Source organism: Primulina eburnea, chromosome 1 (genome assembly GCF_022965805.1).
Source record: "Primulina eburnea isolate SZY01 chromosome 1, ASM2296580v1, whole genome shotgun sequence".
NCBI lineage: Eukaryota > Viridiplantae > Streptophyta > Magnoliopsida > Lamiales > Gesneriaceae > Primulina > Primulina eburnea.
This window is the reverse complement of record NC_133101.1, coordinates 56,428,550-56,572,728: the sequence shown is the minus strand read 5'-3', so window position 1 is coordinate 56,572,728 and position 144,179 is coordinate 56,428,550. Positions and strand designations below refer to the sequence as shown.

General features: G+C 34.6%; 14 protein-coding genes, 1 long non-coding RNA gene and 1 pseudogene across 17 annotated transcripts; 10 read left to right on the top strand and 6 right to left on the bottom strand.

The window, feature by feature from the left end:
- Window positions 1-4,552: 4,552 nt before the first annotated feature.
- LOC140832577 (uncharacterized) lies at window positions 4,553-5,809 on the bottom strand. Its single transcript, XM_073196676.1, has one exon. It carries the CDS (start codon window positions 5,307-5,309, stop codon window positions 4,650-4,652), a length of 660 nt encoding a protein of 219 aa, XP_073052777.1. The 5' UTR covers window positions 5,310-5,809; the 3' UTR covers window positions 4,553-4,649.
- Window positions 5,810-18,490: 12,681 nt separating this feature from the next.
- Window positions 18,491-19,898, top strand: LOC140812822 (inorganic pyrophosphatase 2-like). Its single transcript, XM_073171191.1, has 4 exons — window positions 18,491-18,703; window positions 18,850-18,971; window positions 19,077-19,278; window positions 19,378-19,898. The coding sequence occupies exons 1-4, from the start codon at window positions 18,566-18,568 to the stop codon at window positions 19,747-19,749; spliced, it is 834 nt and encodes a 277-aa protein (XP_073027292.1). The 5' UTR covers window positions 18,491-18,565; the 3' UTR covers window positions 19,750-19,898.
- Window positions 19,899-26,385: 6,487 nt separating this feature from the next.
- On the bottom strand, window positions 26,386-27,190 carry LOC140812812 (PRA1 family protein F2-like). The gene has a single exon (XM_073171181.1). It carries the CDS (start codon window positions 27,084-27,086, stop codon window positions 26,544-26,546), a length of 543 nt encoding a protein of 180 aa, XP_073027282.1. The 5' UTR covers window positions 27,087-27,190; the 3' UTR covers window positions 26,386-26,543.
- Window positions 27,191-32,676: 5,486 nt separating this feature from the next.
- LOC140832564 (uncharacterized) lies at window positions 32,677-36,751 on the top strand. Of its 2 annotated transcripts, none has more exons than XM_073196656.1 (6): window positions 32,677-32,994; window positions 33,195-33,307; window positions 33,803-33,892; window positions 34,799-34,851; window positions 35,574-35,676; window positions 36,377-36,751. In XM_073196656.1, exons 1-6 carry the CDS (start codon window positions 32,775-32,777, stop codon window positions 36,476-36,478), a joined length of 681 nt encoding a protein of 226 aa, XP_073052757.1. In that variant the 5' UTR covers window positions 32,677-32,774; the 3' UTR covers window positions 36,479-36,751. The 2 variants fall into 2 exon arrangements, with proteins under 2 accessions (XP_073052757.1, XP_073052765.1); XM_073196664.1 differs by having other exon boundaries at window positions 32,683-32,985.
- Window positions 36,752-38,317: 1,566 nt separating this feature from the next.
- On the bottom strand, window positions 38,318-39,007 carry LOC140808723 (secreted RxLR effector protein 161-like). The gene has a single exon (XM_073165926.1). It carries the CDS (start codon window positions 39,005-39,007, stop codon window positions 38,318-38,320), a length of 690 nt encoding a protein of 229 aa, XP_073022027.1.
- A 6,766-nt stretch (window positions 39,008-45,773) lies between these two features.
- LOC140808704 (beta-galactosidase-like) lies at window positions 45,774-46,178 on the top strand. Its single transcript, XM_073165889.1, has 2 exons — window positions 45,774-45,937; window positions 46,022-46,178. Exons 1-2 carry the CDS (start codon window positions 45,774-45,776, stop codon window positions 46,176-46,178), a joined length of 321 nt encoding a protein of 106 aa, XP_073021990.1.
- Window positions 46,179-47,007: 829 nt separating this feature from the next.
- Window positions 47,008-50,471, top strand: LOC140832556 (uncharacterized; annotated as a pseudogene).
- Window positions 50,472-50,854: 383 nt separating this feature from the next.
- LOC140832546 (glyoxylate/succinic semialdehyde reductase 2, chloroplastic) lies at window positions 50,855-58,261 on the top strand. The gene is made up of 12 exons (XM_073196634.1): window positions 50,855-51,137; window positions 51,340-51,418; window positions 55,377-55,442; window positions 55,818-55,893; window positions 55,972-56,027; window positions 56,293-56,377; window positions 56,609-56,669; window positions 56,882-56,934; window positions 57,011-57,081; window positions 57,184-57,256; window positions 57,638-57,742; window positions 57,918-58,261. Exons 1-12 carry the CDS (start codon window positions 50,927-50,929, stop codon window positions 58,080-58,082), a joined length of 1,101 nt encoding a protein of 366 aa, XP_073052735.1. The 5' UTR covers window positions 50,855-50,926; the 3' UTR covers window positions 58,083-58,261.
- A 4,310-nt stretch (window positions 58,262-62,571) lies between these two features.
- LOC140832538 (uncharacterized) lies at window positions 62,572-65,522 on the top strand. The gene is made up of 3 exons (XM_073196623.1): window positions 62,572-62,894; window positions 64,820-64,919; window positions 65,191-65,522. The coding sequence occupies exons 1-3, from the start codon at window positions 62,648-62,650 to the stop codon at window positions 65,261-65,263; spliced, it is 420 nt and encodes a 139-aa protein (XP_073052724.1). The 5' UTR covers window positions 62,572-62,647; the 3' UTR covers window positions 65,264-65,522.
- Window positions 65,523-67,357: 1,835 nt separating this feature from the next.
- LOC140812802 (uncharacterized) lies at window positions 67,358-69,658 on the bottom strand. Its single transcript, XM_073171170.1, has 4 exons — window positions 69,625-69,658; window positions 69,270-69,430; window positions 68,445-68,574; window positions 67,358-68,326 (listed from the first exon to the last, which is right to left on the bottom strand). The coding sequence occupies exons 2-4, from the start codon at window positions 69,400-69,402 to the stop codon at window positions 67,543-67,545; spliced, it is 1,047 nt and encodes a 348-aa protein (XP_073027271.1). The 5' UTR covers window positions 69,403-69,430; window positions 69,625-69,658; the 3' UTR covers window positions 67,358-67,542.
- A 4,798-nt stretch (window positions 69,659-74,456) lies between these two features.
- On the bottom strand, window positions 74,457-77,024 carry LOC140832524 (protein IQ-DOMAIN 6-like). 2 transcript variants are annotated; one of them, XM_073196612.1, is made up of 5 exons: window positions 76,669-77,024; window positions 76,314-76,568; window positions 75,642-75,851; window positions 75,397-75,510; window positions 74,457-75,296 (listed from the first exon to the last, which is right to left on the bottom strand). In XM_073196612.1, exons 1-5 carry the CDS (start codon window positions 76,732-76,734, stop codon window positions 74,640-74,642), a joined length of 1,302 nt encoding a protein of 433 aa, XP_073052713.1. In that variant the 5' UTR covers window positions 76,735-77,024; the 3' UTR covers window positions 74,457-74,639. The 2 variants fall into 2 exon arrangements, with proteins under 2 accessions (XP_073052713.1, XP_073052705.1); XM_073196604.1 differs by having other exon boundaries at window positions 74,459-75,299.
- Window positions 77,025-77,599: 575 nt separating this feature from the next.
- LOC140812797 (uncharacterized) lies at window positions 77,600-78,801 on the top strand. Its single transcript, XR_012113754.1, has 2 exons — window positions 77,600-77,801; window positions 78,355-78,801. It is a non-coding gene; the product is annotated as an uncharacterized lncRNA (long non-coding RNA).
- Window positions 78,802-90,414: 11,613 nt separating this feature from the next.
- LOC140832516 (protein phosphatase 2C 50-like) lies at window positions 90,415-93,901 on the top strand. Its single transcript, XM_073196593.1, has 5 exons — window positions 90,415-90,603; window positions 90,669-92,084; window positions 92,375-92,734; window positions 92,863-92,968; window positions 93,318-93,901. The coding sequence occupies exons 2-5, from the start codon at window positions 91,227-91,229 to the stop codon at window positions 93,650-93,652; spliced, it is 1,659 nt and encodes a 552-aa protein (XP_073052694.1). The 5' UTR covers window positions 90,415-90,603; window positions 90,669-91,226; the 3' UTR covers window positions 93,653-93,901.
- Window positions 93,902-117,616: 23,715 nt separating this feature from the next.
- On the top strand, window positions 117,617-119,371 carry LOC140808697 (uncharacterized). Its single transcript, XM_073165876.1, has one exon. The coding sequence runs from the start codon at window positions 117,617-117,619 to the stop codon at window positions 119,369-119,371; it is 1,755 nt and encodes a 584-aa protein (XP_073021977.1).
- A 2,907-nt stretch (window positions 119,372-122,278) lies between these two features.
- Window positions 122,279-124,051, top strand: LOC140832508 (uncharacterized). Its single transcript, XM_073196580.1, has one exon. The coding sequence runs from the start codon at window positions 122,709-122,711 to the stop codon at window positions 123,792-123,794; it is 1,086 nt and encodes a 361-aa protein (XP_073052681.1). The 5' UTR covers window positions 122,279-122,708; the 3' UTR covers window positions 123,795-124,051.
- Window positions 124,052-124,775: 724 nt separating this feature from the next.
- On the bottom strand, window positions 124,776-127,629 carry LOC140832500 (PHD finger protein ALFIN-LIKE 4-like). The gene is made up of 5 exons (XM_073196568.1): window positions 127,275-127,629; window positions 127,158-127,190; window positions 125,857-126,085; window positions 125,452-125,587; window positions 124,776-125,282 (listed from the first exon to the last, which is right to left on the bottom strand). The coding sequence occupies exons 1-5, from the start codon at window positions 127,363-127,365 to the stop codon at window positions 125,019-125,021; spliced, it is 753 nt and encodes a 250-aa protein (XP_073052669.1). The 5' UTR covers window positions 127,366-127,629; the 3' UTR covers window positions 124,776-125,018.
- Between the last annotated feature and the right edge of the window lie 16,550 nt (window positions 127,630-144,179).

The following is a 144,179-nucleotide window of genomic DNA, read 5'->3' as shown; positions in this document are numbered from 1 at the left end:
TAACTAAAAGATAGAATAACAAGACTTGTCTTGAATTGGATTGGCTTCATCACCATCCTCAAAAAATATTCTTGTTCTTTATCTTTGATTTGTTCCTCGCTCTTATCTGGGACGAGAATGTAAGGGGTGAGTATTAGGGGAAATACTCAGTAAATAAGGGTCGATCGTGCATAACAAATATCAAGGTTATAATTATACGGATACATTATCATATTTTCAATAAAAAGCATATTGAATCGAATACGAACAAAATACAAACATAGCACTGAAAATCATCTCATTTTCATGGTTTACTGATCAATCTCATATATGTTACTTCTCTAAGGGGAGATGCCAAACGAACGGTTATTATATCCCACCGCATCAGGGTCAAAACTTATAAAATATAAGAATTTCCTTGTCATTTTTAATTCGAATCATTACAGTGCATTTCAAATATTATAGATAATATCCAATAACAAATTGTTCAAAGATATTCATAACAAATAGGAACGAATATAACATGCCGGTCGAATTTCAAGAAACGTATATAATGTATTTTTAAGCAAATGAGTAGTACACTTATGAAATGTGAGTGTACGTAAGAATATAGAAAAAACCCATTTACCTTTCTCTTCTTTGGATTAAAACGTGACGAATTTGTAGGAGGAATTCCGCTCGAACTCGTATAAGACTTGGTTGTTGCAAATCCGAGGCATGTTGCTGGAATTTGAACAAGTTGAAGGGATTTAGGACAGTGGCAGTACTTTGAGCAGCAACTTTAGCTCAAAACTCAGGACGAAAATGTGGGTAGGACAGAGATAAATTGAGGCTTAAGAATAGCAGGTAGGGAGTTCGAAATGCTGAAACTTTCAGAATATTTGTGGATGTTTGTGTCTTCTTTTGGTGTGGTTTCCTTCAGCTCTTGGGGGGTATTTATAGTTTAGAAAAAAGGAGATTGCACACCATTTTCAGCCATATTTATGTCCTCCTTAATGGCCTTAAACACCATTAAAAGGGCTGTTATAATTTGGTCATGGCTGTTCAAATTCAGCCTTGAATTTATGGCTTGAATGAGATTTAATTCATGGCTTAAATGAGATTTAAAGGCTTGGTTGAATCTGCATTTCATGGCTTTGTGTTGTAAATTTTGGATCCTTACATCGACTTCACGAGGGTCACAAAGTGCAAGGTTGGGTGCAGAAATGTGTAAGAGTCAGTGTATTATAGTTGGAAATTCATCGCTCACCTACGGGTGTGGATATCCTATGAGATGAAGGAACTATATTGTATGTTAATCATAACAGACTGGTTCTTGTAGGATTTATCAGTGATACCTAGGAATAATGGGGCAATGCTACTAGACGCTCTTACCATGATTCGATGGGTTTAATCAGAAAATGATTTCTGACATTCTCATGACCAAATGTTGGTGCATGAAATGAGGCAAATTGGGGTAAGCCCAAATAAAGAAAAATGTCTTGAATCACAAAGAGTTGTAAACCTACAGCTAGCTGTATCTCTGAACCATTGAGGGTCACACAAACACTGGATCATTTTTTTCCCGTTGAGAAAATAAATTCAAGGAGTTGAATTTATATAATTTTATGATATAACAAATTAAAAGAGTTTAATTTATGATAATTAAATTTTGAAATAATAAATTCAAAGAGTTGAATTTATGATATTTAAAATTTGGAGAGAATAAATTCAAGGAGTTGAATTTATAAAATATGAGAATTAATTCATTAAACCAAAAGTTGAGTTTAATAAATATTAAATTAAATATAGTGAGAAGTATATTTAGTGAGCTTGTAGGAGTATAAGTACAACATAATAAATAATTAAAATTTGTAATGGACTTTGATTAATTAATAAAACTAGTTAGACTAGTCCAATTAATTAATCAAACTTATTGATGTTAATTAAGATAGTTTGATTGTAAAAATAAAATTTTAAAACTTTCACATCATTTTGGACACAAGAAAAAAAGGATAACCCAGCTTGCATAAGATCATAAAAACTCTTACGAGGCCTGCATGGGCTTAGCTCAGTTAGTCAGCAGTAATGAATCTTGGAGAAATGACCAAGGATCGAGTCTCGCAAGCGGCAGTGTGGGAGTTAAATTCTCTCCAATGAGGGGGAGCTCCTTGTGCGCGGCGTAGCATAAGGTCTAGCTGCTGTTGGTTGGCTGAGTCACCATGATTTACCTCCTCTCACATTCCTGTCGGGCCGAGGGTGAGGGGCGCCTAAAGTGAGCGATTTCACCTTTTGGAGAAATAAAAACTCTTACGAGATAATTTTATAAATCAATTTTCTGAGACGAATTTTCGACTCATAAAAAATATTATTTCTATGTCAAGTTTTAGTTTTCACTGTAATTATAGACTGAGTCCATCTTTCTCACAAATATAAATTCGCGAGACGTAATAAATACCATAAGAGCCTTGTGGTCAGAAATTATTGCCGCTACTTGCATAATCGTTTCTACCAATTGGTTTTCCGGCGAGATGGGCATCTCAAAAGCATTCATAGCACTTGACGACGGAAGAAAATAAAAATATGGAGTACTGCCCTAGTGATCTTCCCGTTTTCCGGCCTCGTCAGTCCACACGATACGTGAAATTGACAAAAGATATAATTCCGACCACATAAAACATGCATCCCATTACCACAAACAAATCAACCTATATATATATATATCTATATATATATATATATATATATATATATTGCAAGTCCCCTAAAGCAAGTGTGTAGGCCAAAGAAAACTAGATTTTTTATAAAGTCTTGTAGATATTTGTCGTGATACAGTTCAAACTGATCTATACATATAATATTTTTTTCATAAAAAATGTTATTTTTTATAGATCGAATAGGGTTAAAGATATGTTTCAAAAATGATTTGATAAGAGTTTTGTGGCAAAAAACAGTCCACAAGCCCAACACTAAAAATAAAAGAAATATAATAAGAGTAGGTCTCATGTGAGACCGTTTCACGGATCTTAATTCGTGAGACGGGTCAACCCTACGGATATTCACAATAAAAAGTAATACTTTTAGCAATAAAGTAATACTTTTTCATGTATTACCCAAATAAGGGATCCGTCTCACAAATATGACCCGTGAGACCGTCTCACACAAGTTTTTGCCATATAATAAACAAACTGAATGTCACAGAAGAGCACTAAACCATTCCAAGGGGGGAAGCATATGCAGAAATAAAAGATATAGTTTGCATAAAATAATTCAAGCAAGGGAAAAAGTTCAAATATGTCTTGTCCTTTCAAACGCAGAAATAATGCTAAAAAAACACATTTCGTGATCCATCATATCTTATATCTTCCCAACCCATTATTCCACACACATATTAATATTAATAAGAAAGTAAAGATATAATAATTTAGGAAAAAGCCAGTGGAGAGGGGGGTGGCTACCCAAATCCAATCTTTATATATGTAAAATAACGTGCCTTTACTTTTTTTTTAAAAAAATTAAGCATAATATATTTACATGTGAGATGATCATTTGGCAAGTTTTTTGTATGACGAAGAATTCAAATACACTGGGGTAAATAAATAAAGGGAACAGGCATGTTCAAACATATATTTTCTTATTTTAAGAGTTCTCTGGATAATGGAGCAAAAATTATTGCCAATACATGATTCTTTTGTGAAAGAAAATAATAGTAGATTTTACTTCATTCGATTATATATCCCAAATTATGTACTTGTTATATCTTTACATTATTTATCTGCACAATCTACACACTCACACACACATAATAATAATAATAATGATATGGATGACTAGGAATTGTATATATATATATATTAAGTCGATACGATTCCGTGAATCTATTTTTGTGAGATAGATCGATCTAATTCATACTGAGAGTGAAAATAATATTTTATCGTAGAACAAGTCGAGTAAAATATTCGTATCACAAAATTGATTTGCGAGACGGTGTCAAATGAATTTTTATGCCTATCTCAAAATCCCAAAAATCAGTATAAAAAATGGACAAATTTTTTTTAACCAGTTACACAAATTCTTATTTTAAAAAAAAAACTCTCCCACTTAAATAATTATGTTAATCAATCAACCAAAAAATAAAATCCCTAATTTTATTTTTGGATGCAAATCCTTAATTTTAGTATAGCAAAAAAAATGTACATAAAAATTAATTATGAAAAAAAATATATTATATAATAAGGAATGGGGGATTGCTAAGATAACACGAAGAGGCCACTCAAATAATTACTTAGATGATGGAGTCCAAGTCTCCTCCGCAAGTCAAATGTGGAACACACACAATACTTCCAAATTAAACATCAATGAATTTAGCAAGAAGCCTCGAATTGTAAACATCACCTCCACCATTAGAACTCATACAATGTCTCAAAAAACAGACCCCAACAAAAAAAGAGAAGGCACAACTCCATGATCAATGAGGACCATCAACATATAATGACTCCAAGAACTCATAATTTTATATAATAATATAATATAATATAATATATATTCACTCCACCCCAACTAATTTCATTCAAGATTTGATGGAGTTAACCCATCCATTAAGTTTTCTTGAAAATTGGGAGAAAAAAAGGAAAAAAGACAAAGAGCCAATTTGTCCTCTCTTCTTGAATGAAGTATTTATTTGATCTTACCTAGTGAAAATTGGAGGCTGGTGTGTAAATAGCAAGATCAGGCAAGCCATTTGCATCACTCCAACAGCTGGATTCACCACCCTCCTCCATGTTCAAGAATCCATCGCCATTATTGCCGCCACTCCCCATTACAAGTTGGGGATCAGGGCCTACGAAATGGTCGTCGCCCAACGCCAAATTTGACCCATGCGAACCTATCCCGTCGAGGAAATTTCCGTACTGTCCACCGATTGACCCCAGGAGTGAGCTGAAACTACCACTCACATCCATTAAGTTCCCGAATTGGCCCCCGTACCTGTCTTCTCCCTTCAGCGGCAATAACTCGGAAGCTGCTGCAGAGTTGTTGACACTAGCGTTAGAGGGCGAGGAAGATGCTGCCGGGCGCTTGCTCTGCTGGTTGTTTGCGGAGGAGGAACTCCGCTTGGCGTTCTTCCGGGAACCACCGCCTATAGGTATGTTTCTCAAGGCACCGCCTTTAGTCCAGTACCTTTTGCAACTCTTGCAGAAGTGGCGAGGCTGAGAGAGATTGTAGTTGTTGTAGTAGCAAAATTTTGTGTTTGGTGAATCACACCTCGGGCACTTCAATTGCTCTTGCTCCGGGAACTGTGGCTGTTGCTGCACATTTGCTTTGATCTGAGAATACAGATACGGGTCTTGCATTCTTTTTGGGTGAGAATCGAGATTCGATCCTTCTTCCTTTTTTATTCCAATCAAAGATTGAATTTTGTGATGTGGGTTTTTTGTTAGCTTGATCTTGACGCTGAAAGAATCGAGGCGTGGGATTGAATACGAAGGGGAAACAGGTGAAGAGTGATCTGAAAAAACCTAAAAAAAATGGAAGTCTTTTGGAGGAATTTGTGGGAGATGGATTTGTTGGGAAGTGGAGAAAAAGGCGAGAATCAATGAAAACACAACTCAGAAGACGACAAAAAGTGGGGTTGGAGTAAGATCAAGAAAATTACACTTAAATTCTTTGGATCAGAGGAAGCAGACGATTGATCCAGTTTTCAGTGGCTAACATAATTAAGTTTTCAGATGCAATTTCCCAAAAACAATTTCTGACAATTAAAAGGTTTTCAAGAAACGGGGGCATCGAATCTGGAGCAAAGGTCTTGGAGACAAACTGGATCATAATAATACACACACAAACACACACTATTGTATAAATATATATATATATATATATATATATATATATATATATGTATGTATTGTGTCTATATGTATTTATGTGTGTATGTATGTTCCTCTTTGGTCTTGTCGGATTGTATTATTTGATCAGTTGATGAACTTACATTATGTTTATAAAAATAATTATTTGTACAGGGATATGATATTTTTAACTTTTTTAAATTAAAAATAAGAGAAGATTTAAGCATAAAAGTTTTGAATAGAATGATGATTTCATGAAAGTTAGAAGAATGTAAATAGGAAGTAGAAAAAGTAGATGAGCAGATCTCTTGTAAGACGGTCTCACGAATCTTTATCTGTGAGACGAGTCAACCCTACTGATATTCACAATAAAAATTAATAGTCTTAGCATAAAAAGTAATCATTTTTCATGGATGACCCAAATAAGAGATATATATCACAAAATACGATCCGCGAGACTGTCTCACATAATTTTTTGTTAAAGTAGATAGTAGCTGAATTTTGGGGGGAAACCCAAAAAAATAAAAGATAAAACCAAAAACACTCATCTTTATGTAAGAGGACTAATAATATTTTCATTGTTTTTGTGTTTTGAACTTTTGAACAAGTTTATATTGTGTTAATTTCTATTTTTTAATTGTATTTTTTTATGACATTATAACCCACAGTGTAACAATTCAGTGTGAATTGGCAAACCCTCGTATTAAAAAAATAGCATTTAAATCACATCAACCAAAAACATTACACTGAACAAATCATGTACGACATATTCATCTGAAAAAAAGTCAGTAGGAGAATCGAATTCATGACCAATATTAACCAAGTGTGCACCACTCCAAAAAAGTATTTATTTTAGTAAAACTAAATATATAGCATACATTTGAAAACTATTTGGTTCTTCTTACATGATGGTAAATTATAAAATAATAAATTGAAATATAAAAATATTATTTTTTTATTTTAATTGAGCAAAACGTGAATTAATGAAAATATGTTGAACAATATATGCGCCCACACACACACGAATATACACTGAATATTTTTTTATGTGCAAACATATTTATCTCATTCAATATATTCAAACTTGATATTTTTTTATGGTGTGAAAACTCCATCATTATCTTTTAATTCGTAGTGAGTCAATTTCATGGTAATAAATGATGCCACTGATCTTGATACGTAGGTCTAATGAATGTTATATCAAATGAAAATTTAGAATATTATATTAATTTGGAATGAAATTTTAAAATATTTATCAGATTCTCGTTATTGTATAAGAATAGGTCTTTTGTGAGACGATATCACGAATCTTTATCTATGAGACGAGTCAACTTTACCGATATTCACAATAAAAAAATAATATTCTTAGCATAAAAAATAATATTTTTTCATGGATGATCCAAATGAGATATCTGTATCACAAAATACGACCCGTGAGATCGTCTCACATAAATTTTTGTCATTGTTATAATACTTCTAATAGGGAATTTTAAATTACAAATCCAAATTGGCATAATGTGGGCTTCCTAAAGACAAAAATTTGTGTGAGACGATCTCACGGCTCGTATTTGTGAGACAGATCTCTCATTTGGGTTATCAATGAAAAAATATTATTTTTTTATGCTAAGAGTATTATTTTTTACTATGAATATGGGTAGGGTTGACCCGTCTCACAGATTAGGATCCGTGAGATGGTCTCACATGAGACTCATTCCTTCCTAAATATCACACCTCGATTAATTCAAAATTAACTAAGGGAGTATGTCTCACGTGAGATCGTCTTACGGACCCCAATCTGTGAAACAAGTCAACCTTACACATATTCACAATAAAAAGTAATACTCTTAGCATAAAAAGTAATACTTTTTTATTGATTATCCAAATAAAAATCCGTCTCACAAAATATGATCCGTGAGACCGTCTCACACATGTTTTTTCCTAACGAGGGACATACATATATTCTTGCGGGAGATTAATTGGAAATTAAATTGGGAGAGGCGTATTTTGGAAGAAGGAATAATTAATAGGTTAATTATCAATTAAATAATAGTTAACAATAATTAGATTCTTTCATACTTTGGCTGCTCTATGATAATCTATAGCCGAAATTGTGGAATAATTTATTGATTACTAATTAATATTATTTAAATGAAAGTGAGGGACCATTAAAATAATATTTTTATTTGATTTGATAATATTTAAATGCAAACCAAGTGGACAAGAGCTCTAATTATTGTCATTATGTGATCTTCCTAACCTTAAACATGAGATCATTATTTATTAGTCTTAATGAAACAATTATCTAATGTCCAATCACCAATGTGTAACGTGTTTCAAAAATTTATGTTATTTTATTGCTTTAGCAATATTTTATCTTATATTATTATAGGCTTTTTTTGTATTTAATTTTTTTTTCAAAATATATATATGAATTTATTAGAATATAATATTTATTGATTAACGATTGGATAATATTTAAAATTATAGATAAGTTGGAGAAAATATAGTGAAATGTACAAAAATTACTAATAAACTCAAGGCAAAAACTTGTGTGAGACGGTCTCATGGGTCGTATTTGTGAGACGGATCTCTTATTTGAGTCACCCATGAAAAAGTATTAATTTTTATGTTAAGAGTATTATTTTTTATTGTGAATATGGGTAGGGTTGACATGTCTCACAGATTATGATTCGTGAAACGATCTCACATGAGACTCACTCTAAATTCAAACCAGCAAAGCTATCTAACAAATATTATGAATGATAAAACTGTAAAAAAAAAAAAAAACATTGATGTCACATTGACAAACCAAAATTAGTCAATACGAGGTGCTCAAGTTTAATAATATATACATATATATATACATATATATATATATATATATATATATATATATATATATAGTAATGAAATCGTCTCACAAGAATTTATGTGATAAAACTAACACTCGTATATTTGAATGATTTAAATTATCCTTAAAATGGTTTGATTTAACATATATTAAATATCATATAAGTTTTTAAAATATTTAATAGTTTGTAAGTTTTTATATCTTATTTTCAAATTGAATTCAATTTGAATTTATTTTCATAGAAAGACCAACAAAAATTGGGAGAGAAAATAAATAAATGAAATGAGCATGAGAAAAAATAAATAAAAGTGTTGCGGTTGTCTTGAATAAATTTTGTATAATAGATATATATATATATATATATATATATATATATATATATATATATATATATATATATATATATATATATATATAAAAACAATTGTATTCTTTTTATAAATATTCAATAAAATTTTCATTAGAAAACTAACAAAACTGTCCTACAAATTGACACATTTAGAGTTGTCATTTAATTATAATAATTTGATTTAAGTGTGATAATGTTTTTTTTTCCTGTCGTATATCTTTATCACATGAAAATTGACGTGTCATCTAACATGAACGATATGATTCCAAACATTGTAGATATGTCATGACGACATGTATCAACACTTCGGTGATAATATATTAAGGTTGAACTCGGACTGTCACGTACCGAGCCCGGGCTCGTGCCTACGTGACTGTACAATGAGTCCCTATAGCAATTTCTTCGTATTCGTCCTCGCTTTACGAAAATGATTAACCCAAGTTGCTATAGAAATCTATTGTAAGCCATTATAAACGCATTTTTAAATCTTTGATTTTTAGATGAGGGACAAGGGTATCACAATCACCCCTCTTTCAGAACGCGACGAGGACGCGGCCTGACCTCTCGATCCACCAGCACCGAGAATCTAAAGGTGGCTCCTACAGGTTCAAGAGGTGGCTCCCGGCATGTAGCACTTTGCCCCGCAGGTTCAAGATGTGGCTCCCATGCACGTAGCATTTTGCCCGCATAGCACTTATTTCTCGGTGTTCCATGCCGGTGACCGGCTCTGATACCATTCTGTCACGCCCCCGAGCCCGGGCTCGCGTCTGCGTGACTGTACAATGGGCCCCTATAGCAACTACTTCGTATTCGTCCTCGCTTTACGAAAATGATTAACCCAAGTTGCTATAGAAGTTCATTGTAAGCCATTATAAACTAATTTTTAAATCTTTGATTTTTAGATGTGGGACAATGGTATAACACGGACTGATACACTTGTTTTGAGAAAAGATTTGAATATGTATTTGAAATGATACCCATATTGAGTACATCGATCATAATTATTATTGAAATTATATAATTTGATTTGAAATTTATTTGAATTTTGTTCATTCAAATAAGTCAATTCACACTTTCAAATCCATCAATCCAAACACAACTTAACTTAAATATACCAAAAAAATACTTATTGTACAAATTTCATTTATTTACGCCAATTCCTCTCAATTCCATAAGTAAGTGTGTGTGTGTGTGTTTATATATATATATATATATATATATATATATATATATATATATATATATATATATATATATATATATTAAAAATTAAATAATTGGATTATGAATTTACGTCTAATTACTTAACGGGAAAATGGAAGAGCAGCCGCTAATCTCAAAGATGGCTGCGATCTACACCGTCCATTTAAGAGAGAGGGGTATGGGTTTATTTGGGCTCTGGTTAAATCAGGCCCATATCAACTATGAGGACCAGCCCAATATACGGCACCACCGGTGGACAATTTGTATATATAACATTACGTGTTTTAAAGATAACAAAAACTATAATGAGATTGTCTCATATATTAATTTTGCGAGATATATATATATATATATATATATATATATATATATATATATATATTATATAACTCGACCCATTAAAATAAATTATTTTTATGTCAAAATATTAATTTTGATTCTAAATATGGACCGGTTCGGTCCGTCCAACGAATATATATCCCTAATACCGTCTCAGTAGAGACCTACTATTTAACGATAAACTATATTTTATTTTTTCTAAAGTAGTGATGAAAATAAAATTGGACTCCGACATTTGACGATGAAATGGATATATTGTTTTTCACTCTAAGTCGAATTTGCTATACAGGAGCTACAATAACTTCGTTCTAGCTCGAAGTCTCATGTAAAAAAAACGTAGAATAATAACCTTCACAGTGGCGACGCTATTCTTGTAAGAAATTGAGTTAGCTAGAGTAATGGATAATCCCATGTATCGTTCGAGAGTTTATACATCTCACGAGCCCGTAATTTATTTTAATACATAAACTATTTATTTATTTATTATTATTATTGTTATTATTATTATGTAATTAAATAATGAACAAGACGATCTCATGGATCGTATTTGTGAGACGGATATTTTATTTGGGTCACCCATGAAAAAATATTACTTTTTATATTAAGAGTATTACTTTTTATTGTGAATATGAGTAGAGTTGACCTGTCTCACAGATTATGATCCGTGAGACGATTTCACATTAGACTCGCTCTAAATAATGAGCTAGTTTACGAAACAAGTTGATTAGCCAAACTTAATTATTCTCAAGCATCCAGAACTTTTCTATTTTTCGTTGAAACCACTCTCATTTTTCTTTTTTTAAAAAAAAAACTGAATATGGAATTCGAATCGCAGTAAAATTCCAATTATTTAAATATTGATTAAAATGAAATGACATTTTGAGGGGACATGAGAAACATGTAGGGTCACACGTTTGATTGACTGAAAGATGGATATGAAAGATGGGATTTTTTGTCATTTCTCGACAATTTTCTACTGTTCTTTTACACTCACATTAGATTTCATAAATTAATGTCTAACTTGAAAATCATTTTTAATTTAAATTAGCATTTTATTAAGTATAGATGAGGAAAAATCACCAATTTAAATTTAATTTAAGATTTACTTCTTAGGGATCTAAATTTATAGTTTGAACTCCTTAATTTTGATAAAATGACAAAAAAAAATATTATTAATTTTGTAAATGAGCTAGAAATGGTATTAAAGTCTAGATAAATTATTTCAAACATAAAAAATTATTAATACTCAGTGATTAAATGTTTGAGGAGGATAATTTTTTCAAATAATATGGATCTAAACACCTGTTTGAGATTAATTATTTGCAAGACTTATTCCAATACTTTGGAATATTAGAACATGAATATCTAACCAAAATGCGATATTAGAAGCAACGTGGAACTTGTCAGAATCCAAAGTAAAATTATGATTTAGTCCAATAAGTTCTTAGAAGTAGTATCGGATTCCTCTAAACTATCTGAAGATCTTAGAAAAATCCAAAAAATACAATAAATAATTATGGTAATGTGTTGTATTATATACCACAAAAAGTAGAAAAAATTCTTGTAATACTAAAGGATGTTCAAACAAGAATCCAAATTATAGAACAAGCAAGTTCTAGTTAAAAAACGTCAGTAGGAAGGTTATCACTATCCTTTTGTACGGAACCTTATTAGACCAAAGAGGTACAACCAAGGTGATGCCAAAGTCTTTAACTGACGAAGAAAAAATGATCAATTTACTTAAAAATGTCTTAGAAAAGAAAATTAATATAATAAAAACTTTAAAAATGATTGGTCACGATGATCTCCAAGACCTTGTTGATCTCCAAAACCTTGTAGAATCTTTTGCAAATCTGAGGGTCGTGGATCTAAAGATTAACACAACTGGGGGAATTTGTGGGATATGCAAAATTGAGGGTCGTAGATCTAAAGAATAACATGGTCGTCTTTTCACGAACTACCAAGAAAAAGTGTGAGATCTCATAATACAAATACAAGAGCACCCCAAACAGCTTTTCATGTCGTAGAAAAACATACCCAACGAGAACGAGATCAAGGAGAAGTTAAATTTCTTGCACCAAACACTCTATGAGAAATACGTTTTTGGAACTTATACCTCATTATGAGGTTATGCTTAACCTTGATGTACTTGACTTCAAAAACAAAGAAGATCTCATAGATGATTAGACATAGAATATGAGAATCATAGTAGAAACACTTGATCTCAAAGGAGAATGATTCATAAAACTTTTATAAATGAGTCTTATGAGATTAGTTAAATTTGCATTAGATATGACTTTAATAAATATAAAGAGTCAGTTCTGGCTGTAGAATCTCTCAGTGAGATAGCCAGAAGAATGATTACCCTATTCAAAATACAATTTATAGGGGTTGACAATTTTAACAGTCAAGACATGAAGAAGAAAAAAATATAATCAAGCAATTTATCCAAAAAGAATCGAATTTCTTTTAATACATGAAACAAATATCAAATCATCGGCCATGAAAAAAGGGTAATGTTGCAATATTTCTACCCACAAGTGTACGGTGTCAAGTTTTAGTACTCGGTTAAGTACATATATCATTCTCATAGGGAGTGTAATTTAATAATATATTAACTATCGTACTTAAAATAGTCAACCTTTAGTTAGATAATTAAAGTAAATTTTACAATTAATTATAAATAGAACTAATTCAAGCACACAACGCTGTAAAATCAACGAGATCAAAGAATCTAGATGTGTGATTTCACTTGGTCGTCACTATATTAAATTATCATTTACTTTTATATTCATAAATTCATTCCGTTTACTATCCCAGAATTCTCAAATATTCCTAATACTTTTCTTAAGTGATACGTATGAACTAATTATCTAATATTGATTTCGATATCCCTATAAAACCCAAACGTTAACTAATTTTAATAGTACTATAATTATTTCGATGGGTTCAATGGAATTATAGGTCTTTCGAACTCTATAAACACCAACATTACATTTCTATGTTCCTAATAGAATTTTCTCTCCCGAGTGATAGATTTCGAATAAATATGACAGTCCAATTATTGATTAAGTAAATGAAAGCAATAAAATTTGAAAAATATAAATAAAACAATAAGAAATTCGCATATAGAAATAAACAATTCGCAAATATAGATTTGATCAAGCTATGTTGTCCTCTAGGTTAAATAAAATAGTTCACAACGGAAAAACAATAAAACAAATTCAAGTTTTTCGACATCACCAAGTAACTAAGAAATTGTAGTGGGATCAAAAAAGAACAATCGAATCCAAATATGTGACTCCGTCCTGGGAAGATGTGGTCTTCGTCTTCGAGTTTCTTCCCGTTACTTTTTGATTCACGCATCCTCTCTCAGTCCCTTTTTTGTGTCTTTCTCTTTTTTTCTTCCCCATAGAATTCTAGGGTTTCTGTCATTTTATACACGTATGTACACTGAAGTTGTGTCTCTGCAAGCATCATGCGCGCGGGTGTGCATGCTTCTGGAAGTTTTTGTGCAATCTTACATGCATAGGTGTACGAGATGTGGCGCCTCTATGCCCACACTTTTGTAAATTGGTACTACCACAATGCTCGCATGTGCGCGTGATCTGTCACTGGTGCGGGCGTCCTTCTGTCAACCTTGGCGTGATTTTTGCTGCACTGTACACCATTTGGTCCTTCCTGTATTGACATTCAAAACATACGACAAATGTATAACTTTATTCGAAGCTAGCATAATTCACGCATATTAATTGGGTAATATAAGTTTAAAACTATGCTTTGTCAGGTAAACAGAGGCCGAGCTGAAATCCACACCCTCATTTCCCTGGGGCAAACTTGGCCGAGCTGAGACCATAATAGCACAAGAGGTCCTTGGCTAAGAGGATTGGAATATGGAAGCGCTGACCCTTGATGACCTCGAAGGAATAGAAGGAAGCTCGGGGAGAGCATCTCGCCATTGGGAGCTGATGTCCCATGGATTAGAGGGCTTTACAAAAAGAAGTGATTTTTCCAAAATTTATTGGATCTCGAGGCACCCTAAAAAAACTAATAGTTTGGATGGGTTGAGAAAAAGAAGGGGCCTCTTCGGATCTCTTGGGAATATAGAAATGGGAGAAAGCGAAACAATAGACCTAAAAACCTAGGGGCCTTAAAAAGAATTGCAAAATTGTAGAAGGTGTGGAAGGCGTTGGGGGTAAATTGGCCGAGGTAGATCCGGTAGAGCTGGCTGAGCTGCTGAAAAAAGAATGGGAGAGAAAATCGGAGTCCACCCTCCAACTGATCTTGGTAAAAGGTGTAATTGTCAGGAGGGAGAGTCTTCAGAATGAGGAAAGACAATTTGGTAGTAAGTGGGAGCATGGGAAAGGTCCCGGAGCTGATACTCGTCTGAGGCATCTAACGATGAAGGGTAGAGCTCGAACCAGAGATCACACTTCTTGACTGGCTCCTCCGTGTGATAGAAACTGAGCTGGTCCCGGATTGGGCCATCATTAATAGCAGAGAGGTGGGAGCTGACCCCCTCGGTTTCAAGAGGCTCACCTGATCTGCTAGGGACATCAGCTCGAGAATCATATTGATCCACCTCACGGAAGAGCTCCCTGGTGGTCGAATTGGAGGATTGATTGGGGAATGCCATAAGTAAAAAACATACCTATGTTTGAGGAGATCGGATTTTGGGAGTTAGGATGGGATGGAAGATCTTAAAGTGGGAGGTCAGAGAAAAAGATGGACATGTAAAGTATGAATGAAGAGAGGTGACCACTATTTATAGAGGGACCAGGATGAGTTTGGACCGTTGATTTCAAATGGCTTGAACAGTCGAGATCGTCTCGAAATGCGCAAAAATAACCGTTAGGTTAATAAATAGGAGAGATATTTCAAATTCAGGGCACAAACAAACACGGATAGGAGCTCTAGCTCCCATATCAGCCGAGCCCACGGGCCACCAAAAGCTCAGACCACCGCGAGCTTCTGGTCTCTTATGTCAGCTCGACTTGAGGGGAGGACTCGTGATACCGCAGGAGATAGGCTCGGCCCACCCTCGATTGCCTGTAAGAATTTAGGCCCAATATCCAGATAGTTCGAGAAAGTCATCTTAAGGGTTAGGGTTCATCAGAAGGTCCCTCATTAACTCGGATCCATCAGATCATCTAGGGATACACCCACCCCGGACTGCATTTATCCATATTCAGTGGGAGGCCATCCGGAAGCTCATCCCAACCGACCTCTCATACTTCCATAATCTTGTCGATCAGCAAGACGTGGCCGACCTCCCAGCAAGGTGTTCGTGTCGACCTCCTTGAATATATTATTGCACCGATTGAAAGGTCTCAGCCGACCTCCCGAGCCGAGCTTCCATAGAAATCATGGTATTAGACGAGTTTATGCCTCAGGGAGCTCCCACTCATTTATATTAATGTGTAGTCAACAAAAATAAAACTCATAGAGAATCTAAGATTTTGAGAATCCGAAGTCCAACAGATTTAGGACTCTAAAAATACCAGAGTTTTAGTCGTCAAAGAATTCAAGCCATATAGGGATTCTTCTCCTATAAATATCAGGTTTCGATCGTTGTTTATTCATTCTGAACGCATAAAGTATTCTCTCTGTTTTTCTATTTTCCGGCTTGAGCGTCGGAGGGGCTACACCGGAACAACCTTACGACCCACTTCTAACGTTCATGTTTGTGATTCCAGATCCAAAGGTCCGACCCGAGCTTACAGAGCGAGATCCGACCTCTTAGTTGCCCTCGCGATTTTCCTCATCGTCAATCATGTTTCCCAATTTATGCGAACTTCCATTTTTTGTGTTTGCCAAATTCGATATATGATCTTGATACCATCATCCAAGGCCCGAATTTCTACGTAATTTCTGCTGGGATTTTCACTTTCTTATTCTCTCAAGTATGGTCACCTCTGTGCTATCCTCTTCCCTCCCTCGCCTGTTCCGTCGTTCCATCATGGTTTTCTGGTGACTCTTTGGTAGTGCAGTCTCTTTGAGGATGTCCATAGACTCCGCACTTGAAACATATCAAATGGATATCCTCGTACTCAATCCTTCAGACTTTCGATCTCAACATAAACTTCGCCAAGAGTGGTTTGCTAATGTCCACCTCCACACAAATTCTAGCAAACTTTCCTCTCAAAACCAGGCTAGTGGCCTGATCAACTCGGATGGGCTTTCCAATCTTACTCCGTATCTTCATTAAGAACTATGTATCATAATACTCTATCGGAAGACAATGGAACCTCACCCAAACCAAAACTTTTTTCTGTGATATCCGAGAACAGATCGAAGTTGGGAAAACATTTCTTTACGATCATATAGTGATCCATGACTATCCATTGACCTTCATATTTCACATATTCATAGTCATCTATAGAAGCAAATATAACTATATAATAATGATTATCAAGGGCAACTAGTTCAATTGGAGCCTTTGGCTTCCACAAAGCTTTGATACGTCTGAGAAGATAGTTACATCCACTTGGTCTCCCTATCACTTTGACGATTAATGTTTGACGCCATGGTCTACGTAATCTGATATTTTCCTCCTTAAAGAGCTTAATAACCAGACACCTTTCATCCTCCTCGTCTTCACTATAGAGTTCATCTTCCGAAACCATTCCATCATCCTCGTGGTATCATGATGATTATCCTACAACCAGTTTCCCCAGAAGAGTATCCTTGAATGAGTGTCGATTCGCTGCATTAGTTATCGCTTTAGGATCTCCCATCTCCCCTTGGTTGTCCTTCGAGGGACCTTCCATGATTACATCTTTGAATTCAGTAGTTCGATCGCCTGTCAACATCTTCGATTTTTTTATTGCTTCATTCAAGTAGTTGTTTTTCCTCTTGAAAGAGCATTTATTTAACAAAATAGTTAAATAAAAATTCTACACATAAAATAATAAAAATATTTTAATTTAAACACATAATAACGAAACTTGCCTAAATACGATAATTATGTTTCATGAGTTTAAATATTAAATTGAAGAGTCTAATTATCTAAACTCATAATTACTCCACAATGGAAACAATGTTCGAAAAATTTAAATATTTCACAAAATAAATATTACACAATAATAAGTTACGGTATCAATATAAAATAAAAATGTTTTCGAGCATCACAGAGTAACTTTCAACTTTCAAACTTCATCAACTCGAACATCCCTTCAAAGACAACTGTTGCTCTTTTGTGGATGTGGGTTATACTGGTCAAACCACGCAAAATATGTGTTCTTTCATATTTCTTTAAACTTATTAGGTTCATGCTAACATATTATGATGTGATTAAAGACTTAAATTTATGTTAAACAAAATATTAGAAGTTGAAATTTTGATAAGACAAAGCTTAATTGCCCTAATTTTGGCAAATTAAGCTTATTTTATCAATTATATTTTTACGACTCATATGTGGTCTGCTGAGTGCATGATTGAAATTGGCCAATGAATCTAATCATGGGATCAATCGAATTCAATTAATATGTATTCTTTTTTTTTTTGTTGTAAATAATTAATCCAGCTAATGTTTACGTGGAACATTCATGAATCCATATCATCAATTCGTCACGTTAAAGCTAATCGTTAGGCCAATATATATTTGTATTTTTATCAAAATTTAGCCAAATTGTGTGCAATTTGAACTGTACAAACACCACATAAGTAAAGTGCTGTTTGGCTAGCAAAGAATATACTATTATTCCATCATCTAAGACATCCGAATCATTGCCCACCATATCCAACGGTTCATTTAGGACCACCAAAATTATGTAAAAAAATTCTTAAAGAATTCGAATGGCCTTGATTCAAGTTACCACGATATAGTGAAGTAATATTCCAATGGCATCAATTTTAACTTTAAAAATATTCCACAGGAATAGCCTACTTTTTGTCACATGGCATCACAACTATATAAACCCTATTTCTATGCAAATATAGATTGCATACACAAATCATAATTTCGTATAAACTGATAAATTGATCTTCCATCTTCTATTTTCGACAAACAAAAAAAAAAAGATGGCAAGAATCGTCGTGGTTTTCGACTTTGACAAGACGATTATCGACGTCGATAGCGACAATTGGGTTGTCGACGAGCTTGGCGCCACCGATTTATTCAATTCACTCCTCCCCACCATGCCGTGGAATCCCCTAATGGTAGGTTAAATTCTTGGAAATATTTTTTCTTTTTTTATTTTTATATATATATATATATATATATATATATATATATATATATATATATATATATATAATAAGTCGGTAAAAAATAAATTCTAACATTTAAAAAAAAAAAAAAACAGGACAAGATGATGAAAGAGCTTCATGCACAAGGAAGAACAACAAAAGACATTGAAAATGTTCTGAAAAGAGCTCCAATGCACCACAGAATTGTCCCGGCAATCAAGAAAGCCCATGCCTTAGGGTAGATTTCCCTTGCTCTTTCAAATTTCTTCACCAAAATTTAATGAAATTAATTTCCATGTTTTTTTTTTTGTCAAAAAATTTAAATCCCTGTATATATTTTTAGGTGTGATCTGAGAATACTGAGTGATGCAAACCTCTTCTTTATCGAGACAATTCTACATCATCTCGGAATAAAGTATTGCTTCTCTGAAATCAATACAAACCCGAGCAACGTCGACGAAGAAGGGAGGCTGAGGATTTCTCCTTACACTGATTTTTATTCATCTCCTCATGGCTGCAAGCTTTGCCCTCCGAACATGTGCAAGGTATGTATTTAGACATAGTCCCGATTTTCATCGGAAGCCATGCGTATATATACTCTATGCGTTACGTGTGTTAATCATTATCATTATTTTTGCCTACAGGGTATGATTTTAGAGAGGATTCAAGCTTCATCAGCGAAAGAAGGGAAGACGAGGATGATTTATTTAGGAGACGGGGCTGGCGATTTTTGCCCGAGTTTGAAGCTCAAGGAAGGAGATTTCGTAATGCCAAGAAAGAATTTCCCTGTTTGGGATTTAATATGCGAAAATCGCCATCTTTTACGGGCTGAAATTCACGAATGGGTCGATGGGGGAGACCTGGAGCGAGTTCTTGTCGAAATCATCGACAACATCAAGATCCACGGGACCAACGATTCGAACTCAATCCCATTGTTATCGAGTGATTGTAAGCTTGAAACGGTTTCCTTGTCATCCCATGAGGCATTGCCCCTGGCCCTTAGAGTTCATCAGTAAGGCCAGCCCCTCTGCGGAACACTAAGCATGGCCGATATCTCCTTTTTCCTTTCTATTTTACCTTGTATTAAGCAGCATTGAGGACACTCAATTGTCTAAAATCTATTTAATATGCTTGTTGTGGTTAATATACACGAGAAATTTGAATTTATGTGGTTCAAGAGTTGAAGAAACGGTCTCAAGAGTGAACAAACAGGGAGAATTAAGCAGCACAGTAGGGACAACAATCTCTCGCACAATACTAGACAACTCCCTGCAGAATTCTCATAAATTTTGTCGAGCTTTTTTCATGTCTTTCCAGTCATATTTAAGCATCTGCGTACATATTACTATTTTGTTATATTTTTCATGTTTTTGTGATTTCCTATTGATTTGTTGATACACAATCTCATGTTGAGAGTTTATTTCATCAATTTCTATTATCTTTTCTTTCGTTTTGGTGTTATATTCTTTTAGGAGACTATAACGAACAGTCAAATTTAGTATCCATAACCGTTTGATTTTTAGAATTTAAATTTTCATTATTTTACACAAATCGGTGCATTTTTGTACTTGACATGCTCGCAAATCAAATATTGTGCAAACACATTCTAAAAATCTTAAATTTGTATATATAAAATATATATTTACCAAAATTTAAAATGTAAACAACAATAAGCATATAATCGAATATCAAATATAATTATATATATATTTCAAACAAAAAAATTACTAATAAAATAAACTTTAATACTATTAAAATAATATTTTTAACAAAGTTTTAAACCCAAATAATCATATATATTAACAAAAAATTATTGATGTATTAATCGGACTACTGAAATAGTGAACACGTTATTCACGAGATATTTAATTTTTTTCCGCTCTGAAATAATTTGAAATTGACACATAATTTGTCGTTGTATGTTTAGATTAATATATATTTCTTGTTCTATTAGTTTATCTATGATTTTTTTATTCGAGAATCGAGAATTTTCCTATCGACGACGACGACCATGTCACTCACCAACTCATCCATTCAATTGAGAATGAAAATGATACAGAGAATTTAAAGTTTCCAAATATACAAAATCACGTTTATGTGAAAAGTACATTGTCCTCGTTACGCCTTTCTAGATTAATGACGAGCAATAAATACAATATAGAAATCATACGTGAAGATGTTAAATTGTCTCCATAATTTGACGGGCTTGAAAATAAATATAAATAATTGTTCAGTCGGCCGAACGTAATAATGATTGAGAATCGAAAAGTTTTTCCTGTTATTCAATTACTCTCTGCCAAAACATGTCAAGCGAAAATTTTGACTTTAGACAAAAATTAATCCCATAAATTTTGTCCGAGGCGATAGTTGTCAAATCAACTAAACTCAAATTTTGCTACAAATTTGAATGTTTGTACGACAGGCCTATTGTTTTTTATATATATATATATATATATATATATATATATATATATATATAAAGAAATCGGTACACAAAGGAGATTTTTTCAAGGAGTTTAAAAGAATAATATTTATAAGTAGCCTTCAGTAGATACATGGAAAATGTAGAACACGAAGTTTTTGAACAATCCTACTCTACATAATATTCAAAAGGTGAAAAATAAAGTAGAGAATAAAAGTTTGATTTCTAGTTTTTAGATTTTCAAGTGTCCACACACTAGCGGATCATATTAGAATGCCGTGGTTTCTATGTATATAAGATTTACAAAAGGAAAAAATGTAAAAGATATTAGTTTTATGGAAAATAATTTTGTTTAAATTCAGCATTTATTTATATTTATATGTTCGATTATAATCTATGAAATTATATCACTTCCTTAGTGTTTTGATTCGATCGAAAATAATTTTTTTTTAAACCGAAATCATTTCAGAGGCTCTATAATTCCTAACATTTAATTTGTCTTAATCATTGAATCCAGAAGTCCATCTTCAACAGAAATTGTTTCTGATTATTCTCCATCCATGTCAAAGACGGAGCTCGGGCACTACCATAAGCTGGTTCGTGGCTTGGGCACGGTTTGCGCGAGAAAAGAAGCTCACCGGACGAGCTCTACTCTGGCGATGGGAAGATGGAATCTTTTTTCTGCACTTAAAGGTGCATGCAAAGTTTAAAATTTTAGTTTTGACATTCAAAACGATTTTTGTGCGTCATATTATTTAAAATATTCATAGGGTGTTTAGATCTGTTACTTTGTGTATTTAATGTTCGCTCCAACTATTTTTTTAAGCGATCACTCCTTGTAATTCTTTACGAACGGATTTCCCTTTTGATCGTCTAATCAGGTCCATGATCGAAGTCCGAATTCTTTTTTATACTGCAATAGAGATCTTAAAAAATTTTGTGTCCAAAATGAATCGCCTGAATTCCAGAGACCTTGCGGCAATGTGGTCGTAGAAGTAGCCATCAAAATTTTCTTCAAAAAAATATATGGTGGCGGAAAATTTTGTGGAAGAGAGGGAAAATTTTTTTGGACAATTATGTGTATAAAACTTGTATTATTTCATATGATCCTCAATAAAATGTTTATAAGCTTTGATTCTTGATCACATGTGGAATCTCACTCATATTAGGATTCATAATCTCATTAGGATTCATATTTTCATTAATTAATTAAAATTCTAATGTTTTTTTTTTTTTTTTGAAACTCAAACCGTATTTTATTGAACTTCGTTAGGAACCCTACATTCATCCATAATGATGGAACTAATAGAGGTAGGAACTACATAAGAAATACCAAAACAAGTTTGTTGAAGGGCCGTTTTGACTAAAGAGTGAGCAGCTCTATTTGCTTGTCTCCTAATGTAATCGATTTTTATTGAGCTCGGGCTTCTGCTAAGCGCTCTACAAGCTGTAGTAATGAGTCTGAATTATGTGAGGTCTGGTGCCTCTGAATGGATATCAATCTTGGAGCCCGATTCCACTATTACTTTATCATGGCCCATTCCTTTAATCCAAGACAGCCTCTCATAGATTGCAAGAGCTTCTGTGCATATGTGTGTGTAAAACTAAATAACCTTTATTTAATTTCTTAAATAATTGTTAATCAGTTATTTAATAAATTCTAGACCACTATAGAATATTTTATAAAAACCATGTATTATTATTATTTAATCAGTAGATTCTAAATTTACTAATTATTCTCGTTCGGTTCCGAATATATTTAAAGGTAGGGTCAGATGGAAGCTTTCTAAATTAGAGTTTTGAATTGGGTTGGTTCCGAGTATATTGTGCTTGGGCTGGGCACTGAAGATTTGGCTTGGGTCAGGTGCTCTTTGGATTGTAAAAATTTTCAATGGCACTTTCCATCCCAGTACATTTCAGTCAACTTAAACATAAAAAAAAATAAAAAAAAATCCGTCAAAAATAATCAGTGAGGTTAGAATGCAACTATGAGAAAATGGACCTCATTGCAATGCGTATATTGAAAAATTATGCTTGGCATTTTATTATTATTAAATTTGATAACCAATTGAGCATCAATGAAAGAATGTATCGAATAATATGAAGGGAGTATTGAACCTATATACAAATTTAACCCTAAGCGACCCAATGCATGGAGAACTGGGATCATAATTCATGTATCATATTTGTTGCGCTCAAATCACGCGGAGTTACCTTTTCTGATTATCATTAGTTATTTACTGATTATCGTTTGTCAATAATAACACGAGCATACAAAAATGCACATTAGAGAGTGTCTGTCATGCAAAAACACAAATTTTACATTTTCACACCATGGAGCTCGGTTATAAATAGATGCACTAATTGATTATATCAGCATCTTGTTCTCAACTTTTCTCTCATTTTATAGCATTTGAATGCTTAGTTATATGATATTTGTGATAGTGTTTGTTCTCCGATATTAAGAGAGTGTGTGTTTTTTTTTAAAAACATGGTGAGTGATTGTACACCATAAAAATATTGTAGTGGAATTTTTTTCATTTTACCTATAGTTTTTATCCTAATAATTTTTAAAGATTTCCACGTAAATCTTGACGTCTAATTTTATTCTTTATTCTTATTATTATCTCAAGTTACCGCAATTGAGACCAATACTTTAAGAATATAGGTACTTAAGCCTGGAGGTCTTAGGTTCAAGTGTTGGGGAAGGTGAAAGAAACTACTTTCCAGGAGTGAGATATTCTATGAGTGACGCTCGGCCCATGCTGGACCATCCTAACGACCTATGACCAGTAGTGGTGCATGAGTATGGGCCGAGGCCATATTAGTTCAGCCTAATGGCCCATGATTGTTACAAATAAAGTGTTAAAACTTTAATGTAAGGTATGTACGTGTAGCTTAGTGAATAAAATTTTGTTTTTCTAAGTATAAGGTGTATGTTTAATTCCTACTATAATCTTTTTTTCTCTTTCTCTTTTCTATTTATTTTTTTTAATTCTTATATCAAAATTACAGAGTAGTCACTCACTATTTCTTATAATTACATTAATTAGATCCTTATTTAAATATAAACCAAATGAATTATAAAAAATATGCTTCTATGTACTAGTTATTATTATATATATGTTACATTGTTGAGTTCTTAGTATATGTATCTTGGTCGTTAGTATGAAGTGATTTTCTCTCTTAGTATTTAGTTGTTACGTATTTGATTGTTGAATCTTTCATTAGTTTAATTAGTTGCTTAGTTTAAATTTAAATTTTATTATTTTATATTTTTTTGGATTAAATTATTTGGTCTAACTTAAGCGAAGTTAGACCAAATTTTATTTGTACCATAAATATATTTCACAAATTTTATTTGTACCATATTTGCCATATTTATTAAAGAGAAAAGGTATTTGATGTTACTCTCGTGTTACTATCCCAATGATCTTTTTAATTGTGTGCACTCGCCACTCGTCGATATATGTGAGGTTTATTGATTTTCAAGTTGACCAAACATGTGTTATTAAATATTTACCATTAGATATGTCATTGGAATAATACTCTATTCATGTTATCCTAAGTCCTAACATTAAGGTCGTGTTTACTTGATATGAATCAATAATATTGAGACTTTTAAACTAATTTTATAGAATGTTGAATAATGCTATACAAAAAAAAAATATTTATTTTGATCGATCGATTTTATAATTGAAATTATGATTACGTAACGAGTTATAATTTCGCTCTGTATCATCTTGTTTTTAGTTTGTATTTTTAAGATTGTGATTGAGATTTTTATGAAGAATGTAAATTATTATTATTAATTCACATATATCTTATTTTAATTTACCAATTTTTTTTATTTTTTAAAAATAAAAAGTAATAATTGAGTAAAAAAAATTCACGAAGAAGCATAAATAAAATGAAATGTATTAAATAATATCTTAAATTATTTGATTTTTTTATACATTTTTATAATAATTTTTAAATGAGTTTTTCATATTTTTTTAGAAATAATGAGTACTAATATTATTTTTCCAATTTAAAAAGAGTATTAGTTAAAAATATTATATATTACATCTTTTATTTGTGATAAATATCAAGTTCTAATGTATACATTATGTAATTATGTATGCGTTTTATGAGTTAGTACGAGGCATAAAAAAATAAACACATAAAAAAATAAACATGAAAATAATATGATTGCTAGTATAATATTATGCTTATCATATAATAAGGAAAGAAAACCTTATGATATCATTAAGTGGCTTGCAATGGCGGAGCCGGGCTGGAATTTTAAACTCTAAAACTTTTTAATATTTTAAATTGATCTAGCCAAACTAATATCATATTATTCCAAAATTATATGAAATTTACATATACATTTAAAAAAAAATAAAAATTGGACAACCATGTGGCTCCGCCTTTGGTGGCTTGCATAGAATTAGATACATCTTATTTTTCACTTAACTTTAAAAAAACATCATATTTGACACATTGTAAGTCCTTGGATAAACCCAATGCTCTGTTACAATATCGAATTATCATTTAAAAGTAACCAACTAACCACTCAAGCCAAGTCTTGAGCATTGCGTCGAGCAAGTAGATCAAAAGTTTCCAGTGTTATTGTGTTGAATAGTAGCCTAGTTGGTCAATATTTAATTTTATCATGCTTGGTTTGATCGATCTTATCTGTGAAAACATTGCAATAAGGGTTATGATTTCGATATGTGCCATTCTGTCTGAACATAATTTTTACATGTGTCAAAAAATGACACATATCAAGATTTTGGTCCATATAGACCGTGCATGCGAATAAGATCGAATTTTTCAAGATGTTGCATGGGTGATCCATAGAGCAATAGCAAGGATATTTCAAGTTTGTGTTGGTCATTCATTACTAGAATACTGATATGGAATTTTTCCTTTGAAAAAACTTGGTTCATTCACTTTGCCTTTTATTGTAAAATTTTAAAACAAAAACCCTATATGCAATTTTTTTATTATTATTTGATGTAACTAAATTGTATTAATTATACTTTACTTCATCGATCACAACAACTGTCGTGAGATAGTCTCACAACGAATATTCTATTTAGATAATTTAATAAAAAATAAATTTTTAATAATTTTTATTGTAAATATGAAAAATATTGATTCAAAAATGAGGTCTAATAATACTTACCTCGTACTAAACATGTAAAAATTCATGGTTCGTCTTTTCTTTCGACCTGGATTACATACAAAATAGACTCTTCGCATTTTGAGAAACTTAATTTCTTCAGAAGATTTGATTAAATAAAAGATGTAGTCAGCAGCTAGCAAACTGCAAACGGTACTACAAATACATAAATTCAAAACGGAGGATAGAAAATTAGATAATAAAATGGAATTTTCAAATCAGCCAGAAGACCTCAACAAGCCTCCGGTAGCCTCGTCGAAGACCAGATCATCCGTCTTCATCACGGCGGCGTGAATGACCACAACCACCACTCCTACCAGCAATGCCACAAGTATGTTGGCCACAGCGCCTGTCAGCAGCAGAACCACAACCGTCACCACTGACAGAACAATCAGAGTCACGCGATCGGTGATCGTACGGCCGAAAATCACCAGCGGCTCGTCGCGGAGGAAGTAGAGGGCTAGCCAGGCCACCATCATCACGATGAACACGATGAGCGAGATCGGTTGCCATAAGAGGCTGAGGAAGAGGATTAGCAAAACCACGATAGCGTAGTTCATTGTGAAGTAGGATGCGTTCGTTTTCACCCGCTCCACCGCGTCGGAGAACGAGGATGGGAGGTTGAGTGAGTGGAATTCGAACATCTCTCGCCATGGGCGGCGAGTGGCGAGGCCTGCTTTGATGCGTTCCTTGGCGCGGGAGACGTATTCGAGCCTGGAGGGTGTTCCCGGAGACGCGGGGATGGTGCCGTAGCTCGTCATTTCCGCCGGCGTTATCTGTGTTGGATCGGGAAGTGAGAGGAACGTCAAGTGCGAGTGTGCAAAGAGGACGAAAGGGGCTGTGGATTTGAGGCAGTGTGAGAAATGTTATGGTGCGACGCGGTGTGTTAGACCAACGTCGAGATCCGATATTTTAATTTTCACACGTCACAAATTGGGTATATTTACGTTAACAGCGAGTCTCATGTGATATCGTGTCACAGATCATAATCTGTGAGACGGGTCAATCCTATCCATATTCACAATAAAAAGTAATATTCTTAACAGAAAAATAATATTTTTTCATGAGTGGCCCAAATAAGAGATCCGTCTCACAAATACGACCCGTGAATAGACAAATCTGAATCTGAATAGACAAATCCATGCATCTGAATAGATCCACCTCGCCTAATAGACAGATCCATGAATCTGAATTAGGTTTTCAATGCAACCTAGCTAGCTATTGTTTCTCAAGCATTTGCAGTGTTTCGTAGTCGTCCATCTAATAAACTCGCACGGCACGATCCGTATATTGTATATAATTTTCAAAAATTCAAAAGGCCACAAACAAGTAACAAATCTCAAAAGTTAATTACATACAAGAAAAAAATAAATCTAATTGACGGGAAAAGTCAAACAAAAGAATTTAAAGGTCTGAGGCACTAAGAAATGATGCAGTGTAAAGTTGATGCAGTGTAAAGTTGCAACATTTTCAACTAACCATATGGACGTGGGCTGTTGGGCCTTTTCCTTGTTGGACCCAATTGGAGAACCAAACTTTCTGTGGGGTCCGTCACTTTCGCCACGTGACTTGCCGAAAAAGCTGCCCGTTTTTTCCTAATTAGATAAAAGTCATCATTCAATTCATATAAAATAAATTAAATTAGTTTCAAAACATAAACTAATTAAATATTTATATAAGAATTTGTTAAGTTTGAAGAAAAATTTAGAAGAGATAAATAAAATTTGAGTAGATATTTTGTGAGATACAGTCTCATGTATATTTATCTATGAGACGTGTCAACCCTACCGATATTCACAATAAAAAGTAATATTTTTTCATGGATTACCCAAATAAAATATCTGTATCACAAAAATATGACCCATGAGACCGTTTCACACAAGTTTTTGCTACAAATTTTATACTAAATTTTAGTTACATTTAATAGTTATTAGATGTTAATGTATTTTCTCAATGCCATTTGAAATTGTTTTTTCAGAATGCAGAAATAGTTGGATGGAACAAGTGAGCTAATATATACACTTGACTTGATATTTTAAAATGATTGTGTAAGAATTTGAATAAAATTAATATAATAAAATATATTAGAATTTTAAGATAAATTAGGACTTAGAAGCATTTATTTTTGTCATGGAATTTAGTTTCACACTATATAATTTACATTGTATTATTTATTTTACCGATTGCAGTCAAACATTATTTATGTATGAAATATGAAGGATGAAACTAACAAATTACTGTATTTTAAAAATAAAATCAAGGGCAATTTGTTTTTAAAAAAAATCAATCAACTATATACGTGAATATGCCCTTGAGATTTTGACGAAACGTGGTGCTTGAGAACTTATCTGCTCAAAGTTAATAGGTTTCTTGTGAAACTGTTTCACGTGTCTATATTTTACGAGATCGATCCAACCTTTACATAATAATGAAAAATAATCCTTTTGACATAAAAATAATAATTTTTTCAAAAATATTACTTATCATGAGTTGATTCGCATTGAAGATCTGTCTTATAAAATTGACCATTGAGATGCTCTCACAAACGTTTTTGTGAAAGTTTAGGGATCCTTTTGTTAGTCCCTTGATTAGATGAAGTCCAGATAAAAATTCACAATTTATAACGATCATAAAGAAATATGTATTATCTTTAGTAAATATCCTAATTCTAATACCTTCTCTTTTTTTTTTTGAAACATTCTAATTCTAATACTTATAAATAAATAAGTAATTCTTTCAAAAAAAAAGTTCAAGTAATGTTCACACGGTTGGAAAAATAGGGTTAACTTGGCACAACTAATTTTCCGAAAATAATTCGAGGGGGCTCTTTTTTAAAAAAAAAAATCGAAATTGATTGGAAAATTAAAATGTAAAATTTGAGTAGATAATTTTATAATATTAATTTACTCAAAACCGATTTCGGATTAAATGCGAAATAAATTTCCGAAGATAGCCCATTTTTCATGCCCCAATTATGAAGGAAAGAATATAAAAAATGCAAATGTTATTTGTGTAGGTGCAGAAATAAAATTTAATCATATAAAATGAATAGAATAAATTAAGAAAAATACAATAAACACATAAAAGGGGAATGAATATATATAGCTACACAAAGGAAACATTTTCGTTGGTAGTAATTAAACCAATGAGAAATTAGACAATAAGTAAATAAAATCAATTAAGCTAAAAATGTGTCAAAATGTAAATCAACAATTGACAAACAATTAGGGAGGTTTTTAATGCGAGTTAGGCTATAAAAACAAGACACTAAAGGTAAAGAAGAAGAACTCATCTACAAAGTAAATTCACAAAACCACGGCAAAACAAGACACTAAGGCCATCTCCAATCCAAAACTCTATTTTAAAATAACTCTACTCTACAATAGTGCAGTTTCTGCACCAAATACAATATTCATCTCCAACTCATCTACTTCAAATCTTACTTTAAAAAAGAATATTTTCGGAATATTCTTTTTAATTTTTTATTATTTTATAAGTTATTAAATATATATTTTTTAAATTTAATGATATAATTATAATTACATTTTTATATTGAATATATTTTTCTTCCAACCACGTGCTGGAGATGCCACAATTCGCAAATCGTGATTGAACTTTGAAGAACGCCAAATGCACGCTCCACATCTTTCCTATTTGACTCTTGTTTCATGAGGGCAGCGCATTTGGAAAATATTTTGGTGATTTTGGAGGATTTGGATCCGGATCCGGATCAGATTTTCCAAATTATTGATTATTTAGTTTGTTTATCTTTTATTATAAAATAGTGCAGTTTCTGCACCAAATACAATATTCATCTCCAACTCATCTACTTCAAATCTTATTTTAAAAAAGAATATTCTCGGAATATTCTTTTTAATTTTTTATTATTTCATAAGTTATTAAATATATATTTTTTAAATTTAATGATATAATTATAATTATATTTTTACATTGAATATATTTTTCTTCCAACCACGTGCTGGAGATGCCACAATTCGCAAATCGTGATTGAAGAACGCCAAATGCACGCTCCACATCTTTCCTATTTGACTATTGTTTCATGAGGGCAGCGCATTTGGAAAATATTTTGGTGATTTTGGAGGATTTGGATCCGGATCCGGATCAGATTTTCCAAATTATTGATTATTTAGTTTGTTTATCTTTTGTTATATTTGCATTTAAATTATCTGAATTCGAATTCGTATTTTTATTTTAACTGTGTACTTGAATGTTTAAATATTATTCAATAAATTTATGTGTTAGATGTTTAATTATAAAATTATGGTAAAATATATTTGTAAATTTATATGATTAAATATTTTAATTTTTATGATTTTATATTTAATTATTAAAATTTTATAATAAATATTATCTAATTATTAAAATATAATATAATAAATATTATACTATTATTTAAATATATCTAATTATTAAATTGATATAATAATTTATTATATAATAATATTTATAATTCTTAATATAAATATTTAAAATTAAACAAAACAAAAAAAATTATAAAAAAGAAAAAGAAAAATGCTCTGAGGGAAATGGAGCTGCGCTATTTTGTAAATAGCCAGCTCCATTGGAGAAGCCCAAGCAGCATGTTTTGCTGCTTGGGTTGGAGATGCCCTAAAAGGCAAAGAAAATTAATCTCATTCTAACCACAGCCTCGTTGCCACAGTTTCTTGAATCATACAGAACATATATGTTTTTTGAATTTCTAGAAGTTCGACAAAGGGTTTGTAATCATTGGCTTCAATATGCCACTTGGAAAATATTGTGCACAAACATTAACAATAATGTCATCTATTTTTGGCTTAAGTTTTTATGAATTTATCGAAAAGGATTCATATCAACGTAGATATTTTTCATCTTATTAATCAACGATCTTCCTCGTGTGCAACTTTAGTTGCATTTCGAACAATATAAAACCATCATGTACATAGAACACGGAAGAAGAAGAAGAAGACACCGTGACCATGGATTGTCTGTGAAGCAGCGACTTGCTCCATCCGCAGCAACAGGGAGGCGATTTGGGATTTTGGGAGAATAATAAATCAGGGAATAATCGATCTGGGGATTTTTTAAACTGATACTCGTGTCTCACGTGAAAAAGTTCACCAGTCTAATTTAACCATCAAATTGACTGAAAAAATAAAACGTTTGGAATTAAATTGGGTCATTAAATTTATTTGAGACTAAAATGAAAATGACCCAAAAAAAAGGGACTGAACGTGAATTTTCCTCCACTTTTAATAGCCTGCCTCTACTCCTTGTATCTCAAGAAATTCTCCATTAGCTTGCCCAATGGTCATAATGACCAACAAACTGTGGGATTGCTGGCTATACAAAATACAGTTGACGGCCTGATTCCAGTTTGCTGGACTTGCACAGAGTGACTTGATCATGGTTTCCGGTTTGCTGATTCGAAAAAAAGCTTAAACCTTAATCGTAACGTTTCCGATTACAATTCATGAATAACCGACTACGGTTCGAACCCTTCATGTAAAAAAAAAAAGAGAAATTGATTATTCTAACTCATTTCAAAGTCATAATTTTAAAAATAGCCTTCTATACTAAACATATTACATTATGTCTTATATAATTGAAATATCCTACATTACTATTTTTATTTTATTATTTGCCCCAATTCTTCACTGCTTAATTATCAGAAAAAATAAATAAGTAAAGAGGCATCTTCATGCCAATTGCAATAAATCGTAAACCATCCACTTATTTTGACTTAAAAATATTTTTAATTAAAAAAACTTAAAATTATGGAAAATCGTGACGATATTCAAGTCAAATTTTTAAAAAACTAAAATCAAAATTTGGAAATTTTATTGGAGTCAATATATTCAATAATTCGTCAGAAACAAAACCGTCTTTACCATATATCTATGCATATATATTATTATAAACAAAAAAATAATCATTATTTGTGTAAAAAAATCAGGTAGACAAAAAAAAATGAAATTCATACATGTTTGAAGAACTAGAATAGATGCGCTTCAAAGCTTCTTAACTCATGGAATTGATGAGAGAAGAAACGAGATTAATAGAGAAATTGATGGTGAGTATGTTTTAAATGATATATTTGTAATTTGATATAATAAAAAGATTATTTTGATAAATTAACTTAATTGAAGACTAAAATTGATTATAATAATTTGACGAAGATTATGTAAGAAAATCTCAAAAAAAAAAAAAATGGTTAACAAATGGGGAAAAATGGCGTAAAAGTGCTTGAATGGCTTTTTCACAGATATAAGACATAAAATAAGCAAAGGAAAATGAACCTAGAATAATCAAATACATAGATTTTTGTTTGATTTATATAGTGTATAAATACTCAAATCAAGAACAGTAAGACTTTATATATCTCGTTGTTGAAGTGTTGTTTAATTATCAAAACTAGGGGAGACTGCTTTACTATCCCGGCTAGACCCATGGCGGTGGCCATCCCTATCTCCGCCGTTAGAGCTTCATCAGTTGACACCCAGAAGAGACTGCCTTACAATCCCCATCGTACATATCCAAAGAAACCGGACTCTCTAACCGCCGTACCAACGGCCATTTCAACCACCATACCTCTTAAAAGCATCGCGAGTATATCCATTTCAGATCTACTCAAGCGCGATATTTATAAAACTGGTAAAGGTAATTCTTGTTTTCGGCATTTTTTTTGCTTGGTCCATGGTGTTTCTTAATTAGGCAAATTAAAAGTAATGCGATATCGAGGAGCTTATAATTCCTGCGAGCTTGTGATATGTTTTTTGCCTAGCACAATTCATTTGCTTGTGTCCTGCTTTAAAGTTGATATCTTTGGTGATTATTGAGTTTTTTTTGTGTGGCCCTACTGGAGATAGGTGACACATATTTGGGTTATGAGACATGGTTGCCTACACCCCCAAAAGTGGAGAAGCCTCGGTCTGTGTTCAATCCTGCGTTATTGGCTTATATTGGTGATTGCATTTATGAGGTAAGCATATGATTGCTAGGAATGTGCTGAAATTCAGTGTACATGAAAGTTTTTGTTATGTTCCTCTTTGAGGTGATATTGTTTTTCTTAGCTTGAAAAATGAGATATAATTAAATTTCAATATTCTGTCTCTTCAAATCGAACTGAAAGAAGAGTTCGAGTATGTTTGTAACAAAGGTTTAATCAGCTTAGAAGATGTTCAAAGAGAGTACTGATTTATGGATCGAGGAAAATGAGATGTTTGGTAAAATTTTACTATGTTAACATTATTAGCTCTTTGCCAATCACAGTGTTCTTACTTTAAAAAAGTTTTAAAATGTTGCAGATTATGAATCTGAAAGTCAAAAAGTTCCTTTGATTTGTTTAGTAGTTACTTAGGTTTTCATATCTTATTCTAACTTGTTCAGTTTTTAGATCAAGTGTTAGGGTTGCCCTTTCTTGGATATTGTTGATCTGATAATTAATCTTTACCCTCCACTCTTGTTTTGGTAACAGCTATATGCTCGAACGCACTTTTTGTTACCACCTTTAGATATAGAGGAATTTAACAATCGAGTCATGGCTGTGGTGCGTTGTGAAGCTCAGGTATGTCTACCAGATTCTAATGTTTGAGGTTTCAAAAGGGTTTGCTTTTTGCTGGCCATGTATAAGTCCTACTTCATTTCAACAATCAATGTGCTATATCCAAAGTTATTGTCCCTTTGCATTCACATTTGTCATTTAAAAAAAAAATATAGAACGTCTTTCTTTTATTACATATATTCTGAGGTATTTCAAATTGCTGCTAGTTATTTTACTTGGTGCTAGAGTGCTTCTTGAATTTATAGATGCGGTTTCAGTTTTAAGCATTGCTGTAGCCATAAGCTGACTTTTAAATTTAGGTCCATCTACCTATATGGCAAACTTACCTTTTAATTTTGATGTTATACCTGGCTGTGTCTCTCTTTTTTGTTCTGACATTTGGTTTCATGTCAGACACCTTCTTTCCAGATATTAAGGAAGTTGGTGTAGGCATTGTTCACATTGCATCACACCCAAACTTGCCTTATAGAATGTCCTATACATTTCATCTACATGAGTGACAAAATGAAAAGTTATTTGTTTCTTTCGCCTTTGTGTCTAATGGAGAATATTTATATCATATATATATGCGTCTCAGATTAACATTTATTTTCCTAAATAAGGAACCTTAAGTTCTCATTTTCATTACCATTTTCATCGAATAATGTTGATGAATATGTTTACTTTGAATTGTGTGCTGGCTCAAACCAAATCTATCTGTTTTATGATGTATTTCATTGAATTTAACTTGAAAAAGGAAATAGAAACACAATGTTATAAATCTGTGATAATACTTGTGCTACAACAATATGTCGTTTTCAACAGATCTGTTGGCAGCTAAAGTATTTCTCTGTGTTACATTTATTCTATGGAGTACGGATTTTCAGAAGATTTTAAGTTAAAAGAATCGGTGTACCTTTCATGTTTCAGGATGCGATGCTGCAGAAACTTATAAGCGATGACTTTTTATCAAAAGAAGAGAGGTTGGAACTATGGCTCATTGCATTTTTTTCTTATTTTACACATTTGTATTTGTGACCATTCTTCATGAAGAAAGCATCTGACCACTTCATAAGCCGAACCGAAGTCTGCCACTGATCTCAGAAAAATCCAAGAGTGGCTGAAATTACTAGCACATAGAAATTGAATTTACACATATATATAATCTCAATAGTTTCCCTTTTAACAATTTTCCCACAATTTCTTGTTCATTTATTGGATCCTCCATGTAAATATTGTTCCGTTATTGCCTAAAGTTGTGTACTAATGTATTTTGAATGCCAATGTCCTTGGTGGGGATTTCCATTTTGATTCGGTCTAACAAGAGGTAACAATTTGAGAACTCCGCAAATGATTTGGGATTGCCTGATTTAATTCTTCTCTCTATCATTTTTATGTGAATTCGCTTCATGTGCTGCTGATACTTGCATTATTTTTTAACGTATAAGAAGTCATTATATCCATTCTAAAAGGATAAAAAATCTTACTGTAAAAAGTTGTGATTTATAAGGAAAACTGTAAAACTTTTTTGAGTTGCTGGCAGAAGCAGTTGGTTCTACTTGTACTCAAACAAATGAACTCTGGAACATGTAATTGTCTATGGATTGTATCTTACGTTCTTGAACATAACATATTTGGTTCGTGTGATGATTAATTAATGCCTTTTGATGTGAGTTATTGTTAAGTCCTTCCATCTTATAAGCAGGGATGTGCTACGCTGGGGGAAAAATATCGCCTCTGCTAAAACAAGAACAAAGAAGCGAGCAGGTGTGGCAGTTTACAATAGGGCATCTTCATTGGAGACGCTTGTGAGTTTTATTCTACCTTATGATTTTTTTGGCCTTTTTTCCATTATAATTACTGCAGTAAAAGTGTGTTTTGATATATTTGGTTGCATCGTATTAGTTCTATCCATTAGAGAAAATGGTGTGCACTGTTTATTGGAAAATTTGATTAATCCACTCGGGCAACTTCTAAATTAAAATCCCGCATCAACTTGTGTAAATATTAATTGGAAATTCTAGCATGGATTCGAGTCCGACCTCATGAACAAGACTACATCATTTGTCATGCTATTAAAGAGGTTCCTTTTCATTTCAAACATGTAAATTTCCAAAGAACATTGATTTTTCCAGGATGTTATGATGAAACAAACATAAGTTCTTGGACAAGTAAGTTAATTCATCTCGCTAAAAGAGGATTTGTTATTAGTTTGCATCGACTTCATTCATGTTGTATACTTGTTATTTTGCCATCTTTTCAAGCTTCTGACCACACTCCAATTCAAACTGTGAGCTGTTTTGAGTAATTTGATCTTGAAAATATAAAAATAGAAACATGGAGATCCCAATCTCTCAAATAAAGATACGTTTTCAATTTACACATAACTTGTATTAATGTACATATGACTTCCCTGAAATATACTATTAAACTGTCATCCCCAATGAAATTCAATTCTTAAGTCCACCACCAAGAGTGATTGATGTTTTTTTATGTGATATTTTGCAGATTGGTTATTTGTACCTAACAAATGTGCAACGGTTGGAAGATTTAATGCAAAAGTTGGGTTTCTCTAGTGAGGCTTCTACCATGTTGCCACCAGAAAACTGAGGCAGTAATTTGACTACTGTTCTGGTGATTTGATTTATTGTGTCATAGTCTATTCAGTAGCAAAAATATGGGTATTGATTGCATAATGAATATTGTTATTCCTCCTTTTCAATATATATATGTGTGTGCGCGCGGGCGCAATACATGTAATATAAACAAAAGATCAACTCAAAAAAAGTGTGCAGAATAGAATATAAATACATAATTGGTATCTGAATGATGAAATCGGATAACAATTAGGGGATTGTTATTCACTATATTTTTTTTATTAAATACACTCCACTTTTTTACTTTTTACAATATAAATGGACAATGGTACCCTTTGATTGTTCTTTTTTGGTAAATTTATTAATGGTCTCAATTCCTAAAATAAATTAAGTAAAATTTATTGACATTATCTGAATTCAAAATCCACAAGTGGTTACGTATTGATCATCGATGGTGGTGTTATATCATGGAAGTCTTTCAAGTAAACTTGTAATGCTCGTTCCACAATGAAGTCGGAATTTATAGCTTTGGACAAAGTTGGAGAAGAAGTCGAGTGGTGTCGAAGTTTCTTAGTAGAAATCTCTTGTTGGAATAAGCACGTGTCTTCAATAATAATTCATTGTGATAGTCAATCAACAATTGAAAGGACACAAATCAGTATGTATAATGATAAGTCTCGACACATCCATCGTAGACATAATATAATACAACAATTGATCTATAATGACATTATCTCCATTGATTATGTAAAATCAAAGGAGAATCTTGTAGATCCATTTATAATAGGTATACCGAAAGATCAAATGAAATGTCTATATAGAGGAATTAGATTAAAACCCCAAAATTAAATCATGTAGCGGAAATCCGACCTATTTGACTGGAGGTCCCAAGATCTAGGTAAAAAAGAACAATTAATTTACGAGATTGATAGAAACACCATGTAAAAATATCCAGCATATTCATATGATAAAAAGTGTTGCCCACAAAATGAGTATGAAGCTACGTATTTATCTTTAATGATTCATGAGACATAGTGATAAGTATGTTGGAGTATAGTGGGATACTCTTCTAAGAGATCACCAATATTAGTGCGAAGTGTGGCCGCTTCAAAGATGGAAAGCACTCACGAAATCAAGCGGTGTCCATGACCAAAATGGACACAACAGTGAGAACCTAATGAATGTTAGAAATTTTATTGTGTAAATATAATTATCTTGATTTACATAAAACGGCGGACAATTCAAGACATCATATTCATTAATTGCCAACTACATCCGATTATATCTCACTAAGGAAGGTTCAAACCCAAAAGCCATCTATCTCGATGCAATAATCTTTTGCTAGAACGATATTTGTCGAGTTAGTATAGTCAAATACATTAATTTTTATTAATAGGGGATTGTTGGAAAAATGAGTTTTGTATTAATTTAGAATCGATAAATAATTTGAACGATTTGCGCACCGAACAAAATTATTCCTCGATTATCAATCAAGGTGAATGAGGAATTAATTAATAGTTCATAGTTAGGAAATGAGAAGAAGATGAGAGAAATGTATTGTGGGAAATATTTAATCTGCCGTCTATTTCCTTGAATGAATACAAGAGTATTTATATGTACAATTGATGGATATAAAAGAAATGGAAAATAACAGATAAGAGTAATCTGTTACAACAATCTAACAATAATCTAACAGAAGATTATTCTCCTATCTTCTAGAAACATTCAAGGAGTGATCCTCTGCATCATGTGGTGTATGACATCACTTGACTTCCCCCCGCAAGCTCAGCTGGGGATTTAAACCAAGGCAGAGCTTGAGTCTTAATCGATGAAAGGCAGCAGAGGATAACGGTTAAGTTAAAATGTCCCCCGCTTGATCAATCGAAGGAACATGCTGGACACTTAGATGTTTAAAGAGTACCTTTTCTCTTACAAAATAAAGATCCAGCTCAATGTGTTTAGATTTGGAATGTAAAACTGGATTTGCACTCAAAGAGATGGTGCTGAGATTGTCACACCATAAGACAGGGGTTTTGGATAGAGGAATATGCAACTCAGTGATTAAAGACTGAAGCCAAATCAATTCTGAAGTGGCATTTGCTAAGCTACGATATTCCGCCTCAGTACTTGATCGGGAGACAATAGGTTGTTTCTTAGAACACCAAACAATTGGAGAGCCTCCTAGAAACCAACAGAACCCTGAGGTAGAGCGACGATCATCCGGATCATTAGCCCAATCCGCATCACAATACCCATGAAGATGTAGGGATGCAGAGGCAGTAAGTTGAAGGCAAAAATTCATCGTGCCATTTAAGTAGCGGAGGATTCGTTTGACTGCCTTCCAGTGTAGATGAAGAGGAGCTTGCATGAATTGACATACCTTGTTCACACTATAGGCGATATAAGGACGTGTAATGGTCAAATATTGTAGAGCACCTACTGTACTCCTATAGAGTGTTACATCATCAAATAGATCCCCTTCTTGTGAAGACAACTTTAGACCCGAGACCATGGGAGTGGGAAGGGGCTTCGCATTATCCATCTTGGTGCGAGCAAGTAAATCATGAATTTACTTCGTTTGAGATAAGCATAGTGTATTCCTTGTTGGTCGGGAGACCTCAACACCCAAAAAATAAGAAAGATCACCCAAGTGTTTGAGAGAGAATTGCGCATGCAGTTGTGAAATAAGGTCCTGGATTTTTGATGTATCATCACCTGTGATGATAATATCATCGACATATACAAGAACATAAATCATGCAAGATGATGTAGACTTGATAAACAGAGATGCATCCGCCTTGGATTGAACAAAACTTTTGTCCAAAAGAGCAGCTTTAAGTTTATCAAACCAAGCACGTGGTGCTTGTTTAAGGCCGTAGATGGCTTTATGAAGACGGCACACAAGTGGCAATCCAGATTGTAGGCATTCGAATCCAGGAGGTTGCTGCATAAAAATAGTTTCTTGAAGAGACCCATTAAGAAAGGCATTGTTGACATCGAGTTTTTGTAAAGACCATCCTTTAGATAGAGCAATAGTAAGAACAACCCGAATTGTTGTTGGCTTGATGACAGGGCTAAATGTTTCAGTGTAGTCAAGTCCAGCAGTTTGAGAGTAGCCTTTAGCTACAAGGCGGGCTTTATGTCGAGCCACAGAACCATCAGCGTGAGTTTTTATTTTAAAAACCCACTTGCAGCCAATAATGGAGGCATCTACAGGAGCAGGAACCAAAGACCATGTGTGATTTTGGATCAAGGCATCATACTCTGATTGCATAGCCCGGCGCCACTCAGAATGGGAAAGAGCTTCACCCAGAGAAGAAGGCTCATGCACATTAATAAGCTGAGAAGCATAAACTTTGGGTTTATAGATGCCAACTTTAGATCGAGTGAGCATGGGATGGGCATTCATAGGAGTAGGTTCAGGTTGTTGAGAAACAACAGAGTCAGAAGGTGTAGGGGCAGTAGTAGTCGGTGACTCTGAAGGTACAATATCCTGAGGAATGGACGCAGCAGAAGATTGAGAGATGGCTGGCAAACATGGTTGAGAGATAGAAGGGATATATAAAGAAACAGAAGTGTGATCATTATTGGTATTGGGGAGAGATTTATTTTGAGCAAAAGGAAAGGAAGATTCATCGAATTTGACATGTCGGGAGATGTATATGCGACCATCATCACTTAAACACTTATATCCCTTATGATTAGTACTGTATCCCAAAAATGTGCATGATTGAGATCGAAATTCTAGTTTATGGGAATTGTATGGCCGAAGATATGGGAAACAGCGGCACCCGAAAGTGCGGAGAAGGGAATAATCAGGAGCAGTGCTTGTTAATGTTGTAAGGGGGACTGTCCCATGTGTGGCAGTGGTGGGAAGACGATTGATAAGATAAACGGCAGTTGTGAAGGCATCATCCCAAAATTTGATAGGCATGTGAGCATGTGCAAGAAGGGAAAGACCCATATCAACAATGTGCCGGTGTTTTCGCTCAACTACTCCATTTTGTTCGGAGGTGTGAGGGCATGTACGACGATGAACAATGCCACAGTGTTGAAAGAAAGAAAGAAACAAGAGATCGAAACTTCCCTCCCCAGTCAGTTTGTAGTGCTTTGATTTTTGTGTCGAATTGAAGTTCAACTTGAGTTTCGAATTGATGAAAGATTTTAAATACTTCAAACTTTGCTTTCAGAAAAAAAATCCATGTAAACCTACTATATGCATCAACAAAACTGAGATAGTATCGGTAGCCATTGGTAGACATGGTGTGAGCTGGTCCCCATACATCGGAATAAACTAATTGTAATGGTTTGGTGTAACTTGTATGAGAGGAATGAAACAATAGACGATGATTTTTACCAAGTTCACATGAGGGACAGAAACTGAAATTGTCATTTCTTGAAAAAGGAACATTACAATAATGCAAGATGTTCTTTACAGTAGCTAAATTGGGATGTCCTAGTTTATTGTGCCAGTGGTTAAGAGTAGAAGATGCCACTTTGGGAAGAGCCTGGAACACTTGATTGGAGGAGGAGTGTGCTGAAGGAGGCTGTGCTGTTAAGCAAACAGCTGTGGGAGATGAGGGAGGAACTGATTTTCTTATTGAGAATCGATAGAGTCCCTTATGCAACATGCCTTTGAGGATGATTTGGCCTGTTGATCGATCCTTCACAGCACAAAAGGATGGATGAAATTCAAAAAATACATCATTGTCAGTAGCAAACTGACTAACACTAAGTAAATTTTTGGTGATATGTGGGACTCGAAGAAGATGATTTAAACGAAAAACTCGAGATGATGAATTAGATAAGAATTGAGAATTTCCAATGTGAGTGATAGGCAAACATGTTCCATCTCCCATGTGAATTTTACCTCCTCCATTATAAGCATCTCCAAGGGATAAATTAGATAGATCATTCGTGACATGATGTGAGGCACCGGAGTCTGGGAACCACCATTCCTCAGGAACTATCTCAGATTGTGTCATTGCCACAACAGCCGTGGCACTTTGATCAGATACATTACGAGTATGAGAGGAATTGTTTGAGCCAGACCCTTGCTTTCGGTGTGATGGAACAAAATCTTTGTCGAACCGGTAGTAGCATTTCTCAGCTACATGACCAGTGTAGCCACATATTTGGCAAGTAGGACGGTTGTTGGTATTTCTAGACCAGCCCTTCCTTCCACCACGATAAGAACGTCCGTAGCCGCGACCTCTTCGATTAAACTGTCCTTGTGAACTATTGTGATCCTTAGGTTGAGTTACAGTAGTGTAATTGACTGTGGGAGTGGTACCTTCCACATTGACAGTGTAGGACTCGATGCGACCTTCGTGTGAGAGTAGTAGAGCTCCCACTTCAGAGGATGATAATGCATCAATCCTAGAGGTCACATGTACGAAAACAGAGTCGTATTCCATTCCCACTCCACCAAGAATGTAGAGATATGATCATCTTCTGATATTGAATGACCACATGCTGCCAAGGTATCCACAAAGCTTTTCATCTTGCCAAGATAATCCTTCATGCTAAGATTATCCTTCTTTAGATTCTGCAATTGAAGCTTGTACTGCATTATACGGGCTTTGGATCTGGTGGCAAAAAGTGTGGAGATTCTGTTCCAGATTTGAGCTGATGTATGGCATCCCACCATTTGACCTTGGATTCTTTCAGTCATGGACGCTAATAGGAATGAAAGTAAAAGTTGATCATGTCGATGCCATGAAACAAATGATGGATTCAAACCTTCCACAAGTTCTTCGCTGAGAATCGTTTTGGGTGGTACGGGTGATGATTCATCAATAAAAAGCTCGAGACCCAGGCCTCGGATACCAGCAAGAACCTGAAGGTTCCAAAGCAAAAAATTCTCGTCATTGAGCTTGACGGAATTGATCTGATTAGCTGGGTTTGTTATCGTAAAGTTAGCTGAAGAATTGGCAACTGGGATGGGGCTTGACCCAAGAGTCGAAGAAGCTTCTGCCATTGTGGCTCTGATACCAAGTTAGGAAATGAGAAGAAGATGAGAGAAATGTATTGTTGGAAATATTTAATCTGCCGTCTATTTCCTTGAATGAATACAAGAGTATTTATATGTACAATTGATGGATATAAAAGAAATGAAAAATAACAGATAAGAGTAATCTGTTACAACAATCTAACAATAATCTAACAGAAGATTATTCTCCTATCTTCTAGAAACATTCAAGGAGTGATCCTCTGCATCATGTGGTGTATGACATCACTTGACTTTCATAATTATTAATTCGAATTGTATCGATTGGAAAAAATTTAATCGAAAATATTATATATATTGTTATATATTATAATATAATTTTGAATTGCCGTGTGAATTGTGCATGGTGCGGCACCTCAATTGAAGAGGCCCGCATCCTTTCACTGACTTGGCCATGAATTGCACCATTTCATGAAACAACGTGTCTTTTGGTTCAAAACTTTTTATATTTTATAAATAAGACTATACCCCATTTGCATCATATCAATTCTTCTTCTTCTTTCTCTCTAATTTAATTTTATATATGAATTTTAAATATTAACACTTAAAATCCAAATTTTCTGTATATAAAATCTAGTGTTTAGATTTCATAAGTTTATACGCTTAAAAAATTCGAGCTTGAAATATATGAAAATTTTTACAAATATTCCTCCAAAGTAAATCCACTAGATTTTATGAGAAATCTTTTATATTTACGTGGAATTCCATAGAGTTTAATAGAAATTTATCAACTTCACAAAATCTATTATTTTAAAAAAAATAAAAATTCTGCATACTCTCTTACATATTTAACTCTAGTATTTTTTTGAATAATGATCTCACCAATAATTATACAAAAAAATTAAATTTATTATATTAATCTAATGAATTTTATAATACTGTTGTTATCTAAATTTCATGTGTGAAAATTTGATTAAATAAATCGAAAACTATTTATTTATAATATTTTCGGTACATATATTTTATTTTAATGTCGCTGTATGTCATAAAAAATAAAGACTTGATCTCTGATACAATTCGGTGAGACTAACTTCACTCGTTGGAAGGACAAATTGTTTTTCCTACTCACTGAATTGGGAGTTGCATACTTGATTACTTGTTGAGTCAAGACCTTCCCATAATCCCTGCACCATCTGATAAATGCGCTGACGAGATCAAAGCATCATGTAAGAAACGAGAAGAGGGCGAAGTTCTGTCACGTCTCAAGATCAGGGTTAGTCGATGCTGACGTTGTTCAACAGTCACATAATCGTCAAACTACAAACCTCGTAGTACAATATAAACCAAAACAAGTTTATTTCTCACAATTAATCATTAAATTGTCTTTACAATGTAAAAAATAATAATATGCGGAAACGCTTACAAGGAAAACTCAAATAAAACTTAAAACAAACATAAATTACAATGACTCTTATTTTCGTCCATCACCAACCCCAAAACTGGTCATGTTTCTCTTCCTCTAACTGATCTTCTGGCTTATTCGGGAAGGGAGAGCAATGAGTGAGTGATATGGTTGTTACTCAGCAATTGAGGGTTGTTCGAGTACATACATAATAAATACACATGATTTTCGAAAACAACATATCATATCATGCATTACATAATTCGCATAACATATTATCAACATCAACATCAACATAATGTATTTTGGCCTTGGCACTGAGATTACTCTACTTTCCATGGTTGAATGATATCAGTCTCTAATTTTTACTCCTCTAAGAGGTGAGGCCATATAACGGTTACAATCTCAACGTGTAAAGGCCATAACTTATCATGCATTGAGATTCATACTCATATCCAGCTGAATTCTCACAGTACCAAAACACATACAACAATCGTGTCAAGAAGAGGTATAAACAAAACAACAGTGCTCGACCGAAACTTTAAAAAACGGAAAGACGTATAATCGGATACATACTTTTAAATCAAGCTCACTTTCCTTAGATCTAGATGCTAAAAACGTGAAGGGCGATTTTGTTTACCAGGATTTTCGAATCCTTCCTAGATTTGGAGTGCAGCAGAGCTTCGATACTCAGCAGAATTGGGAGAACAAAAGCTCGAAATTTCTTGAGAGCACTAGGGAGCAACTTTCCAAAATATGTAATTGAGAATAATAAAATCGATGATGTATCTATTGTGTGTTGGTTACTATTTGTTTACGAAAATGCTATCGATTTTTGTTTTGTTTTTTTTTAAATTTTAACATGTTTTTGGTTTTCGTTTAAAAAAAAAGAACTATACAAGCACACAATGCCTAGACCGAGAATTATATTAGGGAAATTAATGTTTTGTGTGTATGACATTTTCAATGTTGTCATATAGGAATTGTGGTTTAAGTCAATAAGCTGCCATAAATTTCGACAAGGTTTTGAAGTGTTTATACAAGTAGTATGTTTAAGTCCAAAGACACCTTCTATATGTACAAAAACTTATATTTGATCGCTCGTATCACAAGCTGAGTGGAGGATTGTTAGAAATAGTTAGTGATAACTATATAAAATAAGTCCCACGTTGAAAAAAGGAAAAATAAATGAAATGCTTATAAGTGGAAATGGATCAAACAAAATGTATTTGGGTGTTGAATAGTGTGGAGGAAATAATCTCCATTGTCAATTTAATAGTCAAAGATAAGCAGGGCACTAAATCAGAATTAATTAATATTAATTCAGATTTATTATTTTTACTACTAGTATTTTAGTAATTAAATAATATAAGGTGCCATAATAAATTGGAATCAACCAGTGCAATCTTTCGAATTGAAACATTCTCTCCAGAAAATATTTGAATGAAGAAATGTTTGTTCACAAAAAAGGTCTATCTATACAGATAGTCACATCCTTTGACAGAAGATGTTTCAACGTTGTAAATATAATTTCATTTCTTGACTTGTGTTGGACGAATTTTCTCTAGTTTGTTTTGGGAAAATTTATAGATATTGATGTCTATAAATTTTGATCTTGGTTTTCAAGTTCCTGGAAGGAAATTGTCATTACCTCAGCAGCAACATAGGGGGAAATCACTTCCCTCAGTTGAGTTATTAAATAGTTGAAAACATTCAAACAACTGAGTTTCCCTTCAAAAGATGTTGATTTTATTCTCATTCTTTTTTTTAAATAAAGTCAGTTATTTCTTATACAACAATAAAGTGTATCTTGTATTTATTAACCTCCATCATAATCATCATGTTAGCTTTTGGATCAATTTTCTTCTGTTGTACAGGACATTTTGATATTTTATTGATTTTTGAAGGCTAGCTACTTTTGACTCCTTGGATGGAAATGAACCATTGGCAATAGATATGAATACCATGAGTAAGGGCCAGGTTTGGATAAACGGGCAGAGCATTGGACGCTATCGGAATCAGTACAAAGCGTTGGGCGGCAATTGCGGTGCCTGTAATTATTCTGGTTGGTTTGACGAGAAAAAATGTTCAAGCAACTGCAATGAAGCTTCTCAGAGATGGTAATAGAGATATCTAAGTGGCACGAATGTTTTTTTTGTCTCAGATACAACATAATTTTCTGAGAAAGAGCTGGTATTTTTCAGGTATCGCGTCCCTTGGTCGTGGCTCTATCCATCAGGAAATCTATTGGTTGTGTTTGAAGAATGGGGAGGGAATCCTAATGGGATTTTGTCGGCAAAACGGGAAGTAGAGAGCATATGTGCAATCATATATGAGTGGCAGCCAACGATAGATTTATAAGAAGTTTGAAAATGATCAAAAAAGAAAAAAAGTCAACAGTTGAGACGTCAGAGAATACAGATGCGCCAAAAGAACCATAAAACAAACATTAGAATTCATGTCATGTTGCCTTATCCTTATTTTGACAATTACTCAATCTCTAGTTATGAATTTCAATATTTTTAAGATGAGTATGTCTGTTGTGAGACCGTCTCACAACAGACATATTGCCCTATCCTTATTTTGACAATTACTCAATCTCTAGTTATGAATTTCAATATTTTTAAGATGAGTATGTCTGTTGTGAGACGGTCTCACATATCTTTATCTGTGAGACGCGTCAACCCTACCGATATTCACAATAAAAAATAATAGTCTTAGCATAAAAAGTAATACTTTTTCATGGATAACCCAAATAAGAGATCCGTATCACAAAATACGACTCGTGAGACCATCTCACTCAAATTTTTACTTTTTAAGACTAAAAAAAAGGCAAATAGATTATTTATTTATATAATTGTATTTCATAATTTGACCTCTCAAATGATTTCTTTTAAGTAAGGGCCTAAATGGATTGATTAAAGGCAAAAATTTGTGTGAGACGGTCTCACGGGTCGTATTTTGTGAGACGGATCTTTATTTGGATAATCCATGGAAAAGTATTACTTTTTATGCTAGAAGTATTACTTTTTATTGTGAATATGGGTAGGGTTGACCCGTCTCACAGATTGTGATCCGTGAGACGGTCTCACATGAGACTAAATGGATTGATTAAATTAAGGCCCACGTTGGGACCTGATCATATCTTAAGGCCCACGTTCAGCCCACCGTGAAAAACATTTACAGTGAACAGTGATCCTTCGAAATAGAATCCGCAATTCGCCGTAAATTACAAGAGGCGAAAGCTAGGGTTTTCGAAGCCCTCTTCGAATTTCGATATTATTACACAACAGACGCTATATCTCTTCTCTATTTCCTTTGTCAGTGATTGAAAAATTTAGAAGCTAGCGGGTTGCTGATTATATTCATCAGGTGCAGGTGCTTTTTCTTAGGATTTTCCTTACTTTTAGTGTAAAACAATCAATCGCAAGCCCTCGAAAGGTAAAGAAAATGCAAGAAACGCTGGAATGCTATTTATTTACTCCCAAGTTTTCTCTTTGATAGGTAGGATAGAACAGATGGATTATGGTGTAGCTGACCGGAACGCCGCCGTTTATGGCGGCGAACATGACGAGGAACCACAGTACGAAGGGCAATACAATGAAGCAGAAGAGGGAAACTACGGGTCAATTGATAGAATAGATGATAGTGCAGGCCGTCATGAGTTGAAGCATGATTCTTCTTCGTCAGCAGGGTTAGTTGTGCTAGTTTGTGTCGTAGGTCCTTAGGAGTTTATGTGATTAGATTGAAATGCTTTGTTTAGTTTAGCTTGTGCATATTCTGAGTGGTGAGATGGGTTTGGGTTTCCATCCCAAGAAATGGTGAGGGGTATGAGAAATGGTAGTAACTGCTGGTTTTTTGTTTCTCTTCTTGTGATAGAAAACTCTTTGTCGGAGGCATTGCGTGGGAGACTTCAAAAGGTAGTGTGAGCACCATATGTATTTCCAGCATCCATACTTATATTTGCTTCTCTTTCTTTCTTTTTTCTTTTAATTTTTGGTTGAGTTTTGAAATGATATATTTGTGTTTGTTAAGTGTGTTCTCTTTAGACACTCTATTTCACTACTTATTGTATCGCGGGAGTTATGAAGACATGGTCGAAGTTGGTCTAAACATAGATGTGTTAGATGGGGTTGATGGAAAGCCTTTGTTTGCTTCCAAAAAATATTTGTGGAAGCTTCAGTAAGAAAGGTGGGTAAATGATACGAGGATGGTGGAGAAACTATAAGACTAATTGAAAGACAGACAATGGTGGAACAGAAAGAAAACAGAATTAATCTGGTAAAAGAAGGAGTATGCTTCTGATTTTGATTGTCGCTTAACTATTGTTGGTATCTCCGGTTTCCAGCTTCTGAAAGAGATGATATATGATTGCTTTGATTTGAGTTTTGAGGATACATATTACTCTGGTAATCAATGGTGGTGGAGAAACAATAAGATTAACTGAAAGACAGACAATGGTGGAACAGAAAGAAAACATAATCAATCTGATAAAAGGAGTATGCTTCTGGTTTTGATTGTCACTTAACTATTGTTGGTATCACCGGTTTCCAGCTTCTGAAAGAGATGATATATGATTAATTTGATTTGAGTTTTGAGGATACATATTGTTCTTGTAGTCAATGGGCTTGTTAGGAAAAAAAGTTACCGCGTGTAAATTAAGCTTTAGTTTATGTACTTAACAAATATATTAAGAAACAAATTAGTGTGGAGAAATATCAAATAAATCTCTTGAATCATGAAGATCGATTATTGTACTTAGTTATAATGGAGGCAAAGGAAAAAATGGGATTATGGCATTTGAGCATTAGAAGGTGACTTCTGATTGGGAAATGTATCAGAATGCGATTGCTGTTTTCTGGACCACTTTTGGGGATGTGTGATCTGTCATTTCTTTTTATGTTTATTAATTTCTATTTTTTCCCCTCATATTTAATAATTTTGTATTGTTTTGTCTTCCCTATATCCAACTAGTTAATTGGGTAATACTGGTGTATCATTTTGAACTCTCTTGGTGTACTGGAATATCTTTTCAATGTCATATCAAGTCTGTTGTGATATATCATTGAAGTAATATTAGGTTATAGCTATCATTAAAATATATTCTTGGCACTCTCTTTCCAGAATCCTTCAGCAGGTACTTTGGGAAGTATGGAGAAATTATAGATTCTGTAATAATGATGGATAAAATTACTGGAAGACCACGGGGATTTGGATTTGTAACTTTTGGTGATCCAGAAGTTGCTGAAAATGTTTTACTGGAAGAACATGTCATTGATGGTAGAGCGGTAGGATATTTTTATTGATTATTTGACGCAGCTTCCGGATTATACTTTACAACTATATATGGAATCTTATTTTTTAACTCACATGGCAGGTTGAAGTAAAGAGAACAGTCCCTAGGGAGGACACCCAAGTTGGAGGAGTGCCAAAGACGAAGAAAATATTTGTGGGTGGTATTCCATTGTCGATAAATGAAGGTAATTCATGATTATGTTCTTTTACTCGTTTTTGCATGTGAGGCCTATGTTGAGTTTGCTGTTTTTTAACATTTCGATTCAGACGATTTGAGGGAGTATTTCTCTTCTTACGGTAATATTGTGGAGCATCAAATTATGCTGGATCATCAAACTGGTCGGTCCCGAGGTTTTGGCTTTGTAACTTTTGAAAATGAAGATGCCATTGATAAGATACTTGCTCATGGTCGCATGCATGAACTTGGTGGAAAGCAAGTGAGTCTGATCACACGCCATGGGCTTTATTGATCTTATGGCATAACTCGTTGACTGATCTCTCGAATGTAAAAAAATTTCAGGTTGAAATAAAGAGGGCTGAGCCAAAAAGATCTGGCTTTGACAATTTTACCGGAAGTCGCTCACGTTTTGGAGGTAGTAGTTCAAAATTTAGCGGTAATTTTGCTAGTGGTTCAAAAGGTGGTTTCGGAGGTGGCTACAACGGTAAGATGGATAAACCCTATGGCAGCTATGATAGCTATGGCGGTTATGGAAATTTCTCTGGGAATTATGGCGGTGGTTCTGCAGGATTTTATGGAGGATATGGTGGATATGGCTATGGTTACGGATTTGGTGGGCCTTTGTACAATGGTGGTGCATATGGAGGTGGTGGGTTTGGGGCCGCCACTGGTTATGGTGGTGGGCCCACTGGTTATGGTGCAGGTAAAGGGTACGGTGGTTCCAGTGGTGGATACGACAGGTGGTAAAATCTTTGGAGGAGGTGGCGGTGGAGGGTATGGCCCGGCAAAAGGTTATGGCGGCGGTTATGGTGGCGATGGTTATGGCGGCGGCGTTGGTGGTGGTTATGGTGGCGGCAGCAGTGGGGGCGGCAGTTATGGAAGTGGTAAAGGATATGGAAACGGTAATTTCACTGGTGGGAGGTTCCATCCTTACCGGAAGTGAGGTCTGCCACTGAACGTTTGGCATAGATCCGTAATTTTACCCGAGTTTAAGGTTGTCGAATTGATTGTGAAAAACCATATTTGCTTGGATCCACAATGGGAAGACTATTCATTTTTCATTGGTGGTACCTCAGAATGAAAGTGAAAGATATTTATTGTGCAATTTTACATGGTGATGTATTATTATTTAACTTCGAGTCCTATCTACTCGTGGAGTTGATTGGATGGATCTCATTGAAGCGCTTGCGGTCTTGGATCAACTTTCTAGTTTGACATGTAAAATCTTGGAATGTTTGAGTTCTGCAAGGGCTACAAGCGAGCTAAATGTTCACTTTGAATTTGTGTTCACTTTAATAATCAGAATTTAAGACCGACCCTAGTTTTAAATCCCTGTCAAATGCATGAATTTGTTATAAAATGTGGAGTACACGAAAACCAAAATAAACTAGAAGATTTAGATTAAAATAAATAAAAATGTAAATAACTATAACGTTTTGTAGATGAGACTAAAATTATTACAGAATGATTAAAATTGAAACATTCATGTTTAGGTATCCAAAATGTTATAAGGTCAATATCACAAATTGGTAATAATTAGGGGATGAAATTGCAGTTTCGGCGAAAAATGGACAAGGTTCAAAAACGAGGAAGATAGTAAGAATATGGGCGACGTATCAGGTTATCCAGATTATCAATGGCAGTTGTTGAAGCGCGCCATTTTCGATCGCCTCCAAAACTTCATTGTCTCACAACAGCTGCAGCCTCTGAAGCCATGGCTATGACTATGTGCTCAAGACTCTGCCCGGGAGTTCCCGCTCACTTCAAAACCAGACCCGTTTCTAAACTTCGATTCTCTTCCAGCTTTAAGGCTAGCTCTTCTCAGGCGTCCGGCTCAACTCCAAAATGTACAACTCTTTTTCTATTCACTATCTCCTTTATGACCATTCGTGATTATTTTTGGGCATTTTGAATTCTGCTTTGCTTTACCGCACAAGAATCTCATTAGACTGTAGTATTTGTGTTGGTTTTTTTTATTAAAAAAGGGTACTTTGTATGAAATTCTTTGGAATTTTCATCTGTTCTCTGAAGTTTAAGTGCGTGAACTAGATGAGACGCCATCCCGCGTCGGATTTCTGGGTCTTGGAATTATGGGGTCTCCCATGGCGCAAAATCTCGTAAAAGCAGGGTATGAATCAATTCTTTAGCTTATCTTATATTTGTTTGATCATCTTCAACCCAAATTCTATTTTTATTTATAAATTTAACAATATAATTATGATTAATTTTATGTGATATAATTAATGTTGTATTATTAATAAGGTAATTATAATAATATTTAAATTATTATATATTAATTTAATTTTATATATGATACGACTTATTACACATAAATTATTAAAATTCATAAATAACTTGAATAAATAAAATTAAATGTCGGGGAATTTTTCTATTTTACACATAAATTATTAACATTCATAGATAACTTGAATAAATAAAATTAAATGTCGGGGAATTTTTCTATTTTCAATGCATACAGTTGAGATTTCGCAACATTCTAAGGAATTCTAATTGTTTATAGATATAAAGTAGCGCAAAAACATCATTGTCAGTAGTCTCAAGCATCGCTCTGCAAAAACTTCAAGTGTAGCTCGACAAAAGTGTTGCATTCACAAGGCAATTGTTCCTTTATTATTAGTCCATGTCCTGAGCCGCCTCATTAATACTTCGTTGTATAAATAAACATCGTGATTCTTTATCGCATCTGTGGTATGAAGGAAAAAATTACAATGCTTTCAAATCGTCATCGGAACATTGCTCCATTATATCATTGTACAAATTATGATTGGCAATTTCCCGGTCACGATGGATACTACATGACCTGAAATTAAACATTTGTGTGTAACTTCTTAATCTTGTTGGATGATGTAGGCAACAACCAAGTCTTGTTCTTGAGCTATAACATTCTATATTGCTTTTCTTCTATTTTCAACGTTCTCAACGTTCATCCAATCCATCTTTCTTTCATTTTCATTTTCATTTTCGGGCGATGAAGATGTGCTAGAGGATGATGCATGCAATTACAAATAAAACTTCATTTTCAGGTTAGTGAGAATGTAAAACGTGTGAGAATGTGATCGCATTATATAATGGTTTTTAAAGATAATATTAGATATGTAGGACTATGTGATGACCATAGGACATGATTGCATTCGGTTTTGACCGTCACAGGGATTATTTAGCTTATCTTGTCTAAATTTTGACCGTTTGATGATTATTATCTTATCTAGGAAATGATTGTTGGATGAGATTATATTTAATCTTGACTTTTGAATGTGATCACTTTAATCTTGATCATTGGATATATAACAATCTTATCTCGTTGGATGAGATTACATCTAATTTTGACCTTTGGATGATATTACAATCTTATCTAGAAATTGATCACTGGATGAAATTACATCTAGTCTCGATCGTTGGATGAGATTACAATTTATGGTATTTCCAGTACAAGTAAATTATCGCTCGTTAATAAAATAATTACACCAACAATTATAATCTCTATGTTCCAAGTAGTTGATTGACATCCAACTCTAGAACTACTTTTTCAATGTTTGAAGAAGACAAACTACCACGTCATTTGTATCTTGACATATCACAAATTCTTACTATATATATAAACCAATCCAAAGATAATTTTTGGACTCGTGTCAAAGAAACTTACAACACCAGCAAATCAAACAACCTAAAAGTACATAACAAAAGATCGTTGCAGAGTCACGTGAAAGCTATATTCCGTGCAATTGGAAAATTAAGGGGATGTATTCGTCAAGTTGAAACTCTCAAACGAGTGGCGCATCTGAAGAGGATATTTGAAGTTTTTCTTACTCAAAATATTATTGGTATTACTAGTCTAATTTTTTATATAAGTCGTGTATTTTTGTTCAGTTGAATCAAGAAAAAGATCAATCCATGCAAGATCCTAAGTTCAATAAATGAGTTGTAAGAAGCAATTCTAGAATTTGATGTCATTTCAATTGCTTGTTGATGTGCCATAATATAGAATGTTATTTCACATCAACAAGAATTTGTTGCTGCCTACATCATCAAACAAGATCAAGACACACAGAGGCTCAATTTCAGGTTATGTAGTAATACACCGTGACGGGAAATTCGCCGATCGTAATCACTTAGATTGAGGCGGGCTATCGGTTGGCTTTGAAGTGAAAGAGTGGATTTCTTGAATTGTAAAGTCATGCCTGCACTCCCAGTTCTATTCAATTATTACTTTGCTTAGAATAAAAAATATAATGAAGCAATGATAATGATTTCGAATGTCTCTGAATTTGTTTATTCGTATGGTAGTTGTGATTAAAGAATCACGATGCCTAATTTCATACAATGAAGTGACAGTGTGGGGTTGGTCAGGCAATCGACTAATCAAAAAGCAACAATTATGTTGTGCATGCTAACACATGTTTTACACATATATGCTACTAAAGAATAATAAGAATAGAAGAATCTACTGCAATTGTGTGTATGCCACACTTTTGTCGAGCTGTAGTGGAATTTTTTTTGGAGTGATGCTTGAGATCACCTACTACCAATGATGTTGGATGACTTCTTTGTATTGGTAAACAACGAGAATTCCCTGGAATGTTGAAAAGTCTCGGTTGTATACATTGGAGGAAAAATTGCCCCACGACTTGGGCGGGTTAATATGTAGATCGTAGTGGTTTTCTAACAATCATTTTAGAAATGTTAGTTGATTACGATATTTGGATATGATATGCATACTTGGGTATGTCAGGATCTAATAACAATAATATAAATGTTTTAGAGCCATTCAATCTATCTTCCAACCTTGCACAAGATATTGCTCTTTCTGCTCATTATATAATTGGAAGAAAAAAATATGATACATGATATTTTTCGGTTGATGGTATTTATCTGAAATTGTCAACTATTGTGCGAATAATTCACATAGTCTAAAAAAGAAATATTTTGCAATGGAACAATTGTCCAGCAGAAAAGACGTGGAACGTGCATTTGACATTCTTCAGACTTCAATCACGATTTGGGATTGTGGCATCTTTAACACATGTTTGGCAGAAGCATCATTTGCATTATAACATTTATTATAACGCACAATATGATTATGGAAGATGAACGTGACCTAAGTGCACCCATTTAAGATATGAGGGTAGCACAACATTGCTAAGGAATGAGAAATAAATGGTTGTCGATGAGCATATCAGATTTTAAGAATTTCTCGATCGATATAAAAAAATAAAAGACAAAGATGTTCTCTTTGCACTAAAAAATGCTTTGATCGATCATTTATGAGATAATATAATAGCTCAAATGGTTGAAGTTGTGTTATGTTATTTGATTTTATGTATTCAAGTTATTTATCAATTTTAATTATTTATGTGTATTAATTCGTATGATATACATATAATAATTAAATTAACGATTTCAATAATAGTATAATTACATTGATTAATAATATAATATTAATTATATCATATCAACATTAGTCATATTTATATTGTTAAATTGGTACTAAATATATGATAATAAATAATGTAAGTAAAATAAAAAAGAATATTCTTTTTAGCATTAGTTACAAGGTAAATAAGTTGGAGATAAATAGTGTATTTGATGCAGAAATTTAATATGTTATAGAACTTTTGATGGTCTTAGAGTTACCATTTATTTATATGAATGGAAAATTCCATGTATCAGCATGTAGAATTTCATTATAGCTAATCAATTCCTCGTATCTATCTCAACTATAAAACTTTAGATAATCATGGCACTGGTGGCAGAGTACATGAATATCCAGTTTGTCATATGTAGCATCTTCATGTAATGATGGTTAACTAATACTGGTTACAAAGTACCAATATTTTAAATCATCGTGTAAATGTTTCTCATTGATGCTTCAATGTTCCTTTTTTTAAACTGTTACGTCTCTTTCTCTGGAGTAGTTGTTGACAGTTTCTTCAAACGTCTAAATTCATAAAATGATCACTCCTATCAAGATCCGAAAGACAATATTTGAGTTTCTTATGAACGGTATATCAGCTGTAATGTGCAAACGAGCCTTCTAACTTTTATACTTTCTTGAACTGATGTTGAAGATACGATGTTACGGTTTGGAGTAGGACTAGAAGCAAATGTGATCCACTCGTCTCATTGGGTGCACAGTAAGTATTTATATAGCTCATCTGAGACATTTTTTATCCAATGTAGAGCTTTTTAATTCCTAGAGTATGTCCCTATAGATCATCAATTCAACCTTCTTTATGTATTTCCTTTAAAAAGGAAACATTATCATTTTTCAAGATAAAAGAAGTGATCTGTCAAACTCATTCGCCAAGTTCAGTCTTTCTTAAACATTTCCTTGTATGTCAATATGCGGTCTGCAGTGTTCTGAAAGTCTTTGTGGTGTAAGAAATTATATATGTTTGTGACGCTGAAAAGCTTCATTTGGGTGTTTAAGAATATCTTTTACAAAAATCTAAAGCAATTTATGTGATGAGCTGAATTGGTCTTGGTGCCTGAGAAATTGTTCGGTGCAGATATAAATCCACTCCGGAGGAAGTAGCTGCCTCCTGTGGGATCACATTTGCAATGCTTGCTGATCCCGAAAGTGCTGTGAGTGTAAATTTTTTGGTTCTTATTTTTGTGTTGGTGATAATGGAAAACTCCCATGATGTCCAAATTTTTTTCCAGGTAGACATTGCATGTGGTGAGCATGGAGCTGCAAGTGGTATGAGTCCTGGGAAAGGGTTAGCTTTCTTTATTTTTACTGTCAATGATAACAAAAAAACATGGAAAATATTTTGAGTCTTTAAAACTTGGTTGGGTATAAGTCATCCCAAATTTCATTATCTAGGATATTGAAAACTTGGTTGGGTATAAGTCATCCAAAATTTCATTATTTAGGATACCGAAAACCCAATTTGGGGATCTTTCTTCCCAGGCCCCACCTCCCTCTTTCTCTAAATTTGATATTTATCTTTATCGCATGCACTTCTGACATGGGTGCTGCAGCTATATAGATGTCTCCACTGTAGATGGTACCACTTCCAAATTGATAAGCACGCAAATCAGATCTACTGGAGCTCTATTTTTGGAGGTTAGTTTTATGTTGTCTTCTCCATGCAAACAATTGACATAAAACCAGTCGCCTACACACACACACACACATGTGCATATGTTTATTTTTATGTATGTATTGATAGATAAATATAAATATTTCATTTGTTGATCCTGCATATCCTTATTGAATGGTTTAATGCATGCTATTGTTCTCACAATGCTTCCTTCGTTCTTGTTAAATGCATTCAACACAATTTTTCCCCTACAGGCTCCAGTTTCAGGCTCAAAAAAACCAGCTGAAGATGGGAAGTTAATCTTTCTTACTGCTGGTACTGTACTAGACAAACAGTTTGTAATTTACTACTGAACTTTGTGAAATAAGTGATGCAATTTTTTTGTTACTTTCTGGTTCTGATTTTGATCGTATTTACTAGCGTCTTGTCATCCTTATGCACATTTTACCTCATTATGGTATAATGTTCTATACTCAGTTAAATTTAGGCTTACAGAAACAGAAATAATCACTTCTTCAATATTTCAGGCGACAAATCGCTATATGAGACTGCCAGCCCACTTTTAGATGTCATGGGAAAGGTGAATCACACACTCTCTCCTTCTGTCTTTGTAAATGAGTCTTGTTAAATTTCTCACTTTTTCACACAATTTTTAGTCAAGATTTTATCTTGGTGATGTTGGTAATGGAGCTGCATTGAAGCTAGTTGTCAACATGATAATGGGAAGGTTCTTGGCCTGTTCACTTCATGAAATTAATTTTTTATATGTTATGTTCAAGAATGTTCCTTGCTCCTTTTTAAATTATTTTTCGTGCCGAACAATTTGCAGTATGATGGCATCCTTTTCTGAGGGATTGCTTCTCAGTGAGAAACTTGGTTTGGACCCAAGTGTGCTGGTGGAGGTATGAGCTCTATTTATCTACTTCAGTTGAAAGGTTTTCTCATTCTTTTTCCTTCTCATCTATTGAAGAATATATGATGATTTTCATGCTTTCCACAACGGGCAATTGCTAACCATTTCAATTACCACCAAATTTAACAGAGTCCCACCTAGGAATAGAGGTCTCGGGAGGAGTTTTAGATGTATCGTTGTGACCTCTGTTCCACGTGGTAGAGACACGATGTTTCTTGAGACTGCCAAAACATAGCATTTGGGCTCCAAACAATTTAAAATATTTGAGTTTCACTGTACCAATTAACTATAATTCCTCGATAGCAACATATAGTGCACATACCGGATTAGTTAAAACCCGTTGAATGGCACGTTGTTATCAAATGTGCAGGTTATCTCCCAAGGAGCCATCAGTGCACCAATGTTCTCGGTGAAAGGCCCTTCCATGATTCAATCTATGTATCCTCCTGCATTTCCGTTAAAGCATCAGCAGAAGGTGCACAATCTTGGAAAATTTTATGTCACGTTCTTGTAAATGTCGTGTCTATCAGACTCACTCATTTTCTCAAAACACACTGCTATTTTTAAGTGAAATTTCTGTTAAAACTGTGTACTCTGATTCTTGCTAGAATCTTTCGATGGGTTTTTTTACACCAGTGTCTTTTGTGTAGGACCTTCGACTCGCTCTACGATTAGCTGAATCGGTTTCTCAGCCAACTCCAGTTGCAGCAGCTGCAAATGAACTATACAAGCTAGCGAAATCACGGGGTCTGAGTGACCTCGATTTCTCAGCGGTGATTGAAGCGTTGAAGGCTCAATTGGAGCAAAACAAATAGAATTTTTTTTTAATCAATAAAATCAAATTCATCAATCAAAAACGAGTACGGATGTACTAGGTATACCCAGACGGGTTATGCCGATGCAAGTCAATGACAACATAAATCAATTTTTAGTGTGTTTTATTATTATTACAGAACATTAAGTTTGATGTAAACAAAAAAACTGATAAATCAAGATATACGTCTTGAACACTCATGTTCCAAATTTTAAAGAATGATCCAGGCTAGAATCGATTAACCAATGTCAATACAGTCGTGTAACACAAAGGACGAAAATACCAAATGCGGCTACAAATCGAGGACAAATGACATTAGCTTTTATATACAACGATACAGAGTCTCAAGAAGATCAAATATGATTGTCTGAAGATGATGTTATTAAAAAAAAACTCCGAAGAAATAAGAGGGCGATCGAGAACATAAAGAAAGTCTATAAGCATTATCAAGAATGCACCAAAAATTATCAAATGTCCAATATTTCAAGCAGAGATGCATCCATCTTTATGCTCAGACTGAACCACATATCTACTCAATCAAAAACACCTTCAATCATCATAGCACGACTTCAACAGCTACAACGAGGATCAACATGCTCACTGCTAGGATCTGTGTAGGTGTTTAGAGGTTTTCTTTTTAAATCTGAATAACAGTAATCTCAATTAGTATTTGCAGCTGAAACCGTATCTCAACTTTCAAAATTCATTAGAAAGACTCTTTATGACGGTTGTAAAACTCACACAAATATATGATGTAAACTTGAAACAAATGTTAGTGTAAATTCAGCACATACGAAGGTGCATCTTCTTTTCGGTAGCTCATCACATAAGAACTCCAAAGTTAAGCGTGCTTGACTTGGGGCAATTTTGGGATGAGTGACCTCCTGAGAAGTTTCCTAGGGTGCGTGTGAGTGAGGATATAAGCACGCTGAAAAGACTCGTCTTGGTACAGTGAGGACAATCGTCAAATCTGGGGCGTTACAAGTGGTATCAGAGCCAACCTCTCTTAGTACGGTGTGGTTAGGGGACGAACCAAGCGGAAACTGGTGGGCATGTGAGGTCCGGGGCCGAAGAGGGCGGGGGGCGACCGTCAGTGCCATCAATTGAACGGACAATGAGCGGCTCCTGGCAGGCTTCTAGGTGGAGGGAACATGAATGAACCGACCCACACGGGAATGAGAGGGATTCCGAGACTGTTCAATGTAATGGACTGTACAGTTGAAGAGAGCTTAAAAGATTTGATTGGTACTACTCATATCACGAAGGTGCATCTTATTTTCGGTAACTCATCACATAAGAACTCCAAAGCTAAGCATGCTTGACTTGGGGCAATTTTGGGATGGGTGACCTCCTGGGAAGTTTCTTAGGGTGTGTGTGTGAGTGAGGACATAAGCACGCTGAAAAGAGCCGTTTTGATACAGTGAGGACAGTCGTCAAATCTGGGGCGTTACATATAATCTCTTAAAAAATATGATATATCTTTATGTGTATGCCTGAATCTTTATGCGTACGCTTGAATATTTTTGGATAAGGATCCTCTGCAGTGCACCAACCACATCATTTGGTGCGGTGGATATTTAATAGGTTTTTTTATTTGAGTTTCTTTTCTTCTCTTTTTTTCCCTCTCTTTTCCTCTTTTATTTTCCCTCAATTTTCCTTCATTTTTTTCCTCTTCCACAAATATTAGCGAACAATAAAATCAATCATTTTACGGCGGTGAACATTCTTGAATAGGTGATAGTGGTGTTGTGGATATTTAATGGACTGTGTTGATTTGTGCTTATTTTAAAATAATTTTTAGGTTTGATTTTATTTTCTTCTCGGCTATTTCATATCGTCTTCTTTTGTCTTTTTTCTTGTTTTTTCTCCCTCATTCAATTTTATTATTATTATTTAATTTTTACAAGAAACAATATAACATACAAGGTTCGATTTTCTTATTCATTTAAATGTCTAATTCTTTTTCTAATTTTTTGGCTATCAAATTTTTTATTTGGTTTTGAAATATATGTATGCATGTATAACCATGTAAGATTAGATTAGCTCATGATATTCAATAATTCTTGGTAACGATGATGAATTTTTCTTGGCTTTCTTGCTTGTGGCTTTGTTTCAACATTATTTTAATTCTTCTAAGAAGAAAATATATGATTCTGATATATATTAAATTAGTAGATTATATATATATATATATATATATATATAATATCAAATATTTAATCAATAATTATAAAAAAATATTGAAGAATGTATTGGGATTTTAAATTATGAATTTTCCTTTCATTTTGTCATAGATATGTTAATAGTTTTATATTGTTAAAATTTTTATTCATTGAAAAAAATTAATAATACTCATCAAATTAAAAAAAAATGATATGGTTTTTCACATGTAAAAATTTTACTATATTAATATTTAATTGTAAAATTATTAATTTAACATAAAAAATTAAAATATTTATATTATTTCATATAAAACTGTCCGCTAATGTTTGTGGAAGTGGAAAAAAATGGAAGAAAGAAATGTTGTGGTTGGTGCACTGTAGAGGATCCAGATCAAATATTTTTAAGCAAAGTTTTGAGTTTTTGAAGAATAACATATATTTAATTGATTGAGTTTTTAAAGAGTTTGTTGAATCCTGAGATTTATCTTTTATTGATGAATTACAATATTCAGGTTGGAACGAATATACTTCAGTCGTACCAAAGATCATAACAGAAACATAACAAAAATAGTACTAGATATCACATATCATTCGTTGTATTCTAAATATAATATGCATCAATTAATGTCTACAACACTGACATTTAACGACCAGAATAATTTTTTTGTATTATTTGGTTATTCTTTAACAAGTTTATTTGCTGCTAAAATGTCTTCACATACAAGAAAACAAATCGGATATTTATTGTTGGACATTTATATAGTTAAGTAGGCAATATAAATGTCTGATTACTCATATGAGACTGTCTTTCTTAGTTCAGTAGACCTTTTGAAAATACTAGAAAAGTCTTCTAAATACGGATTATAAAAAAAAAAAAAAAAAAACTAATGTGAGATAGTTTCACGGATCAATTTCGTAGGTCGAATATCTTATTTGGGTTATCCATGAAAAAATATTACTTTTTATGTTAAGAGTATTACTTTTTATTGTGAATATCGGTAGAATTGACCTGTCTCATAGATAAAAATTCGTGAAATCGTTTCATAAGATACTTATTCATGCGTTAATGATTGAGAAGTCGCTAAAATATTTTAATTTATCCATTTTCTCTAAATCAATATTATACCAATTTTAGTGGGGTGTATTCAATTCAGAGTTTTGATGACTTTTAATGACTTTTTTAAATGATAGACTTTTAAGAATTTGATAAATTTTTATTGACTTTTATGGAATCTCACAGATTTATAAATAGATTTATGTAGACTTTTTTGCAAGATTTTTATAGACTTTTGTAGATTTTTTTAATAGAATTTTATAAATTTTGTACTTAACTATAACATGTGCTTTTTTTATTAATTTATTTGAACCAATAATTAATTGACATATATAACATATTCAATTTGAAATTATTTTTAATATTTATATTAATAAATAAATTTACTTATTTAAAAGTTAAATCGTTTAATCCTTACATGTATATATATGTGGGTTTATATGCATGTTTGTAAATTTTTTAAAATACATCAATTGATTAACATGTAATCTTATTTTTAAATTGATAATATAAATGTAAAAATAATATTATTTATTATTGTGTGAATATAATTTTGTATAAAAATATCATAGCTTACATATTAATTAAAAATACGAAAATGAATTTAAAAATCATTGTTGTTACGAAACTATTCAATTATTAAGAATTAAACAACATTTTTTTGATCATCTTTTATTATTATTGAATATTACATTAATTTGTATAAATCATAAATTAAAAATCACAAAATCAATTCTATAATTCAAAATTTCTCCGTGTTATTAAAATAAAAAATTATTAAATGAACAATCAGTCAAAAAATGAAAATTTTGAAAAAGAAAGATGAAAATATATATAGAGATTCACTTCGAAAATTTGAGAGAGTAATAGAAATAGATGAGATGAGAGAAGATATGAAAATATGTCATGTGAAGCGACAGAGAGAGTTAGAAGTTTTAAAAATCCATTCAAATCTTTGGGGTGAACCAAATACAATTTTTTACAATTTGTAGTTGTACATTAGGCTTTAATGTTTGCATGTCAATGAATTCCATGAAGTTATTAAAAGTCCATAGAAAATTTGAATACCTGTAGACTTTTATAGAGTTTATAAAAGTCAATGTAGAATATCACTTGACTTTTTAAAACTCCATAAAAGTCTATTTTGAATACCACAAGACTTCTATAAAGTATGCAAAAGTTTTGATTGAATACCTCTAGATTTTTTAAATCTACAAAAGTCATTAAAAGTCAATAAATTTCCCACGTTGAATACAACCGCTTTAGTTCCAAAAATTGCCAATAGAAGAATTCCAATCCACTATCCAAAACCCGCTATAATCTCCTGCACTGACTGATCCTCGCTCAAAAATGGCGTCCTCCAAAACCCTAATTCAATCCGGAGTTTTTCTGATGAAGCGGTTTATCTACACCAACCCCAGCCCATTTCTCTCCAGGACCACCGAGATTGTAGCTGCTCCTCCGAGAATACTTCCGTCTCCGCCGCCGCTACAGTTTCCTCGGTATCAAGATGACGCCGATTCTATCAGAAAGCTTTCGTCCGACGGCTTCCTTTACCCCTCGGGCATTCCTTCTCTCCCGTTCTTCCTACCCGAAGGTAATTCCAAGAGTCCCAAATGCCCGTGTGTGTGAATACATCGGTTTTGGTTTTTAAGTTTTGAGCCAATTTTGTGTTCCTTGGTCATGTTTCTTCACGGGTCTGCATTTATGCTACAGCTTTTTCTAAGCTTAATTGTAAGATCTTAGCCTTAGGTGAGTGGGTGAGATGCACTGTAGGAACTCTTATGAGTCTTGCTTTTACACATATGGATTATCATTTGATTGGTGGCACCTGACTTTTGGGGAAACTGGATTTTTGTGAAAGTTGTTGTTACCGATTGAACCACTGCGGGAAATTCCATGATTGCTGGTCTGTAGCCAATATGTTTAAATTATTTGGGATATTACTTGTTCATCTGTGTTGGTGTGATATATTTGGATTTCATTGTAACGCTCAGGTTGGATGTTATAGAAATGGGATCTTTACGTGCCCCTGGTGAATGAGTATCTCTTGTGGCACTCTTGTGTAGCTGAAGTAGAATCTAAGTTGTGAAGATGTTTTCTTTTGGTTCTTGGCTCATTGACGTCCATGAAATATACCCACCTTTTGAGATCCAGTTCTCGATGTTGGAAGAGATTATTAGAAATTTATCATTGTTGAGGCATACAAGATTGAAGTGGTTCATTCAATGCCACTCTTGGAGTAGTTCTTAACATTGTTGAGATTGTAAAATATGTGCATCAATCACATTACTTTGTATTTTCATCGTTGTGATGCAATCAAAACTCTTACTACCTCGGTAGAGTAGAATTGTGCATCAAGGGTCATATGATTGAAATGGGCTTAGTGGGATTGTCCTGTTTTTCTTGCCGTTAAGGCACATACTTCTTATATGTGACTCATAAGTTGTTTTGAGGTGAGTCATGAGTGACCTTTAAAAGTGTGGTAGCTGTTGTACTGAAGATGAAATCAGTAGTTACTACACTTTTCCTCAATCATAAATTAATTGAAAATACTAAGCAAACAACTTGTATCTTCAATTAATTTATGATTGGGGAAAAGTATAGTTGGAGGATTATTCCTCTGCTCCTTCTATATCTTTGGATTTGCATCTTCGGAGAGATTTGAGGGATGAGGAAGTGAACGTACTGAGCTCTTTGTTAGGATCTTTAAAGAGTGTCAGATTGGTCGAGGGGGTTGAAGATACCAGGGTGTGGGTTGGGGATCCTTCAGTAGTTTTATCGGTCAAATCATTCTATGAGTCTTTCTTTCCGATTAGGGATTCCCCTGTGTTCCCGTTCTTAATGTCATTTGGAAAAGCCGTATCCCATCTAAGGTTCAAATATTCTCGCGGACTACTTTGATGGGTAAATTGCCCACTTGTGGGCAAAAGAAATGGTCTTCGTGTGCTCTGTGCCCTATTGGTGTGTTTTGTGTCAGAAGGAGGTGGAGAATCGGCATCATATGCTTATTCAGTGTTATTTCACGAGCATTCTTTGGTTCAAAGCTTTGGAGGAGATGAATTTGGTATGGGTAGTCCCAAGATCATTGCATGAGCTTTTTGTGGCAGATCTTGGACGCGAGCTGGGTAAGAGGGGTAGAACTTTTTGGACAGTAATGGTACACTGTGCTAGTCGGTATGGTTGGAATGAAATAGACGAATTTTTTACGGTTCAAAAGGCACGACGGAAGATGTTTGGGAAAAAATTAAGATTCGTGTATCCAGTTGAATAGGGAAGCATGTAGATTTTAAGAGCTTCTCGATTTTAGATCTTGTGAGAAGTTGGAGCTTTATTTGTGTTTGAGTTGACAAGGATTTTTCTTGTCTTTTTCATGTTGTGTGGATTTCTTGTCCGTCCTCTGTATTTTTAACTTCTATTTTACCAAAAACAAAAACAACTTGGCGCTGTTTGGTCATGGTTCTGGAATTTTTTTGTACATTGGTGTACAATATTTTCTTTTCTTATTAATGCTTTGCACAGGAGATGATTCTTCATCTAGTGAGCCATTGCAATTATTTCCCAAGCGAACTTATCAACCAAGCAACATCAAACGGAAAAGGACTCATGGATTCTTTGCTCGGTACCTCTCTCTTTCTTACATTACTGGTGCACACTGGTTCCTCAATTTTATTATGAACCCTAAGATACGTTATCGGCAAAGAAATTTTTGAATTTTGAACCACATGATAGTATCGAAGCATGCAAGATTATGACTCAGTGGTCTCTGGAATTTTACAAAGCCTAGAAAGTCGCCTTTGCTTTTAAACATTCATGTCAGGATGTCAAGTTTTTTCCCGCCTAAAATTGATCAGTTCTTGTTGATAACTGTTTTATCTATTCATCATGGCCAGTAAAGCAACAACAGGTGGGCGTAGGGTTATTGCCAGACGAATAGCCAAGGGTCGATCAAGGATTACTGCATAATGATGTCTCCTGCGTTGCCATCCTTTAATCAAATCAAGAATCACATCCTCTGAGGCATTAAGAAGAAAAGAAGATTCACTTCTGACGTTGGATGTATCTCATAAGGTTTTTACTGTTACTACACAGAAGAATGCAGGCCATGTAGTTGTGTGACGAATTTGATCTGTGAACTTTTAGGTTTGTTAATTTGGTAAAAGAGTTCATTTAGTAGCTAGACCTTTCAAAATTCACTCAATAAGAGGGAAGCCAGGATTCTGAAGCTATCACTTCAATTTTGAAAGAATTTTAAATGGGTGGTGTTTTTATTTTTTCCTTGTTGGATATGTGCTCATGTTTGACCCGAATTTACTTATGTATGTGCTCAACCTTTTTGTGTGAACTTGTCCTTTTTCTCACAAATATACCTCATTAGTGCAAATATTCAAACGCTAGACAGAAAATATCTGACCTTTATTAGGATGTGTATTTTCCATGTTTAAAATATATATATTTTACCATGTTTGCTTACACTTCCATGTTAGCAGGGGTGGGTGGATTTAGAGATACCATAAAATTGATGAATTTAGAGTGATATTTTTGCAATTATTGTTGAGTTTTCTATATTAGTACGGCAAAACGTAATTCAACTTTAAAACTAACTTAATTTAATGTTATTTGTTGGCTGTGTGAGGGTCTGTAAATTTCTGTTGCCAAAATAAATCAAACGGAAGAAATGGGCTATAAGATGTGTGGGTGAGCATTTCATATATTTATCATTTGATAGAAACATAAATATGGAGAATAAATTTTTTTCTTTAATTCTATTTTGAAATCCAATAATTAGCTTGTGGCATTAATAGAAGCAAACATGCGAATTTCAAATTTATTTGTGAAAATTATGCATGTAGCCAAAGTTCTGGAAGAAAAACCAAGAAGACAAACCTACTTTAACTCTTTAAGATATATTTTTTAGATGAATGTTCATTCTACATAGATATTTTAAATGACTATTTATTATTTTCAAAAAAAAATTATTTTTAAAATTTCTTACATGGGATTGTTGACTACACCTACTTCTAGTATAACAAAAAGATAAAAACTTGTATGAGATAGTCTCACAAGTCGTATTTTGTGAGACAAATATCTTAATTGTGTCATTCATGAAAAAATATTACTTTTTATGTTAAGAGTATTATTTTTTATTGTGAATATCGGTAGGGTTGAACCGTTTCACAGATAAAGATTCACGGAGATCTACTCTCTCCCATGCATGCATGGCTGAAAAACCTTCTTGTAGATAAGAAATAGAGCGATATATATATATATATATATATATATATATATATATATATATATATATATATATATATATATATAATTCACAAATCAAACTCGGATAAGAAATAACTCGCACGGTAGCAGTTCTTCTACCCGTGCCACTGGGCAAACAATTAGGAAACCACAATCGAACATAGAAAGCTAAAAAAGAAGAAGCATAACTATTACAATTTATAATTTCTGCATCTAGTCGATTAAATGAATTGGTTAATTTTGATAAAAATAGTCTATAGGTTTTTGGAATTTAATGTTTATGATTTACAATAATTAATGCAACACATGAGAATGAAATAATGAGGAAAATGATTTTTCATTTACTTTTCTCATTTTGGGTTTTGATACATTAAATTTTCAAAGTATGGTTTTGATATACTAACTTTAACTTTCGTCTAATTTTTACGTGAGATCTAACAAATCAGCAATTTTCGATATTACGTCAGTATTTTTATATATCATGTCAGTATTTTCCGGCGTTACATCATTTATTACACCAAAAGTCGAAGATATATAAAGTTACTGTAGCAAAACTAATTTTTGAAAATTAGTAGACTAAAATAAAAAATTGAATAAGTTAGTAGAACAAAATAAATTATTTTCCCTTGAATTATCTTGGCCAAACTACGTGGAAACGAGTACACTACCGTCTCCCACAACTTTCCACGAACTAAATTAAAAAAAAAAAATAAGAAGATTATTCACGATACAAACTTATATATTATAACTAAAATAAAAATAAAGTATATAGTATAGAAAAATATATCATATTTAATTATGAGCATTCATTAATTTCTGAAAGATCTCGTGAAATCCAAATCCAGGAAGAAACATGCTCTTTCCCATAAATGTGCCATTGCCCATTGCCATTTACCTAAATATCAATTCATAAAGTTCAAAGATAAGCAAACATTGATGACGATAATGGAATATCCGAGCTGGTTGAAATAAGATTAGGGTTCCAGAAATCAGGGTAACTGCATGGGAGAGGAGGTGTAAGAAGAAGAAGCAGCAGCAAATATTTCTATGAAAGGTTCAAAGTACTCCATGTTGCCATGTGAACAGCACTCAGAATTGAAACCCGAGTGCCCAAGAATCGGATCAAGAACTTGTTCTGGTGAAGAAGATGAAAAGGGAACCCCTAACTCACTCCATTTCAGAAGATCGCCGAGTTTCGGAAGAATCGGAATCGTTAACAATGAATCTTGATCAAAACCCTGATTAAGTTTTGGATTATTCATCTGAGTTGAGAGATTTTCAGTGCTAAAAATGAAATCATCTTCCGGTTTTAGTAGGGATTGCTGATGATCATCAACAAATTGAGGATGGTATAATAATGGAATGGAGGGCTCAATATCGAATGCAGATGAACTGAAGTGAGTATTAGATGGTGGCGGAATGGTGAAATTTGATGCATTATAGTTCATCAAGTGATCATCAAGTTGTCTTATTTCAACCTGATCAAAATCTTGAAAGACCAGTGGAGGGTTTGTGATGCAAATTCGGTCGATTTGAGGACTTGGGATCAAATTATTGATGGAATTTAGAAAGTAAAGATTGTTTTGATCGGAAGAGTGACTGCTTCTGCTACTGCTGATCGAGTTTGTAGGATTTGGAGAGATTAATGAGGCAGTAAGATGATCAGAAAGATCATTCTGATGAGCAATCAGCTTTTTCTTGATGCTTGAATTCCAAAAGTTTTTGACTTCATTGTCTGTTCTTCCAGGGAGATGTTTGGCTATCTGAGCCCACCTGGAAAAAATATCAAATTTAGAAAATTATGAATCAGATTAAGTTATATATATATATATATATGTGTGTGTGTGTGTGTGTGTGTGTGTGTGTGTGTGTGTGTGTGTGTGTGTTTTACCTGTTTCCTAGAATCTTGTGGAGCTCAATGATGAGGGCTGCTTCTTGGGGAGAGAAACTACCTCTCTTCAAATCAGGCCTTAGGTAATTTATCCATCTCAATCTGCAGCTCTTGCCACATCTTTGCAGCCCTGAATTATTTAAATATATAAAGAACACATATTATCTATTAGTATGACAATCCAAAGATCGTTAAAACTATACAAACTACGAAAACGAGTTTAATATGAACCCCAATGAATACTTGAAGAACGTCGTCTCCTTGGTAATTCTTTGATCCAGCTAGGCACGCACGAATTCAGATTCTAGGGGTGGATATGTGACATAGAGTGAGGGGAAAGCGTAGGTTTTTGGGAAAGAAAGTTCATAAGTTCTAGATCTTTTTAGCTAATTAGACTATTAGAATATCGCCACCGCTCTCCCAAAGTGGCTCGATCCACCGGCTCTAGATCTTTTTAAAACGTAGTTTTTTGGGGGAAAAGGTTCATAAGTTCTAAATTTATTTAACTTGAAAGATCGCCACCACGCGCAATCCCAAGTGGCTCGATACGCCGGCAATTCGACATTTATGTATGTGTGTCTGCGTGGTCCACCGGTTCTAAATCTTTTTAAAACATGGGTTTTTGGGAAAAAAGGTTCATAAGTTCTAAATTAATTTAACTTGAAAGATAGCCACCACGCGCACTCCCAAGTGGCTCGATCCGCGGTACATCTATGTATGTGTGTGCATGGGATGCATGCACTGTCATTGATTTTTTGTTTGCGGAAAGACTGTACAAACGGATGCATTAACACATACAAGTGAAGGATTTAACAGCATATATACCTGCAAGTCTTGGAACTGAGCTCCAGCAGCCATGTCCATAATTGGAGACATATTTTATAAGCTTCTCATCTTCTTCGGGTGACCACAGACCCCTCTTCACTTTCTGTTTGTTACAGCAAGAATGATGCACCATTTCCTTAAAATGAATGGCTCATAGATATCTGCACCGAAGTAAACACAAGCAACACACAGATACACATATATAGGTACGTGTATGCAGCATATAAGATGAAGATCAAATTAAGAAACAAGAAAAAAGAAAAGAAAAGCATTAAGCTTGAAAAAATGAGGGAGGGAATGGAAGATATCAGGGCATTGTACGTTGAGATTCTGTGTTTAATATGAAGAGCTGTACCACCATAGCTACGAGGGCCCTGCTTTGATTTGGGGCAAAAAGCTGCGATATTGGGTTATTTCTTGCGGAAGGGAGAGTACTTATAGTAAGGGTTTTTTGCCATGAAAATGTAGTCCTCGAGTCAGCCATGCAGGTTCCTAAGGTCCCACTTTTTTGAACTCCAATACTACTTTCTTGCATTCGTCTGACGTTTCAAAACTAATAATAGTACGGTGTTGTATACAACAATATATTGAAATAATTTTAAAAAAATTTGAACTACAAATCCACAACCTTTCCCTTTTTCTTTTCGAAATCTTGATTTGGTTCAGATGGAAATAATCATTTGCAGTTGGAAACTTGTGATTTCTGATTAACAAGCAAAAATCGATATAGATCTCTTCTGCCAATTAATCTTATATATGTGACTTTTCTCTTCACATTTTTACATAGACTTTGTCTAAATAAATTGTTTTAGGATTGAGTTTATAAAATTTGCGAATATCTATAGTAAGTGAGGATAAAATAGTGGAGAGAACGAAGAGTTTGTAGAAGTTGCGGTACGGCCTAATTATTCCACATTATCTTTGTTGGGTGCAATAACTGTCTCAGCTTAGTAGAATGATCGAACCGTGGTGCTTGAGCTGCTGTGCGGTTTAAAAGATTTGAGTTGCACTATTACCATCAGCTATAGCACGCTTTAGGTAAAGCGATAAACGCTCGATCATACAATTGACATCAGAGCCAAAGTCATGGATTCGATTCTCATTGATTGCAAGGAGTGCAATTAGTGGGAGGGAGATTGTTGGGTGCAATAATTGTCCCTGCTTGATAGAACAATCGAACTGTGGTACTTGATCTGCTGTACGGTTTAAAAGATTTGAGTTACAACATTACCACCAACTATAACTTTTAGTAATACGGTAAGCGCTCGGTCCTACAATCTTGTTTTAGCATTTGAGGGAAATGACCATATACTATATATTCGGTCTACACTGATTCCTAGAATTGTTAGATTTTAAATTTTAGTAATTATTTTCTTTGTCTTCTCGTGATTTTAGCTCTCAGTGTGGTTAAATTTCAGTTAGTTTTAATATGCAACTTTGTATTTTTGTGGTTTTCATCATTTTTCCGACATGACACTAACGTGTGTGCAGTGTCATATTAGGACTTTCGTTGAAAAATGACCAAAATTATCAGAAATTAAAATATTCAAGATTAAAACTCACTTTTGACACCTTATCCTCAAATGATAGTAAAATGTCAACAACAAGATAATGACACCAAATCACTATTTATTTTTCAACCAACAGATTGAGTGAGGCTCATTAAACATCAACAATAAATCATCATTTGACTATTTGATTATGATTTCTCTATAAATACCTACGACTCTTCATTCCTTTGTTAGATAGAAGAAAAACATAGAAGGTAATTCATCGGAGGACAAAATATGTTATTTTACCAAAATTTGTAGCAGCAACGGTATACTACAATATTTTAAATTTTACAACCACTACAAGAAAAGTGGGTTTCCGCGGAGGAAGAAAAACGCTCGATCGTTTTCTTAGCAAGAGAAATCACTGTATCTCAACAATTCCTCAATAATTACACCTTTTGAAATCCATGAGAAACAAACAAGTGAAACTTGTTATAATATTGATTATCGAATTGAGCATTTGTCGTTTTTTCAAAATTATTATTCATCGTAACCGTAAAATTCTAATTTTCTAAATCACATAACAATCCGAACATCACGTTGTTGCGATCACTCTCTCGCAGCAATTATTGCACCAACAAATGGCTTAGTCATGACTCGTCTAATAAACGTATGAATAATAGTACTACAAATTAAATCCTTTCCCAAAAAAAAAAAGTACTACAAATTAAATTTCTGCTCCTCGAATCAAAACTTTGAGCAGATCGTGTTCAAAGTTTGACTTTTCTAAGTATTGAAAAACAAGAAATAAAATAGCATAAATAAATTTAAATTTTGCTCCTTTTTTTTTTTGGTTTTTATTGTATGACTGCCTCATTTTTATTTCGAGAGATGTTTTATAGTTTGATTCATTTTAATTTATATTAAAATCATTCTTCTGTGATATGTAAAATTCATCAATTGCTTTATTTTAAAAATAGCAGTCGTACTTATAGGACACTATCTTATTCTCATTTAATGATGCATGATTCTACAAAATGGAACAAATCTAAAGCTATGACATTAGTTTATTATTGGAAATATAATTTTAAAATGTGTATATATATTATTTGTATTCATTCCATCCCATATATTTAGATTTATATGTATTTTCACACGAATTTTAAAAGCTATTGGAAAAATAAATTTTACAAAAGAATCTCATTTTACCATTGTTGAATGAATTGTTTTAATAAGATAAAAAAATTGTTGGAAGAAGTTAATATATTTAATGAAGAGTGTAGACTGGTAAAATAACGGCATATGTACACATGCACGCCGCGAAAAATAGTATTAACAGCGCGTACATGTACGCCACATATAATCTTAAACTTTCAACAGCTTGCAGTTGGGCAGCATGCAATGTGCGCCGCAGGAAAGAGAATTTGCGCGCTGCGAAAAGTTATTTTTGTTGTAGTGGTAAATCATAAAAGTGTATACCTGCATGCAGATTTTTACGGTAAAAGTCAACTTTTCCCCAAAATCTATTATTTCCATTCAAATTAAACCAAAGAAAATGAATAAATAAATAAAAGACGAATTCGATCAATAAAAAAATAGGTATATGTCACACAAATTTCCATTTTTATGAATAAATGCATATCTTCCATGTGGTGGTGATATGAAACTTGCCATTGTTAACGAATCAGAAAGAAAAGCAAACAGTTTTATAATTTCGTCATCGCCAAACCATAGCATTAAATGCAACAGATACGGATGAAAGATGTGCATGCACAATGATCCAACGCAAATTCACACACATTAATCTCCTTGTATAAAATATATTCCAAAAAAAAAAATTGCTCAAAAATAATAATTCATAAATTAAAAACCATTGCATGTGAAACTTTCAAAGAATTAAGTGTTAATTAATTAAAAGTTAAGGAAACGACATGCTAATAATAATATAATCGTTGATCAATATATTTGATTTACTCAAATTCTCGATGTTCTTGTTTATCACTAGGCAAAACACTAATTTTTGCTCTCGTGGATACCGAAAAGTTCAAATTAGCACATATGTTGTGAATTTCAGTAGTAGTAACTTCGAATCCGTCCTTTACAAAAGCTAAATGATCCTAGCTAATATCATCTCCTTCGACAAAATATCCTTGTAAATCCCTCTACTAAACTTGTGATGGATTCCTCGATGTAATTTTTGGGTCCTTCCTTAACGATAATGGATACGCCGAAAATTGACTACGTGGGACGAAAAAAAAAATTCCCCCTTGATGATAAAAGATAGTTTCCAACTGAATGAAGAGATCATACAAAATTAAGCAATACTTGTTTTGGTTCATTCCATGCTTCCAAGTTGCTTCAAATGCAATTCAAAGCATATATGCATGCTTGTGATCAAAGGGAAAAAAAATAATTAAAAAATAATTGATAATAAATCATGTAATTGATGCATGCACATGCATGAGTTAATGGCTGCAGGGTCCATTGCTCCATTCGATGTCCCATAGTAGGACATACATTCAGGTTTCGCTTTGTTTTTTCCTACTTTGAGGTTAGCTTATAAATAATTTTCATATATATATATATATATATATATATATATATATATATATATATATATAGACACACACACACACACACACACACATCTATATCTATGCATATTGTATACTAAGTTACGATATTATACCAAAATAAAATTGCTATTATATCCCTCATCAGTAAAATTTCACAAACATACATCTATTTTATAATATAAATCAAATTAATAACAAAAAAATAAACGATATATAAGCATTCAATGCGTGCACGTATAATTTGGGAGAGTTTAATAAATGATTTTGAATAACATTTTCTTTTCTGGTTTTTCACCTTTGACTTTTAGGTAAAAATTTGTGTGAGTAAAAATTTGTATAAGACGGTCTCACGGTCGTATTTTGTGAGACAGATCTTTTATTTGGGTCATCCATGAAAAATATTACTTTTTTATGTTAAGATTATTATTTTTTATTGTGAATATTGGTAGGACTGGCTCGTCTCAGAGACAAAGATTCGTGAGATCGTCTCACAAGATACCTGATAATCATTGTATTGACAGAAAATGCATTATAGCGCATGTAGGACAACATTTGTAAGCTATAATTAAAATTTGAAAAAGGGTTGAAATTTTCGTATATTATCTGTTACTGTTTTTATAAAAATTAATTTAGTCTCTTGATAGGACAGTGGGAATGACAAATATAACTCTTATTTTAAAATTTAACTAAATTTGATTGGCTAACACTTTAGGTAAAAATTTATGTGAGACGATCTCAGACATGTATTTTCTTAACAGATATCTTATATGGGTCATCCCTGAAAAAACTATTACTTTTTATGCTAAAAGTGTTCTATTTTATTGTGAATATCGATAGAATTGACCTGTCAGCAGTACAACTTTCTTTATGTCAGTTTACAAAAAAAAAAAAAAAGAATTTAATTTTTTTTCCGAGTAAATTTTTATCCAATTTTAGAAATTATCACAATCCCTCGTGTTGCCCTTGTATGAAGGATTTAATTTAATTTGAATGATGAATTTGAAATGACTTTGATGAAAATATACAATTTTCCTTTTTGATGCTTCATTTTGTATTAAAAAAAAATATAGAACAGCGATAGCTAGAATTAAAGATAAATTGAATTATAAACGATACCAAATACCAGAAATGTGAACTGAAATATAAAATTTGCGTCTTTGATTTGCTATAAAATAAAGCCATGAAGAGTACAATATGACTAGAAAATTCATGATGTGCATATACTGAGAAATCAACCAGACAACAAGGTGTTGATCGCATTCAAAACCAAAGAATCTACACATATACGTATTTAGAATCCATCAAGATTCATTGCTTTTGATCATGTAGTAATCTCGTCCGGTGTGCATCGAGTTGTAGTGACCCTTGACTGAATAAAGATCCGTATCAGCACTCTTCCTAGCAACCCCTCGAGAAAGTGGACTTGGTTTCCCATGATACGATAAATTCTCGATCGAATGCCTCTCAATGGAATTATGATTAGATGAATCAGTGAACGGTTTCTTCTTAGCTTTGATTGACAGTGTCGAACTCATGTAGTGAGGCTTGGTGCAACTATTAGTGTTCGGATTTTCGCCCGAACCTGCAGTCTTGGAAGTCCCGGAGGAAGAATTCGAGGTTGTGCATTCATCAGAATATGCAAGTCCAGGACATGGTTCAGATGATGAGCGCAAAATTTGACAACTCATTGGAACTTTTGAGAATGTATTCTGTTTCTTGGTCAATGAATCTTGACGGAATGGAGTTGAAAATGGACCGTTTGCTCTAGTTCCGTCTTTTTTTGAAGTAGGCGTCGTCAATCGAGATATTTCGACATGGGACTCTTCCATAGTCCTTGCCTCCCATGGCTTGGCAGGCATCCATTTTTCAAGCCAGCCGAGTTCCAGCCCCTTGTTTTCAACTTTAATCTGTGTAGTCGCACTCTTCATCCTCGTGTTCAAAATTGGGTCTTTTCTTAACTGCTGAAAAACATTTAAAACATACATATATCATCGAGTCAAAATGCATCCAAAATATCAACAAAAAAGAAATAAAATTATGACATATCCTACAATTTACCTGCTGAGAAAGGGCATATGCATTTGCCCTCTCCCTCTTGGCAGCTCCTTCTTGTTTCATTTGAACCTTAAACCTCATCTCTTCAACCGTCCCACGACTATCACACCATCCACTCTGAAATCACATTGAAAAAGAAACATGAATTTTCAACTTTACAATCGACACAGACACAGAGAACTACGCAGGCTAGTCTTGACATAAATTGGTCATAACAAGTCATAATATGTAATTGTAACTCATAATACCTCTGCCAGCTTCACGGGATCGACTTCGATTTGATTCTCTAGCTGACCTTCAGCAAATGATTGATTAGCCAGTGTTCGAGCTCGATTTTGAACTCGAACAAGTGCCTGCATGCACCTCAGCGTTACAGCAGCTTGTTTTCTCACCAATCGTCCCCGAACAATAGCTTGTAGTCTCACCAGAGATTTCAAGGCCCTTAAAGCACGTTTTGCCTTCAAAATATTTTCATTTATGGAGCATCTTTAACGAAAGAACTTTCAAAATAGATAACAAATGCAGGTTTAAAATACATAATTCTGTGAATTTCTCAACAGAATCCAAGCAATAATAGCTTGCAATTTCAAGAACGCTAATATATCATATTTTAAATTCATTCTCTATTTATTTACAGGTTAATCATACAAATCAGAATGAATTTCATGACATTATAATTCATTGAATTTGAAAATCTACCTTAATAGCACGAAAATTTATATAAAATGCAAATTTAAATTTGCATTTCAAGATTTTGTTTTCTAAAATAATAAAAATATATTTGAATAAATTTGAAATTCAAATTAAGTGCGTCTATCCCAAATGCAACCAAACTTTAACCCATCGTCATGTAAAAACAATGACAACTGCACTTAAAAAAGCTACTAAAGTTTGGAAAAGAAGATTATGCATGAGAATACCAAAAAAGAGCGAAACTTTGTTTGAATTCGAGCTGCTGCCCATTCTCGCCGGACAGCTACGAAGTCCTGAGGTGAAGTTCTGGCCAAAGCAGCCACCGCCGCTGCCATTTCACCGCCAAATGAGAAAGATGAAGCTTCTGAACCCTCAGTCTCGGGTGCATCTCCGCCGCCTTTTCTGCTCTTCGCCGCTACAAAAATCCAACCAGACGCACTCCTCCATAGTTTCCACTTTCTCCCTTTACCATCCACTTTCTCCTGCATCGGAAACAATTTCAAAATGCATATACGGATACACAATCAACAGAATAAATCTAAAGAAAAGAAAAATCAAGACAAGGATGGTTTTTAAGCTCACGGGTTCATTTCCAGATGTCTTTTTTAGGGTAATCAGCGATTTGATCCACTTTCCTGAAGCACCCATCTATTAAACAAATCTAATCCAATCCAACAAAAAGAAAGACAGATTCCAAATGTGGTTTTCCAAGATTTGTGCTTGTAAACTCTGGTATATGAAGACAAAACAGATGGAGGATATACGAAAATCAGAGAGGATTTCAGCTCAAGAACATGAAAAGACCCAGATGGCATAATTATCATGGGAACTTGAAGGGATTTAAATCGCATTAATTTAATTGTCTGGAGCGTAGTGAAACGTCTTTGAAATTTGAAATTTTGAAAAAACAAAGCATGAAATGGAAAGCTTCCACGGACAGTATCCAATGACTTTCCAACATTGACTATACGACGTCGTTTTTAAAACCCCCGCTCCTCCGGGTCTCCAATTCAAAGCTCATGCTGACAAATCTTACATTTAAAAATAGAAAAAATTACATATAATTTACACTTTTCCATTTTTGCTCTAGTTAAATATAAATTTGTATTTTTGAATCATGTAAATTACCAACCATCTCATCTCAACTAACTAAAAATCAAACCATTTATGAAAACAAATTAATTCACAATACTTCAGATTTTCTTCGATCAATATTCACAAACCATCGATCATCGCCTTCGCACACCATTCACTGATCATCGCAGATTCAGAAACACAAAATCATCGCATAAAAATTCTCCAAGTTTCAGATGGTGAATTGAAAATTGATTATTGTCATTCTTTTTTTAAGTAAAAAAAGTATTTATTAATTTATAATAAAAAATTATTGTATAAATACATGGCATATTATTTTTATTATTATTTTTTTTTTGCCAGGCTGCTGAAGCCCATAATATAAAAGGGCTGAGACGCGGAGTTGTTCGTTTTGAAGCCCAATAGTTATGGGCTTTTAATAAACCTAGTCGGTTATGATAGCAAGTTCTCTACAGTGCACTTTTCTCTTTACGGTCCAGTGCCTACTGAAATCGTTACATCGATAGCCTTTTAATAAGATCAAAAGTGACAGATACAGCGAAGTTGATCATCTACCTGAAAATTCCGGACATTTCCCATGGCGGAAAATAAAAAATTGGACACTTCAATTCATTCTTCAGGTACGAAGAATTTATCCCGCTTTTGTTCCAAGACTATTAGGTGGTGCGTGATTAGCAATTTTTTGTGTTTTAAGAATTGGTTTCTCGATCGGGATCGCGATCGGTGCTTGGACTTTACTTTCCTTCTAGCTTGTGCCTGTTGCTTGTTGTGAAATTTAGGGCTATTTTCTGTAGAAGCTGAAATATTTAAGCTTTTTTTTTAAAATTTCATGTTTAAATCGTGGCCGATAAATTGTCAAAATTTGCCTTTAATTTGATTTGAAAGGACAGCTGAAAATATGTGAAATTTATGACAGTGATGTTTTTGTTTTTATCAAAATTCGTTGAAGCCTAGTCTTGATGGTAATTATGTGAATTCAAAAAGCTTTGGTTCCTCATTGTAAACTCTGTATTCATGGGACAAACAACGTGAGGTGGCTGGTATAGAGGGATTGCGAAAGTTTATTCTAGGAGATAGCATGATTATCATGTGATCATACCTTGTTTTTTAGACTTAGAATACAAATCGAAAAGGGTTTCGTTTTAAGTTGATGTTTGTGTTGTTATATTGTAGCAGATGGAGAAGTAGGAACACAAAAGCAAAAGATACACTATGATAAATCGCCTCGCCACCAAAATGAAACACACGGGACAAGCGATGACATTGATGAGAAGACTCCGGTTGATGAAGTCAAAGGACCGAGTGTTCTTGAACGAGCCAAGGAAGAGATTGAAGCTGTGGTGGGAGCAGTTCTTCCAAAGAAATAGTCTCAGTGTTTGTTTACCTGGCCTCGGGTTTTGGCCATCATATCAACATAATGTTATGGGAAGTTGGTTTCCTTGAAATGTTTTACTTGATGCTTTGAATTGTATTGCCTTCAGGATTCAAATACTAACTGTTTTCGTCTACCTAATAATGTTTGTGGCGTGCAAGGACTGATCCTTCAACGTTTGTTCTTTGTGTTCTTGTTTGTTGTTAACAGATCCAATGTTCCTCTTCTTACATAAATTTTCTCTAATACTTGTATGATTTTCATGTTAACATACTGACTTAAAATGAATTTCGTGATCATTTACCTCCATGAACACGATTCTGGACCGCCCTACTAATTAGGGAAGGGTAGAGGAATCGATCCACTCCATGGTGTGGTGATCAAACTTTTTGAGGGCATTTGGGTGTGTTTTGATTTGTATTAGGATTTTTTTTTGCCATACATGTTCACTAGGTGTGTTGTTCGATCAAGTTGCTTGCGAATGGCTTTCGATTGACTTTATTAACTCTCCATATTCAACTGGTGAACGAAGTCAAGTTCCTGCACGCATTGGTGAAACACGAACTCAGTTTCCACTGAAGTTTGAGCAATATACGATCTTCTTTTCTAATGTTATTTAAATCTTGTTAGAATTACTTCTTTTACCTCTAATGCATATAGTCCTGGATTCGACTATGCTGCACCTGAGAAGATCTTCGCTCCGGGTGTATGCATAACCATTGGAAAACAGGTGATCCACGTTTGGGACTGAATCGGGTGTAGCCTCTCCTTCTCTCAAATTAGTGACTTCAGAGTGTACGTGTGGGTTTAGCTTCATTGATATAAAGATTTGAGACTTGTGCCTTTGCAATAATTATTTAGAGCGAGATTGGATATATACACACTTTTTTAAATGACCACTGAAATATGAACACTTGAATAAACTTGGAGCTTCTTATTGAACTCGAGCAACATGAATATTCGAGTTCTAGTTCAAGTTTAGCAATTGAAAATTTATAATTTCAGGCTGTGACATTAAAATTGAGGAAAAACTAAATTTCGTTCCACATTTAAATCTCAAATGGATGGAACAAATTGTCATTACTCTGTCCCTCCGCTTCACACGCTTCTTTTCTGCAAACTATATAATTTAAATTTGTGAACATGAATCTTGACCAAAACAGTCATATTTTGCGATGAAATTCTGATTGGCATTAATGAATTACTTTCTGCTGAAAAGCTGCGATACTTTGAAACTGGAAAACATGATATGATAAAATAAAATAAAATAAAATAAAATAATAATTTAGGAACATATAGAGTATATATATATATATATATATATATATTTGTTTGGATTAATGACCTTTAAACCATCGATTATTTAATTTTATTTATGATGTGTAATTAATTATCTCGATAAATTAAAAGAATAGTTGAAGAGTGAGATTGATTCATCAGTGTACTGAAGAAGGCAAAATGTTACAGTGAATGATCAAATCCCAAACAGTGACTCGCAGCTCACTCCATCACTGAGAGTTTCAGTCTCTTTTCACCAAATGCGAGCCTGCTGTATTACATTATTACATGATGGCCTCTTTTACTAATCATGTTAATATTTCATGTTTTGATCCAAAGGGTTCCTTTTTTTGGCTAACTAAATGTATTAATTTTCGAAGCATGCACAGATATCAAAAAACAAAAACAAAAAGAAAAAGTGATGCACAGATATAATATTTTACTGCGCCAATCCCAACTCCCTGATGAAACCTATCGGTGTATCACTCAGCTATAGTTAGTAGTGAAAAGATAGAGGGAGTGGAATGGGATCAGCTTTTCTTCAAATATCGCTTCACAGTTGATCATAATTGATGAAATCTATTCATAAAAGGTTACTCACATTCAATACTCATTTAAAATGTTAATTTCAAGAATCACAAACGGCTGAATCTGTATGTATTTCAATACTAGCAATTGGAGTACCAGGTATGATATATAACGAAGTTGTCGCAGAGGTACGTGTCCGGGCTTGTTTTAGGCTTGAAACTAAGTATGATTCTGAGCTCAAGATTCTCGTTGGACGAAACATTTAATATCAATGGAGCGTAACACGGTTTCGGAACTGATAGTCGTAATATCGAGGAAGGGGATTTTGGTTCGAGTAACGATATCATATGGTTCGATTGTGGTTCAGTTCTAGCTAGCTTCGTTTCGGCTATGGTTCAAAGAGGAGCTTGTGCTTTAGTTTGTTTTTCTCAAATTTTAGTGTTCAGGAAACTAATCAAATTTAATGCACTAATTTAACTATATATGCACGCCTAGTCTTTTATTTGCTATAATGTTGACATCACGATAAATATCGTTAATTTTGTCAACATTTTGGAGAAAAAAAAACTAATAATTCAGAAAAATAATGACAATAAAATATCGAGTTAGGGCATTAAGACATGATATTAATTAATTAATTGATCGTAACACATTTTCGTTAGTTACGAATCGGCTATACAAAAATTAGTTCTCCAAACTAAGCGATTTTCTCAGGTATCACTTCTTAAACTACAATATAAGATATCCTCATTAACCACATTTATCCAAGTTTTCAATGACAAACCCCCTCATTCTACTTCTTCCATTGATCTGTCAATCTAATATATATAGAATTAAGGTTGTGTTTGGTCTCTTCTTTACATGACAAAACCATGTTAGACATCTTTCTCTATTTTTATCTTCTATGGGGCCTACATATAAATAACTCATAACTCCTTCATTCCTAATTCTATCATTCTGCATTTTGTCACATATCTATCTTAACATACACATCTCTGCTACTGAAATTTTATGCATATATAGTCTTGTAGTGGCCAGCACTCCGAGCCATATAACATAGATGATCGAACAATAGTTTTATAACATTTTTCTTTCAATCTCGCAATAATCTTTCTATCGCGAATAAGACTTCTGATATCATCATCCATTTCATCTACCAAGCTTTTATCATATGGTCTATACCCTCTCTAATTTCCTCAGTCTTTTGGATAAGAGATCCTAAATAGAGAAAAGTTTCACACCCTAGGACTTCTCGACCTTCAATCTCAATTGTGCTACCCATTCGTCAAGATTCAGGACAAAAAGCTAAATATTCTGTTTTTGAGAGATTAATTCTAAAACTTATACTTTCAAGAGTTTCACGCCATCTATCTAATATTTTATTTACACCTTCTTTAGTTTCATTTATCAGGACAATAACATTTGCAAACAACATAAACCAAGATATCTCATCTTGAATATGTCCTTCAGCTCATCCATAACCAAGAAAAGAAGTAAGGAGTTAGAGTCGATCCTTAATGAAGTCATACTCTCATAGTAAATTCACATAACATCTCTCCAATAGATCTAACACTAGTTATGACACCTTTATACATATCTTTAATGATTTCGATGTAGCATTGAGGCACAAGCTTCCTTCTACGTACCCAAGAGATTAATTCTCTAGGCACTTTGTCATAAACTTTTCTAAATCGATAAATACCATATGCATGATTTTCCATTTTTTCTATCTATATCTCTCTATTAATTTTCTAATCAAGAAAATAGCTTCCGTCGTAGACCTACCCGACATAAAACCAAATTGGTTCACTGATATAGTAGTGATATTCTCAAGTTTTCGCTCTATCACTCGTTCCCATATTTTCATCATATGGCTCATAAGCATGTTCCTTCTATAATTGGAGCAGTCCTATAGATCTCCCTTATTATTATAAGTCAGTACTACAATACTATGTCTCCAAGATTCTGGCATTTCTAAGTATCTAGAATCATAATAAAGAGCCTATTCAACTGTTGAATCTCAAATTCCCTTATACACTTCCATACCTTAATTGGTATCTCATCCGGTCCGAACGCTTTCTCCACTTTCATCCTCTTTTGTATCTTTGTTACTTCCTTAGCACTAGCTCTAAGATCTAACAATAGATACCTTGCTTCATGTATTTCATGTTCACCCACGCTTAACTCCTTCGTAGTCGTCTCATTGACTAAGTTATTAAAGTAATCCCGCCACCTGTCTAGGATAACTTGATCTTTCATTAAAACTCTACAATCTTCATGTTTGAAATATGTGACATGTCTCCTTGCCTTTAGCCTCTCCAAGTACTTCCCTCGCCCCACTTTTTATTTGATTAGCCATGATTTCAAATAAATCAGAGTTATTGGTCTTATCCTTATGCCTTACGTTCTCACATCCTTTGAGAACTAACTGAATATCTAAAATCTTGTTCCTAAGAGTTTGACATACATCTCCCTTCATAGTTTATCTTTTGATTATTAACCTAATATGACCTTTGTTACTCTCTTCTACTATTAAGGCAAAGATCTAAGATTAATAGCTTATGTTGGATAGTCAAACATTCTCTTGGTATGACCTTATAATTTTTACAACTATCTACTCACTGCAACTGGAAGTCGTTACAACGCTCTAGCTCATTTGACACTACACCCGTGCGTAGGTGAAATACGTTGCTCAAAACGTGTGATGACCTAACATTTCATGTTAAGCTATTTGAACGAATATCCATGTGATGTCAGACACAATAGTTGGTTGGCTGTCACAAACATAAAACAAATAATGATATATATTTTTACTATGCTAGACTATCACCTACATAATTATTTGTTCAAAATCAAAGTTTAGGAAATCTAAAAAGCTAAGTAGTACATAATTTAATTAAATGGATGGCGTAGAAGAAACTACTTAATTCCCTGATCCAATAGACATGAAAAACAGTTATATTTCTTGTTTAGCTAACTTATTGCTACCCTTCTTCAGCTTCCAAGAACTGAATAAATGTGTATGACATTGATACTGTGCGTGAGGGAATTCATTTCTGCAGCCTTTTTTACTTTGGATTTTCTTCCACTTTTGGAATGTAGCTATCAGCAAGTTAAAAGGGCTCTGCAGTCTATGCTCCAAATTTTTCTTCTTCTAAATCCTGACTTGTTCGCAGAGCCCACTGACCACCCATACATATTTTCTTGTGTTTTTTTAATATTCTGTTTGATTGGTATTGGGAAAATTAATTATCAAGAGTTCTTTCATATTTTTATTCAAGATTTATATTAGATTTCAGAATCACCTGTTTGTGAAGCAAGCCCCCTCAATTAGATGCCACTCGAAAATGTGCCTTTGAAGACTATATATATGTAAATTTTTAAAGTACTTATATCTTAATATATTACAGATATCCTTTGAAGAATATCTCAAATTTTCATTAATGGGAGGATGATACTGGCATTTGCAACAACAAAAAAAAAAATAAATAGCTCAAAGTTCAAAAAAAAAAAATTATTCCCCTCTCTCAAAGCTAGATTTAGCTTCAGTACATTGACCTTACTAGCTCTGATCGTATAATATCTTATGCTCTCATTCCGGAAAATATATCAATTTTTTGGTTTATTCACAAATCTTGTGTATATGTGTGTGTATTATATATACGAGGGATTTTCAAGAAAAAAGTACGGAACTTGTTTGTGAGATTTCTTGGTTTTTGGGACATGGGGAAACTTTATTTTTTAGGCAAAGACTTTGAGGCCCTCTTCTGATATTCATTCGGCAATCATACAATGCCTTTTTCAAAGAGTTCCGATCCAAACTTCTCCTTTATATATAAAACACTCTCTCTGTCACACAAACTAAGACAGAATTTGCGCTTACTTTTGTCTTTCTAATAACCTTAATAATAACCTTATCATTGAGCTTCAAGACAATGAGAGCAGGAATCTTGTGTTGTTTTCTTGTCTTCTTTCTGCAAGTACTCTGTTTGGTTGGTGTAAGAACCACGCCTTTTGCTTCAAATCATCATGGCTCTGCTCTTAACATCAACAATATTAAATGTGAGTTCTTAAACTTCTTTTTACTGAAAAAAAACGACTCTTACTCTTTTAGCTTTACCTTATGAAATACCATTTCTTGTTTGCCATGATATTTTATATTTCAAGAAAAAAAGGAAAAATAGTTGCACACTTCTTTTTCTTGATTTAATTTAACCGACTTATGATTCTTGAGTATATTTATCTATCAGTTGCAGGTCAAAATCCCCAGTCATTGCAGACATTTCTCACATCAAATCAGGTCTTTCTTTACTGATCTCTTTCACCGATAATGGATCCTAGTATCATATTACGTATGCCTTGATGATTAATCAAACTTTTAAATCATTGTCATCTTTGTAATACTGTTTAAAATACACTGCAACTCTTGATTCTTCCTCCAACATATATACTTACAAAGCAGGCCATGTTGAAGAAAAGATTAATGGAAATGGGAGCATCAAAATACAAGGAAATCAACGTGATCGGATCAAGCCCACCAAACTGCGACCACAAATGCTACGGATGCATGCCCTGTGAAGCCATTCAAGTTCCCACCACAAGCAGCCGTGTGGGTTTGCAGTACACTAATTATGAGCCAGAAGGCTGGAAATGCAAGTGTGGCCCGACATTCTATAGCCCATAACCAAGCCTAACAATTAGCTAGATAACTTCTTGTCTCCGCAGATTAATTAATTTCTACGTACTTATTCATCTCACTGTGATCATCTTGTCTTGTAATATATGTCGTCACGATCAAAGACTAAACGGAGATACTTTCGAGGGATCGGCCACTTGGTCGAGAATATTAATTTTGAGAGCTAGGTAGGTGGGCAATGCTCATTTAATTCTCGCAAGGCTCCACAGTAAAATGTGAACGACTCGACTAAATTTTCTGGGCTAATCCGATAGATCTTGTTAGGGTGTGTGACATAATAAATATGTTTTCTTGTTTTCGATGGATTTTTGGATATTTATGCATGTGTTTGTCCTAGATTTGGCTATGGGAGATGAGATGTTAAACCGAGAATAATCATCTAATAGATGGGAAAAATAATTAAAATTGTATCATAATCTAATGATTAAAATTATAATTTTTTATTAGAATGCTTTTATACAAACAAAAAAATGTTTGGTATGTGACACTTTCAATTATTTTCCACAGAATGTTGTTGAATTGAGACTCCTCCAACTATTAATTATGTGTAGGACCAAAAATATACATAAACCAATCAAATTTTGGAGTTTTATAAGAATATCGAATGCTAAATTACAATTTATATAAATATTTCAAGGGGACAATCCATTTACTTATTTAAAAAATGGGTTTATATACGCTGTATTAATTAAGTAGATATCATAGTAAGTTATATACGACACACATATAATTAAACTATAAAATTTATAAAAGTATTTAAAAACGACTTCATATTATATATGAAGACGTTAGTACCAATTCAATATTTGAAGCACTACATTCATCCCTATTTAGATAATTTAAGAAGTTGATTATATTATTTTAAAATTATAAGCAGAAATTATATTATTTTAAAATTATAAGCAGAAATTATAAATAAATAAAATAATAAAAAATGCTTCAAAAGTGTGTGTGCTCGTTTCCAATTAAGCCATTATCATGTATGATTTGTTGTTTATGATACATGGATAAACCTCAAGATGGTGAAGGATTTTTGGGGTGAATGAAAGTTGAGACAAATGTTGAATAATTTTTCCTAAAGAAAAATTTGTCTCGTTTCGATGGTTCGGTTATGTGGCAATCTCCTCTCGCAAGATATAACAAATCCATTTGTAAATACTGTACAATAATTTGCATGAACAATAGCTCGAAATTGAGTGTATATACTGTCTTTTGCATAGAAAGAAATAAGAAAAAGCAAACTGAATGCAGGAAAAAATATGCCAATATCCGAAATCTGATGATCAATCTGTTATAAGGATATTAGATCATGTCTATAATGTTTTCAACATGTCGGGATATCTCTCCTTGTCATATGAGATGTCACTTGGACAAAAGACAGTGAAGAAATCATCAAAATACATTATTTGAATAATTGCAGTCTGAAAGCTCGAGATATAAACACACATGTTAGTGAAAACAGCCCGCCTTTGGGGCATCCAATATTGGTCGCCATAGTGCGCCCTTCTCTGCCCAGTGTACCTCCGCCAGCCATTTCTAGTGCCAGGCTCCCTGGATTTTCCAGGTAGCGCTATAAATTCCTGCAAAATTCAATTTCAAAAGTGCAAATGCAATGCTACAAAAACTTGTTACCCCAACTTGAAGAAGAGCTTACTTTCTTGAAAATTTTGATTTACTATACTTAAGTATGTTCCTGACTCGGATACGAGTTTGCCTCTAGAACATTTTGAGCTTGTGAATCAACGAGACTAAATCTTGCTTCCAGGTCTCTGTGTCTTTCCAATTCCGGCAGTATCACCGAATTCAGTTCAGGCCAGTCCCTCAGTTCACAGCATTTCAAGCCAGTTCTGCAAACTTCAGTGCCTCCTCAACAGGCCAATCTTTCACGCTTGGATCAAGTATGTCAACAAATCGCCTCGTCTAGTCTCGTCTCGATTGCTCTCTCAACATGCCGCGTCAAGTCTAATGCTGGGTACCCAACATGTTAGAATTTTTCTCAAAAATAGAGACCGATACAATTAGTCGGTCTCTAAATTAGAGACCACATTTACCTTATCGGTCTCTACAATAGAGACCGATAATATATATGTGGTTTCTAATTTAGATACCGACTAATTAAAGACAGTCTCTAATATAAAGACCGATTCATTATGCAGTCGCTAGTTGAGAGACCGATACAACACAATCGGTCTCTAACTTAGATACTGAATTTAAGAAATCGGTCTCTAAATTAGATATAGTTTTTCCACCACAGGTTTTGTTATTTACACCAATCCAAACACAACACAATATGCATAATCAATCAATATAACCATCCAAAAAACACAACACAGTATTAACATCAATGCACCTATTCCAAGCCACAACTTATCAACACCAAAATCAACACAAATATTTATACCAGCTATTCAAGTGTCAAATATCCAAAACAAATGTCAATTCATTCTACAAAATGTTCAACCACTTCCAAACATTTACAGAAGTAGATCGAATGTTACCTCCGACCATTTAATAATTTGTAAGTTCTCTGCTTTTTCTCTGATTGAAATCTTCTAAACACTCCAAAACTCTCTGTAGAAGGTGTATTTTTTTTATGAGGTGTGTGCTTAGGGACCTCAATCACATGTATTTATAGGCTTCTTATACGATTGCAGGAGCCTTATATATTGTCAAAAGAAGATGCTCATGCGCGTCTCAATTTTCTAAAGTTGATATGATGCATGTACTGTTTTTCAAAATTATATGCTATGACCGTCGTCATTTCTTATACTTAATTCTTCATCATAATATGAATTGATATGTGCCACTTTTTTGGTATACATCCCAGTTTTCAGGATTAATGTAACAGAATGTGCCTGCTGAAGCTTTAGAGTGATATTGTGTGACACTGTCAAATGAAGCTGCTGGAACCATGTGGAAAGGCACACTTCGCTGATCTTGCTAACGTAGTTCTTGTCTAAGAAAATGTTTGCGGGTTTGAGGTTGCAATGCACCAGCGGCTCTGGTCTTGTTTTGTGAAGAAAGTTGAGTGTAATGTGGTTGTACGGACAATTAGAGGCTCTTAGCAGTCTTTTAGACGAAGGAAACATGAATGAACTGATCTTACACCGAAAAGATAGGGATTCCAAAACTGTTCAGGTATGAGACTATGCAGTTGGAGAATGCTTAAAAGATTTGATAGGTACTACTCATATCATAAATGTGCATCTTCTTTTCGGTAGCTCATCATATAAGAACTCCAAGTTAGGCGTTCTTGACTTGAGGCAATTTTGGGATGGGTGACCCCCTAGGAAGTTTCCTAAGGTGCGTTTGAGTGAGGACATAATCATGCTGAAAATAATCGTCTTGATAAAGCGGAGATAGTCATCGAATCTGTGGGGTTACAGGTTGTATCAGAGACGACCTCTCATATTACGGTGTGGTTCGGGGATGAATCAAGCGGAAGCTGGTGGGCATGTGAGGCCCTGGGTCAAAGTGGGCGGGAGGTGATCACCAGTGCCATGAGGTTGCACGGACAATAAGCGGCTCCTGTCAGGCTTCTAGGCAAAGTGAATATGAATGAATCGTTCTTACACCGAAAGGACAGAGATTCCAAAACTGTTTAGGTATGAGACTGTGCAGTTGAGGAGTGTTTAAAAAATTTGATAGGTATTACTCATATCATGAAGGTGTATATTCTTTTCGATAGCTCATCACATAAGAACTCTAAAATTAAGCGTGCTTGACTTGAGGCAACTTTGGGATGGGTGACCTCCTAGGAAGTTTCCTAGGGTGTGTGTTAGTGAGGACATAAGCACGCTGGAAAGACTCGTCTTGATACAGTGAGGATAGCCGTCGAATTTGAGGCGTTACAAACGCAATTACGAATTATGATGTTTGACCAACACACTACACACGTTTCATTTTCTTGATCGATCGTAGTTAATGTCTCGATTCTTGAAGTTGCAAAGTTGCGGTGAAGGTAAATTCCTTGATTTCTAAAACACTTTTCTTTCAATTGAGTTTGATGAGTTTTGGTGGGTGAATTTGGGGCCGATTGTGTCATGTGTAGAATTGAAGCTTTTAAAATTTTGTTTTGTTTTTTTATCAATTTTGCTCGAAGACGATCAAAAGCTAAATTTGGGAGGTTTAATAAACACAAAAACTATTGTCGTTTTGCATTAAATTTCATGTCGTTTTTGTGCTTATCTGCCTTGTGTCCATCTTATTTTTACAGTTATTAATTTAATTGTTATTCATCATGTGATGTTAATGAAATCTAAAAAAGGAGGAGAAAATTGACGAAAATGTCAACAAATGAATATACAAGCAAAGCTCACGAGAATTATCTGAAAGATGGAGAATGAACAGTCAAAGTCGAGTGAAAGGCCAATGAAGAGTTCACATGCACGTGAGTTGGCATTGTATCGAAGATTTATGATGTGCACAATTTTTCCCAACCCAGCATGGGTCACCAGGAAACAACAGTAGAGAGGCTGGCGTGCCTCCGAACATGGATTTTACATCAAAGACGTCAATCAACATACGGTTAAATCGACAATAATTGATTTTATTGTTTGGATGCAAACTGAGATTTCATAAATCTTAATGTTTTGTATTCAATTAAATTCAAATATAAATATTTAGACTATTAAATAAAAATATATTTATTAATTCTATAAATAAGTTGATAAATAATTTAGGAAATTTCAGAATAATTAAACAAGATTTTGAATAGATGATTGAGTTAAAACACTGTCACATGATTGAGTTCGCTATTGTGTGAGGAGTTAGTCGTTTGGCTTGAATTTGGTTTATTCCTCATTTTATTCTCATCATTCAATTTGATTTGTTAAAATCTATTACTACTTTAATTCAATCCGAATTTAGTTTAATAATTTCATTCACCCATTTAATTGAATTAGTCTATCTTAAGTTAAGTAATTTAAATTTTGATAATTAAATATTGGCCTATTTGAGAACGATTCAGGCTCTAAATCCGATTTATTACAATTTGACCTTGTGCGATTAGTCTCGACCGATTTTGACGTCAGGCTTTCACGTAAAAAAGAAGTAGTGTCAAATAAACTATATTCGATATATTTATTCGTTTCACTCATAAAAAAAAAGAAAAAAATAAAATTAAAATAAAATACAAATTACTGAATAAAAATTAAAATTTGACAAGTTATAAAATCAAACTCAAATCAAACAAAATAAAATTGCAATTTTATGTTCATTTGGAAATGAACTCAAATTATTTATTTTTAATAAATTATAAATAAATTGAATTATTTACGTGTGTCATTGCTGACATAATATATTCAAATATGACACGTGGTTCTTGAAGGAGTCGCATGAAGTTTGCTTTGATTTTTCATTTTTTTTTTTCTGCGCAAAGGTATTTATTCGACTCCAATGATCGCATCGACATGTGTCACATGAAGGAGTAAACGACAGCATCCCAATCTCTCCGGCCAGGAGACGAAGGGTCAAATAATCTGCAAAGGCGATAATTTTAAAGCCCTTTTCAATTCTCGCCCTTTTTCGTGTTTCGAATGAATTCTTGGTAGGAGAGCCCCTACTTTTTTTTTTACCCTCTTATCCACTTTAAATATCTGTTCTTTGATGCAGTTATGGCAGTCCCTACCAAATTGGTTGAAGAATAAATCTTGATTGTTCATGAGAAAGTTTGACTGATTAAAGCGTTGTTTGCTGTATAAGAATGAAAAATCCAGCTCAAATTATCAAGAGGCTGAGAAGGGTTGCCTCAATGCCATGAAACCTATTTTTTACATTTGGCAAAAAAGTTGGCATCTTTAAGAGTGTTCATGCGAATCTTGAAGGTTTTGGTGGTGCTTTTTTTCTGGGTTATTCTCGATGGGTTTCATTTCTCGGAGTTTTGGATAAGGGTTGGTTGTATTTTGTCCTTTTTCTACTTCCAGAGTGTTTAAGTGATTTTGTATTTTTGCTTAATTCCTTCCTATCTGGAAAAGAGTTGGAACCGTAGGCGTCATTTCTGTTCCGTCTTAAATTGAAATGTTAAAATAGTAGTCCAACGGTCTATTGAAAATCTGATTCCCGAAGATCCCTCATGCATTTTTGCTTGTTTTCATCTTTGTGGGGCACGTAGTTTCTCGAATATCATGGTCAGAGTTGGCTTAGGCACTGAGACACATCAAAACTCTTGATATGTTCGCCTCACTTGTGGTTACTGGAGAAATGATGGAAGACATGTCTCCTTCAGTTGCAGCGGCACTTAGTTTAGGTAATCCTGTGTGTGAAAATTCAGGAATCTCGAGCAAAATAGAGATCAAACGAATCAAACTATTGAGCGGGACCCCGGGTTTGATGTCAGATCCAGCTCTGATACAGGATGAAACTGTTAATTCTAGGTGGGATACGGGAGACGATTGTGTTAAACCTGAAACTAACGAGGTTAACTTGTCAATACCGGTGGGAAATGTAGCAAGACCTGTGGCGCCAATTATGATACACATGACTGAAAATGGTAGTTTAATTCGTGAAGTTCGGGAAAGTGAGGAACATGAAATTCTCTCAGTAGTTGGGAAAGATCCCAGCATTATGAGTGGTTTCGAGTTACCTTCGGAGACACTCTCACCGATTGCTCTCGAAATTGAGAGCATCGAGAATGGTCAAATTGTTGCAAAGATCATTTCTTTTGAGGAAAGAAACATACAGCAGAAACCATTTGATGATAGAATCGTTGCTAAACCAAATGACGAAAATCCTTTAGATGAACTTACAGTAAAGGCATCTATTGTCACTCTTCGGTTAGCCAATGAGAAGGTCCCCGGAAAAGGTGGTGTTAAGAGTGTATTTCAATTAGAATGTGTTCCACTTTGGGGTTCGGTGTCGATACGTGGACATTCGACAGAGATGGAAGATGCAGTTATGTCTGTACCTCATTTTATGAAAATTCCTATCATGATGTTTATCGGAGGACAGGTAGTAGATGGGATAAGTCAGACTTTGAGCCATCTAACTTCACATTTTTATGGGGTGTATGATGGTCACGGTGGATCTCAGGTGTGTACGGTCTCGAAGTATTGATAATTTATAAAATAGTTATATCGAACATTGATCTTTTTGAAGTCCTTTCTTGTTTGTTTGGAAAAACTCTGGTTCTATTGAGGATGTCAAACCTTGGGGATATATCTTTGATATAGAAAATCTTGCTTTAGTTCTTGAGCCGGTGGGTGAACACCCTTTGTCATGTTTACTTATCTGAGTGTATTAAAATTTCGAAATATTCAATTCTGCAACCTTATTTATATTCTTTACCGGTTCGTTCATTATAAGTTGCATTCCTCTTGTAGGTCGCAAATTATTGCCGTGACAAGATTCATATGGCTCTAGAAGAGGAAATAAGCAATATAAAAGATAATTTGGTTGATGGAAGTGATAGAGACCCTCGGCAGGTCTATTGGGAGAATGTCTTCACCAATTGCTTTGCAAATGTTGACGGTGAAGTTGGGGGGACGAGGAGTAGGGGGGTTCACAATAAACATGTGGATTCATCTAATCTTAATTTTGAACCTGTTGCCCCAGAAACTGTTGGGTCGACCGCCGTGGTTGCTGTGGTTTGTTCATCCCATATTATAGTTGCCAACTGCGGAGATTCAAGAGCTGTCCTTTGTCGCGGCAAAGAAGCAATCCCGTTATCAACTGATCATAAAGTAAGCAACGATCATCTTCTGTAAAACTTTTGATATAAAATTTTTGAACTTCAATGTTTATAGAGAAAGCTCGACTTAGTTAACTATGTTTTATTGGTTCATTTATGTGTCTTCAATTTACATGCCAGCCAAACCGAGAGGACGAATATGCTAGGATTGAGGCGTCAGGCGGCAAGGTGTTTGAGTGGAATGGACACCGTGTTTTTGGTGTTCTTGCAATGTCAAGGTCCATTGGTAGGTTTTCTACATCCCAACTACTGACTCAAAAATGTAGGTGACGATTTGATTTGTTTTGGGGGTGGAATTAACATTCTTTTTTATACTTGAAAGTTGCTGTGAAATTTAATTTGTCTCTCATTTCGAAAGAGGTGGACAGCCCTAATCGCCTAATGTTCCGACCGCGAAGTTAATATATGTTCTTGATATAGAAGAGCGCATTAAACGTGCTCTGTTAATGTCGAGTTTTATGTTTATATCGAGTTTTATGCATCTTCTATCATAACTTCTACCTTCAACTTCGGACATTTTCTATCCAGAAAATAAAACCGGCAACTCAAGTTCATCTGCTTCCCCGAATTTACAGGTGACAGATACTTGAAGCCATCGATTATACCAGAGCCAGAAGTCATGTTTGTTCCGCGAACTAGAGAAGACGAGTGTCTTATCATGGCCAGCGACGGGTTATGGGATGTCATGACGAATGAGGAAGCATGCGAAGTGGCTAGGAAACGGCTTTTAATGTGGCACAAAAAGAATGGTGCTCAACCGATAGCGAACCAAGGCCTGGGAGTCGATCCTGCTGCACAATCCGCAGCTGAGTATCTCTCAAATCTTGCTCTTCAGAGAGGAAGTGAGGATAATATATCTGTTATCGTAGTGGATTTGAAATCTCAAAGAAAATTCAAGAGCAAATCTTGATGACCTGTGGACATGTTCCACATGAGTAGGATCTCATCGATAGCGAAAAACAGACCATCCAAAAAAATTTCTTTTGGCCGTGGAGTGTTTATTAGTAAATTAGAGTGTATTTCGTAGAGAGTACTTGTCTAAATACTGTACCCAAGAAATGCTAATGTACATTGTTTTTTTAGTATTGGGAAAAAAAATAGGAATTTTATGAAAATGGGCATAGAATAGAATGATGTGGTAGAAATACTAAATTATCAACCATTTTCGACTTTTAAAAATCTCTCCCTCAATTTGTTTAATGATTTTCGTTCGATTTTTCCTTCTGAAAATTGTTTTTTGGAAATTATAGGCATTTTAATCTGGTATGTTCAAACAAATTTATATTCATTGCATATGCACATGCTTACTTTGTATATGGTGATGTTTATATTTATGTTAAAAAAAATAAATAAATTGTAATTTTTCTTAAAAATAAATATTTTTTAATTTTTTTCGAAATAAATATATAGATTTCAGAATTAAGTAAATTCAATCACAACAAATTTATCGACAGAAATCGAATAAATTATTTTTATAATTGAAAATTTGATTTGGTTTGGATTTTTTAAATCTAAATTGTGAACCAAATTAATTTTATCGATTCGATTAATTTTATCTTGAAGTCATATCGAGTGGATATAATCTCAGGATGGGATTGGGTAAGGACATGTCCCGTAACTTTTCTACCCAATTTTTGTCTCGATGAGAAGCAAGAATCTATTTTTCTCTCTATCTCATATTTGATTATATTGAGACACAAAAGTTTGAGATACTGTCGGATAGGGAGAGTATATCACAAAATTTCAAGATTTCATCTGGTATATAGGGAGAGTATATCACTAAATTTCCAGATGATATAGGGAGAGTATATCACTAAATTTCAAGATTTCATCTGGTAGAGAACGATATCGTGATATATATATGAGTGAGAACGTGGGTCCTTTACTCCTTACCTGTGGGGGCAGTGCCCTCACAGGATCTCAGCCATTGATTTTACATGGTGATTAAATCTGGGCCTTTGATCACTTCATGGGTGTATGTGTGTTTAAATCTGGGCCTTTGATCACCTCATGGGGACAGTGCCTCACAAGGTAGGGTGAAATAAACCAAAGTTTAGGCTTAAGAGAGAAAATAACGATAATTTCTCTTTTATTTTGAATAATTTTATTTGAATTATAATGTTTATCTATGTAATTTTTTATTCGAATGAATTAGTTAATCATTTTAATATAAGTCTTAAAATTGTCATCTATTGGCTAAATTTTTTAAATATATTAGTCAATTTCTATATGGGCTTCGACCCAATATTATTTATTTAAAATAAAAATCTTCCAACCAAATGTGTTGATAATATAATTTTTTTTTTAAAACTAATCGGGTCGGGAGGATATTAGTTTCCGGTCCCTCTCTTGACATTAATCGAGAAAGGAAAAATCCTAAAACTCGAGTTAGAAAAAATGGGAGCCAGGATTTTTCGGGACATGAGTGGAGAGCGAATCGGGTCGGGTAGGGAAATCAGGATTATTTATCAACCCTATCATCACGAGCAGCATGTTGAGACATTGTTAAGATGGTGACTGCATAGAGGGAGGTCGATGACAAACTAAGGACACCTTCGAGTGGGGTGACTCTTATGTGCTAGCAAATGAGGTGAGGGAGTTGCAAAATTCAAAAAGGGCAAGACTGCACATTTATTATATTAGGCAGCATATATGAATTTATATCAATGTCTAGACGTTGAAATTTTGTGAAAGATCATTGCGTTAACACGAGGAAGAGTACCTGTAAATAGGTGCATCAATTCGCGTTATTTATCATCACATTCTCGAGTTTTTCTCTCATCTCGATATATTCCTATTTGAGTGTGTTGTTCTATAATATTTGTGAGGTGTTTCATTCTCCTGTATTAAAGAATGTGTGTTTTTCGAAGCACGGTGAGTGTTTGTACACTTTAAAATATTATAGTGAAATTATTTTCACATTGTTCGTGGTTTTTACCTTAATAATTTTTAGGAGTTTTATACCTCGTTGTTCAATTTATTATTTATTTTCATATTTATATCTCAAGATGTCACACTTAGGACCAACAAGTAGTATCAGAGCTTTGGCTTAAAATTTCTTAAAATTCTGAGCATGCTTTGTGGTTGCGGCCTAAAATGATCTTCTACTTCTAAAAAAATTTAGAATTTTTTATTAAAACGGGACTATTTTGTCTAATCTACTAAATTGTAGTAGATATAATGACGGGCATGTATGAAATAACAAAGTTCAATGAGAGAAATTTTATTCTAAAAAATAAAAATACAAGCAATTTTAAGAAAGGAAAATTTCCTAGCGACTATTGGAGATAAGACCGAGGGAAATGATGAACTATAGAAAGTGAAATTAGATAAATGATAATGTTGTTGACAATTTACACTTGGTCATAGCAGACGAAATACTGTCAAGTATCTATGAGATAAAATGAGAAAAATTATATGGTATACTCTGACAACAATGTACGAAATCAAGTCACTATATAATAAGATTTTACTGAAGATGAGACTTTATACTATTCGGATAATGGAATTCTTTTCAATGACTGATCATATTATCACTCAAAATACTCTATGCTCAACTCACCTCTATATGGCATAAAACAAAGGGAAAATAATGTACAAAACTTTTACTTCAAAGTTTACCGGATTCATATAATTAATTTATCACCAATTTACCCACAATATCCTCATAGAATTTTTAAACTTCAACGACATCTTAATTTCAATTCTCGAAGAAGAAATTCGACGTGAGAAAAATGAAGATAAGTTTATTGATAATAAGAGGAAGATTTATGGATCATGACTCCAGTGGAAGCCAAAGACGAGGTAGTTCAAAGTCAAAAAGTAAGAAGAAAAATATGTACTGATTTAAATGTGATGATAAATTACACTTCAAGAAAGAGTGTACGAGTATCGAGAAGGATTCTCAAGGAAACGTGGCTCGTACTTCAGGTGGTGGTGAAATATTATTCAGCGAAGTAACAATAGTTGCAGAATGTATACACAAATTTTATGACACATGGATTGTGGATTCAGGAGCGACGTGACATGTGACATCTTAGACATAATGGTTTGATCAGTATGAGTGAGCATAATGATGATCTATATTCATAGAAAATGATCAATGACTTGGCAATCGGTAGGGTCGGTACCATCAAATTAAAAATGTTTGATGACATCATTCGAATAATACATGAGGCACAAAATGTGAAGGGGCTGAGAATAATTTTTTGTCCTTAGGGAAATTGGATGATATCGGGTGCACACCATATCGATAACGAGATCATTAAAATTGTGAACGGCACGTTTGTGGTTATGAAGGTGGAAAAGATTGCTGCAAATCTGTACGTACTTTTGGGAGAAATACGCAAAGAGGTGTAACTAACTGTTACATCGATTGGTGTAGGAGAATAAATAACAGTGTTGTCACATATAAAGTTCAGGCATATGTCATAATGAGAGTTGAAAATTCTCTCAGAATGGAAGTCGCTTCTAGTGCAATGACACTTTTGTGAGCATTATGTTACTGTAATGCCCAGGACTTTTAGAATTGATAACCCAAGATTATTAATCCTCATTAACGTGAGACGTGGAAGATATGAGAATGCATGACATGCAATGAAGGAAGAAAAGACATGAGAATATAGGGTTTGCAAGACCGCACCCGCGCTCAGAACAAGAGTGCACCCGCGGTCATGAAAAATGGAAATTTCGAAGGTGAGGCCGAAGCATCACCGCACCCACGGTGCCAGACAAGACGCACCCGCGGTGCATGGACAGAAAGTTGGTAAATTTTATTCGAGGCGACACCGCACCCGCGGTATTGGAAGGACCGCACCCGCGGTCTGAGCTTTCGAGAAATGCCAGGATAGGCATTGCACGACCGCACCCGCGGTGCATGTCATGACCGCACCCGCGGTCATGCGTGTTGCTTGACAAATTCTGCCACGTCTCCTGCTATTGCATGTAGTATATATATAGGTGGGGCTCATTCTTCTTTTCCTCAGAACAGTATAAATTCGAGAAAAGTTTAGGGAAAAAGGGTGAAAATCCTTACGCCTTTTGTGGAAGATCCGTGTATCAGAATTTGAATCCGAATGCAGATTCGTGCTCCTCCCTTCGATAGCTACGTAAGGACGTAAGTTTTGTTACGTTTTGAGATGTTTTGATAATATGATGTCGCTAGAATTGCATGTGATTCAGATATGGCGTTCCTGCTACCGTAGACATTGTAGAATTGAAGTCAGATTAAAGAACAGATTGTTTCTGTAATTGTTATGATTTTTGAAAGATATTGACTGAGATTTTGATATCAGAATTGTGTATTACTGATTTTGAATATACCGATATTCAGATTATGAGTTCTGATATTATTTATGTGATGTTCAGATTGACGGGGTTATTCAGATTGTATTATTATGCCGTCGAAACATCAGTTGATTTATATTGATCAGATTCAGTATTGATTGAGATTGATCAGACTCTGTAATTATTCAGATTGTATTGTTATGTCGATGACATGAATTAGATTGTATCTTGTTCAGATATTGATCAGATTGTATACTGAATTGACTATTGATCAGAACAGATTGTGTATTGAATTATTCACTGACAGCGTATTCGATATTGTCATTTCAGATTGATATGGACAGATTTGAATACAGATCATCGTCTTCGTCAGACCGGGACGACAAAAGTATAATTCATGTGATATACGGGAAGACATAACTCAAATAAGATCCTATTTGAGTTTCCCAACAAAATCACATACTAGATTATTGTTATATTCTGATATGAATATGCTTTGTTTATATGCTGATATGCTACTGCTTTGTTTATATATTTATATGCATTGCATTTAAGATAGGGAGTCTTGACAGATCCGTCAAACTTCTAGATGTTCGGTGATATCACAGCTTAGGGGAAGATCATTCTCCTATTGTAGATGTGGATACAGATCAGGCCGAAGTCTAGGATTAAGACGTACCGTCACCCCGATTGGAAGGGTAGGTGATAGATCGTCTTATTCACAACGGGATCCCTAGAGTTATAGTTGAGTCGAGTCTAGACATGATTTGACTAGAATTGCATGCATTTATGGATGTGGTTTCATAGACTATGAAACCCATTGTTATTACTTTCAGTCAGGATAACATGTTTTTATGATTTGATTTGAGCAGCATGTTTAATTGAGTTGTGTTGCATGCTTATTTTAGGTTGATTTCATAGATTATGAAATCTATTGTTTTTAAGTTTATTCATGATAGAATATTTCATGATTTACTTTATGTATATACATGTTTACCATGTTTTATACTGAGATTTATTCTCATCGGAGTTATCCGACTGTTGTCTTGTTTTGTATGTGTGCATGACAACAGGTGGGGCTGGATCGGGGTCAAGAAGCTGATGAGAGAAGACGAGTTAGCGTGGTGATTCCGGACTTATTGTAGACTTGGTTTTCTTACTTGAATTTAGTAACTGAACCTTAGATCTAGTTTGTACAATATTGTACTTTTATACTGAAATGTAGTTTTATACAGAGATGTATATTATTTAGATTCCATTACCTTCCGCAGATGCATTTTAAAAAAGAAAAAAAAAATTTAGACCCTGTTTATCAGAACTGATAATTAAATCTCAACGACGATTAAGAAGATGATTATCGTCCGAGTCCCCACAACATGTGGTATCAGAGCGATAGATCCTTTAGATTGAGATAGTTAGAGATGATAGATCCTTTAGACTGAGATAGATTAAGATAGAAGAGAATGAGCGGGGTAGATTGAATTTTCTTTCCTTGCATGTGAGTGCTAGCATGATTTATTGCTTTCCCTATTACATGTTGTTTGTTATCTGAGTTGACTACAGCATGTAATTACCAAGACTGAATCGGAACTGAGTCTGAATCAGAGATATATGATCAGAGAAGGGCTGAGACAGATTATATAGATTGTGTATTGATTTGTTTGATATTCAGATATACCTCCACGGCGAATTCCAGAAAGGGGTAGTACTTCGTCTGAACAGATAGATGCATCAGAAACTCGGATGGAAGTAAAGTTGGCAGAACTTCAGTTATTACAGCCGCCGATTCTGAGTGGCACCGAGACATCTGAAGATTTTCAGAACTGGGTTGATGACATAGAAATACTATTTGACCTACTGGATTGTACAGATGAACAGAGAGTTAAATTAGTATTTCATCAGCTACGAGAGGCTACCAGAAATTGGTGGATTACAATCAAAGGAGTATTAGCACAACGTGGTACGGTGATGTCGTGGGAAATATTCAGAACTGAATTCTATCAAAGATTTTTCTCAGCTTCGTACCGAGAGGACAAGAAATTAGAGTTTGAGAATTTGAGCCAAGGACAACTGAATATTGACCAATATATTGCTAACTTCTCTACTCTACTGCATTTTGCTCCTCATTTAGCTGGAAATGATGAAGCTGTAGTGAATCAGTTCATCAGAGGGTTGAATTCAGAGGAAGTTGCATTTATGAATTTGCAACGACCTTACCATTTTGCTGATATCTTGAGCAGAGCAAAGAGAGCTGAGGCGAGTTTGATTAGACAATTGACAAGGTTGTGTGTGAAGCAACCCCAGACGCAGCAATCCCCTCTTCGATATGATCACGGCAGTACGAGTGGGAAGCAAGATTTGTTGAAAGCTCGGAAGAAACCATTCAAGAAACTAGGAAGCAGTTCATCTAGCTCCAGCGTTTCTGGTCCAAGCTTTACTGGTGTGTATTGCAGGATTTGCGGAGGGAGACACCCCACCGAGCAATGCCAGGGAGTGATTGGTAGATGCAATATTTGTGGACAGCCGGGACACTTTGCTAAAGTCTGTCCCCAGAAGCGTTCCCGAAGATTGTAAGGAACAGAGTTCAATTGAAAACACAGATCCAGAATTCACAACAGGTACTATTCTTTATGATTCTATTGCATATGTATTGATATATACTAATACATTTGTTAAGAATATCTTTAATTGAGTTGCATGGAGATATGTTGTATCTGTTGAGTTTGTATGTACTGTAGCATTGATGTCTTTTCTTGTTGAGAAAGTGTTGATATCAGAGATTTCTGTATATATTGTATACTACAGTCAGATGAGAATGAGATAGAGATAGATTATGATGTACTTATGTTTCTGATTTGAACGCATTATTGATATGTATATGCTGAACAAGTACAGAACTATTATAGATTCCAGTCAGGAAAGTATAAGATTCAGACCAGATATGGCTGATGAGTAGAGATTTCACAGTAAGGATTCTAGATTTCGAATTCCTTTGATATATGTGTTGTATATGACTCGATTAATACAGAAAGGAACAGATGGTATCCTTATGTATTCAGTAGATGTACTGAAATCGAGCCTAGCGTTGACAGATTTGTCAATAATATATGAGTTGGCTGATGTTGCCAGATAAGATTTTAGAATTGCTTTATATCAGAAAGATAGATTTTAGAATTGAATTCAGATCAGATATTGATTGTTGTTTTAGAATTCAGTACAAAATGATACAGAATGAATTGGAAGGTCAGTAGAAGAATATCGACCAGGAGTTACATCTGATTTAGTGTTTCTCTTTAGCATGTGTCTGTATCTCCAGAGATGTTCTGATGATATTATGCTCATTGTATCTATGAGATTTTGATATAATTGCAGCATTTGATTTATTGAATCAAATATTTGAAGATTGTATTGAATATTCTGAGAACTGTGATGATTGTATACAGAAATTGTTCAAATAAGAATCTTGCTTGAAACAGATTGTATTCAGAGTATGCGATATCTGAAGATAGTATACAGATTGAATTTAACACAGTTAAGTTTGTGATCAAGGGCTGATAATGATATCGATATTAGAAAGACCAGGAATTTCAGAAATGTCAGAATTGTCAGAGATATATTTTGTCTGATTTGGTAGATTATTTTATTCAACTATTGCTTTATATTTACTGAGTATTGTTATTGCTCTAAATCAGTATTTGAGATATCTTATATTGTTTTGGGGAGCATATGTTAATTGCAAATGAGATATACTAGTTGATCAGAATGATATGAAGATGTTTATCAGAAATCATTGTTTTATGAGTTCATTGAACTCACTAAGTCTGTATAGGTTACTGATATTTTGTATCTGATTTGATATTACTGTGTTTTGAATCCGTATATGCTACAGATTAGTGTGAATTAGAGGGAGTATATACAGTTTCAACCGAATTAGAGCTGAATTCGAGAGGTACAGTAATTCAGAAATTTGATCAGAATGTTCAGAACTAGATTTCAGTAATCAGAGCCGAGTAACAGATATGGGATTTTGTGTTTTGTATGAGATTGATTAGTTTGTTATATCAGAATGTTTCAGAATTGTATAACAGAATTGATATCGCCAGACAGAGCCGAATACCAGGTAGGTATTTCTTCTTTAAATTATGTTATTAACTGATTTGTTGGTATCAAATAGTTCGAATCAGAAATCACAGATAGGGTCAGAAATGTACCGTGGGAAATTCAGTTTTCAGTTGATGATTGAAAATGTATGTTATTCGGACAGATAGTTTTGATATAGACAGATTAAGTCAATTGTGACAGATTTGTACTGAAATTTTGGCAGAATTTATGTAAAAATGTTGGCAGAGATTATACTGATATGTCTAAATCGCTAACAGAAAAGACAGAAAGATAGAAATCAGAAGATTATTACAGATGGGTATGTTTCTGAATAGAAATGGGAGTGCATTTCTATGGCGTTCGTAATGAAATTACCGCCAGTTTCTCCAGATTGAAATATGATATGATTGTGATTGACAGATTGTTCAATCTATATCTATCAGTTTGTACAAGATGATGTACAAACAAGATCAAATGACACAGATCGGTGTCAGAGAATTGGTCAGAAAGATCAGAATGCCACAGTAAATTAGGCAGATTGTGATTTTGCTTGAGTTTGTATTCGTGACAGAATATATCATGAACTCTCTCTTAGATTGTTTCACAGATTGACAGACAGTCAGAACGGGTTATCCAGATAGTGGAAGACTTTGGGTACAGCTTTAGTGTTGGATATTAGCTCTATACAGCTTTAGTGCTGGATGTTAGCACTAATTGATATGATTTACTATCACTGCGTGATAATAGCTATCAATTTACCAGATGGGTAATGAGATAATTTTAGATAAGATAGGATACAGTGAATGCTATAGATTCCTTTTAAAGAAAATTCGAAGGAAGATGAAGATAGTTCAGAATGGACAGACTTAAGAAACCAACGTCGGATGATGACGATTGGTATTCGAAGCGGAAGACTGTAGATGTCTTTGATAACAGCAGATGATACGGATATGTGATGAGCTGTAGATTGGCTTATACAAATGTTGTATAGGCAGTAATGTGAAATTGATTTTGTCAGAAAGATTGGAGAAGTATTATGATATTGTACTTAGTGAATTCTTATTCCAGAGGGGAATCAGATATGGGAGTTTTGGATTAAACTCTGTTATGCATTTCAGCTGATATCTCTGAATTGATTATTATGAGTTCGAGGACGAACTTAGATCTAAGAGGGGGAGAAATGTAATGCCCAGGACTTTTAGAATTGATAACCCAAGATTATTAATCCTCATTAACGTGAGACGTGGAAGATATGAGAATGCATGACATGCAATGAAGGAAGAAAAGACATGAGAATATAGGGTTTGCAAGACCGCACCCGCGCTCAGAACAGGAGTGCACCCGCGGTCATGAAAAATGAAAATTTCGAAGGTGAGGCCGAAGCATCACCGTACCCGCGATGCCAGACAAGACGCACCCGCGGTGCATGGACAGAAAGTTGGTAAATTTTATTCGAGGCGACACCGCACCCGCGGTATTGGAAGGACCGCACCCGCGGTCTGAGCTTTCGAGAAATGCCAGGATAGGCATTGCACGACCGCACCCGCGGTCATGCGTGTTGCTTGACAAATGCTGCCACGTCTCCTGCTATTGCATGTAGTATATATATAGGTGGGGCTCGTTCTTCTTTTCCTCAGAACAGTATAAATTCGAGAAAAGTTTAGGGAAAAAGGGTGAAAATCCTTACGCCTTTTGTGGAAGATCCGTGTATCAGAATTTGAATCCGAACGCAGATTCGTGCTTCTCCCTTCGATAGCTACGTAAGGACGTAAGTTTTGTTACGTTTTGAGATGTTTTGATAATATGATGTCGCTAGAATTGCATGTGATTCAGATATGGCGTTCCTGCTACCGTAGACATTGTAGAATTGAAGTCAGATTAAAGAACAGACTGTTTCTGTAATTGTTATGATTTTTGAAAGATATTGACTGAGATTTTGATATCAGAATTGTGTATTACTGATTTTGAATATACCGATATTCAGATTATGAGTTCTGAAATTATTTATGTGATGTTAAGATTGACGGGGTTATTCAGATTGTATTATTATGCCGTCGAAACATCAGTTGATTTATATTGATCAGATTCAGTATTGATTGAGATTGATCAGACTCTGTAATTATTCAGATTGTATTGTTATGTCGATGACATGAATTAGATTGTATCTTGTTCAGATATTGATCAGATTGTATACTGAATTGACTATTGATCAGAACAGATTGTGTATTGAATTATTCACTGACACAGCGTATTCGATATTGTCATTTCAGATTGATATGGACAGATTTGAATACAGATCATTGTCTTCGTCAGACCGGGACGACAAAGGTATAATTCATGTGATATACGGGAAGACATAACTCAAATAAGATCCTATTTGAGTTTCCCAACAAAATCACATACTAGATTATTGTTATATTCTGATATGAATATGCTTTGTTTATATGCTGATATGCTACTGCTTTGTTTATAGATTTATATGCATTGCATTTAAGATAGGGAGTCTTGACAGATCCGTCAAACTTCTAGATGTTCGGTGATATCACAGCTTAGGGGAAGATCATTCTCCTATTGTAGATGTGGATACAGATCAGGCCGAAGTCTAGGAATAAGACGTACCGTCACCCCGATTGGAAGGGTAGGTGATAGATCGTCTTATTCACACCGGGATCCCTAGAGTTATAGTTGAGTCGAGTCTAGACATGATTTGACTAGAATTGCATGCGTTTATGGATGTGGTTTCATAGACTATGAAACCCATTGTTATTGCTTTCAGTCAGGATAGCATGTTTTTATGATTTGATTTGAGTAGCATGTTTAATTGAGTTGTGTTGCATGCTTATTTTAGGTTGATTTCATAGATTATGAAATCTATTGTTTTTAAGTTTATTCATGATAGAATATTTAATGATTTACTTTATGTATATACATGTTTACCATGTTTTATACTGGGATTTATTCTCATCGGAGTTATCCGGCTGTTGTCTTGTTTTGTATGTGTGCATGACAACAGGTGGGGCTGGATCGGGGTCAAGAAGCTGATGAGAGAAGACGAGTTAGCGTGGTGATTCCGGACTTATTGTAGACTTGGTTTTCTTACTTGAATTTAGTAACTAAACCTTAGATCTAGTTTGTACAATATTGTACTTTTATACTGAAATGTAGTTTTATACAGAGATGTATATTATTTAGATTCCATTACCTTCCGCAGATGCATTTTAAAAAAGAAAAAAAAAATTTTAGACCCTGTTTATCAGAACTGATAATTAAATCTCAACGACGATTAAGAAGATGATTAGCGTACGGATCCCCACAGTTACCATTAAATAACATAGATTAAAGTTTGACACTTCTACTATCAAAAAAATAACATATTGTAGCTTATTAATTCGGATGTTTGACAGACACCGGTTGTATCCCTAAGAAGAGCGAGATATTTTGTCTCGTTCATTGATGATTTCTCTAGAAGATGTTGTATCTGATCAAGAAAAAACCAAAAGTTTTTAAGGTCTTCAAAAATTTCAAAACGCGGTTGAACTTGATTTTGAAAAGAAAATCAAGTGTTTGAGTACTGAAAATGGAAGAGAATATACAAGTGACGAATTTGATGCATTTTTTTAACATTAGTGCATCAAAAGACAGTTCACAAAGACTTGCATACATCAATAGAATGGATTAGTGAACATATGAACATGACCTTGTTGGACAGAGAAAAAGCCATGTTGAGGATTGCGGGTATAGCCAAGTCATTTTGGACGGAAGCAGTCAAAATCGTTTGTTATATCATCAATCGTTCTCCTTCAATGACGATTGATCTGAAGACCTTGATGGAGATGTAGACTGAGAAGTCTTCTGATTATTCTCATTTTATACATTTGGAAGTTATGTGTCGTTCTGTACAATGATCAAGAAAGATCAAAGTTATATTCGAAACCCAAAAAATGTATTTTCTTGTCTTATGTTGATGGAGTAAATGGGTTTTGCTTTTTGGATCTTACTGTCTACAAGCTTGTACCAATAAAGATGTTATCTTCGAAGAAGTTAAAGTAAAGAGAGAAATAGACACACTAAATTCAGAAACTACTATAATGCAGGTGAAAAATAAGGCAGAAGAAGATAAAAAAAATTTTGAAGCATTACTGGAGTACGAAGAACAAGAACATATTGAGTCTAATTTTCCAAAGTGAGGAAATTAACTCGAGAGAGAAAACCACCGGGTTGGTTTTCAAATTATGTCACTGAAAAAAATATTGCATATTGTCTATTATCAGAGGATGGTAAGCCATCGAATTTCCATGAGATGAGACTACTCAAATCTCAGATGTATCATTGTGGATGATAACAATGCAAGAAGAATTAGAGGCATTATGCATGAATAAAATTGGGATCTTGTTACACTACCACGAGATAGGAAATCTATTTGTAACATATCAGTATATAAAATCAAGCGTGATGTCAATAACCAAGTGGAACTGTATCGAGTTAGATTGGTAGTATATGCTCATAAAGAAGACATCGACTTCAATAAAATATTTTCTCTTGTGATTCTTCTTACAACAGTTAGATTAATGTTGACATCATATGTGGTGTTTGACATACATCTAGAACAGCTAGATGTGAAAATGATATTTCTTTATGGAGAGCTTGAAGAAGAAATATATATACTCTAGGCATAAGTTTTTTGGAAAGACAAAGAGAACATGGTTTATAGGTTGAACAAATCTCTGTACGGTTTCAAATAGGAGCTGAGATGTTGGTATATGAGATTTGATTCTTATATGATCATTGGATACAACAGACTTTATGTAGACCCTTGTACATATTTCAAGAGGTGTGATGATGATTATGTTATTTTGCTATTTTGTTGACAACATGTTGATAATAAGCCCCAATAAAGACCATGTCCAAGAAATGAAGGCACATTAGCTAAGGAATTCGATATGAAGGGCTTGAGACCAACTAACAAGATTCTAGATATGCAATTTCACCGAGATAGAATAACAGAAAATTTTGGCTTTTCCAGAAAAATTATTTGAAGATAGTCCTACAACTCTTCAATATGCTAGATAGTAAGCCAATTTCGACTCATCTTCTGGTTAACTTCGAGTTATTCTTTTTTATGTATCCTAGAAGAAAAGTGTAGAAGATAGAGATTTCTTGAGTATCATATGCATCAGCAGTTGGAAGTTTGATGTTCGCAATGATTTGTACAAGACCGGACATTGCTCAAGCACTTGAATTAGTTAGTCGGTATATGGCAAATCCTGGACGAGAGCATTGAAACACTATTAAGACGATCATTACATACATTAATGGTACCTCAAAGGATGCATTATTTTATGGTGGATCTGATTTTAAACTCAGAGGCTATGTCGATTCAAATTATGCATGTGATCCTCGTAAAAGAAAATCTATTGACGGTTATGTGTTTACACTACAGAGAGAGTAATAAGCTAGGTTTCAAAATTGAAAACAACTGTGACATTATCTACAATGAAAATAAAATATATGACAACTACTCAAGCTTGTAAGGAGGTGATATGGATTTAAGAGTTATTGGAGGAGATCATGCACAAACAAGAGAGTGTGTGTTATTTTTGGAAATACAATGAATGGTTACACTCCATTAAATATTATAGTAGAATTTTTTTCAGATTGTCCGAGGTTTTACCCTAATAATTTTTAAGAGTTTTCCGCGTAAATTCTTGGTATTCAATTTTATTCTTTATTTTCATATTTATTTATTAAGATGTCGCATCTGAGATCAAGATTATAAGCTAGCCGTTCTTTTTATTTTGTTATTTTTTTTTATTTACTAAAATATTTTTCGTTATCTAATATTGTTTTGTAGGCTGAAAACATTTATTTACAAAAAAATGACTGACCTTATTACAAGAATACAATTTTTCCCAAAAACTAATCAAGGAAATGATATCATATTATAAATAAGTTTTTAAGCATGAGCTTTCTCTCACTTTGACTAGTTGGTAAATTATTTGAAAGGAGGATGATTATTCATTATTTTGAATAAAAAGAGCAGAGGTATTTGAATCCCCCACTCCAGCAATAAAGTTCTGTACTCTAAACTCTCAATTTAGGAAATCAGTGGCTTCTCAATTCTTGAAGGATAGACATTTTTATTACAGACCATAGCTGAGTATAAGCCTATAAACATCTTGTGATTCGACTAAATACAATTCTATCATCGGTTTGTTGTAGCCTACCCGCAACTTTTGCATTTAGGGCAAACTTATTGAACTCGTTTTGAAGCATTTCAAGGTGTTCTATCAAATACCTCTGCATTTTTATGATGACATCGATATCACCGCTATCCATCTCTTGTTAAAAAATCTGCAAGAATATATTCATGAGATTTAATAATCACAATATCAAAAATATAATTTTGATGTAACGCTTGCCATCTTAATAATTTGGCATTCTAGGGTTTAGATTATATTCTATTACTCAAGAAAGCTTTTACATATGTTGTTAGGATCGGGAAAGAGTTTAGAGGGGGGTGAATGAACTCTTTCAAATTTTCTCAAGTAAGAGTGTGGTTTCAACTTTTTTTAGGCGGTTGAAAACGTATTCTCAAACAGTTGAGAATGTGGACCACTATTAAGTGTGGAAAACGGTTCACAATCCTTGATGCAACTTAAAACACAATATCAGGCTAACACAGTGAATAGAGACTAGACAGATAAATGATTGTGGAAAGTAAAGTGACACATGTTTGTTATGGATGTTCGGAGAATGAATACTCCTACATCACCCCTTCTTTCTCCTTAGGAAGGATTCCACTAAAAGACTTTGGCTTTACAAACTTCTTGCAATAGCCCGCTCCAATCAGGACTTATCACACTGCCTATTTTGGAACTCTTAGTTATCACTTTACACTTCTGGATATTTAAGAACACTTAGTTCACCAGATATCAAAGCTGAATCAAATAACCAAAGAGTTAATGATATGAATAAATAGTTTTGATTTAGTATCACGAAAAGGATCCTTAGATGATCAGATAAATTTCTCTTGTGTGCATGCTGATTGAGCGATGGAGTATATGAAATTTTAAGAGCGCTATGAGATCTTTTTGAATAGCAAGCGAGTTGTAATATTGCAGCTGAGAATCTCTCTATATGTCTGCTTGCATACTCTTCCGTTAATATACACGATTTTCTTAACGGTCGGAAAAGACCTAACAACGTTAACCTGATCCTCTGTACAGACGTGTTGCTGTCGATATGTTGACCATTAAATGATCTTTGATAAACACTTTTAATGTTTTTTTTGCTCAGCATCGTTCTGAATCGCTTTTCTTGAGGAGTTCCTTTTAAGGAAACTGTTTTGGGCAACAGAACTTTAGGTCTATGCTTGGTCTTCCTTTTTCTGGAAAATATAATCAAATGTAGATCAATCTTAAAACTGATGTAAAAAATTGTTGACTTCAAAGTGGTGTAATACTTAAATGTATTTAAGCCGGCCAGAGAATGTCTTTGAGTAATAACTAGTTCTCTTTAATGACCGGTTCTGATAACGGTCTGAAGTGAGCGGTTGAAACTGCTTTAGCTTTGATCAGTTAGCTGAGCGGTTGAACTGTTGCATATCTGATATACGAACCGCAGTTGGATACTTGTTTTTGTCATACACCAAAATTATTGGGAATAATATTTTCTTAACTAAGTATTATCAACTGTTAAAGTAAACTTCTTTGCAAGTAAAAATAATGGTCATTTTTCAAAAGCCTTATTTACTGCATAAAATTCTTTTCGTTGATATGTCATCTTATGGCTTCTGCTTGTGAGAAGAGTCCACTGTAATATCTGCATGATTGTTCTACTTCTGGTGTGAGCTTGGTTAAGACTGTCGCTCATCAATGATCACTGGCGCATATATATATATATATATATATATATATATATATATATATATATATATATATATATATATATATATATGTATATATATATATACATATATGTATATATATATATATATCTATATATATACATATATGTATATATATATATATACATATATAATACCAGATTATTCATCCGTGGAATAACCTTTTTGGAAGAGTTTTACAAATCTCCTTGAGTTGGCTAAGTCCATGGGTGTGTTTTTTCGTCCATATAAATTTTGCATCTTTTTTTAGTAATGGACTAAACATTTTCCTATGTTTTTTTTAGGTTTTTAATAAACGTCCCAGCAAAATTAACAACTCCTAGAAAACATTGAAGTTATTTATTTTATTTTAGCTCGTTTGGAAAATTTTGCACATTTTCTACTATATGATCCTACAAAATTATTCCAGACTAATCATTTTCTACTCCGAGAAATTCAATCTTTCGTGTGGCAATAACTGCTTTCTTTTCAGATAGATTCGATCATTCTTTTTTACAAACATTAGAGAAAATCTCTAAATACTTAATATGTTCATCCATATTTTATATGCGATTAAAACATCATCAATATTGACAAACATAAATTTGAAATAATCTTTAAAGAGATTATTCATTCTCCTTTGAAATATTTGGGTTGAATTAGCCAATCTAATTAGTAATACTTTCCAGGTATAATGTTATTGTGGTGTGGAAAAAGCTGTGAATTTCTTGATTTCTTCTTACATTCGAATCTGATAAAAACCAGACTTACAATCAAATGTAGAGAATATCTTTGTATTGCGTATGCAAATAATTAGATATTCTCTACTAGGTATAAAATACTCATCAAACTCCAGAATTTTATTAATTTCTTAGTAATTAATAATTAGTTTGGGTTTGTTCCTTTTTATCTCACCATGATTTCTTACAAAAAAATCCTGGATTGTTGTATGCATATCATTTTGATCAATTAAGTTCATTGGAATAGGCTTGCATCGTACAAATTCATACTATTTTTCTTGATTTTAGGCAGTCTTTGAGTTGATTTTTATCTCACCATGCCAAGGGATCTTCATTGTAATTTCCTTTGATCCTGTTCTTGAGATCTTCTAATGATACTCTTGATTCAAACTCTAACTCATTCTGATATAGAGCTATCTTAAGTCATTTTATTTCTTCTGGTTGGAGCAGTTTATCTGCTCTTAATTGGAGCATTGTTTCTCAAAACCATCTAGACTACTTCATTTTGGGTTCAGAAGTTTTCTTTCATCACCATGCTTTCTGCGAAACTGAAGTAGTATTTTTTTGTAAAATATCTCTCTTAGTCTCAGGACAATGTTTTTGTGACCACAAGGTGTTATGAACACTAATCGTCTAGTCTCATTTTCTCCTGTGTAGAACTTAAACATTTGTAAGAAATTATTTCTCATTACAATGTCAGCTCCGGTGTAATGAAAATAAATCGGCGGTGTTTTTACCTTATACCAAGGCGTTTGTCTAGCACATCCGATCACGATTTCGGTCATTTTAATCCCTTTACATAAGATTAAAATCATTTTGGAGAAATATCTTCCAGCAATCTTACGTAAATATTTTTCCAAATTATTTGAAAAAACTCCTCTTTTTGTTGTACAGATTTTAGCGTCTAAATCAATATAAGCAGCAAAATATTATATCTTATATTGATCATATAACTAGTGGTGTTCAAACTTCGGATAAAACCGAAAAAATCGAAAATCCAAATCGAAAAAAGCGAACACCGAATCGAACCGAAATCCAAATTTTGTAATTCAGATATAAATATTAAAACCAAAGTCTATTTGGTTCGATTTCGGATTATACATGTCAAAACCAAAAAAAAAACCGAAATTTAATTAAATTAATAATTTTTTATATTTTTATTTATATTATATATTTTGGTATGATATTTAGTGAATGAAAAACCATTTTGAATAATTTATAGTTGATTGTTGTTTGTTTATTTAATTTAGACCTTATATTTAAATATTTTACTAAGAAAACATGTAGAAAGTTAACATATTATATTTTACAATATATTTATACTATTAATTTAAATAATTATACCAAAACTAAATTTACCGACTGAAATAATCGAATCGTTTTGGTAAAAAACCGAACCGAACCGAAGAAAAATGATTCGAATATCGGATTATATATTTCTAAAACCGAAAACCGAAAAACCGAAATAAAAAATCGAAAATCGAACCAAACCGAATGATGAACACCCCTGCATATAACATTCCTACTGAAATGTATATCGAGAATGATCTTGTATTCATTGAATTTTCCACATTTTATTTTCAGCCATAAACTTCATTCCATATTTTAGACGTTTACAAGGTTCATGTTCCTCAAGAAACTCGCCTAAGAACCAATTTATCTGTTCTTTTCCTGGAATTCCTTTGATATGAACTTCCAATTCTCCGATATTGATCATTCATTGGTAAGTACCTATCATAGGTTGTTCTAAATAGTAGATGATTTTACAAGGAAACCGATTCCTTTGTTTCGCAATATCAAATACTATTTTTATTTCCTTCCACCCTTCTGGACATCTAAGCTTTCCTATTTTCGAAAAGTTTTTTAGTGCCTGTTGGGTTTCTTGGACATGTGCTTTTCTCCACCCGTAGCTCGTAATTTTAATGAATCATTTTCTATTCAGATCGAATGTGCATGTTGCGATTCTCATAGCAGATGTCCAATCATCTATAAAATCTTCTCTTCTTTTGAAATCTAATACATTTAGGTTAAGCATAACCCCATAAGGATGTATAGGTTCTAAAACAGATTTCTCATAGGGTGTTTGGTGCAAAGGAATTTGATTCTTCTTTGACCTTGCTCCCGCTAGATGTGATTCTCCACCAGTGTAAAAGTATGGTTGGGATTCTCTCATGTTTATATTCTGAGATCCCACACTTTCTCTTGGTAGTTACTGCGAAGATGACTAGGTTATGGTTGGTTGTTCACCTCCAGTTGTGTTCATATTTAGATCTACAACCTTGAGATTTGCAAAAGATTCTGCAAGGTTTTGGAGATCTTCTAGACCAATCATTTCTAAAGTTGTCATCATATTAATTTCTTTTCTGAGACTGTTTTGATTGGATTTATCATTTTTTCTTCTTCAGTTAAAGATTTTGACATCAATTTGTCCTTCTCTTTTTGACGTAATAATGGTTCAGTACTAAATGATGGTGGTAACTTTCCTTCTAAAGTCATTCTACTAGAACTTGGTTGTTGTTCTAGGTTTTGAATTCTTGTTCGAATATCCTTTAATATTCCATGAGAATTTGCTTTACATTTTGTGGCATATAATACATCATATTGGCATAATTCTGTACTTTTTTTTTTGAATTTCTCTATTTCTATGAATCTGTTATTTTGAATCATAAGTTTATCTTAGGAATCTGATAAGTTCCCATGTTTTCTTGATATCTAACCTTGGTTAAATCTTCCAGCTTCAAATATTTCAAAGATTTGGAATAAATCTTGTAAATAATTAATCTCGAACTTGAGTTCGGATTTATGTTATTTGAGTATTCTCCTCCTCAAACATTTAGTTATATAATAATAATAAATTGATATGTTTGAAATAATTTTATCTCGGCTCTGATACCATTTCTGACCCAGGAAAATCAATCATTTATTATAACACATCTAAGGGTATTTTGTTATTTTTATTATATTAAGGAGTTTAAAGAAAGTTTTTTAAGTTTAGGGAGTTAAAATAAAGTTATATTTGGATTTAGGGATTTATTGCAACTTTACCCATGTTTTAACTTTTAATGATATGATAAAAAATTATTGGAAATAGTTAATCAATAAACTAGGAGTATATTTAAAAATGAAATACTAAATATTATTAAATATTGACATTTGATTATATTGGAATAAGGGGAAAAAATAGTCAATATATCTCCGATGGGATATAAATGATCTTTATTGATACAAAAACGCTTATGAAATCGTTTCGCGATTCAAATTTGTGAGACGGATATCCGTTACAACATATGAAAAAATATTACTTTTTATGTTTGGAATAACATTTTTCACTTCAAAATTATCATATTTTACATTTGGTTCAAAATTATAATGAAGGATTTGAAATCTCTTATGCTAGCTACATATATTTTTTGAATCAGTTTCAAATTCATTTATCAACCTGGCCGGTCATTCCAAATCCATGATTTCAAATGATTTGATTAAAATCTTCCCAAAAATCCAAATCCATCAATCCACACTCAATGCAACCTTGGAGTTTTTAAATTCAAATTTGCTAGGAGATCTACTTAAAAATAATATAAGCACCCTTTATATAACTACTCTGCCTACGCAATTTATCGAAATTTTTTGAAGATGAGGCAGTTGAAATGGTCGTCTAGATCATGCGATTATCATGAATATGAATTAAAAATTTGAATTATAAATCGAAAGAGAAATTAGTTTAGGTCATACACAACACAACTTGCTCTTAATAAAAACAACCTAAAACTCAACATTGTTTTCGAAGTTAGTTGACTACAACTTGTGTGCTCATATCGCATGATTTTTGTCACCAAAAAATTGGTGCATTTCATACTAAAATGGAAGAAAACGATTCTTACACATGTTTGGTCGTGTAGATTTTATGTTATTTTGCATCGTACATTTAAAGAAAAAAAAAGGTAATAATTTTTATTTGAATAGGTATCATTTGAGAAGATCTCACATATTGAGTGCAATAATTTTCTCTGCTTGGTAAAACAATCGAAACGTGGTACTTGACCTGCTGTACAATTTAAAATATTTGAGTTGCACCGTTACCACTAATTGTAATTTTTGGTAAAGCGGTAAGATTTCGGTCATACAATTTGTATCATAACTAAAGTCACTGATTTGATTCTCATTGATTGAAATGAGTACAATTATTGGGAGGAAGATTGTTATAATTTTCAAACTGTGCAGAACAATCGAAACGTGATATTTGAGTTGTTATACATTCAAAAGATTTTGAGTTATAATGTTTCAATTAGTTATAACTTATAACTTTGGTAAAACATTAAACACTCGTTTCTACATTACATATCAAAATCTGTAAGACGAATCGACTCGATCCATACCTGTAATGAAAAGTAATAATTTTGACATAAGAATAATTCCATTTTCATGGTTTCCGATGGTCGAGTATGTGATTTGTCTCATAAATTGATGAGTGAAACGATCTCACGTAAGGATGTAAATGAACAAAACCGTCTGCGAGCTATTAGAAGCTCGGCTCGATAAAAAGCTCGTTTGAGTTTGTTTGTTAATCATATCAAATCAAGCTCAAGCTCGATTTTGAGCTCGAAAATTTAATCAAACCAAGCTCAAGCCTAAGGATATTCGGCTCGTGAGCTTGCAAACATGTTTGATAATAGGCTCACGAGCTCAAGCTGAGCTCGAGCTTGGCTCGTTTAGGTGGCTCGCAAACATGATTTTAGAATGTTCAATAATATACTGATTTATGGTTTTTAGCTCTTATTTGTGTCGTTTTGGTTATTTATGAATGGATTTACATTTTTATGTCTGATTTAAAATTAATTTATAGATATATTTAATTTTTAACAAGTTCGATTCAAATTCAAACTCGAGCTCAATTCTATGCTTATTGAGCTCGAAAACGAGACGATCTCAAGCCAGACTTGTTAAACATGCTAAACGAGCTATTAATGAATCAAGCTCGAGTCTGGCTTAACATGCTAAACGAGCCGAACTCGAGCGTTTCTCGAGCTCAGTAATTTCAATTCAAACCGAGCTCGAGCCTGATAATAGAAGCTCGAATCGAGCTCGAGCCTCAAACAATTTTAAACAAACCAAACTCAAGCCTGATACTGTTTGATTTGGTTTGGATCGTTTACATCCCTAATCTCATGGAATTTTTTATGATTGTACTTTAGGTTTTACATAAAAAATAATATATACTCACTGACTATATATCCAAGGGCCTAAAAAAATGTAGTTATTAATATATATTAAAAGTATAAAAAAATAATTATGAGAAATATTATTCGCCCACCAAAAAATATTATGTTGTCATTCACAACAGGATTATTAAATCTTAAGTCCATACTTGGATATCTAACATGTCCATCTACCTAGCTAGCGTATAATTTAACTTATAGTTTATTAACAATTTTTTAAGACACCTCTTCTTCACGTATTTAATATATTATATTGTATTATATTATTTTTTAAATAAAAATATGAGTGTTAAATACATTAAACACAGAAAAGATAAACACAACAATCTCATTATTTTTAATAAGTTTTCTGAGTCGAACTTAAGAATCTATATCTATGAGATTTGTCGATGAATCTGTATCAAAAGAAAAAATAATATTTTTTATTTAATAAAATAATTTTTTTCATTGGTCATATCAACTAGAAAATTTGTCTCTCAATTTTTTTCGTAAAATTATTTCGTAAGAGTTTTACATATTTTATAAGTGTGTTTAATAAGGATACTCGTTCATTTCAAAGAAAATTATAAGCTCATCATCCACCCGTCTCTCGCTAAAAAGAAAAATAATTAAAAATTAATAGATGTTGAAAATAAGAGTTGAAATTATTGAATGTGGAGAATAAGAGTTATAAATATTGAAAATTTGTGTGTGATGATAGATACAATGATGTATTTATTTTTCGATTATTTCCAAAGAAATTCTATAAGTAGGTCTCTCAATTTGTGAAGAAAACACACAATTGAGTAGACATAATTTTATAAAGTGTGTAGTTTAATATATTTTGTAGTTTGAGATTTTTACTTTTTATAATAATTTTTTACTTTTAATAATAAAAAAATTTTGTTTCATAAAATAAATAAATTCAACCAAAACTTCAATACTCGTTTGCTCGCCAGGCTGGAATTTAGCTTTTAGGCTTTGAAATTCAAATAAAAGGATCCAACTTGAATCAACTCCCTAAACACCCTACGCTACGCGTTTGATTTGGTTGTCATTCACATCCAGTTAGTAACCAATTTCTGACTTCAATCTTACATTTCTTTGCATTATCAAAATCACCAAATTACGCTTTCAAAAATAATAACATAAAAAATTATAATTTCGATTTTTATATTTAAAAATTTGCATTCTCAATAACATCTTTGGTCAAAATTATAGCTCAATATTTTTTTAAAAAACATTGGACAACTTTAATTATTTTATAAAGATTGTTCATAAGACACTACACACATGGAAAACAATATCACCATTATGTTAACGCTACATCAACGCCACGTCAATCTCATATCGAAAATTGTAAACCGAATAAGATTGAAACTTACTCAGAAACAACATAAATAAAAATAAAATTGTAATTCTCCATTGCCATAAGGAGGATAACCAAATTATAAATAGGCCTCTAGAAATGAAAACTTTTCAAATTTGACATAGAATTATTATTATTCAGCCTATAATAACACTTCTACACCAAGAATCACATCCTTAACTTTCACAATAAAACAGCAAAAAACCTTTCAAAAACCAAAAGCGCGAGGAACCCGAGTCCCTGAAAAAAAAAGGGTACTCCTCTCTGTCTCCATCTTTCTCAAAAGTCTCTCGAAAGAATGGAAGAAGATGGTGATGGGGGAGAGGACTTGACCCCATTCTGGCTTCAAAGCAACGCCAATCTCCCCCGTGCACACCAGCTGCGCCTCCGCGCCTCCTCCGTCTTCTTGAGCTCGGGGTTGGTGGTTTTCCTTCTGCTAGTAACAGCTGTTATCTTCTTGGTTTTTGTTGTACCTTCCACTTTATCTTTAAGTTCTCAGATCTTTAAACCAAATAGTGTAAAAAAGAGTTGGGATTCTTTGAATGTTTTGCTTGTTCTAGTTGCTGTGGTGTTTGGATTTCTGAGCAAAAACAAGGATGAAGATAGGTATTCTTCTTCGTATTATGGTGAAAATCAAGAATCTATCGACAGAAAAAAAAATGAAACCCAGAAATCAAATCCATCAACTCCTCACCAGTGGTATAATTCCAACACAATCCAAGGAGAAAAATCGAATCTTTCAAGTTCAGATCGATGGTATGAATATCCAGAATTTGAGAGTAAATTGGAGTACAAAAATCCAATCTTGAGGAAAAATAGCAGCTCTTACCCGGATCTGCGTGAATTTTCATCGACCCGTTGGGCTCATGAGGATTTTCATAGGAGATTTGAGGATGATATGAATGTGGGTACTAGTAGGGTTGTGGATCCGGGTCAACTCCACCGCCGTCACCGGAGCTTGGAGGAAGTGGACTATCTGAGAGTTCCGTCACAAACCAAGACTGTTTTCGTCGACACATTGGTGAACAAGTCTATGCCAGACGGAGGTTTTCCACGTTCATCCCATCCCCCGCCGTATCAACCGGTACTACCATCATCGCAGTCGCTGGGGTTACAGGAGAAACCGAATCGTGAGCAAGAAACTGCAGTGGCACGTAAGGAGAGATCACGCAGGAAGATGGAGAAAGAAATGGAAACCCTTCATACTGTTTCAGCTGAAAGGACTCCTCCGCCACCCCCTCCGCCGCCTCCGCCTCCGCCTCAGCAAAACCGCAGCAAAAGTGACAGGAAAAGAGGAGGCTCAGGTGGAAGCTCCAGCGCCACTAAAGATTTTCTAAACTCTCTTTACCAAAAGAAGAAGAAGAAGCAAAGGCAAAAGAGCGTTGATAATTTGGATTTTCTTCTTCACCAAACTGAAGCTCCGCTAAGCTTCCAGCTTCCACCATCATCGCCGCCGTCTCCACAGCCTCCCTCGGTATTCCAAAACCTGTTCTCATCCAAGAAGCACAAGAGAAAGCGAACAATTACGGTCACAGTCAAACCACCTTCTCCAGCGCCACCCCCAACCCCTCCAGAGCCTCCGACGCCACGAAATGCTGAACCGGAGCAAAATGCCAGTTCCCGAAAAGCACCATTCGCCATCCATAAGCCGGAAAATTTCGAGAATTTGGCGGGCAATTCGAACGGCGGCGGAGAATCTCCTTTAAATCGTGTGCCCCCTCCACCGCCGCTACCGCCGTTCTTAAAAAAACCGGCATGGAAATTCGTAGTTCAAGGTGATTACGTCAGGCTAGACAGCGTTAACAGCTCCCGAAGTGGGTCTTCGGACCTGGATGAATTGGATTCTGACACCGCCTCAGAAACCGGCAATGCGACGGCGCCGTCGCATCCGGCGTCGTTGTTCTGCCCGAGTCCGGATGTGAACTCAAAAGCCGAAAGTTTCATCACAAATTTCCGGGCCAAATTGAAGCTTGAGAGACACCATTCCGTCAACAAGTCGAGAGAATTGGGCTTATCTAGTTTGGGCCCGGGTCCTGGCCCAAGTCATATTTAATTCCCTTTTATTTTATTGTCTTATTTGATATATATTTTATATTTACACTCCATTTCGATTTCTTGTTATTTACATTCTATTTGGAACAAATTTGACACATATTTTACATATGAAATAAAATATAAATAAAAGACAAATGAGAGTGTAAATATCATCAACTTCCATGTTTTTAATAAGTTTTGGTTCTTGCTTTTGCAATAAAAATTTAAAATTGGTTGTTGAATGTACATGCAGCGTATTATATATTATTAATGGGAAAAAAAGAAAAAACACATGGTTTTTTGGTCTGTTCTTTTTGTCTTTGTTGTTATTGTTAATAATTAAGTTTGATATATATATATATATATATATATATATATATATATATATATATATATATATATATATATATATATATATATATATATATATATATATGTTTGGGAACTGGTCCACCCACACATACAAATTCAGGATGTAATTATTATAATATGTTTGCATATAATATACAATAATTAAAAAAATAAATAGAAGACTTAAAAATAATATTAGTATATTACTAAAAAGTAGAAATTAAAAGTTATTTGAAAGATATACTCAATTAATTATCAAGTACAATTCTCTAACTGAAAAGAATTCGACGTTCTTTTAAATTTGTAAAATCTTCAATGATAGCTTATATGCTTACATTTCTAGCAATTTCTTTCACAATATATATCATTAACGCATCAAAGACAAAATCATCCTCCTTCGTAACATTCATCAATGGTAGTTTTATAATAGCAATGGAAACAAAAAGAATGAGTACAAGTACGATCACTCTAAAAATGAGGTTGTATGTGATATACTTGTTAGTCTTCATCAACCACTTACATAACTTTGAAATGGTTGTAAGACTATCATAGTCAGACTCATAGCATCTTTTGCATAAAAATTTTCAACTAGTTTACATATATCTGCAATTCTGAAAGACTCCACTCATTTTTAGTATTTAAGGCATTACTCAGAATGACCAACTCCATAGCACCGTCACTAAAGCGGCCATTAATTTCTTGCAACTGTGAAATCTATTGCAGTATAAAAGAAGTCTACTTGATAATGATGCTCAATGGTGAAACTATATTGACGAAACTCGACCTCGTCTGTAAATATACGGAGCACCAAAATCAAGAATATCAATATTTTGAACTTCACAAAAGGACTTCACTTTTACAAGCCAATCATCCCAACTGTTATCCTTGATCTGTCGAAGTAAATTCTTGGTAAATAATACAAGCTTCATTGCATTTATTATATAATGAGACTTACTTTGTAAAGCCTGACAAAGGATATATGTGATCCCATAATCTCTTTCATAAGATGCAAGATAAATACAAAATCAAAAGAAGTCATTTCAATATATATAGATGTAGCATCTATTCGTTGAGAAGGAAGTTCATCCTCCATAACATTAAGCAATATCGTGTAGCATCAGTCGTGCAAATCAGCTTTATTTTATTAGTCGATATAATGAATATTATTAAAAAAATAAATATTTTTTTATAAAAATATATATTTACAATAAATTTTATTTTTTTATTAATTCAAATCATATAAAATAAATAATAGTGAAATACATTGATTTTTTATTTAATTAAATATTCTTTAGAATAATAAATTATTACTTTTTTAGTTAGTTAATAATTTTCTAAACTAATAATTTTTTATGATTTCAATTTTATTAACTTGTTAGAAATTTTATTATATATCTAATGCGAACAAATAATGTTTTGATTATATTAAAATATAATACGTGAGAGAATATTTTATCATTGTTTTAAATTTTTTACAAAATAAGAATGACAATCTCATATATCTTTGAGACGTATCGATTTTGATTTTATTATAATAAAAATTAATATTTTTTATTTAAAAAATATTATTTTTTTATGAACGATCTAAATAAAATATATATTTTATAAAATTAATTAATAAAATTGTTTCATAAAAATTATTGTGTCTTAAAAATTATATATAAAAAATTATCGTTTAAATGGATTCTAAATTTTAAATATTCCAAATGAGAGAAGGAATCTACCCAAACCGTTCTTTGTCAGCGGGAGTTTGGATAAGGTTCGCACGTCAGTAAAAACTAAAAACGACGACTTGTCCTCTCACGTGGGATTTTATTATTATATTTGTTTTATTGGTTTTATTTATGTTATAATTAATTAATTTTGAAAAAAAAAATTATGCAATTCATTTTTTTTAAAAAAAAAATCGATATAGTCTTTAATAAATTATAAAATATATATAATTTCCTTTATTACTAAATAAATATGTATCTAGATAAATCGAGAACATGACCATTAATATTTACAACGAGAGTTATTTTGATATTATATTATTGAAATTAAAGTGTATTTAATATAATTTTATAAGAGTAGGTCTCTTGTGAGACGATCTCACGAACCTTAATATGTGAGACGAGTCAACCCTACCGATATTCACAATAAAAAATAGTATTCTTAGCATAAAAAGTAATATTTTTTTCACGGATGATCCAAATAAGATATCTGTGTCACAAAATACAACACATGATACTGTCTCACACTAGTTTTTGTCATTTTATAATATCGAAAACAATATATAACATAACTCTAAATTTCATATCCAGCAAATTGAACATGTGGGGAAGAACCAAAATTTTTGTGGAAGAGTAAACGTATTATTATATAAAAAAATTAAATTTTAATGAACATTTTCGAGTATTAATTATATTTTGCCTTTATCTATATTTGGTGTGTATTAAAAAAAAGATTAATTAAAATTAATTACGATTGCGATTATGATTAGCAATTAATTATTTAATTTCGCCTAAAATACGAATCCACCAACAGATTCAGTGGAGAAGGCTCTCTCTTCCCCCTCTTGTGCCAAACTACACAGACGAACTCTCTCTCTCTCTCTCTCTCTCTCTCTCTCTCTCTCTCTCTCTCGATCTTTGTCGCTTATTCGCATAGATTCCTCGACTTACACCCCATGAAAAACGCCTCTTGGCCGGTGAAATAGATCTCTCCTGGAGAAATATCCCGATCCATGACGTTAAAATGATCGATTATGCGGTAAGAAGATTCAAGGAATGCTAAGCTTGTTTCCTGAAGCGAGAAAGATTCCATTTCTGGTGTACCCGTGAAAAATATATAATCCCATCTCTCAGTAGAGGGATTGGCTTCTGTTTGATTTTGGATTATTTTTACTCTACATATATGCAGATATTTTTTGCGGTTATAGATGTTTTCTTGATATAGAGGCGGAGAGTGGGTGAGGGGTTTTGATTCGTCTTGGGAATTGGAAAGAACTGAACGGAGTGGAGAAAATGAATTTGAGAGGTGCTGAGGAAGAATCCACGGCACAAGAAATTCACATTCCAGCGGATATTGAGTGGCAAAAGCTTGACAAAGCCAAGTTTTTCTTCCTGGGTGCGGCTTTATTTTCTGGTCTTTCCGCAGCCCTGTATCCGGCTGTGGTACTGAAAACCCGACAGCAGGTGGCTCACTCTCAGGTTTCTTGTATAAGAACCTCGATTTGGATATTGAAACACGAAGGATTTCGGGGATTTTATCGAGGATTTGGGACCTCTTTAACGGGAACAATACCTGCTCGAGCTCTGTACATGACCGCACTTGAGGTTACCAAAAGTAATGTGGGCACTACTGCCACCAGGCTAGGATTTCCCGAGACTACTGCATCAGCGATCGCCAATGCTGCAGCTGGATTGAGCGCTGCCATGACGGCCCAAGTGGTTTGGACGCCAGTTGATGTGATAAGCCAGAGACTAATGACGCAAGGCGGTTGTGGAGGAGCGAGTAAGAGTGTTTCGAACCCATTACCACCTTGTAAATACCTAAATGGGATTGATGCATTCAAGAAGATTGTTAATACAGATGGGATAAGAGGATTGTATAGAGGATTCGGTATATCAATCTTGACTCATGCACCATCTAATGCTGTGTGGTGGGCGTCTTACTCGGTGGCTCAGCGGCTCGTTTGGGGTGGAATGGGGTGTTTTCTTTGCAAGAAAAATGAACATGGTCTTGAAAACCAAATCTTGAATGTTAATACTAATAATACCACTGATAACAGGCTAAAGCCGGATGCTAAAGCCGTGATGGCAGTACAAGGGCTAAGTGCAGCCATGGCTGGTGGTGTATCGGCTTTAATAACTATGCCACTAGACACGATCAAGACACGGCTGCAAGTTCTGGACGGTGATGAGAATGGGCGGAAGGGGCCGAGTGTGGGTCAAACGGTGAGGAATTTGGTGAGAGAGGGTGGGTGGATGGCTTGTTACAGAGGGTTGGGTCCGAGATGGGCTTCCATGTCTATGTCTGCGACAACGATGATCACTACATACGAGTTCTTGAAACGTCTATCGGCTAAGAACCACGAGGTCTTAACATGATCAATGATGTATACCAAGAACACAAGACTAGCGTAAAGGAATAAGTTTCATTCCTCTTCTTGGTTATTCTAAGGTCACTACCTAACTTTAGTATTGTTTGATCCATGTTAAAAGTTCCTAGTACGTTTTGCCAGTGAAGATTCCAATCACTTGTTTAGCTATTAGAGAAATATTTCATAAATTTTGCATTTCATGATCTTGAGAATTAGGTGTGCCATCCACTTCTTCTATTACTTAATAATAAAGTGGAATTCTTCGAGTCTTGATCGTGGGATTTAATTGGAGTTCTTTATCGTTTCCTAATTCACAGTAAAAATAGTTTTTCTCATAATAATTATTCAGTCTTTGTGTGGATCTCTCTGCCACCAATCTTATTGGAGTCAAGCTGATGAGGAATTATTTTTATGGGATTTAAAAAGGTTTAAAGGATCATTGATTTTGATGACAATCAGGGATTGTTTATTGGTTGACGCATTAATCTAAATCTTGGCCAATCATAATTGATGACGATGTCCTTCTTTAAGCGTAGCGGTGGTGGGTGCAAGAAGATATTGCATTAAATAATTATTGATGGGGCCTATGTGTGCCTGCAAGTTGAGCTCTAATTTCCAAGACATTGATTAAAATTATATTATCCAAACCTTATCTTAATGCCACTTATTATTTGTAAGAGAAATAACAATATACTTTTTAAGTGGATCAATGACGCAGGATATTTGAACAAGTAGATTGGTTATTAGTATGTCGTTTATTGCGGTCACCTCGAGAATCAAGAATTATCATGATAGCATGGCTAAACATACAAATATGCAATTTGTGAAACAACCGCCCTTAAATTGAGAGATTAAAGTTTACACAGACGAAAAGTTATAATGGGCTCGATGACCATGTTATTATCCTTATCCTTAAGTCGTGAAAAGTCCGGCAAAAGCACTTGCATTCGTTGGTCAACAACGTTGGAATAAAATATGCGAAGAAAGCTCCAAGAAAAAACAGAAATCCTAACTTCATAAAGACATGATAGTTCCACAAAATGGACTGATTCAGCCTACATGGAAATAATACTGTACTACCAAGAGTTGAATCCCCTCTACCCACAGGTACTCGTGTCCATAAGCTGACACTAATTTTAACAATTAAACAAGAGAAGTGGGAAGAGGCAGCGGTTGAAGTTTCAAAGAGTATAGAGAAAGAGTACTACAAGTAGAATATGTTTGACAGTCTCTAAGGTCGAGATCTCTTGTTGCTGCATGAAGGGCATTTGTATTGCTTGATATGCTCGGCTCGCGCAGGTGTAATCTTCACACACTTGCCATGGAACCACTTCTCACATAAGTCGCAGCATATCCAGAATTCATCCGATGCATAGTTCTCCCCACAAGCTCCGCAGAGGGTGTCTCCATGCTCGTCTTCTTCTTCATCATCCAATCCCTCTTCTTCGTCTTTTGGCTGCAACTTTAAAACTTTTTCCGAGGCATCAGACGCACGCTACAAGCAAACGTAAAAAGTGACAACGCCACAATGAAGAGCATCACATTTTCGAACAGATTAAACTGTTCAGAGTGTACTGAGCTCAAATCATGCTCAAAACTGCAGTAAATTGAAGGAAAAATAAAAAAAATAACTCAATAGAGCGTATGCCCAATCCTTTTCTCACCATTTTAGAGTTTGATTTGGATTTGTTGCTACTGTGATTAGATACTGAAGATTTCTCTTTCTGTTGTTTCTTTGCAGCGCCAGTAACGACTTCGAATACAGTTGGGAGCTCATTGATCATGTTGAAGAGTCGCTTCCTGGACGAAGAAATACTGTGAGATTATCACATGATAAACAAAGGAAACAGACGATTTAATCAAACTACAAAACAAATCTTGATAAGAATATAAATCTACTGCAATTGAATAAAATTTCTCTCCGACAAATTACTAAATTTAGCCAGAGTAACTATGAATCAACATTGACCTTCAAAAGAAGTGGAAACATGAAAAAAATTTGATATCAGAGCCAATTATGAAGGTAGTTCAAAAATCAACATGTATTAAACATGGAAATGAGCATCCACCTGTCAGATTTATCAAATCCAAATCTAGCACCAAAATAAAAGGCAACGGCAAGCAGCCAAGCATCACTGTGGACAGCAACAAGGGATAACCAGTCTTTTTCTTGCATCCCATCTCTAGCAAAGTTGATGCCCAGAGCGGGCTCAGGAAGTTCAGGAGGCACTTCTTCAGCAGGCAAATTGACCTCCCATTGTTCACTAGGAAATCCATACAAGCACAAGTTCTCCTTCTCTGTAAAGCCAAACATGAAATGATCAATACTGGATGAATTATATACAAAAGGAGAAGTAAATAAACAAATTGATTTTAGAACAATAAGGAGCATCGCACATTAGGTATCAAAACACTGTAGAATTGAAAGTTTTACTAACCAAACTAATATACCATGCTTAACAGTCATTTATAATAGTCCTACAGCAGATTACCCAAAACCAAGAAACTTAAAAAACAGAAACCGCTGTTAGGAACAACAAACAGAAAATAGGAGGAGAAAACATAAAAATAATATATCAAGATTTATGCAGAAAACATGGTCAGATAGAATAGGGAAAAACCATGGCAGCCATAGAAATTGTATGCATCTTTTATGACAGCTTTGGTACAATTACAAGAGATATTTATTATATAAATACTAAATCCTCAGGCTACATAAAATCCAACAAAAATACTAACATACCCTTCAATAATATTCACTAGTTAGCAGTCCTTCAAATAGATTCCCCAAATTCTATCAACCACTTGATTTATGATTGAAGGTTTCAAAAGAGAAAAGACTTCTAATCCATTACTCAAATTGCTCCGCTAAATATACTTGCCTGTTCCTTTCAAATTCTTAAACCATTTATTTTAAGTTTTTCTTTCAAACCTAACATCACATTTCAAAACCTGGAAAATTGAATTGGTTTGAAATCCATACATCCAAATCATTTTTTTCATATCAAATCCTTGCATCTAAATGCAGGATCCAAGAATTTTTTTAAAAATTCCAACATCAACATGGAGCCAGGCACCACCATTATGCTCAGATAATATTAAACTGATAATGAAATAGATCCATTCCACCCTCAACATCAAGAGGAACACATCAATCACCTAGAGCAACCACAGATTACAAAAAACACCCGAAAATAGTTAAGCAAAATGCATATCCCAATGCCAATGCCAATATTTTCACAGCTAAATTCATGAAAACAAGTGTGTTTTTTTCCTTCAGAAAAGTATACGGTTTATATATCAATAAGAAAAGTACAACAAAATTTAAGACCACAACGAAAGTAACATCTCGTTAAAAATAACCGCAGACCAGGATCACACTGCAGATAAAATTCTTCAACATCTGCAAAAACCAAAGGAAAAAAAAATCCCACATCAAAAATAGAACAACAAATCGAACAAAAAGAAGTGCACAACAAAAACTTACCAGTAGTGAGAGCTTTGATAAGGCCACCTCGTCGACCCTTAAAATCCCGAAAGACTTCTTCAACAGTACGTGGATTGTACCCTGCCTCCATTGCTTTTCCTCTGTTCTTCGTTCAAGTCCAGCTCAACCAAATTAAGGGAAATAAAACAGCTGAAACAAGCCAATATAACAGAAATCTGAGCTTGTAAACAGAAAGAGAGGTGCAAAAATTCGTGGGGTTTGAGGGTAGTGGATAAAAAATAAATATTTGAAAGAGAGAATCGAAGAAGGGGGAAGAAAAGGACGGGAGGAGCGAGAGATGAGGCGGATTTGAATCTGGCCGAGGAGGAGGGGTTTAACTACATTTGAGAGTGCGGTGATGAGTCCGAAAACCACGACATATATATAAGGTGCATTTCCTATATTGCCCCTTGCCAATTGTCTTAAATTTTAAAAAAATAAAAATAAATTGTCTTCAGTTTTTAAGACAAAAATTGGACTTTAAAATTATATAAATGTTTTTCCCGAAATTAAATTGCCTGAAGATTGGTCCATGATTCGTGCAGGCACGGAGTTAGATTTTTTTTTTTTTAAGATAATTAATCATTACAAAATAAAAATATAATATAAATTTTTACTCACAAAATACTAATACTATAGATCTAACATGAGTAAGTCTTTTTGTGAGACAGTCTCACGAATTTTTATCTGTGAGACGTTGTGGGGACCCGGGCTCTAATTCTTTTTCTTGGGATTAAATGGATTGTTATTAAAAACGTGGGTCAATTTTTCGCTTTTTACCTTAAATCTAATGTAAACAAACGAGCATGAGTTCTTTATTTAAATACAACATACAAACATCAAATACATGTATTATTCTGTATGTTTTCCTTAACCAGTAATAAAAGACAGTACATAATAACAGACAACTACTGGTCCATCTGCTAGGCCCGAGATTTCCACGCTAACACGATCATCTCTGTCTCGACCCAAATCCTGCCCCACCTGTTGTTATGCACACATACAGACATAACAACAGCCGGAAAACCGGTGAGAACAAATCCCAGTATAAACATGTGAACATGCATATAAATACTATAAAACATGAAACATGCTGATATGAATGTCATTCATATAAAATCATGAAATGCGAGCCTAATCATGTCTAGATGCGACTCGACTAGAACTCTAGGGATCCCGGTGTGAATAAGACGATCTATCACCTACCCTCCCAATCGGGGTGACGGTACGTCTTATTCCTAGACTTCGGCCTGATCTGTATCCACGTCTACAATAGGGGGGTGATCTTCCCCTAAGCTGGGATAGAACCGAACGTCTAGAAGTCTGCCTGATCTCCAGACTGTCCTATCTTAATGCATGAATACAAAATCTGTAAACAAGCATAATCATCTAATGCAATGTAACATGATCTGTAAACAAAGCATAATAGGAATTGAATACAAGTTCTAATAAACATCTAATGCAATGTAACATGATCTGTAAACAAAGCATAACGAGATTTGCATACAAACAAATCTATAATAATACCTATATCAAGATATAAACAATAAAACTCGTATGTGATTTTAGTTGGGAAACTCAAATGTGATCTCATTTGAGTCGTGATTCCCCAAAACAAAGCATGTAGTATACCTTCCGTCGTAGAATTGCTGTTACAGTCGTGAAGATGAATCTGCAATAGGAATGATTCTTAACACTTCTAAGAAATGTTTCTAATGCTTTCAAATCTAACGAAACCTCGCCTCTATTTATAGGCAATGATCGGAAGATCCGATCCACTTCGGACGCTCCGATCTGACACCCTTCGGACGCTCCGAACTTACTTCGTACGTTCCGAATCCTGCATGTCTTCCACGTCTCTAGCCAACTGTCTCGGATGATCCGAACTACGATCGGTCGATCCGAACTATTGCATGCCATCCATGTGTCCAGCCACCTGGCTCGGACGCTCCGAACTCCGAACGGACGGTGCGAACTCTGATCGTACGTTCCGATCTCGGTTCGGTCCTTCCGGTCTCACCGAAATATAAATACTCCAATATTCTCGATATCGGTCAATCTAATCTCAATAGATATCATTTCGTATTTCTTATGGTTATGTACAATCTTCACAACATATCTATGAATTCGTACATGTCAATCATTGCTCTGGGCATTACATTTCTCCCCCTCTAAGACAGAAGTTCGTCCTCGAACAGAAGTAACCATACAAAGTATCTAAAACAGTTTGATAATCTAAAACTGAATACGTACTCATATCATATAAATAACTCGGGGTGTTTCTGCCTCATGTTTTCTTCCGTTTCCCACGTCGCTTCCTCAATGCCATGTCGACTCCACTGAATTTTCACAAGTGGAATGGTCTTCGTTCTGAGCTGTTTGTCCTTTCGATCAAGAATCTGTATCGGTCGTTCTATATAGCTCAAGGTTTGATCAAGTTCAGCTTCGTTCGGTTGAATAACATGAGAAACATCTGGCATATATCTGCGTAACATTGATACATGATATACGTCATGTATTCCGGATAAAGAAGGAGGAAGTGCAAGTCGATAAGCTCGATCGCCAATCTTCTCAAGAATCTCGTACGGACCAATGTATCGAGGAGAGAGTTTTCCGCGTTTGCCAAATCGAACAACGCCTCTGAATGGAGAAATCTTTAAAAACACTCTATCTCCCGCCTCAAATACTAACGGTCTACGTCTGATATTGGCGTACTTTGCTTGTCGATCTTGTGCTGTCTTCATTCGTTTCTGAATGATCTTTACCTTCTCAGTCATGTCACGAATCATATCTGGCCCAAGTTCTGGTACTTCTGAAACATCATCCCAATATAGCGGAGATCTGCACTTCTTGCCATACAACGCTTCAAACGGTGCCATCTCAATGCTCGTCTGATAGCTGTTATTATAAGAGAATTCGCAAAGAGGTAGGGAATCTTGCCAACTAATGCCAAAATCTAACACGACGGCTCTCAACATATCCTCTAATGTCTGGATAGTCCGTTCTGACTGTCCGTCTGTCTGAGGATGGTAAGCAGTGCTAAGGTGTAAGGTCGTACCTAACGCCTGCTGTAAACTGTGCCAGAAGTGTGAAGTGAATCGTGGATCACGATCTGATACGATAGACTTCGGCACTCCATGCAATCTGACTACCTCACGAATATAAATCTCCGCCATCTGATCCTGTCTATACGTCATTCTATAAGGAATGAAACATGCGGATTTGGTCAGTCTGTCAATAATGACCCAAATCGCATCACAGCCTTTGGATGATCGTGGTAACTTCGTCACAAAATCCATGGAAATGTGGTCCCATTTCCATTCTGGAATGGATAAACTCTGAAGTAAACCCCCCGGCTTCTTCCTCTCGGCCTTCACCTGTTGGCAGTTCAAGCATTTAGACACAAATTCGGCAATATCTGACTTCATTTGCTTCCACCAGAACTGTGTCTTCAAGTCATTGTACATCTTTCTGCCACCAGGATGAATGCTGAACCGACTACAATGTGCTTCCGTCAGAATCTGCTGTCTCAAATCTGCAACATCTGGCACAACTAGACGGTTATTCACGTACAACACATGATCTCGTACCTGATATTCTGATACATGCCCTGATCTGACCATTTGGATTGATCTTTGCACATTCTGATCAGTTCTTTGTGCTTCCTTAATCCTCATAATCAAATTGGGCTCAACTTGGATCGTAAAGAGTCGTAGTGGCTTACTATCTGTATCAAATTCTAATCCAGATGTACAGCAATTTTCAACTAACTTGTTAACACCTATCGTCGATAAGGACAAAGAACATACCTTACGACTCAAGGCATCGGCTGCTGCATTTGACTTTCCTGGATAATATTTGATTTCACAGTCAAAGTCTTTCAGAAGATCTAGCCATCTACGTTGCCTCATATTCAATTCTGATTGCGAAAATAGGTACTTCAGGCTCTTGTGATCTGAAAATATTTCAAATTTTTCGCCATAGAGATAATGACGCCAAATCTTTAATGCAAACACGATAGCCGCCAATTCAAGATCATGAATGGGGTATCGAACTTCATGTGGCTTCAATTGTCTCGAGGCGTATGCGATCACATGACCTCGCTGCATAAGAACACATCCCAAACCTCTATGAGAAGCATCACAATATACAACAAAATCACCTGTACCTGAAGGTATCGTCAATACTGGAGCACTGGTCAGCCTTTTCTTCAATTCAACAAAGCTAGACTCACACTCCTCTGACCAAACAAATGGTGCATTCTTTTGTGTTAATTGAGTTATTGGTTTTGCAATACTGGAGAAATCTTTGATAAATCTTCTGTAGTATCCGGCTAAGCCCATGAAACTGCGTATTTCTGGTACAGAAGTCGGTCTCGACCAACTAATCACAGCTTCCACTTTACTCGGATCAACAGAAATACCATCTCCAGAAATGATATGTCCTAAGAAGACAACTCTATTCAACCAAAACTCACACTTTGACAATTTAGCATACAGTCGCTCGTTTCTCAACGTCTGCAAAACAATTCTGAGATGCTCTGCATGCTCATTTCTGTTCTTTGAATACACCAAAATGTCATCAATGAAGACAATCACAAATTCATCTAGATATCTCTGAAACACTTGGTTCATCAAGCCCATAAATACCGCAGGAGCATTTGTTAAACCAAAAGGCATGACAATAAATTCGTAATGTCCATACCTGGTTCGAAACGCTGTCTTTGGTATGTCTATATCTCGAACTCTGAGCTGATGATAACCAGAACGTAAATCAATCTTAGAATAGACCGAGGATCCCTGCAACTGATCAAATAGGTCATCGATCCTAGGCAAAGGATATTTATTCTTGATCGTTGCCTTGTTCAACTGCCGGTAATCGATACACAACCGCATCGACCCATCTTTCTTTCGCACGAACAGCACCGGAGCGCCCCAAGGAGATACACTAGGTCTGATATATCCCTTGGCTAGAAGATCTTCTAATTGTGCTTTCAATTCTTTGAGTTCGATGGGTGCCATCCTATATGGAGCTCTCGAAATAGGTACGGTACCTGGCGCAAGTTCAATGCTGAAATCTATCTCACGAACCGGAGGTAATCCTGGGATCTCATCTGGAAAAATATCTGGAAATTCCCGTACTACTGGCAGATCTGTCAATGCCGGGCTCGACTTCTGCATATCTACAGCATAAACAAAGAAACCATCCGCTCCTTTCTGTAATAGTCTGTTCATAGTAAGAGCCGAAATCAAGGGAATCCGAGATCTGGAACCCTTCCCGTAGAATTTCCACTCGTCTGTCATCTCAGGTCTGAATCTGACAATCTTGTGGAAACAATCCACGGTGGCTCTGTACTTCGTTAGCATGTCAATACCGACTATACAATCAAAATCAGCTAGACCCAACACTATACAATCTAGGTCAATCTCATGCCCCTCAAACTGTAGAATGCAATGTCTAACCGTAGTTACAGATATTAATCCACTTCCCAACGGAGAATTAATAGACACAACGTCTAACAACGACTCAACAGGCAATGAATGCAACAATGCAAATCGTTCTGAGATGAATGTATGCGATGCACCTGTATCTATCAAGATATAAGCAGGATAACCATAAAGGAGACAGTTACCTGCTATAACATCATCTGGTGCATCTTGTGCTTGCTCCTCTGTCAACGCAAACACTTGGGCCTGTTGCCTCGGAGGTTGAGTCACAGTCTGACTACCTCGGCCTCTGGGTGGAGTCGGTGCTGGTGGAGGCTGAAAAGAGTGAACCGACGATGCCTGCCGCTCAAACTGAGGTACTGAACCGGATGCTCTTCCACTCTGGCCTTGCTGTACACCTCTCTGTGGACAGACTTTGGCAAAATGCCCTGGTTGCCTACAAACGTTGCATCGGCCTGTAACTCCCTGGCACTGTTCAGTCGCATGCTTTCCTCCACAGGAACTGCAATAACCACCGATAAACCTTGAACTTTGATCAAAACCACTCTGTTTTGATCCGCTGGAGCTCGACGAACTGCTCCCTGGTCTTTTAAACTGTTTCCCCTTCGCCTTCAGCTGTTCTTTGCGTCCACTACCACTACCACCACTTTCGACTCGAGGAGGAGGAACTTGGGATGGAGGTAGTGGCGGTCTTGGACTCGGTGCAACATACGGAGCACTCCGTTGTCTAAGCAATCCTGCTTCAGCTCCTTTGGCACGATTCAATGCATCCGAGAAGTTATCGGGTCTCCCAGTATTGACTAACGTAAAGATATCTGGATTCAGGCCATTTATAAACTGATCCGCCATGGCCTCGTCATTTCCTGAAACATGGGGTGCAAAACGAAGCAAAGAAGAGAATTTAGCAACGTATTCCTCAATGTTCAATGGCCCTTGCCTCAGGTTTGCGAATTCAGCGCCTTTATCTTTACGGTAGGATACAGGGAAGAATCGCTGATAAAACTCGGTCTTGAATACCTTCCAAGAAATTTCGGTACCCCGCTGCTCTAAAGCTCTCCTAATGTTCAACCACCAATTCTTTGCTATATCTTGCAATTGATGGCCAATTAGCTTGATCCTCTTCTCATCACTGTACTCCAACGAGTCGAATAGCATCTCAATATCTTCAAGCCAACTTTCGCACTCGATGGCATTCTCGGTACCTTTTAAAGTGGGAGGTCGAAAGGATTGGAATCGCTTCAGCAACGTCTCCATAGGGGTCGCCGTAACATCCATAGAATCTCCGGATGTACTCCCCTGCTCTGGCGCTGCTGGTCGTAGAGGTACGGCTGCTCTTCTAGGAGGCATATCTAATAATCCAACTGATTAGTAAACAAGATATACAACTGTCTCATCCATCATCTAGTCAGTTACCTCTGATCTAGAATCGGTTCTGATTCAGTCAATCACATGCTGAAATTAATCAAATACCAAACAACATGTAATAAGAAAGCAATAATCATGCTAGCACATCATCAAGCAAGGAAAAAGACTCGATCTACCCCGCTCATTCTATCCTATTTCAGTCTAACGGAACTATCGGCCAGTCTAACGGAACTATCGGCTCTGATACCACCTGTTGTGGGGACCCGGGCTCTAATTCTTTTTCTTGGGATTAAATGGATTGTTATTAAAAACGTGGGTCAATTTTTCGCTTTTTACCTTAAATCTAATGTAAACAAACGAGCATGAGTTCTTTATTTAAATACAACATACAAACATCAAATACATGTATTATTCTGTATGTTTTCCTTAACCAGTAATAAAAGACAGTACATAATAACAGACAACTACTGGTCCATCTGCTAGGCCCGAGATTTCCACGCTAACACGATCATCTCTGTCTCGACCCAAATCCTGCCCCACCTGTTGTTATGCACACATACAGACATAACAACAGCCGGAAAACCGGTGAGAACAAATCCCAGTATAAACATGTGAACATGCATATAAATACTATAAAACATGAAACATGCTGATATGAATGTCATTCATATAAAATCATGAAATGCGAGCCTAATCATGTCTAGATGCGACTCGACTAGAACTCTAGGGATCCCGGTGTGAATAAGACGATCTATCACCTACCCTCCCAATCGGGGTGACGGTACGTCTTATTCCTAGACTTCGGCCTGATCTGTATCCACGTCTACAATAGGGGGGTGATCTTCCCCTAAGCTGGGATAGAACCGAACGTCTAGAAGTCTGCCTGATCTCCAGACTGTCCTATCTTAATGCATGAATACAAAATCTGTAAACAAGCATAATCATCTAATGCAATGTAACATGATCTGTAAACAAAGCATAATAGGAATTGAATACAAGTTCTAATAAACATCTAATGCAATGTAACATGATCTGTAAACAAAGCATAACGAGATTTGCATACAAACAAATCTATAATAATACCTATATCAAGATATAAACAATAAAACTCGTATGTGATTTTAGTTGGGAAACTCAAATGTGATCTCATTTGAGTCGTGATTCCCCAAAACAAAGCATGTAGTATACCTTCCGTCGTAGAATTGCTGTTACAGTCGTGAAGATGAATCTGCAATAGGAATGATTCTTAACACTTCTAAGAAATGTTTCTAATGCTTTCAAATCTAACGAAACCTCGCCTCTATTTATAGGCAATGATCGGAAGATCCGATCCACTTCGGACGCTCCGATCTGACACCCTTCGGACGCTCCGAACTTACTTCGTACGTTCCGAATCCTGCATGTCTTCCACGTCTCTAGCCAACTGTCTCGGATGATCCGAACTACGATCGGTCGATCCGAACTATTGCATGCCATCCATGTGTCCAGCCACCTGGCTCGGACGCTCCGAACTCCGAACGGACGGTGCGAACTCTGATCGTACGTTCCGATCTCGGTTCGGTCCTTCCGGTCTCACCGAAATATAAATACTCCAATATTCTCGATATCGGTCAATCTAATCTCAATAGATATCATTTCGTATTTCTTATGGTTATGTACAATCTTCACAACATATCTATGAATTCGTACATGTCAATCATTGCTCTGGGCATTACATTTCTCCCCCTCTAAGACAGAAGTTCGTCCTCGAACTGAAGTAACCATACAAAGTATCTAAAACAGTTTGATAATCTAAAACTGAATACGTACTCATATCATATAAATAACTCGGGGTGTTTCTGCCTCATGTTTTCTTCCGTTTCCCACGTCGCTTCCTCAATGCCATGTCGACTCCACTGAATTTTCACAAGTGGAATGGTCTTCGTTCTGAGCTGTTTGTCCTTTCGATCAAGAATCTGTATCGGTCGTTCTATATAGCTCAAGGTTTGATCAAGTTCAGCTTCGTTCGGTTGAATAACATGAGAAACATCTGGCATATATCTGCGTAACATTGATACATGATATACGTCATGTATTCCGGATAAAGAAGGAGGAAGTGCAAGTCGATAAGCTCGATCGCCAATCTTCTCAAGAATCTCGTACGGACCAATGTATCGAGGAGAGAGTTTTCCGCGTTTGCCAAATCGAACAACGCCTCTGAATGGAGAAATCTTTAAAAACACTCTATCTCCCGCCTCAAATACTAACGGTCTACGTCTGATATTGGCGTACTTTGCTTGTCGATCTTGTGCTGTCTTCATTCGTTTCTGAATGATCTTTACCTTCTCAGTCATGTCACGAATCATATCTGGCCCAAGTTCTGGTACTTCTGAAACATCATCCCAATATAGCGGAGATCTGCACTTCTTGCCATACAACGCTTCAAACGGTGCCATCTCAATGCTCGTCTGATAGCTGTTATTATAAGAGAATTCGCAAAGAGGTAGGGAATCTTGCCAACTAATGCCAAAATCTAACACGACGGCTCTCAACATATCCTCTAATGTCTGGATAGTCCGTTCTGACTGTCCGTCTGTCTGAGGATGGTAAGCAGTGCTAAGGTGTAAGGTCGTACCTAACGCCTGCTGTAAACTGTGCCAGAAGTGTGAAGTGAATCGTGGATCACGATCTGATACGATAGACTTCGGCACTCCATGCAATCTGACTACCTCACGAATATAAATCTCCGCCATCTGATCCTGTCTATACGTCATTCTATAAGGAATGAAACATGCGGATTTGGTCAGTCTGTCAATAATGACCCAAATCGCATCACAGCCTTTGGATGATCGTGGTAACTTCGTCACAAAATCCATGGAAATGTGGTCCCATTTCCATTCTGGAATGGATAAACTCTGAAGTAAACCCCCCGGCTTCTTCCTCTCGGCCTTCACCTGTTGGCAGTTCAAGCATTTAGACACAAATTCGGCAATATCTGACTTCATTTGCTTCCACCAGAACTGTGTCTTCAAGTCATTGTACATCTTTCTGCCACCAGGATGAATGCTGAACCGACTACAATGTGCTTCCGTCAGAATCTGCTGTCTCAAATCTGCAACATCTGGCACAACTAGACGGTTATTCACGTACAACACATGATCTCGTACCTGATATTCTGATACATGCCCTGATCTGACCATTTGGATTGATCTTTGCACATTCTGATCAGTTCTTTGTGCTTCCTTAATCCTCATAATCAAATTGGGCTCAACTTGGATCGTAAAGAGTCGTAGTGGCTTACTATCTGTATCAAATTCTAATCCTATAAATTTGAGTCATCTTTTTCTTTTTTGTTTGAAAATAAATATTAGTAGGGAATTGAACTAGCAAAAAGTACATCTTCCACAATTCACACCGACCCACCGCAAAACACACATTGTGATAAATGAAAAATAAACAAAGATTTTAAGGCAAGAAGTACGATTCAATGGGGTTTATGATTTTTTTTAAAAAAAAATTCAAATATAAAACATATTATCTAACTCATTAGAGTTATATTAAAGAGAAATATTAATTTTGAGGTGTTCATTTTCAAGAGAAGCAAAATAAATAATTGATTTGAGCCGAAGAAAATAGATGAATATTTCTCAAATGCTCACATTGGTTATAAAATCTTGTTGATCATCACACTTAAAATAGCAAGTATGGAAAGAAGTTTCTTAAAGTTAAAGTTCATCAAAAAAATCAAAAATTGAGAGAGAAATTATTGAACAACTTGATTAATATTTTTAATTCTAAAAATGTAAAACACGTTGTTTGTTAGTGATCATTTTGAACTTGTTTGATTCTATTTTTCAATTATATAATATATATATTTTGATTATTGCCTATTGTTTGACTTATTATATTATCTGTAGTGTATCGATTTAATTTGAAAATGTTATTGTAAAACTAAAAGAAGAATCATATTATAATTTACAGATTTTTTTTAAATGCAGACACATATCCAAATTTTTTTTTGATTTAGTTAAAGACATTGCATTCCAATATTATGTTTTAAAAATAATTGTGATTCGAAATTCAGCTTTAACTTTCGTCATTTCGACAGAATGCCATAGTTGCGTTACAGAGACAAGATGATACTACCACAACTGATTCGAAGGAAATTTCTTGCCAATTCTTGGAGTTCTATAAAGGTCTTTTAGGCATTATTTGTTACAGGAGATAAAGGGTGAGATTGATAAATAATCCTTATTATCCCATGTTTGGTATCTTTTTAAAAAGGCCGTGATAATATCATGGGTCCTTGATAAATAAATTTTGAGAAGGATAAAACATCATTGATAAGAAGTGTGATAATTTTAAAGTAATGATAAAATACCTTACAAATAACTTAATTATCCTCAATTTAAATGCATTTAAGTTAATGTTAAATGTTTATTAAATACATACATCTATATCTATATCTATATCTATATAAATATACAGATTGAATTGTGAATTTACTCTATTGTCCTTATCCTTATTATTATCTATTAATTACAATTATGCATTTACTCTTTTGTCCTTATCCTTATTATTTATTTACTAATTACTAAACTTTTAAATTCAATCCTTATTATTAATTATTAATTACAATTTTGTATTTACTCTTTTGTCCTTATCCTTATTATTTATTTACTAATTACTAAACTTTTTGTAATGCCCGAGATTTTAATTAGATTAATATGAGATTATGGATTATGAATTAATGTGGTTATAGCCGGGCCAGTCTGAGATTTTATTGGACCAAGAAATAGGAAGAGCCAAGATGTGGGCCGAAAGTGTCTCGCCCGGGCGGAAGTTTTTGTCCGCTCGAGCGAGACAGAATTATGCAAGAGGGCCGAAAGTGTCTCGCCCGGGCGGAAGTTTTTGTCCGCCCGAGCGAGACTGAATCGCGTAGAAGGGCCGAGAGTTGCTCGCCCGGGCGGAAATTTATGTCCGCCCGAGCGAGAAACGTGCTGTGCAAAGGAAAGTGCCACGTTTCATTACATGCAGCTTGTGATATATATATGTATATCACTCGAAATTCCTCAGAAATCGAGGAAGGAAGTCGAGAATCTTTCAAAGAAAAATCCTTACGCCTTTATATTTCAATCCGTCCGTTAGATTTTAAATCCGACTTCGGTGTTGTGTTCCTAGCAACGCAGGCTTCAACTGGACGTAAGTTTTACTACGTTTTGACATGTTTTGAAATTATGATGTTGTTAGAATTGAACACACGTCATATATGTTATTCTTGACATGTTAGACAACGTAGAATCGAAGTCAGATTAAGAAACGGACTGAATATGGAATTGTTATGAATTTCAGAATGAAATTGACTAGAATTGACATCAGATTTGGATGGTGGTGGATTGTAAACGTTTGGAATTGATATAGACTGATATAGTATTATCAGTATCGCTAGATTGTACGATTGTACTGTCAGAATTTGATAAAACAGAGATGTTGTGATTTGATTAGAATATTGATACAGAATATTGATATTGTCATTGCCAGATTGAACAGTGACAGACGTTGAATCAAGACTTTGATTGTATCAGAGTGACAGCAAGAAAGGTATAAATAAATGTTGATTCGGGATTGCACAACTCGAGTTAGGTTTGACTTGAGCTTCCCTAAATCACATACTTTACTTTATTGCATTGATATTTGCAGATTATCAGATTGATATGTGCATGTATTGACTTAGAACAGGGTCAGAGTCCGAGTCTAGGGCAGACAGCCTAGCTAGGGCAGAACCGCCGAGTCTTTCTCAGAACCGATAAGACTCTAGACTTACGGTGTATCGAAGAGTTTTAGATGTAGATCGACTTCTATCTCAGATACTCGATACAGAATACCAAAGTCTAAATTAGATTGGGATCCCTAGATTTGAGATAAGATAAGATTAGATCACGAGTCATTGAGTCATGTAGTCAGATTAGATACATGCTTCGATGTTTGTTTATGCTTTTATATATGTTTTATATGATTGCATTTAATACATTGTTTATACTGGGATATTTATATCTCACCGGAGTTATCCGGCTGTTGTCTTGTTTGTATGTGTGCATGACAACAGGTGGGACAGGTACAGGGTCACAGAGATGAAGACAGACTGAGATTAGAGTGGTGATACCGGACTTGGACTAGAGCTAGGGTTTAAACACTTGATTGTAGTTGTTGAACCTGAGCATGTATGATTGTATATTTTATCAGAGTGATACTTTTATACTGATATGTATAGTAGTTTGATTCCATTACCTTCCGCATTAAAAAAAAAAAAAAAAAATTTAGACCCTTTTTATTATAATTGATTTAGTCCCAATGACGATTAAGAACATGATTAGCGTCCGGGTCCCCACAACAGGTGGTATCAGAGCGATAGATCTTTTAGATTGAGATAGAAGAGGCTAGTGAGCGGGGTAGATTGAGGTTTTCTTTCCTGCTTTTGAATGCTAGCATGTCTTACTGCTTTATTACATGTTACTTGTTTATCTGATTGATATAGTAATATGTTTTATTGAGATTGGATCAGTACTGATTCTAGATCAGCAGTAAGATGATCAGAGAAGGATTGAAACAGAATTGTTGTACTTGTTACTAATCTATTTGATTATTAGTTATGCCTCCGAGACGAGTACCAGAACAGGGAAGTACATCAAATACTCCAATGGATGTCACACCAACTCCAATGGAAACGTTATTGAAACGATTTCAGTCATTTCATCCGCCGACCTTGAAAGACACAGAGAACGCTGTGGAATGCGAGAGTTGGCTCGATGATATAGAGATGTTGTTCGAATCCTTGGAGTATACAGATGAGAAGAGAGTGAAATTGATCGGACACCAGCTGCACGATGTGGCCAAGGACTGGTGGATTACGAGGAAGAGAGCCATGGAGCATAGAGGTACGAATATTACCTGGAATATATTTAGAACTGAATTTTATCAACGATTCTTTCCAGTGTCGTACCGGAAGGATAAGGGGGCGGAATTTGCCAATCTAAAGCAAGGACCGATGAACATAGAAGAATACGTGTCCAAGTTCTCCTCCTTGCTGAAATTTGCTCCACATGTGGCTGATAGCGAAGAAGCTACTGCTGACCAGTTCATCAATGGCCTGAACCCCGACATTTTCACATTGGTGAACACCGGGCGACCGGATAATTTTACTGATGCCCTGAACAGAGCTAAGGGAGCAGAAGCCGGTCTGATGAGACAGAAAGGGGCTTCATTCGTGCCTCCAGCACCGAGACCACAGCAACCACCTCCCAGATTTGAGAGTGGCAGCAGTAGTGGAGGAAAGAAAGAATTTCTGAAAGCCAGGGGAAAGCAATTCAAGAAATCGGGGAGTAGTTCTTCCAGCTCCGGTGGTTCCAGACTGAGCCAGAGTTACACTGGAGTTTATTGCAAGACTTGCGGAGGAAGACATGCTACTGAGCAATGCCAGGGAGTGACTGGTAGTTGCAATTTCTGTAAACAGCCGGGGCACTTTGCTAAAGTGTGTCCCCAGAGAGGTTCCCAAAGATCGCAGGGGGCCGAGTCATCGGGATCAGCAGCACAGACTGAGAGACGATCCGCTGCTGTTCATACATTCCAGCCAGCGCCAGCTCAGTCACAGCAGAGGCCAGGAGGAAGCCAGATAGTTGGCCAGCCTCCGAGACAGCAGGCCAGAGTCTTCGCTTTGACAGAGAAGCAGGCCCAGGAAGCACCAGATGACGTTGTGGCAGGTAACTGTTCTTTATGTGGTTATCCTGCTTACGTATTAATTGATACCGGTGCTTCACACACATTTATTTCTGAACGATTTGCATTGAGTCATGCATTGCCTGTAGAGTCGTTAGCTACTGTAGTGTCTGTCTCTTCTCCGTTGGGGATGGGTTTGATATCCGTAAATTCGGTTAACCATTGTGTACTACAGTATGACGGGCATGAGATTGAGTTAGATTGTATCGTACTTGGGTTGTCAGATTTTGATTGTATTATCGGTGTTGATATGCTAACCAAGTACAGAGCGATAGTTGATTGTTTCCACAAGATAGTGAGATTCAGACCAGATATGGCTGATGAGTGGAAATTTTACGGTAAGGGTTCTAGATCGAGAATTCCTTTAGTATCCGTATTATCTATGACTCGATTATTACAGAAAGGAGCAGAAGGATTCCTTGTATATTCAGTAGATGTACTGAAGTCGAGTCCAGCATTGGCAGATCTGCCAGTGGTACGTGAGTTTGCTGACGTCTTCCCAGATGAGATCCCGGGATTACCTCCAGTTAGAGAGATAGACTTCAGCATTGAACTGATGCCAGGTACAGTACCGATTTCTAGAGCTCCGTACAGAATGACACCAGTTGAATTGAAAGAATTAAAAGATCAGCTGGAAGATTTACTGGCCAAGGGGTACATTAGACCCAGTGTGTCTCCTTGGGGTGCTCCAGTATTATTCGTAAGAAAGAAAGATGGTTCGATGAGACTCTGCATCGACTATCGGCAACTGAACAAGGCAACGATAAAGAATAAATATCCCTTGCCTCGTATAGATGATTTATTCGATCAGTTGCAGGGTTCTTCAGTATATTCCAAGATTGATTTGAGATCGGGATACCATCAGCTGAGAGTCAGAGATTCTGATATCTCAAAGACGGCATTTAAAACCAGGTATGGACACTATGAATTTATTGTCATGCCATTTGGTCTAACGAATGCTCCAGCTGTATTCATGGGATTGATGAACCGTATCTTCCAGAAATATCTCGATGATTTTGTGATTATTTTCATCGATGATATTTTGATTTATTCAAAGAATATGATTGAGCATGCTGAGCATTTAAGAACTGTGTTGCGAATTCTAAGGGTTGAGAAGTTATATGCTAAACTGTCGAAATGTGAGTTTTGGCTAAGACAGATAGTATTTCTGGGTCATATTATATCTGGAGATGGGATATCAGTTGATCCCAGTAAAGTGAAAGCCGTGATTTCTTGGCCAAGACCGACGTCAGTATCTGAAATTCGCAGTTTTATGGGTTTAGCAGGATATTACCATCGTTTTATTAAATATTTCTCGAGCATAGCTAAACCAATTACTCAGCTAACTCAGAAGAATGCTCCATTTGTTTGGTCTGAAGAATGTGAGACCAGTTTTCTGGAATTGAAGAAGAGATTGACCAGTGCACCGGTGTTGACTATTCCTTCCGGTACTGGTGATTTTGTGGTTTATTGCGACGCTTCTCACAGAGGGTTGGGATGTGTGCTGATGCAACGAGGGCATGTTATTGCCTATGCCTCAAGACAGCTTAAACCACATGAGACTCGTTATCCAATTCACGACTTAGAATTGGCAGCCATTGTCTTTGCATTAAAGATATGGCGACACTACCTTTATGGTGAAAAGTTTGAGATATATTCTGATCATAAGAGTTTGAAATATCTGTTTTCACAATCTGAATTGAATATGAGACATCGAAGATGGCTTGATTTGCTTAAAGATTTTGATTGTGAAATCAAATACTATCCAGGGAAATCTAATGCAGCAGCTGATGCACTAAGTCGAAAGGTATGTTCTTTATCCTTGTCGACGATTGGTGTTTCAAATTTAATAGAGGACTGCTGTTTGTCTGGATTAGAATTTGAAACAGATTATAGACCGTTAAGACTTTATACGGTGCAAGTAGAACCCGAGCTGATACTGAAGGTAAAGGTAGCTCAGAAAGTGGATCAGAATATACAGAAATCAGTATCGATGGTCAGAGCAGGACATCGATCAGAGTATCAGGTACGGGATAACGTCTTGTATGTCAATAATCGTCTAGTTGTGCCAAATGTTTCAGATTTGAGACGACGGATATTGTCAGAAGCGCACAACAGTCGATTCAGTATTCATCCGGGTGGCAGAAAGATGTACAATGATTTAAAAAGACAGTTCTGGTGGAAACAAATGAAGACTGACATTGCCGAATTTGTTTCCAAATGTCTGAATTGCCAGCAGGTAAAGGCAGAAAGAAAGAAACCAGGAGGTTTATTACAGAGCTTGTCCATTCCTGAATGGAAATGGGATCACATTTCCATGGACTTTGTGACGCAGTTGCCG

What these genes read in the sequence shown, in the direction of transcription:
- LOC140832577 (XM_073196676.1), bottom strand. Translation starts at nt 5,309, where the DNA reads ATGCAAGACCCGTATCTGTATTCTCAGATCAAAGCAAATGTGCAGCAA.
- LOC140812822 (XM_073171191.1), top strand. Translation starts at nt 18,566, where the DNA reads ATGGCAAGAATCGTCGTGGTTTTCGACTTTGACAAGACGATTATCGAC. An exon ending in TGCCGTGGAATCCCCTAATG is followed by an intron (nt 18,704 to 18,849) that starts GTAGGTTAAATT and finishes AAAAAAAAACAG; the next exon opens with GACAAGATGATGAAAGAGCT. An exon ending in AAGAAAGCCCATGCCTTAGG is followed by an intron (nt 18,972 to 19,076) that starts GTAGATTTCCCT and finishes ATATATTTTTAG; the next exon opens with GTGTGATCTGAGAATACTGA.
- LOC140812812 (XM_073171181.1), bottom strand. Translation starts at nt 27,086, where the DNA reads ATGACGAGCTACGGCACCATCCCCGCGTCTCCGGGAACACCCTCCAGG.
- LOC140832564 (XM_073196656.1), top strand. Translation starts at nt 32,775, where the DNA reads ATGGCGGTGGCCATCCCTATCTCCGCCGTTAGAGCTTCATCAGTTGAC. An exon ending in TTGGTGATTGCATTTATGAG is followed by an intron (nt 33,308 to 33,802) that starts GTAAGCATATGA and finishes TTTTGGTAACAG; the next exon opens with CTATATGCTCGAACGCACTT. An exon ending in CATCTTCATTGGAGACGCTT is followed by an intron (nt 35,677 to 36,376) that starts GTGAGTTTTATT and finishes GATATTTTGCAG; the next exon opens with ATTGGTTATTTGTACCTAAC.
- LOC140808723 (XM_073165926.1), bottom strand. Translation starts at nt 39,007, where the DNA reads ATGGATAATGCGAAGCCCCTTCCCACTCCCATGGTCTCGGGTCTAAAG.
- LOC140808704 (XM_073165889.1), top strand. Translation starts at nt 45,774, where the DNA reads ATGAATACCATGAGTAAGGGCCAGGTTTGGATAAACGGGCAGAGCATT. An exon ending in AATGAAGCTTCTCAGAGATG is followed by an intron (nt 45,938 to 46,021) that starts GTAATAGAGATA and finishes GGTATTTTTCAG; the next exon opens with GTATCGCGTCCCTTGGTCGT.
- LOC140832546 (XM_073196634.1), top strand. Translation starts at nt 50,927, where the DNA reads ATGGCAGTTGTTGAAGCGCGCCATTTTCGATCGCCTCCAAAACTTCAT. An exon ending in TTTTAGATGTCATGGGAAAG is followed by an intron (nt 56,935 to 57,010) that starts GTGAATCACACA and finishes CACAATTTTTAG; the next exon opens with TCAAGATTTTATCTTGGTGA. An exon ending in CGTTAAAGCATCAGCAGAAG is followed by an intron (nt 57,743 to 57,917) that starts GTGCACAATCTT and finishes TCTTTTGTGTAG; the next exon opens with GACCTTCGACTCGCTCTACG.
- LOC140832538 (XM_073196623.1), top strand. Translation starts at nt 62,648, where the DNA reads ATGGCGTCCTCCAAAACCCTAATTCAATCCGGAGTTTTTCTGATGAAG. An exon ending in CCCGTTCTTCCTACCCGAAG is followed by an intron (nt 62,895 to 64,819) that starts GTAATTCCAAGA and finishes TGCTTTGCACAG; the next exon opens with GAGATGATTCTTCATCTAGT. An exon ending in ACTCATGGATTCTTTGCTCG is followed by an intron (nt 64,920 to 65,190) that starts GTACCTCTCTCT and finishes CATCATGGCCAG; the next exon opens with TAAAGCAACAACAGGTGGGC.
- LOC140812802 (XM_073171170.1), bottom strand. Translation starts at nt 69,402, where the DNA reads ATGGTGCATCATTCTTGCTGTAACAAACAGAAAGTGAAGAGGGGTCTG. An exon ending in CTCAGTTCCAAGACTTGCAG is followed by an intron (nt 68,575 to 69,269) that starts GTATATATGCTG and finishes TAAATAATTCAG; the next exon opens with GGCTGCAAAGATGTGGCAAG. An exon ending in CACAAGATTCTAGGAAACAG is followed by an intron (nt 68,327 to 68,444) that starts GTAAAACACACA and finishes TATTTTTTCCAG; the next exon opens with GTGGGCTCAGATAGCCAAAC.
- LOC140832524 (XM_073196604.1), bottom strand. Translation starts at nt 76,734, where the DNA reads ATGGGTGCTTCAGGAAAGTGGATCAAATCGCTGATTACCCTAAAAAAG. An exon ending in ATCCCGTGAAGCTGGCAGAG is followed by an intron (nt 75,511 to 75,641) that starts GTATTATGAGTT and finishes ATGTGATTTCAG; the next exon opens with AGTGGATGGTGTGATAGTCG. An exon ending in CATATGCCCTTTCTCAGCAG is followed by an intron (nt 75,300 to 75,396) that starts GTAAATTGTAGG and finishes AATGTTTTTCAG; the next exon opens with CAGTTAAGAAAAGACCCAAT.
- LOC140832516 (XM_073196593.1), top strand. Translation starts at nt 91,227, where the DNA reads ATGTTCGCCTCACTTGTGGTTACTGGAGAAATGATGGAAGACATGTCT. An exon ending in ATGGTCACGGTGGATCTCAG is followed by an intron (nt 92,085 to 92,374) that starts GTGTGTACGGTC and finishes TTCCTCTTGTAG; the next exon opens with GTCGCAAATTATTGCCGTGA. An exon ending in CGTTATCAACTGATCATAAA is followed by an intron (nt 92,735 to 92,862) that starts GTAAGCAACGAT and finishes TTTACATGCCAG; the next exon opens with CCAAACCGAGAGGACGAATA.
- LOC140808697 (XM_073165876.1), top strand. Translation starts at nt 117,617, where the DNA reads ATGGAAGAAGATGGTGATGGGGGAGAGGACTTGACCCCATTCTGGCTT.
- LOC140832508 (XM_073196580.1), top strand. Translation starts at nt 122,709, where the DNA reads ATGAATTTGAGAGGTGCTGAGGAAGAATCCACGGCACAAGAAATTCAC.
- LOC140832500 (XM_073196568.1), bottom strand. Translation starts at nt 127,365, where the DNA reads ATGGAGGCAGGGTACAATCCACGTACTGTTGAAGAAGTCTTTCGGGAT. An exon ending in TTATCTGCAGTGTGATCCTG is followed by an intron (nt 126,086 to 127,157) that starts GTCTGCGGTTAT and finishes TTGGCTTTACAG; the next exon opens with AGAAGGAGAACTTGTGCTTG. An exon ending in GGATTTGATAAATCTGACAG is followed by an intron (nt 125,588 to 125,856) that starts GTGGATGCTCAT and finishes TTCTTCGTCCAG; the next exon opens with GAAGCGACTCTTCAACATGA.